The sequence below is a fragment of the Canis lupus genome, chromosome 31 (genome assembly GCF_048164855.1).
Source record: "Canis lupus baileyi chromosome 31, mCanLup2.hap1, whole genome shotgun sequence".
NCBI classification, from domain to species: domain Eukaryota; kingdom Metazoa; phylum Chordata; class Mammalia; order Carnivora; family Canidae; genus Canis; species Canis lupus.
Window position 1 is genome coordinate 31,858,818 of NC_132868.1, and position 144,179 is coordinate 32,002,996.

The window sequence follows — 144,179 nt, forward strand, 5'->3', positions numbered from 1 at the left end:
TTTCAATAGCACCTAAGCTCATGTACAAGTGTACATGCACACACTTTTTGAATATAAAATAATACACAATTTGCATGGTTATTAAACAGAACAGCTGGAACTCAGTTTTCCTAAACAATGCTATTACATCATAGAAAATTAAATTAAACTAAATAGTTGAATGAAATTAAAATCCCTGTATATTCTCTTTTCAAGAACAATATAGTTGTATTTGTCAACACATTTTTTTCTAAAATCTAAAAGAATATTTCAGCTTGCTATAAGTACCTAAACCAATATAATTTGATGTTAAGAAATATGTTACTACTTTGGGGTGCCCGGTGGCTCAGTGGATTAAGCATCTGCTTTCATTTCAGGTCATGATCCCAGGATTGTAGGATAGAGCCCCAGGTCCCGTCCACACCCACTTTTCCCTCTTCCTCTGCCCTTCACTTTCCTAGTGTGTCCTCTAAGGGATACAACTGTGGAGATGTGCTCCTTCCAAGTAAGAAAGAGTGAGAAGGAGAGAGAAAAGAAATAACTTGGTTAAAATATCCTGGAATCAAACACATGTCATAGGTATAAGATGACACACTCATCCCTCTCTGAAATCCTAAAGTTTAAAAAATGTTTAATCATATAAAATCTATTTTCTCTTGTTAAATAAGGAAGCAGTACTGCAGAATATAAACATCTGCCCAGTGCATATGACTTTTCATAGATATCCTATTGTAATAGATTCCCATAACAATATTCAAAGAATCAGAATAAAATTAGTTTTTATACCCAGAGAATCATTTGAGTAACAGATGGAAAGCATTGTCCAGTATTCAATGGCAATGAATAAAATCAATGTTAATTCAAAGTCTTCTAATAGTTTGCCATGTTATTCTGAAATGAAAAGTCTTAGATTTCTATTTGTAACATTGGAAAATAGTAATATTTTTACTAAAAGATGCTTATGATTAATTTAGAAAATGACACTCTGAATCATGATGCAATTGTGTCTTATAGGAAATCATCATTGTAAGACTGATTAAATTTGGCTATGCAAATAATTTATGTAATCTAGGTAATAAAAATAGGAATTTCACTAAATGGGTTACCTTGCCTCCCCCCAAATTAGTATGGTACAACCCAAATCTAAGCAGAACAAATAAATTTTAAGAGGACTATACCAATACTCTACTAATTATATTATTTGGAATAATGACTCCACTATATGTTAAAACATATTATGGAAAATATATTTGATGGACATATGAGCTTGAAAATTGCTATAAAAACTAATTTATATAAGTTTTAATATTTCAGGATTGTATAGTACACTTCATATGCTAATAAACATTTCAATTTCCATAAAAAATATATGCATAGAATCTTTCCTTTTTTTTCCCAGGATCATCTCCTAAAGCAAGTATTGTGATAAATTATTGTTTGCCAATTCTATAACTTTTTTAGATTAGACAATTACTCCTATATTTTAGAATCAAAAATTAGAAAACAATTACATTTTACTATAGAATGAAAAATGAGAAAAAGGTATTTTGAGCCTTAACTATTTTAAAAAGTAGACCCAATATATCTAATTTATCTCTGTATAAGATTTTTATTGCAAATAAGAAACAATATATGCAATGATTATGTTATTTTTATTGTAAAACCTTATCTTACTCAAAACTGACAGTGAAATATCACCCCCCATGAGATAACCATTTTGATTTTCAATCATTTTTCAATATGAATTATTAATGTAATTATTACTCAATATTTGCTAACTGGCGGTTTATTCAATACTATTGAAATTCATTATAAACTAATCTGATCTATATCTATTTCCAATAAGCATTTGTTATTTATTAAGTACAAAATCCAACCTCATGGGAGCAAACATTGCTAATATAATACCCAGAGGAGAGAAATCGCCTAAGCAAACAAACAAACAATAAGAAAATGGAGTCTGTCTCTGGAAATTTCAGGTATTTTTCCTTTTTTTTTTTTTTCATTAGAATTTCTTTGTGTTTCCCTCACCTTTTTTGTTGGACAAATGAGCATTATAGTGCAAATGGCATATTTATATTGAAATAGATTAACTATACAAAGTAAAAGAAGATATTAATAATCTGGGATTGCTAAAAAAAACAGCTCTAATTTGAAGTGAAGGTAGTCACTCATATATTTTACCAGTTGTCCTATTCCTTAACAAAATTAAATATAAAATTTCTAACTTCCCTAAAGAAATGTCTTGAATTACTCCTGGATTATTACAAATTTGGTAAGGGTGGCCAGGGTGTTTTTGTCTATAAACTGCTCACTTGGGGTTTGGAAATGCTGAGCCTCAGAGAAGTTAGTGATACAGGTGGGACTAGACTGCAGTTTTTAGTTCTCAGTTCATGTTTTTTTTAATTTTCTTTTCATATTCTACCATTTCATTATTGAAGTTGGATAACATGTTTTGTTTTCTTGTTTCCTGTGCCTCTCTGATGACTTTTTCTCAATTCAACTTGAAATTATTTAATCTCTTTGACTTCAGGAGATCATTCCCTGTGTTTTTTAATATCACTCAGACTAATCTTAAATTATCTTCAAAAGTTTCTTTTACTTTCCCAAATATTAAATGTTCATCTTTTCCAGAGTTCTCTCTTTATCGCACATTTTCCTTATGTTAGATGCCCTTCAATGATTATTTCACTTACATACATGATTTCAACCAGTATACTGGGTAAGAAACTGACTTTTGAGCCAGAAAAAAGGTGAAATAAAATATTTAACTTCATAAAAGATGATTGAAAGATGCTTGATTGTTTCTACCTAATTCTCTCCTTCCTTGTACATCCAAAAGAAAAAAGAAATTTTGCTAATTTTAGCAAATTCCTGCTGTGCTATCTGCCCAGCAACTCCTCCTCTCTATTTTGGAACTTCCCCTTGTTTTCTTACCTTATCATCAATATCTCAGTTGATAGTACTACCATCTTCCCAGTTATCAAGCTACACAAGAAAATCACATAGGCATTTGCTGAGCCAGCTCTTCTCCACTGCTGCTGTTCCATTTTGATGCTCAGCTCCTGGCAATTGAACATCTGTGTGCTGCAATTCTTTACACCACTGAAATTCTTATTTCTGCAAAATAAAATGTAGAGCAACTATGTCAAAGTGGTTTATAAAAATTCAAAACATCCAGATATTATTAATCTCAGAGCTAGCCGATTTTACTCTCAAGCACAATAATAAATTTATCTGATGGTCTATATGCCCTAAATTTAAATGCACATTTTTTGAGATCTCTAGTAAGAAGAAAGTTGGCCACTTTGCCCATGGTGATTCAGAGAAATCAGTATGTGTAGCCACAAGTTTGTACTGCCTTGAACTATCCAAGAACCAGAACCTGCCCAGCAGCCTTGCAAATTCAGGAGAAAGATTTTTTATCAGGTCACCAAGAGTGAATTTATTTTTCTCAAGCAATCTGAAAGAGTCAGAATTATAGCTTTCTTTAAATAATTCAAAGCAACTTCTTGAAATCAAGCCAGAAGTGCAAATATAAATATCTGTAATGAAATGTCATAAAACCTTTCATTTGCATTCTTGGTTCGGACAATTCATGAATGACTGGGTAAGTCTGTGGCATGGTAATTTGCAACTTTGCAGTGGAACAAATTCAATCATACACATGTGGAAAGGAGTCATTTATCTGGGAATTGAGCTTAGCTTACTACACAGCGTCAAAAACTCCATGCAGTTTACCTCTTCTACACGTGTGTCTGTTCCCTCAATGATCTTAATGTGAGGCTGGAGGGTATTATTGAAGATTTCATTGGTAGTTTGTATGTATAAAATTTGGAAATTTGAGTCCTGGGAATGAGCTTACAAATGTTTAGTTCCTAATAAAGATAAGAATCTTAAAAACCCCTCTCTGAAACTACCATATACACACATACATACACACGTATTCACGCACAACATGTTGTGCTAGGAAGGCTGTAGTCTTAAGGTCATTTGAAGGTAAAAATTAAAGTCAAAGAGAAAGAGATTTTTATTCCTTTTCACAGAATAAAAGAATATGATTTTATCTTTTCTAACACCTTCCTAATGACAACATAAACAGAATATTTTAAAACAACAGTTTTAAATAAAACTGCAATGCGGTAACTCCTATAATTACAAGTCTATACATTTTTCTAAGATAGTACTAGTTATAAAATGTGTAAGAAGAACAGAAAGAAGAATATAAAATCTGTTGGACTTTTTATGCTGCGACACTAATGCTGAAAATTAAACATTCTATAAGAAACAGGTTTTGATGTCTCTTCACATATAAATATTGAGATTTCTAGAATGGTGGTCATCAAATGTAAATGACAGCCATTTTGGGGTGGTGTGATCTGGATGACTTTAAATATTTTCTCTGTAATTTTCTGCTTTGCTTAATTAAAAAAATGGCAATACGGTGTATTTACTTAAATAATAGATAATTTAAAATAACAAAACCCCTTTCTATTATCTTTATATATTACAGAGGCCTTGCATGCTTTTATTATGCACTAAATACAATAGAAAGATCAGGTTCAAGTCAATTGAGTTCAATGCACAATAGTTTTTTATCGAAATGGAAGTGGGGAGAAAATGTTTTTCATGGATTATTTCTTTTAGCATTCTTTCTCAAGACAAAGCTAGATGTAATCACATGCCCTGTTTTACATTTCATATATTTCTATTCAGCTTTAATTTACTGATGGACCAAACAAATTAATGTCTAATCAGAAGATACGTATTCAATTTAAATGTATTATTAGTGATAATAATTATTAATGACATTGACTTCAATATATTGATCATTTACTGTACCAGTCATGTGTTTTCTCATATGTGAATGGATCTACATCTTACAGTTGATAAAAAGAAAGGCTAGAGGATTAAATAATTTAGCAAATATCTAGAACTAGTAAGTGATACAATAATCAGAATTTAAATCCAGGTCCACCTGACTCTTTTTTTTTTTTTTTTCACCTGACTCTTTTTAATTAAAACAGGAACAGCTAAGCTATATTAAGCTCTTCCTATGTATCAGATTTCCTTGAAATTATTTCCAAGGATCATTTTCTTTAATCTATGCAAAAATATAAAGTAAATAGTATTATTATCCCTGTTTTAGAGATGAAAATAATTACCTTATTTACCCAGAGTCATATAGCTAATATTTCCAATAATGCCTACTGATATTCAATACCACGCCTGTCTTTCTAAACTCTCACCACAGGGCATTTGGTTAAACATTTCCCAGACTTTCTTGTCAATTAATTCCTGTTAGAGGACTTGTATTTGTTACAGAATCCAGAAGAGAAGTCATTATTCCATAGTGACAGCTATGGGCTGATGCATGGACATCTTCAGAAATTACATGCAAGATTCTGCCCACAGTGATTAGATATCTTCCTGAATCAAAGTTATAGACTCTAGATATATACATTATTAACATTTCTTTTTTTTTCATTATTAGCATTTCTACTCTAAAATATTACTTATAGATTTAAAGTTCTGTATATGAAAACAACAGTTCTGAGTGTCACTTGAGGTTATACTTTAAATATCAGTGTATTAGTTTTTTACAGCTACTGTAACAAAATATTACAAACTTAAACATAGAGTATTAAAATGATGCAAATTTATTATCTTAGAGTTCTGGAGATCAGAAGTCTGAAATGAACCTTACCAGCTAAAATGAACATGTCAGCAGAGCTTCATTATTTCTGGAGGCTTCAGGTGAAAATAGGTTTTCTTACTTTTTCCACCTTCCAAAAATTTCTGGATTTCTTGTTTTGAGCCCCTCTTCCATCTTCAAGTCAAAAATGGCCAATCACATCACTCTCCTCTGTATTCCTCTTCTGCTTATAAAGATCCTTGAGATATATTGGGACTACTCAGATAATCCAGTCCTTAACTGAATGACTAGCTGATTTTTGTGATCTTGTGTTTGGGCAAATACAAATGCAAGTTTTTTCAAAGAAATAATGCATTTGCTGTAGTAGTTCTTGTGATGGTAGCTATCTGTGGCAATGTTTTGTGGAGATTTCACTATTGTAAATATAGAATATAACACGAAGTTTCTAAAGTTTTCATTTCATAACATAATTCCTAGCAAGGGAAATTTTGTTCCTTTTAAGGAAAAGTCTATTTTAAAAGTTAACAATATTTGAAGAGATAAAACACATTTGTGAATCCCATTTTAAACCAATTTACACCTATTAGGATGTGTTGAACTGAAAAAGGAAGCATCCATATTTTCAGTGTGTCAAGTGCAAATATTTCTTGTATTTTGATGTTTCTGGGGTGAGAATGCTCCTCAGATCAGCTATGTTTTACCTCATACATGACTAATTAAATGCAGAAATCCATCAGTGCCAAGGTAAATATTATTGATTTCTGTTTCCCTATAAGATACATAATTTAAAATAAATAGAAACAGGGAAATGGAGTGCCCTAAGAATGCCCAAATATAATAGCCATTGTACTAGAGGAAACACTTTATTCTTCTGATTTATGCAAGTACATATGAGGGCATCAAATCAGAGTGTTTAGTAGCCAAACAGCTGAGATTCTCTATTCCCTGTTCCACCACTTTCTTGCTGCCTGACCTTATCAGTCAGCTTCCTCATTTTAAAAGTAAAGGTAAAAAATATAAACTTTGAATGTTGTCCAGAGTATTAAATAAGATCATCTAATTCCTCCAAAAACATGTATTGAGTGCTGACTCCCTGGCAAGCAAGCTTCTAGGAGTGAGGGATAAGGCAATGAGCAAACAAGAAAGCCCTGTTCTCAAAAGAGCTCACACCCTGGGGTGAGGGAAGCCAGGTAATACACGGATACATAAATAAAATATATACTGTGTCTTATGACAATAAGTGCTGAATGAACAATGGAAGAGGGATACAGAGTGCAGGGGTGTGGTCAAGTACAAAGTCACTGAGAGGTTGATGCTTGGCAAAGGCCTGAAGGGAACGAGGAAGCTGGATGTGCTATTACCTGGAGAACAAGATATGTTCATAAGGAAGAGTCTGTTCAAATGTCTCAAGAGAGAAGCATGGAATTTCTAGGAACATAAAGAAAGTGAGTATAATTGGAGCGGGGAGACCGAAGGATAGCTTGACACAAGTAAGTATGGAAACCTAAATCGATACCAAGTTAGAAAGAATCCTGGGCTCATTTTAAGGCTTTATTTCTACCCTAAGAGTAAAGGCAAGGTGATGATGGAATGCATGGTGGTAACATAACTGTATTTGTGCTTTTATTGAAAATCACTTTGACTTCTGCCAAGAGAATAGAGGGAGAAGGCAGGAATTGAGGAAATTAAAGAAAGTGGAGTTCATGGCTATTGGGGTGTGCCAGAGGAACCTGAACAATGGCTTCTACTGTGGTGGCAAGAGAGATGAAGAGCAGGAGATAGAGTCAAGAAAGATTTAGGACCTAGGTTTGACAGGACTTGGTGACACCTTAGATTTGAGATATAAGAGAGAAGCCACTGTCAAAAATGACCCCCAAATTTGACATGAGCCACTGGATGAGCTGTGGGGTCATATTCCCAAATAAGAAGAAATAGATGAAGAGCTGGTTTGGCAGTTAGAGTGGAGTTGGGGAGGTGTGCAAGATTATGAGTTTAGTTTTGAAAAGTTTGCATTTGGTGTATGTGTGAGATGTCCAAGGAACTGCTAAAAAGGAAGGAGTTGACAACATAGGTGTGAAGCCACTCTTAGGAGCTGGAGACTGCTAACATTCAAAATAATAAATAGCCAGAGAAGCAGTGTTATCAGGATCAGCCAGGCTTCAGCTGAGGACAACAATGTGTTGAGGAGGTGTCTGGAGGAGAAGTTGGAGATCTGGGCATCTGATGACCATGAAGCTGGAATGTTTAAGACTTAGAGAAAGATTAGAAGGTGAAGCAAAGATCTGTGAAAGGGAAAAGAACCTAGCTGGCCTTTGGGGGATGTAGAATGTTACTAAGTTTAATTTACAATTTTCACTATGAGATATCACATGTTGATTTTTGAGACACTTTTATTTTCATATTCCCAGGATTTGCCTTTTTATAACTTTATATATTGAAAATAAGTTTCATATTTTAACTAAATACATCAAAGGAAACTTAAGGGTAAAATTAGGGTAAATGCTATTGAATCTTACTATATTTCTAGAAAATTATTCTTCCAAATAACTATCATCAATTTTGATTGCACCCTTTTTGCATATTATATCATATTTATGCATATCAAGTATGAATGTCACACAGGTGAGTTATATTTTTTCAAACTTACTAATAAGAAATGAGATACTTGTTAATCAGTGAAAAGATCACAGTGATAAATGGACTAAAGTATAGTAATATGTGTTTTTTTCCTGTTAACATATTTTTGCAGTCTCATTTTTAAAATAAAGTGTTAGTAAGTGTTACTACATGCTGTTAATGTTTATATTAAAAGCAAACCAAAATAAAAAATAAAAAAAAATAAAAGCAAACCAATATGCATCTCCATAGTAAACAGAAAGTTACATCAAGGATCCTGAGAATATTTACTAAAGTGACATCACAAAACATAAACGACATGTGTCATAGGAGGCAAAGCTTAACCAGGCATTTGGCAGGAATGTGAGTTAGGAATAAAATGTGAAGTTTGGGTAATTAAGGGAATAATTACTTGATTGAATGGTTGATTGATAATTTCAGGTCCTACATGATATGTCGAGTTTAAAAAGGAACAAACTTACACCAGAATATAGGATATTTATAGGATATTTATAGGATTTATAGGATTTCCAGAATTCTTGTAATATCCAAGAATATGAGAAGGAGCTGGAAAAACAAGTAGCAGAAGGAGAATTATTTTATTAAAGTACACATTTCAAACAATTTTTCAAACTTTAATTAAGGACTGGGAATAGAAAGTACAATTTCATTAGAAGAAAATATAAGGAAAAAAATATTTAAATTTTGAGAGAAAACAAAAGATTTATTTTGGAGGGTATAAAAACTAAGGAAAACATATCAATAAGTAACTACAAACCATTGTACCATAAAATACTACATGTACTCTCAAAAGAGATGACAAGAGGGTTTATTTATTTATTATCTCATCACACCATTTAATCTCTGAAATCAAAGAGTTGTATATTGAAAAATAGATTGTAAATGGGCAAATAAAATAGTTATAATAATTAAAATATTAATTTTGAAACATGCATCCATAAAAAGTTGAAATGATCCCAATAGAAAAGCACCTCAATCTCCTCTGCAATTTGTCACCTGCTCAAAAGATGAATCTCAACATTCCCTACCTAGTTGAACCAAAAGAATTCTGAAGGAGAACCATCAACACAGTGTACCTCTGATCTCACATCTTTGATGTAAGTAAAAACATTAACTTCACGTAGACTAAGTTAAACAGATTTGGTTCTCCACAGAGAATATGATAGTGATTAGTTTGCCCCTGCCTTATTCTTGGATTTCTCCTCACTTAGCATAACATTCTGAAATCTATGCAAGCAAGCAAGCAAGCAAACACAAAAATTATTGTCTCCTTTTTACTTATTAAAAATCTCATCTATTTTTTTCCTAATCTATCAATTTTCCAACCACTATTTCTGTTTATGTCAAATGAAAACTTGCATTGAATGACCTAGTAATCAGAGGAAAACACATTAGTTGTGACTTAATTTCATGTTGTATATGAAGGATAATCAGAGAAAACAGATATGTCCACAATATTTACATAGTTCAAATTTAATTTCCACATCATTGCTTCTTTTACTTTGTGTTTGTGTCATTCCAATGTTTTTAACCTCAAGTTATTTGGGGATATTGTTGAGATATAATTAGAGGAGAAATTAATTTGCTAGTAGTGGAATTCTGCTTAATATATATAATGCCTTATGCAATTCCTCCTAAATATAAGTTCCAGTAAAATTAATACTGAGCAGGCAATGAAGATTTTCAATGTCAGCATGGAGCCAAACAACAGAAAGGAGGAGCTGGAGGAAAGAATATAATCTGGTAGTTTGTCAGTTTGCCACTTCTCTAGAGGAAGACTGTATTCCTTCACCTCCTTGAGTCTAGTCTGTGACTGTTTTTACTAGTTGTATCACTTCCTGCCTCTTGGATCTCTGAGCTTCCACCTAAGAAATCCAAGCAACTCAATTATTGAGAGAGGTCATGAGGACGAACAATGAGTCCTCACATAGAAATGAAGGTGTCATTTTGTTTGTTTTTTGTTTTGTTTTTAAGATTTTATTTATTTTTTTCAAGAAAGACACACAGAGAGAGGCAGAGACATAGACAGAGGGAGAAGCAGGCTCCTTGCAGGGAGCCATTGTGGGGCGGGGGGATGGGACTCAATCCCAGGACCCCAGGATCATGCCCTGAGCTGAAGGCCAATGCTCAACTGCTGAGCCACCCAGGCATCCTGAAGGCATCATTTTGGATTTCTAGGCAATCGAGACTTCAACTGACTCATGTTCCAATCTATATCTGATACAATACATGACACACCCAATGCAGGGTCATAAAACCATGAAAGATACTCAAAATGATTTTTTAAAATCACAGGATGTTGGGGTGATTTTTCACATTGCACAAATGAACAAACGAATAGGTAGCACCATTTTTTCTTTGGAAATGAAACCAAAAAATGTAGAGAGAAGTTGGATCATATAAGTAATGAGTAAGCAGAGGAAAATGAGAATTGATAAGCTTAACCAAGTCTGTGCAATGTATTGGCATAGAGTGTGATATCTAGAATAAGGTGGATTTTATCTCCAGTATTTATTGCTATATGGTCTTGGGCAAGTTAACTTTCTGTTCCTTACTTTCCTCATTTATAAAATTAGGATAATGATATTACATACTTATTAAATGTTATTGGAGAAAAACTAAGATTTATAAAGCATCTCACAGAAACTAAATGTTATAACTATTAATATAGCCTATGATCATACATCTAGCATTGTATAATATTAATGCCAAAACAGAAGTCTGACTTCACAGCAACAGAACTTAACTTACTAGCCCACAGTTTCTTCTCAGATTGCAGAAAATATTTCCGGATAGGCTAACAATATTAAACTTTAATTCTGTTGGGGAAAAAAATGGAAAAATTTGCAAGCATGCTAAGAAGGAAACAGGAATCATGAAAGTGAAGTTTGGGAACAATTTTCCTGAAATTACAGAATGGATTACAGAGAGATTACAGTAGATTACAGAATGGAGAGATTGAAGACAGTTTACAAAAGAAGTATTTTAGTAATATAGAGTTTGAGATGATGAAGATGTTCGTTAGATGATAGTATTGCAAGGAAAAGAAGGGACTAGATTGACAAATACTGTGGTGCAAAAGAAAAAAAAATAGAAAAGCCTGAAAGGATAAAGTGAAAGAGATTGTAGACAAAATATCATGTCAAGGTTTTCGAATATCTGAGTGCAGAACTGTGACTCATTCAGTGAAAGAAAGTTAGAAAGGGAGACTTCTGAGGGAACACGTGGGAATGTAGGTCCTTTGTGTCCTGTAAATATCTTTCTGATACTCATTTTGTGAGTTATATATGTGATGTGTTCAAATTTTAATTGCATGAGTTTGAGAAAAGCAAACTACCTATGCATTTGACCACTTGTGTAATTTAAAAGGTAGTGTGCATGTGAGAAAAGGATATATAAACAAATGTGCTTCTATACATATAAAATATTGACAAAGGTTTATTATTTTAAAAAGCTAATATATTGGTTGGAGGGGAAATGAAAAGTTAATTTGATAATTTCACAAGTTATGTACTTTTTGATTTTCAATCCCTATTATGTAAAACTGCATTAAAAAATATACCCCAAAGGCAGATTGAAATTTGAGTTTGGGACTGAGCTGAAAAATGTGAAGGAGATATAGACAAAATAGTTGACCTCATTGAGAGGATACTAAAATCAAAAGAAAGAATAAGATTAAGAAATAGAATCATAAAAGAGACCAGTAGAAGACTTAACCAACATACTTCAATTAATTTATGAAAAGTTTTGTCAGGATTTTTTATTGTGTGTATATCTGTATTCCATGGTAATTGCTGTAAAATAATCCTGTGCCAGATATAACAGTTCTGATTACATAGAATTATGGATCAAACCTTTTTCACATAAGACAGAGATTTCTCCAAGAAGTAAAATATAGGGGGTCACCTGGGTGGCTCAGGTGGTTGGATGTTTGATTCTTGATTTTGGCTCAGGTCATGATCTTTGGGTTATGAGCTCAAGCCCCGTGTCATGGTCAGCACAGAGTCTGCTGGAAATTCTCTTTCTCCCTCTCCCTTTGCTCCTCCCCCTACTCACACTCTCCCTCTCTAAATAAATAGATAAATTAATTAAATATTCTCCTTTAAAAAGAAAGACAATATAGGAACTAAAAATCATCAAATATATTTCTAATTACCTCATCTGTGAAGCCCTTCAATTTTTAAGCTATGGACATCTACATGTAAAAATACAAATAAAAGCTAAATGTAGAACTAAAATAATTTCCACAAAATTAAGTCACCTTTGGAATCAAAACTTGACCAAGGGAAAGAACATTACCAGCACCTAGAAACCATGTTTATGCCCTTCTGGACACAACCCCCACAAAGGTTACTACTCCTATCACCAATTGATTAGTTTTGCCTGCTTTTTTATCTTAAATACTTGGATTTATATTATATATTTTTTTTACTTTCGTATATGGTTTAACTTTTATGATAAAATTTATCCTTTTAAGTAAGCAGTTTATAATTTTTCAGAAATACATATCTCAGCGTAACTGTCACAAAATAAGGATTAGAACAATTTCATTGCCCCAAAATAAGTCTCCATGTTTCGTTGTCACCATTCACCTCCCCCACCTCATGTCCCTGACAACTCTGGTCTGTCTTTTGTCTCAGCTTTACTTTAACAGAATTTCAAATAAATGAATTTTGAATAATTCAAATAATTTTGAATTTGTTTGAGTTTCTATACTTAGTATAATGCATTAAGGTTTCTTCCATGATTTTATAAGTTTTAGTCATTTATTTCTTTTTTTTGGGTTCCCATAATTTATTTATGCATCTTGTAGTTGAGGTGTATTTGGATGCTTTCCAGACTTTGGTAATTATGATTAAAGCCACTCTAATATTTCAAAATAGGCTTTTTCATGGACACAAGCCCTAATTTAATTAAATATAAGATAAATATATAAGAGTAAGATTGGTGGGTCACATGATAGGTGAATACTTAACTTTTTAAGAACTCCAAACTGGGGGGGGAAAGGCAAGGGGAGAAAGAAAGAATCCCAAGCAGTCTCTATGCCCAATGTGGAGCTGGACGTGGGGCTCAATTTCATGACCCTATGATCACGACCTGAGCCAAAATCAACAGTTGGACACTCAACCTACTGAGCCACTGAGGCATCCCTCTTTTGTCCATTGTTTAATCAACATGTTTGTTTTATTTTATTTGTATTGTGTATTAAGAGTTCTTTATATATATTTGGATAAAAGTTCTACATAAGATATATAATTTCTAAATATTTTCTCTCAGTTGGTAGTTTGTCTTTGCATTCTCTATACAGTACCTATAGCAGAGCAGAAGCTTTTACATCTTCATAAAAACAAATTTGTCAGGTTTTTTTTTTTTTGTGATCTATTGTGCTTTTGATATCATATCACCAAAATAAAGCTAATACAAGGTAACAAAGTTTTCTCCTGTGTTTTTATTCTAGATAATTAATAGGTTTTAGTTTTTATATATAGGACTATAAATTACTTTGAATTAATTTTTAAATATGATCCAAGAGATCAGTATCTGCCTTAGACTCAGGTCATGATCCCCTACATTGGGCTCCCTGCTCAGTGAGGATCCTATTTCTTCCACTCTCTCTGCCTGCTGCTCCCCATGCTTATGCTCTCTCTGCCCACTCTCTGTTAAATAAATAAATAAATAAATAAATAAATAAATAAATAAATATCTTTTTAAAAAGAAGGTTGTCATTTTTCTATGAGCTGTACTTTCACCTAAATAAAAAATTAATTGCCCACTTATTACTGGGGCTATTTATTTACACTTCATTTGTATTCATTCTTTATACACTTTCATGCACATGGCATATACACTCATATAAGTCACATAGACTTTCTCCAAAGATGTACAAATAGTCAATAAGCACATGAAAAGATGCTCAACATCATTTATTATTTTGGATGCAAAACTACAGTAAGGTAGTACTCCACACACCCCAAGATGGCTATAATCAAAAAGAATTTTAAGCGTGGTGAAGATAGGAAGAAATTGAAACCCTCATATACTGTTGGTAGGAATGTAAAATGGTGCAACCACTTTGGAAAAGTTTTGAAGTTTCTCAAAATGCTAAACAAGGACCTACCATATTATTTAGCAATTCCATTCGTAGGTCTATATTGAAAAGGTATGAAAACATGTCTTGTACACAAATATGTGTGCCTTTATTATAGTAACACTACTCATGACAGTTAACAAGTGGAATTAATACAGATGTCTATCAATGAAAGATGAATAAACAAATGTAGTATATCCATAAAATGAAATATTATTCATTAATAAAAAGGAGTAAATTGCTGATATATGCTACAACATAAAATGAACCTTGAAAACATTATGCTAAGTTGTAAGAATCCAGCCACAAAAGATTATGAACTGTATGATTCTATTTATATAAAATGTCCAGAATGAACAAATCTATAGACAAGTAAATTACTGGTTGCCAGGGGCAGGAAGGGTAGAATGAAGTGGATGAATGGATATTAATGTGAATGGAGTAGTTGGGGGGATGATGAAAACAACCTAAAATTAGATACTGTGCTGGTTGCCCAATTCTGGGACTATATAGTAACAATAACTGATTAGTACACTTTAAATAATGAATTTTATGGTTTGTGAATGATATCTCAATAAAGCCATCATAAAATGTATTAACACTGGCAAAGATGATATACATTCAAACTCAATGATTTCAAATTAATTTACTATTAATATTCTTTCAATGCCCAATGTTTATTTTGTAAGAAATATGCAAATTTCATCTGAGAAAATAAGAGATTTATTATGGATTGCTCTTTATTCTGTTAGGCATAAGCAAATAGTGGTTATCGAAGAGCAGAATAGCTTGCTTACTGATATGTACTTTTTTTTTTTTTCAGTTCAGGTCCCAGGGCCCCTCGGCTTTGCTGACACATGAGTCTCCTTTATGTCTTTGCCTCCTTAGCCAATATGGATCCTTCTATTGGTTCTGGTACTAATATCTCTGCCTAGAAGTCTGGGACTGAGTCTCCTTTCAATTGTGTCACTGGGCTCAATATGACAGTTTTATTAGCCAGGAACTACAAGAATCTCAGGAGTGCAAGCCAGACCTTTGCTTTGCAAGTTAACAGCTTCCCATCCCTCAGGTTAAGCCTATTCTGAAAATCAATTTCTTCCCCAAATTCTCAATTAATAGGAAGTCAGGAATCCTTCATTCTTATTTCTTCACCTCATAGTGTAAAATGTTTTTTTGTTCACTCTGGGTTTTTATGATAACACTAGTTGGGAAAAATGGCACTAGATTGCCCTTCTTGCTCTTGTTTTTTTAAAATCTTTGTCCTTTTTATGGGCAATTTTCTGGATCTAGGAAAAGTAAGACATTGTATATATATTTTCCTGTATCCTATTCTCTTCTCATTCTGTCATGGGAAAAAAGCCTTAATAAACGATTTATCTTCTCTACTCAACTATTAAGAGCTTAATAAAATTTTTAACTTCCTTTTTTTGTATTTATTCAACACATTTATTAGCATTATGCACTGAGTTAGACAGTAGAAGATGGGAGGCAGTCCCTGTTCTTTGGCCTCAAAACCCTATACTTGGAAGATATAAATAACCAATTTCAATTTCAAATTAATGTAATACAGGAAGTACCATGGGAATATGAAGGAAGAGAGAACTAATTTTGCTTCAAGGAGATAGAAAATCATGCCCATTAATTTGACAATGAAGCTTAATGTTAACATAGCAGGAATTTGTTAAGAGAATAAGGCAGAAAAAAGCAGCATTTTAGGTAGTAAAGGAGGAAGAAACACAATGAGTGTGAGAGATTAAGTTAAAACTAAACCTCTTTATCAAAAACAAGGTATTTCTTTCCAAAATATTTAATTTTTGTCATGCTCTTTAGTAGAACTTTACTTTTTTAAAGATCTTTTAGTTGGAAACTTGCTTATAACCATAAAAGTTTTGGATTTTATTTGAGGTGAATCACAGAAGTGTGATCAAGAAAATAAAATGATATTTGTAGTTTGTATTTTTACTGTATTGTGTGGTAATTGGGAAAGTTTGGAAGAGATGAGAATAGAAACAAGAAGAGATATTTAGGAAGCTCTAAAAAAAAATGTTTCCAGATTAGAAACAATGGGGACCTGAAGAAGAATAGAGAGGAGATAATACACTGGAGAAGGGTTTGAAATATAAAGCATAAGGCTTTTTAACACTCAGGTCATTTTATTTTGGATTATGACATAGTAAGTCTCCTTCACGTAGTTATCACCAAATTAATCTTCTTAGCCCCTTTAAATCAGATTTGCAACATTGATTTTGTGAATCACGGAGGAAGATAGTGAATGTCATGTATTTTCTACTTTATAAGATAACTTGTATGTTTTGAAACACAGGCGTTAGTCGCTACTTAGGAACAATAAAGATCGCCAAGATTATGCAGGGGATGCCCCCCACTCCATGTCACACCATTACATGTTGGAAGCCAAAATTAGACTCATCTGTTTGCCCTCGATTTTATGTTCGTTGAGTAGCCAAATGCATAAGTCACATAAACCAGAGCTAATATGGGTGAAATGAGGATGGGGTAAGAGATTTGGCCGGCTAAATCTTTCTCTTTATTTAGCTACAGAAGGCCTTAGAGAAATGTTAGGGCTCTGTTGGGGGCTGCATTTCTAAATCATTGGTCTATACTATTCTGTATTTTGTATATTAACTCACTGGCAAGAACATAAAGCAAGCACACTTCTTTTAAATAGACGATCATAATTTGAACATATATATTCAGTGAAACACTTTTCGATGGCAGAGCACTCATTTTGAATTTTTTTTTTCAGGTTTGATAATATATGCTGGCTTTCTGAGGAATAAGAATGGATTATCAGTACCTGTTGTTTCTATCTCCATTTGAAATTTGGTTCTAAAGGCCAACTGGTGTCTTATACAAGCTTTATGTGTAATTAGTACTCAGCAAATACTTGCTAATTAATTATTAAAGTGTTTATTGGGTCTACAGACATACTTGTCTTTGGTGTATGGTTTTGAAATCCTTAGTGGATCCTTATTTCTATCAATTTGATAGTGTTCTGTCTGGCACGTGGAAAAGTTTTGGAGTGCAGCAGGTGGAATTTAAGATGACTCCTCTAAGCATCACCTTCTGAAATTCACAATTTTGTGTAATTTTCTACCCTTGAGTGTGGACAGGGCATATCAATTACTCTACTCATGGGACTATGACAAGTTGATAAGACATAATTTCCATGATCATAAAATGTTATGTAAGGCTCCACCTTCCTAGCAGACTTGCTCCAGAGATTCTCCTTAGTGCAATAAGTAAGTGGCAATGTAAAGGAAGCATACACAGTAAGGAACTCTGCATGGCCACTGGGAAGCGAGGGCAATATCTAGAAGCTGAGGGCAGCCTGTAACTTGCTTTCTTGATCACCAAGAAAGCAAGTCCTTAGTCCTACTGACGCAAGAAAATGAATTTTGCCGACAACCTGAGTGAGTTTGGAAGTAAATTCTTTCCCAATCTAGTCTCAGGATGAAGACATAATACAGTCAACCTCATGATTTCAGTTTTGTGAGGGCCTGAGTGGAGGAGCCAGCTAAGCCAGGACCCACCTCCTGACTCTTGGAAACTGTGAAATAATAAAATTGAATTCTTTTAAACTGCTATATTTGTGATAATTTGTTACAAAGCAATAGAAAACTAATGTGGGAAAACTTGTTTTGATAGGCTGAAGTTCCCCAGAGAAAATCTCTTCTTCCTTGCCCAGATAAGAGGAAGTTAGTGTCTGTGGAACACATTATAAGAAGAAATCACAGTGGTGCAGAACAGAGGCATGATGGCCTCAGGTTGTCTAGGAGAGACAAGAATGGGATGAGCATCTCATTTTTATGTGAACAGCTATAAGTAATTTCTCATTCTCTCTTAAACGTATACCTGAATGCCTCTACACTTGTATATGAAATATGCCGTTGAGAATTAAATATAATTGCTAGAGTAATAATTACATTACACAAGTTAGCTTTATTTTTAAAGCTAACATATTTTGACCGGTTTCATCATGGGACCAATTTTTTCCTACAAAATGACTTAGGATTCATAAATACTATTGTCACTAAGACCCCTACTAGGACAGAGCTATCTCCACTTCTCTTACTACCATAGTCAACAGTGATGCCTTTTATATTACTGGGTTTCTTTCTTCTCTGGAAGGTGGAAGGAATGGAATGGGACTACAGCTGCAATTGATTTAAAAAAAAAAAAAAAGGCAGATTACTCATATAAGTCCAGAGAAGCAGGTGTTTGGTATTTTATGATTTTGAGTATTTTTATCGTTTCCTGACTCAAAAATGATTATGGAATAGTCTTGTTTTTGTCTTGCTCCACTGTGGGCAGATGTTTGTGACCTGTTTATTTTCAGTAGAAAAACCTTATGGCTTAATTCTTACAGCCAAACTAACTCCAGGCTAACAGCATTGATGATTTTTTTTTTCTTTTTCAACAACAAGCAGCAAATATGCTTGTATGTACCTCTTTGTGCACCTCTGTGAAAGCATCTCAAGGATGGAACTCTGGGTTGAAGCAAATACACCAACTTACTTTTACTGACTACTACATGATTGCCATTCAAAAATGGCTATGTTCATTTATAATCTCATCTGTAGTGACTGGATTCATTGCCAACACCTGATTTTATAATTTAGAATCTGTTTGTAAATTCTCCACAATTGCTATAATATTTCTTAACAGTAAACTTATTTTTAGTGTTGTTATTATCGCAATTATCATCATTATTATTGTTTTCCCTGGTCCTTGTATTTTGAGTTATGAATTGTCTTAAATATTCCATTATAACAGTATTCTAATACTTTTATTTTGTTTTCTTTTTAATTTTCTTTTTTCTTTTCCTTTCTTTTCTATTTTTCTTTTCTCTCCTTACCGTTTGACCCTCCTCTCCCATTTCTTTTAACCCTCCCCTTCTCCCCCACTTCTGGCAACCATCAATCTGCTCACTACATCTATGAACTTGTTTTTTATGAGTTTGTTTGTTTGTTTTTAAGGTCCACATATAAGAGAAATTATCTGGTATTTGTCTTTCTCTGTATGATTTATTTTACTTAGGAAATTTGTTCTCGAGGTCCAACCATGTTACCACAAATGGCAAATAAGATTTCATTGTTTTTATGGCTGAATAATATTCTGCTGTGTGTACATACCACAATTTCTTTATCCATTCATCCATAAATTGACACTTAAATTATTTCCATATGTTGGCTATTATAAATAGTGTTGCAATGAACATAGAGTCTGTATATATTTTTGAATTAATATTTTTGTTTTATTCAGATAAATACCCAGAAATAGAATTGCTGTATCTTATGATAGTTTATTTTTAATTTTTTGAGGAGCCTTCATATTCTTTTCCAAAGTGACTACACCAATTTACATACCTGCCAATAGAAAGCAAGTGTTCTCTTTTATCCACATCCTCATCAATACTCTGTATTCCTGGTCTATTTTATAATAGCCATCATTGTTCTTATTATTATTTCCCCACTCCTTGTATTCTGAGTTTGAGTTGTCTTAAGGATTCCATTATAATAATATTTTAATTTTTAATTAGAAAAGAATTACGTCAAGTTACAGATATTCTTTGATGAAGTAACTTCAAGGAAACCTAAGTGTTAAAATACCAATGAATACTATTTTAGATCATGATTTAGAGTCTTCCAACCTACATGAATGCGCTAGAATAAGGTTTATTTAACCAACTAAATAGAATAAACTTTAATATTTGTCTTCCTATATAGAAAGCACAGCTAAAAAAGAAATTTTGATTTCTGCTCTGGACTGAATGCTTGAGTACTTCCCAAATTATTTGGCTGAATCCCTAATCTCCAGTATGACAGCAGTTGGATATGACACCTTTGGAAGGTAATTAGGTCATGAGAGTGAAGCCCCATGAACGGGATTAGTGCCTGTAAGAATGAACATCAGAGAGCTTGCGTCTTTTCTTTCTGGTCTTCACCATGGGAAGATACAAGGAGAAGATGGCCACCTGCAAAACCAGGAAGAGTGTCCTCACCAGACACCATCTGTTGGCAGCTTGATTAGACTTCTGAGCCTCCAGAACAATGAGAAATAAATGTTTATTGCCTAAACCAATCTATGATAATTTTATAGCAATCCAAATTAGGACAATTTCCTTTTAGAAAATAAAGAGAAATGTACACTTTCTATACTTATATACATTTTATTTTCTGTTTTTTAATTAAATGTACATACTAAGAAATAATTAAATCTGATGACAACTACTGTTACATGTCTTAAAATTGCTAAACCTTGAAGAAAATATTTTATACAATTATACAAAATTTTCATTTAAAAAATCACCTGTTTTAATTATATCTAAGCTACACACATATATATTTAGTAACTAGTTTACAGTTTTGGTTAATATTTGCAAGGTAACTAGAACCACTTAAATCCTGCTAAATATGTTAAAAATTGGATCCAGAACACATTAATATAAAAAATTAGTTTTAATATTATTGTACACTGTGGGATAACTTTAGATAGATATTATGAAAATCATATTTTACACAATATAAGAAATCATCAAAAAGGGAAAACTATAAGTACAGTGAAACTTAAATCCAGGTGCTAATTTCCCTTTGACAACTGGAATTGATGGTGATCTTCATGACCAGATGATTTGAAATGGTTCATCTAGAGTAACATTATTCACTGTCAGATCAATATTTAATATCTAAAAAGAAAATAAAATGGTAATTATTTTTTTATTCAGAACTGTGTTGTTTTTTGTTTTTCTAAGTAAGACTATTTCCATAAATAAATTTTCTGTAAGCAGCATAATAGTCTTTGTTTCTCTTTTTTTTTTTTTTTTTTTTGGTGAATTTTTATTCCAGAGAGTTCACAACTATTACAGCAATAATCTCACCCAACCCACTCATTTTGCAGTTAAAAATAAATCCCAGAGAGGTGGAATAGTTGTTAAGAGACTATGAAAACTAAAACTTTTAAAAAAAATTAAAATAAAATAAAATAAAACTATTAACCAATTATCTTGATTTATATTACTTTATTTTTTCTCAATATTCCTAAACATAGAATTATTTATAATTGCAGTACATAAATCTCTATGCTTCTTGCCTTCAAATATTAGAGCACATCTACATGCAAAAATTAGACTGTAAATATGTTTTCTTTTGTATCAATCCTAAAATGCTTTAGGATGATTAATTTATTGCCAATAATTTCAACTTTGTTGTGTTACTTTCTTTCATTGGACAGAATCTGGACTAAATATGGAGGTGACTAATTAAGCAGCTGCAGTCAACCATTTGTAATATTTTTATAATATGATTACATTAGACCTTATTGCTTTTTCTCCAATACACTCACATGACTTTCTGTGCTTTAGCTCAGAAAATTTAGTTTCAATTATCATATATTGAAGAGAAGAGGAAGAGAATTCAACATTCCTTTACTGCTTATTGAATACCAGGTACTCTGAGTCTTTATAAAATATATTCCTCACTAAAACACAACATTCTAGAATTTATTTCCCATATTGTACAGTAGAGGAGTTTAAAAGATAAAAGTTAAGCATTTTTTAAAATATATATTAGCCAGATTTGAAACATTCATCTTACACCAAAACCTAAGCTAGTTCCTTTATATCAAAAGTGAAAAGCAACAAGTACATCAGATAGCTTTTAATACCTGTACAAAAGACAACAAAACATAATTGTTGCTAGGAAAATGTTTTTAAAATTGTATTGATAGAGGAGCACCCGGATGGCTCAGTTGGTTAAACATCTGGCTTCAGTTCAGGTCTTGATCTCAGGGTCCTGGGTTTGAGCCCTGTGTCTGGCTCCCTGCTCAGTAAGGAGTCTTATGATCTCTCTCTTTCTGCCCCTACCCCTGTTCATGCACTCTCTCTCTTTCTCTTTCTCTCAAATAAGTAAATAAAATCTTTTAAAAAATACACTAGATAAAATTGCATTGATAGAGCAATTAAATCATGCTTTACATATAATTCCCACACTGACGGAGAAAGGCAACCAAGATAGAGAAAAAAAAATGACCATTCTTTACTTTTAGCATATATCTATAAAGTTTGGAAACATTAGACACTCATAAATATTTGTTTTATTGAATGAATTTAGAAGGAACTGTTCAATTGTTACTAATTAAAATTAGTATCTTCTTTTGGAATCACCGAGGTAATAAAATACCGTAAAAATTTCTTCTTAAAACTTAAAATTCTTTTTGAATGAGTTTGGAAGCAGTGGAATGAACTTTTTGTAAATGATGTGTTTTTATACCAAGTATCTGGTCAAAATGAACTTGAAATAATACTTGATATGTTAAAATATCTTATTTGACATTGTTCATCTGACTGTATTTAGTTTATTTTTATAGCAAAAAATTAGGAGCTTTATTTTTTATCAATGTAGTACTAAATAAAGAGCAAGAAAATTATATGGCAAATTATCCCTTTTAATCTGGTTGAACATTGGCCAGGTCAAAAACATGGATTCTAATTGTGACCAATAACTATTGACTATTCCTAGAAAATTAATTTTCCTTTTGAAGGACTCAATTTCTTGGCGTGCTGTAGGTGACCTCTAGACTAAATCAGTGATTCCCTTACCCTGCAATTTTACAAACCAGTGAAATTTTAAAAAGAAGAAAAATGGGGATGAGGCACTGAGCTATCAACTTTTTATTTTACAAAGGAAGAACATTAAGTATACAAAACTCTAACTTCCCAATCTTGATATAATATAAAGAAATAAAAGCATTTTGATGCTAAAATGGGAATTAAGACATGGTTCTATATTAAAGGGGAAATAATACTTGCCTAGGACAGGTACTAAGTTTCGAATGGATGGAGTGACGTTTCAGGTGCTGTTCACTTCTCACATTCATAAAATCTATGAGAACCTAATACTATGGTCCAAGACACAATTATTATTTTTTTCAGTTGAAGTCAGTCAAACGACTGGCTGTTTTGTAAGCTAGCTTTATCTGAAGTGACTGGTTGATTAACAACTAGCTATTTTTATTCAGCCATAAACACTAACAGGTGCATACACACACACACAATTTAGCAGTAGAGACATAGCCTTGTATCATTTATAACACTTAGCTGTTGTCTAGAACATATGTTTTTTGAACTCTACCTTTTTGAGACATGGATTCCAGGATTTAGAACTGGAAGGAACTGAAGAAATTGTTTACTTGTGTATTTTTATTGAGTTTGAAAGAAAAAGGAAGCTTAAAATTTTTGTTCAAAGTAAAAAACTAATTACTGGTTGCAGTGGGATTTTGACAAAAAAATCCTGAATATTTATTTAACATATATCAGATCCTTACACACCTGTATGTCAAATTATTCATGAGTGCCAATAGACAATCTATTAATTTTGCAAGGATTTCCAAATATATTTTATCCGAGATGTATTAAATATTTAAATGTAGACATTTTATATTTGAAAAAAATTAAATTTTGAGGCACTTTACCATATAGGGATAACAATGACTTAGAAGCTTAATGTCAGTTTAATCTTGCTTTGATTATGTCGGGAAAATTGTAACACAGATCCCACTAGGTTGATTCGTATGACAGGTTACTAAGGATGATAATATGGAGATCAATTTGGAAGTTTAAGAAAAATGAATAAACAACGGAAGTCATAGGTAACTCGTAATTATGTTTCATTAGGGTTAAGAAATAGAAGACATCCATATAGATGTTTTGAAAAACTCCATTAAAATTGTTGGTGTGTCACTTACCTCCTTGTCTGCTTCTTGAATAAATTTAACTGCTTCTGTATTTCCATTATATATGAGATTAACCCCAGTAACAGGAGTCTTTCCTTTCCCCCATATGATGATGAACCCAAGCCTCATTTCATCTTTGTTTATGTAACCATTTTGCAATATAGTGCTTGTCAAGGTATTCTATAAAGACAAAGAAAAATAAGTAATTTAAACCATCCACTTTCAAAAGCAATTAAGACTTTTAAAGCACATACCTGTTAACCAAAATGTATATAATAATATAGTAAATTATTTATTCATATATTTAAAATGAGTTCTGTTATGCAATAAATATAAAATACAAAAATATAAGTATGGAATAAAACTTCAAATATTATTTAACACAATTGCATACAAATGATCGGACATGAATACATACATTGTTTAAATTAAATTGTGCCGAGAAATAGAAGCCTCTTTCATAGGAATCTGTAGAAGGAAAAAAAAGTATTTATATTTACAAAGAAGAAACATAGTAAAAATATTTTGCTTCTCTTTCCTAGTTAAAAGGATATCAAATATTATCATTGCATATCTAATTTTTCTCTAAGTTTATTTAACTTAACCATGGATGAGGGAGATCTGTTGAATATTGTCTTTGATTTTCTTTGACAGAAAAAAATATGTCAGGAAATAACATTTTATAAAATGTGAATGTACTTAAAGGAGGAAATCATTTCGTGCCTATCAACTAGATTGACAAGCTTGCTGTAAGAGAAAACTTCTTCGGAGATTCCAACCTGCAGAATCAGACATGATAAGCATTTGTTGCATATTGTTGTGGCTGTTTGCTCAAGGGATTATCTGAAATCTTTGTACTTAATTACAACATATATACTGAGTTTGTGAGATATAACAAAAAAAAAATACAATTGGCCAGAAGAATTTTGTATGTTTACATGGAAAGACTATAAATAAATATTTGAATTAAGTTGTTACTTTCCAGTGATTAAAAAATAAAATCTGCCATGAAACTTTGATAGGGTAATACTCATACCAAGTTCTTTTATCTGTATCTTAATTTGATAGGGAGAGCTGGAGAAAATTTCTAAGAGAAGCATTGTCTCCTTTGCTGTTCAATTGAATTAATTTATTACATAGGTAAATTCAAAGATTCCAAGACAAAGATGCAAATTATGCATAATTCAACCTTACAACCCTGGGAAACTGTAGGCAAATACAAAGTGCAGCCTGCTGGGCCCAGGTGAGAAAGGCTACAAACTTTGCAGAACTCCAGCTAATGTGTTAAAGAAGGTCAAGACTCTAAAAATATAAGATTTTAACTAATAGTGGTTGATTCTTCACCTTAAATCACAAAATACTAGGAAAAGTTTTTTTGTTGTTGTTTTTAAGAGTCTTGCTTTTTACCATAGACTCTTGTATCAACCTTCTGGTATGCTTTATTTACTAATAAATAGATTCCTATTTCTTAGGGTTCCAAAATATTAACTAGGGTTTACCTAAAAATATGAAAGACGTATGTCTTGACTAGTAATGAAAAATCTCTCTTCTGTGAATAATTTAAATCCCAGTAAACTGCCTCATGTGACCATCAGCTCCACATAGATGTTAGTTTTTACAACTAACATTTGTGTAAAGAGAATGTTCAGAACTCCCATCTAAGTAGAGTAGCACTGTTAATGGCAGTCAATAAGCCTAAATCCACACTGGTGTATATTTAACAGCATAATAATCATCTAAAGGTGATACCTAGGCTTCTCCCCAAATTAATGGAAATAAAATTCTCCTTAGAATCTGCATCTTAAACTGCCCCAAGTGATTCTGATGACAATGGTCAGCAAAGCACACACTGCTGGAAGCCTAGCAGTTAGTTCTGTGTGGTCTTAAGAAAAAGTCATAGAGTAAACATAGATCTAAGTTTAAATCCTTAAACTTCACATGTAAAAAAATATCGAATTTAAAAAAATAGGCATGAGGTACTGAGACCAAACTTGAATTTTGTTTCTAAACTATCTCACATTTTAATATATATATATATATATATATATATATATACCCTTTAGGCATTGCCCTGCACACATGGAACCTGGTTTTTCAGCATTGCAGACCTCATGCATACTGAATGTCTATCGTGTGAATGGCATGACAACAGATAATCAATATACATTCTCGGTCCATACACATTTCTTAGTTTTTCAGACATTTACCATAAGGATTAACTATATTTAGGCTTAGAGGAAAGTCTATAATGTTTAGACACTACATTTTTAAGTTGATTTAGCTAATTATTAAGCTACTTTGGCTTTGGATAATATTATTAGCCTTTCACTTAGCTTACAAGGTACAATAGTAGATAGCATAAAAGTAATGCGAGATAATATGTATGCCATCAATTACATTTATCTACTAAATGGGACACTCACCTATACTCTCTCCATCATCCCAAAACAGAGACCCCTGTGCCCTCTGGTTAACATCTGCAGCAACAATGAGCTTCATGTAATTTTGTCGGCTAAAAAAAAAAAGATATAATTTCACCTATGTTTATAGAATAGCACATGTTTAGCTATGATGTGGCATCCATATAAATATCCAAAGGAAAACTAAGAATACCAACTAAGGAGAATACAAACTGTTTTAGACAAAGAAAATTAAAGGACTTTCCTTAATGAGTTACTGGGAATGATATAAACCATAAAATCCTTCATATTTAATAGAAAATATCATGCATTGTCTTTTGATCTCAAGAGATCATCTATTGTAACAAATCAAAAGGGCCTCATTTATAATAATTAAAGTTGTTTATTGATATATTTATTTTTCTCTCTGCTAATCCTGCCACTGACCATTAACCATGAAACTACATTAATAGCATTATTTATCTATTATAATTTAAGCCCTCTTCACATTTTCATACATAAATCACTGTTATCATTGGAAATTATTCATAAGAATGTGATGAGTAGCCTGCAAGTTGTAATTTCTATCCTTGAAGTGGGTAATACCTCCCAACCTTGCGCCTACATGAACTAAATATCTGCTTCCTCACTCACAGTGGTTTGGTTTGACAGCTTCATATTGCTAAGAAGGATTTCTCAGGCATTTTATGCATAGCTGCTATTGCCTTTTCCAATCACAAATGTTGAAAATTGTATTGCCATCGACTTCCCTAAAATATCCAGATTATCTAGAGTTCAAATCTCTATAGCAACTTGATTTTTCCTTGTAAAAATTTTAACATGTCTTAGTATGAATACATATAGATATATGTTCATATATACTTATATATATATTTCAGTTTATAGTAACTGGGGTAAAAGATAAGAATATCTTATTAGCAACATTAAATATCTGATTTTTCCATAATTTTCCAACATATTTAAAGCTTAAGATTAAACAATGTTTCACAGTTTACATTCTATCCTATCTATATACTTAACCCTGGGGCCTATTTACTTTACCCCCTACACACTCACACACACTCACACACACTCTCTCTCTCTCTTACACACATACACACACACACACACACACACAGTGGCCTCTCTACTGTTCTCTTACAACAAAAGGTTTCTTCAAGGCCCAACTTTTTAATGGTCTTCTCCACGAAGCTCTCACTTCTCAAGGAATAATTGTTTTTCTCCTCTTTAATTGATATCAGGGTAGAATATTAAAATAAATGGATTTGAATCTTTCTGGGAGATAGAAAAAGTCCATTCATGCCACATGGGGCTGTCAGCATGTAGATCACCAAATAAGAGGATACAGCATAAGATGAGAAAAGGAACAGAGACTGAGTCCTCTAGAATCTGAATGTCTAAGCCAGGAATTTAGACAATGAAAATAGACACTCTGAGTGGTAAAAAGATTCACTCTTACATCAGTCACAAAAGGCATAATGGACCCATGATCTCTGGTAGGTTGAGTATATTGCTGAATGAGAGGGAGAGGATACCAGGTAGAGCTCTTAGGGCGAAGAAGAGAAGGTCTTAGCCAGATGATCAGTTATGAATGGTAATGGGTAGGAAATATGAATTATCTTTCATCTTTATATGGGACAAGGCTGCTAATAAACAGGTCTGGTTCTTCTCTGGACATCAGTAGACCTGAAGTTTGAAGAAGCAGTGATGTTTTCAATGGGCATCTACATTTTCATAGACTAAAGTGATTTGGAGACTATTTCACAGGAGTGACGCAGGGAAGTAGAAAGGGGGAATAGAAAAGGTGGAAGGAAAGAAAAGTTGTCTGAGTAATATTTGCTTAAAATTTATAGAAAGGTTCATTTAAAAAATCATGTCTCTATGAAGTAAATAATATTTCTTTCTACAAGTCAGAGGCATCAAAATGATGAGTACTTAGGTAAGGCAGCCACTCAGAATACAAGAAGGCATTCATTTATCAATCCCTTTGCAAATTTATACAGAGACATGAAGTTTTAGTTATTATTTTCATCTGGGAAGTCTTCTTACTATTAGAAGGAATACCATGTTGGAAGACAATTTTTCATGAATCTCAAATATCTGCATATCTTGCATATGAGGGAGGGGTAAAGAGAGAGAGAGAGAGAGAATCCTAATCCAACTCCCCATTGAGCACACAGCCCTATGTGGGGCTCAATCCCACGACCCTAAGATCATGACCTGAGCCAAAATCAAGAGTTGGATCCCCCACCAACTGAGTAACCCAGGTGTCCCTGAATTATATTTTAAGGGATGTTTTTAAAGTAGACAGTATTGGAAGATAGGACAGGTTTGGTTTAAATTAATTTTTAAAGAAATTTACTGGCCATTATAAAGGACTGAGCACCTAAGCCTGGAATTCCTTAGGTGTGACACAAACCTCCTCCATGCGCAGCATCTGCCTAGGCATAGTCCACTCCATGTTATCTCCATGGGACTTTGGGGACAAGAAAAACTTAAGCAAACATGAATTTCACATCTCTTGCTATGCCATGAGTAAGAAAGACCTTTGTCTTTTAGCCAACATCCATGACACTGTGGCAGACTAACTTGAGAGTAGGGTAAAATCTTAAACCCTTCCCAGTTATTGACAATTCTAGCATCACATACCTCAAAATTTAATCTGAGCTCTTGTAAACACTTCACTTACCTGTGAAATGTGTTTTGAGCAGGCTCTTGACATGGTAGGATATGACCACCACGGACATGTAGGTTTATTGTATTTAAAGGAGCATTAAATAAAACAAATCCTTTGACACCAATATCTTGACCCTGGAAACAAGAAGGTTGCAAGGAAGAACACAAGCAGCAAGAAATAGAATCATCAGCAATATTGGTACTTGAGGGGACACATTTATAAAATCAAATGATATATTTAATTTAAAAATTAATAAAAATTCAAACATATTCAGGAAATCATATTATTTAAAGTGTATAATTAGTTCTTAGTTATTAAGAGCTTTGGAAGTAATTCACCATTATTTATTTTTGTGATGCTCTCATGCAGAAAATACGAGTTTTCAAAAGTCACAAAAGTTATTCCTGATTTGTCAAACACATTATTCTCAGAAGGACTATATCACCTTTAATAGTAATTATGCAGATTTGATACAGGACAAGGACTTTTTGTGTACAATGTGCATTCTCTATATTTATTCAATAAAATAAATCAATGACTCCGTAACAAACTATGGTGGAATAAATTCTCTTTCACTATAAATTTGATTCAGCTGTAATCAACAAGAGATATCTTTTTAAGTGTAAAGTAAACCAAATATGTCCCTAATGAAAAGGCTGGGATTAAATTGTTAACTCATTTCCTCTTAGTCAATTTCCCAGAATTCCTTAACGACTTACCGTATGATAATCAAACCACCGGGCATCAGGGACGTAGCCTTGTACAGTGTTAGCATGCTGGAATTTAAAGATATAGTCATTAAAAACATATGGGCCAAAGCAAAAAATATTTTGTGAACAAAAATAAATGATAGGACTTACAGGCTCCAATACAGGGGTGACCATAAATGCAGGACCCCACAAGAACTGCTTGAATATATCCCAGGTTATCCTGTCGTTAAAGAACCTTGACAAAATATTTACAAATAATTAAATCAATAAACTTCTTTTTTTTTTCTGGAATACCATGAAATAAGTATTCAAATCACATTTTGCAGTAGATTGAAGTGAAAACTAAACTATAACAAATCAAAACCAATTCTATCTCTTGGAGTTTAAATTGTAATAAGTAGTACAATATTTTATGAGTAAATGTAGACCACAACTAAACTTCCTGACAAAATACAGAGAATTTGTATAAGGCTAACTAAATGAGAAATCTTTGAAGAGAATTCACAGAGGTACAAATATTGTTACCTAGTAGATGATCAACAAACTAGGAAGCAAAAATTATCAATACACTGGAACAGAATTGTGAGACAAGTGTGCTATAAGAATCTTGATTTGGTAATTTAAAAAGATTTTGCTTATCTCACTTAAATTAGAACTCACTGAATAGTGCATTTAATATAGTTCTGAATTTCAGATACAACTGGTTAGAAACACAAAAACCTGTTTTTCATAGTTTGAGAAAGTCACTATTAAATGTCCGCATTTTCTTCTCCAAATGAAATGGAATTGCAAATTTTTGTTTGTTCTTTTGTTTTTGTTTTAACTATAAACTGAGATTAATGCCAAATTGGACTGCTAAATTTACTCCTTCGTGGACTTCTCATGGGATAAAAAGGCCCAGATGTTTTCCACAGGACAGGAGTTTGCATAGTTAATAATAACGTTTCTGGCTGGGGACTCAATCCAAGCTGATATTCTTACTCTTCTGAGAAGCTAATAGGGAGAAAGTTTGGAAATAAGAGAGGTGAGATACTAATAAAAATTTACCAGAAATAAAGAGTAGATTATGATAGATAAATAAATAAAGCTACTAGAGGATAATGTGAATCTAGGAAAACCTAGATTTTTAAAAACCCTATCATCAGAACAGAAGGCATATTGATCAACTTATTATTTTTGTCATTTTGCCTTACATACTATTATTTTATTTAGTAAATATGTGCTGTGTATTTTTACTGATTTATCAATTGTGCAATCTAACAAATCACCTCATTCAATTACTCTGGTAATATAGGGTACACAAGAAGTATGATTATTTTAAAGGTTTTGGTATTTTTTGTTTGAATGTGTGTTTGTTTTTTGTGACATCAACAGTAAAAACTGTCTTGTATTTGCCTTAGAAATAGAACAGGCTAAATTTTTTGCAACTATGCACCATAAAATAGAATTTCAAGATTTGCTCATATATCAGTTTGAGCTTTAAGGAATGAATCCAGAACAATTGTCTAAGGAAAGTGTTAGAATTGTTCTAGGGTGCTCTATAACATACATCCAACAAGAGGAGAGATGGCTACCTTCAGTTAGGCAAATATATATAGTGGATTTACTTAACTGCTATAAACTTCAATTAATCAAATCATTCTATAGAAATAATATTACTTGCCTCCATTTTTAAAATACTCCTTATAATAAGGTATGCAAATCTAAAATAATGCTAGGTATATAGTAATTATTTCTAAGAATTATTACTTTTTAATAACTGATTAATGATTAATGGACCCCAAGATCACTTTTAATATCATCCTGGTTATTCATATTTTTATATAAATGTTTATTAACCCAAAATGTATACTAAAATAACAGTGAATGGGATGCCTGGGTGGCTCAGCAGCTCGACGCCTGCCTTCAGCCCAGGGCATGATCCTGGAGTCCCGGGATCGAGTCCTGCATCGGGCTCCCTGAATGAAGCCTGTTTCTCCCTCTGCCTGTGTCTCTGCCTCTCTCTGTGTGTCTCTCTCTCGGGAGAGAGAGAGAGAGAGATCATGAATAAACGATATAAATAATAATGAAATATAAATAAATAAATAAATAAATAAATAAATAATGACATAAATAAATGAATAAATTCATGATATATATCATGAATAAATAAAAAATCATTAAAAGTAAATAAAAAATAAAATAACTGAAAAAGTTTCCAATTTCAAATATTCTATGATATTACTAAGTAAACTAAGTGAAAACTATCTCTTTTCGGTAGGAAAAAATAATTTGCACTTACTCATGCAAAAGGGGTCGAATAACAGTGCCACCATTAACATGAATTTCATGCATCTGTGTATAGAAATAGGGCAATAAAGTATATCTAATATTTAGAATATTCCTTGACATTTCAGAAAAAGTTGAATTCCAGGAAGCAGGATCTTGTCTCTGAAACAAAACAGAAGAAAATAATCATAAGCTCTTGTTCTTGTTTAAATCATAATTTTCAGACACGTTTGGAGAATAAAAAGTAGAAAAGAATATTCATACACTGCCAATTTGCTATATACTTTCTTCACAAAAATCTTATGCAATAATACTACTATCTCATATGATGAAGAGAAAAAGAACTGATACTTTAATAAGAAAAATGAAAATTACACCCACAGCTTGATTTAGTTTAGGTGAACATATGTAAAGTGCAGTTCACATTTGAATAGGTCGCAAATATATTGTCAATCATGGTGCTAATCACTAAGGGGTGAAAAGACTGGTAAGTAAATGAAATGCTGTAAAAATGTGGATTTAAATAAACAGAGACAGGCAGAGCCCATCATGGTGACACCCACATTGTGAGTTCTCATGAGAAATGGATAAATTGTGATATGAAAAAATTAAAAGTATAGGAGAAAGAGAGGACCTAAATTAATGCTGGATAAGAAAGAAGAACATGCCCTAGTCTGCCCTGGAATATACACTCCAGGTAAAAAGATGAAAATTGACTCTGGAAAGATTAAAACCTATTTAAAAAATGTTGAGTGGTGCCTGGGTGGCCTAGTGAGTTAAGCATCCAACTCTTTTTTTTTTCTTTTTAAGATTTTATTTATTTATTTGACAGAGGCCTATGTGGGGCTCAATCTCAGGACCCTGAGATCACGACCTGCGCCAAAGGCAGACACTTAACTGACTGAGCCATCCAGGTGCCTGAAGCACCCAACTCTTGATTTTGGCTCAGGTCATGACCTCAGGGTCAAGAGATAGAGCCCCCGTGAGGCTCGGCACTGAGACTGGAGCCTGCTTAAGAGTCTCTCTCCCAGGGAACCTTGGGTGGCTCAGTGGTTTAGCACCTGCCTTTGGCCGAGGACATGATCCTGGAGTCCCCGTCGGGCTCTCGGCATGGAGCCTGCTTCTCCCTCTGCCTGTGTCTCTGCCTCTCTCTCTCTCTCTCTCTCTCTCTATCATGAATAAATAAATAAAAAATCTTAAAAAAAAATAGTCTCTCTCCTTCTCTCTCTGTCCCTCTCCCCACTTGTACAGCTCTCTCTCTCTCTCTCTTTCAAAAAATGTTGTTGCAGTTACTGGTTAAAAAATAATAGGGAAGGTATTGCCTTCTATCTATCTTTAAATAGATTTTCATTTTTATTTTCATTTTCTAAAATAAATCCTTATCCCAATCTAACTAAAATTTCCCAGGAGGGACATAAGGATTTGATAGCACCTAATGAGCTCCACCACTCAGTTACTACGCTAGAATCCATCCTTCAAAGACTAGCTCTATCTACAGCTACTCCATGAAGTATTTTTTGATAATTCATCTTTCCTCTGCATTTCTTCACTAAAAGTCAGTAGCACAAATCTTAGTGCTTAGTTATATGTTGCTTCAAATTATTCATACTTTTCCATAATTTTTAATATTGTCACCCCTTACTCCAATATTTCTTTCAATTTAGTAATATAGAGAATTGTGCTACCACACAAGAATTAGATCTCATAATTCCCTTTTCCTTTTTCTCAATTTCTCAACTCATTGTCTTAACATTTGCCTTTTAAATCTGCTCATTTTCATGTACTGATACTAGCATTTCAAATGACTTTTCACTTCTAATATTTAGTTTAAGGCCGATTTTTGTGTTCTTCTGTCTTAGTTTAGAAGAAGTTTCAGAAGCAGATTTTTTTTCCCCTGGCTATTTCAAAATTATACAGAACAGAGCAGTAAGCATGCCAGCTAACTTGGTTATATATATATATATATATATATATATATATATATATATATACACTTTGGGATATATATATATATATCCCAAAGTATAAGGTAAAGTGACTCAAATCAGAAAATTCTCAAAGCAATGGGCTCAGATATCCTTAGTAAATGTAAAGAGGCTCATTCAAAGTATGCACTGGAAATGAGCCAGATTTGGTGAATTCTTTTTAAAAATTTCTAAGGTTAGTAAGGAGAAACAAATAAGAGTGTAGTAACTACATACCCTAGTATTTGCAATGTTGTGATTTCTTGAGTATGGATAAAATGCTCCAAGTTGCATCCAGCGGGCACAGAGCTCATATTCTGAATTGTTGAAGAAACCACAGATATCTGCTCCAGTCTAAAATATATTATAATGTTTAATTTTAATGGTTTGTTTCTTAATGTTTATAAGTTAAGATGAAAGGAATAGAGCTACTTACATATGAGATTCCAAAGAGACTAAATTCCATCATACCTAAAAAAATCAAGAAAAAACCTTAGAAAGCTACTATTTCATATATTTTAATATTTTATTTTTTGTATTTATTGAGGTGTCCTATTTCTAATAACCTAATCCAATGAAACATTTTCAGATTGTTAATAGAACTTTCTATTATTTCCTCTTAGAATATTCATGGGTTTTTTTTTGTCATCGTGTTAATGACATTTATAAAAATAAGACACTATGCTTCTTTGTCACTTTCAAGATGATATGCTTAGAGCACAAAATAGTGATAAATACATTACAGTACGAGAAAAAAAAGTGGTAACATTTTCCTTGGTTTCATTTTTTAAAATGAAAAGCCATATATGTAATTATTTAACCATAGGTCTCATCATTTGGGAAAAAATAATTATCTTTATTTAAAAAAAATCATCTGAGATCACTTCAATAAAGTAGGATTCATGTAATACCCCAGCTCTTTTATTTTTTTATTTATTTTTATTTATTTTTAAAGATTTTATTTATTCATGAGAGACACAGAGAGAGAGAGAGGCAGAGACACAGGCAGAGGAAGAAGCAGGCTCCATGCAGGGAGCCCGATGTGGGACTCAATCCCCAGACTCCAGGATCCCACCCTGGGCTGAAGGCAGTGGCCAAACTGCTGAGCCACCCGGGGATCCCCACCCCAGGTCTTTTAAGGTAATATTTCTAAACATTGATTATTTTTTATCCTGATATAAACAGTAAAGAATTTTTAATACTAGATCTGAAACATAAAAGTATCCATTTCCCCTTCAGAATAATAATGTCTTATTTACTATTTACCCAACGATTGTCAAAAGACTCTTTAAAAATTTGGCTTTAAATGCTTTGTTCATTAGCATCTATGAGCATCATTATTCTCTAGAATCTCTACCCATTTATATTCTTAACTCTAGATGCTATCTTTCCCAGTTCCTGCCCTTTCCCAGGGAACTGAGACCAAAAAGGATGAAATTATTTTCTCAGAATAAACTATATCATTAGTTTCTATAAAGCATCCCAGAACCTGTTTTCTGGCCTACTGCCTTTTCATCAAGCTATTTGTCATAGAACATGATCCAAAAGCATGTTTTTGAGGAGGACTTGTAACGTATATGTACTAGTACCAGCAAAAGTGAATACCTAACAGAAAACTCAAAAAAGTAATGATAAAGATGGTGACTCACATACCAATGATTGATTTGTCCAGATTGTCCCATTTTGCATAATTGTCTCCAAGCCAATGTCCTCCCCATCGTCCACCAGAAGGATAGGTGGAGCGAGAAATAACAATTCCTCTTTTGCCAGTTGTCTTCTGTAATGCACTAATATAGATGGAGAGTATTTATATTAAGGTATTCTCAGACATTTCTGCTTATGAGCATCTCATTTAAAAAAGTGGGGTTTTTTATGGTGTCTTTGTTTTCTCTTACTACTACTAGCTCTTTATAAATGAGTCTTCTCTCATTATCCTATAAAATTCTCACACACATAAAGGACATTTTTCTTCCCTTCCACCATTTACCAGACTGACATGCCTAAGTGGCCTTTGCTTATTTGTTCAACAAATATAAGTTAAGTCAACTACTGAAGTTATCAAATCAACTAATCATATCTTGGGAGTTTTTTTTAATGAATTCATTTTATTCTACTTAAATGTGTTCTCTTGAATAATGGTCTAAGCTCTAACTATTGATTGCTCCAGTCTTTCTCAATTCTAATATACTTGTCAACACTTAATCTCCATACTACTCTACAGAGAATCTTTGCTATAATATTCTGTTTTAGAAGGCAGGTTAAAGAGAGTGAGGTTTTTGGGGGTGCTAAAAATAAACCTAGTTGTTCTATTTCAAGCACAGAATCTATCCAAAGCCAGATCTCAAGACAATTTTACAATAAACCTCTTATTTTTTTTCTTTTCTCCCCTCCTCAGTCTTTGAAGACTTACTCTTCATTTTAAAACATATTCTAGTGCTAATAATTATATAATAATGCATTATTTTATATCACCTGCATTCTTTCTGTGATATTTTAAGAGCATCTAAAGTAGAAAAATATTCCACTATTAATTGGAACTAAAGTGTTTATTTTTATATTATTTAAAATAAATTGCATATGAATAAGGACTACAGAACTGTCTCAGGAAAAAGAAATACTTCAAATATCTAATTAGGCAGACTTAGCAATCATTTTCTTATTACAACATGGATGACAGTGTTTGTACTGATTTCTTTATACATAAAGTTTCTTCTGTGAAACCTTGAGATTCTTGAAGTTAAAGATAATGTCTTATTCTTTTTTGTATTTTTTATACCTAATATAGTGTTTGGTAAATACTAATAGCTCAATAAATTTTTGAATTAATGAATATCTCAAATCAAAATTACAGAAAACTGAAAGTGTTTTCTTTTTTAAAGGCACCTTTTAAAAGATTCTTATTTTTCTTTACTTGACTGAGAGAGAAAGGGAGCACAAGCAGGAGGAGTGGCAAGCAGAGGGAAAGGGAGAAGCAGGCTTTCTGCTGAGCAAAGATGCCAACCAGAACCCTGGGATCATGATCCAGGCAGAAGGCAGAGTCTTAACCAACTGAGCCACCAAGGCACTTCCTGAAAGTATTTTCAATGGACATCAGATGATAAATCGAACCATTTGTTAACAATAAAGACCATATTGTATTTGCTAACTTAAAATTTCCTACTTGCATGTATGTCAATCCTTAAAAAGATCATATATTAGAAAACCATTTTCATTACTTCATTTTCTACAATAAAGGATCTAGTCTATTTAGGAACGTTAATATATTTAACATACATCACATATATTAGCTGACATTTAACAAGAAATGAATGATTATTTATATAGAGAATAAAAAACACTGATGATCAATCTAAACATATATGTGAAAACGTACATTCTAAGTAGTTAATTTGCGAACAAAATTAATTTTATTTAACTAATACAAAAACTATTTATAAGGATGGAGTTTTCCCAAATTCTTAATGTGTTCACACTCAAGAAATACATTTGAAGTTATCACAGGATTATTTTTCTCAATATTTATTTAAGCAAACTCTTTGAAAGCTAAATATATCTCTTTAAATTACTTTTTTAGTAAGCAATCATTCAATATTATACATTTAACATTCATTAGAAATAGTAACTGGCCCATTTCATATCTCAGACTCACCATTAGATCAGAAAATGTAATTTCAGTTTCAGGTTTAGAGTTGGATAATAAGTTTTTGTAAGTTTAACTATTTCCATTGTTAGTGCACAATAAAAACAAATTTAAATTTCCATTAGTGAGAGGATAATGTGAAGGGGTGAACCATGGAAATAGTTCTATGGAATCAGATCTCAATTTTGATACCAGCTAGATCAACATTCAACTCAGACATATTAATCAGGAAGTAAAGTCCAAGAGACAAGGTTGAGTATCTGTTCAGATGACTAACAAAGTCACAGCTGTAAACAAGAAAATTTCCAAATTAGTGGGAGGGTGAGCTATATTGTGTTTTGACCTACCAATCTTATTTTTTGTTAAAAGAATTACAAGAGGTCACTTCCTACATTACACAATTCTCCCACTCAAAAAGGCATCTTTCGGGATCCCTGGATGGCTCAGTAGTTTAGTGGCTGCCTTCAGCCCAAGGCGTGGTCCTGGAATCTTAGGATCGAGTCCCACATAGGGCTTCCTGCATGGAACCTACTTCTCTCTCAGCCTATGTCTCTGCCTCTCTCTCTCTCTCTGTGTCTCTCATGAATAAATAAATAATATCCTTTAAAAAGGCATCTTTATTTTTCCAGGAGATATATTAAACTTAGAAATGGGATATGGTTTTTCCATTTGCCATCTAACCCAGTCTATAGGAATATCTAAGAAAATAACTTGTATCTACTGATTTTTCAAATTCCATTCTAAATTATGATTACAAAAATCAGGGGCATTTACTTAAAAGTTACATATTTAACAAAAAAGGGAGAATTTCCAAAGGGAGACAAAGATTTTGATTTTTCTATATCCTCTCTAATGAAAAATATATAATAATCTTTTAAAGTCACTCTAGGTATTGTTAAAGTTGAAAATATGGAATATATACTCATATAATTCTTTAATTGTCTGATATTTGAACACAGAATTTGAGGTAGTTTTTAAAGCGTACTTATTCCTACATTTGAACACCAGGCCTTATATCAGTTCAACACTGAATTTAATTTGATTTTTTATATATTTTTTAATTAAAGTTCGATTTGCCAACCTATAGTATAACACCCAGTGCTCATCCCATCAAGTGCCCTCCTCAGTCACTCAGTCACCCCATTCCCCCGCCTGCCGCCCCTTCCACTACCCCTTGTTCATTTCCCAGAGTTAGGAGTCTCTCATGTTTTGTCACCCTCTCTAATTTTTCCCACTCATTTTCTCTACTTTCCCCTATAATCCCTTTCACTGAATTTTAAATAAGGGAAAGAGATGTATTGAAGACAAAGTTTTTGTATGGGATTTAAATATGAAACTTCATTTGCCACTGGTCCAAGGTCCTTCCTTTTAAACTGCTATTTCTCAAGTGATTATCTCCTGTTTTTGAATCCACTCACTGTATTCTTTCCTTGTTTTGCTTGTTTGTGACATGTTTAGTGAAGAGGACAGTAGCAAGAACTAGTTGATGTTAAATCTGCACCAGTTTTGAAAGGCACAAACTGCGTCAAAAAAAAAAAAAAAAAAAAAAAAAGAACAATAAAATGCTACAGTCTGGATACCTTGAAGAAAAAAATTATGTTTTAACCCTTTCACTTTTCCCCAATGATTAATAAAGTCTTTACTATCCATCCTTTGCTTAAATGTAAATGTAATGTCCTTTTACATTTGCCAAGGTCTTTAAAAACACAGACTACGTTTAATCTCTACTATTTCTGAAGGAGAGTTCAACATTTTTTTTAATATAACTGAAAAAAAAATAAATATCAAGAAATTAGGTAAAACATAAAAGTCGAGACACCTGGGTAGTTCAGTGGTTGAGTATCTGCCTTCAGCTCAGGGTGTGATCCCAGAGTCCTGGGATCCAGTCCCTTATCAGAGACTGTGGAGACCCTGCTTCTCCTTCTGCCTCTCTCTGTGTCTCTCATCAATAAATAAATAAGATCTTTATAATAAATAAAAAATAAAAAAAACATGAAAAGACTATCACTATATGTAAATTGAGCTATTTAACTCAACATTTAACATTTATTCATCTCTAATTTAAATAACAAATGTGGTTGACACCTTTACTGAAAATTTTATGAATGGGAACAAAATCAACACTATTAAAGAAATGTATTATGACTTAAATTAAAAACTGTTCTTCGGAAGACTGTACTGATCTCCTCATAATGTTTGTTATTTAAGAGTAAAATGTACTTTAAATATCACTAAATATCTTTGTATATCAATTATTTAGAAATTTACCTACATTTCCTTAAATTTACTAAGCATCCTACAGTGTGTTAGGAACCATGAAATGTGTTCCAGTACAATTTACTACCTCAGTTGAGAAATATTTTTTCAATTTTCCTTAAACTACAGTTTCATCCCAAAATGCATAAGTTTTGCCAAAAAGATTATCAATCAATTTTTAGTATTTTTATTCTTTTTTAGCACCTATATTTCTATGATAAAATGAGGTTAGCTGAGGATAAAAAAGTGAGGATAATTATACTTCAAAATTATATTCCAGTAGGGTAAATTTAATTAAACATTTATCCCAATAAAAAAAAAATTGTTGAAGACCAATTTGCTTACTCTTAAAAATGACATTTCCTAGTCTTTCTATATGATTTTAGTGTCCTTACATTGGAATTTGGTGAGCAAATCTGTGGTCATTCATTCACATAATAACATCTTTAAATAATTCACCTCTTATAGGTTGAAAAAGTTTGGTGCTAGAAATGAGATAAGCATGTTTCACTAACTGAGGAAATATTACCTATACCCTTTACTCCAAAATGCTTTTCATTCTTTTACCAACTTCAATCATATACTAGAGCTGTGGTTTTCTTTTTTATTTTATTTTCTTTTTATTTTATTTATTATTTGTGTGTGTGTGGTTTTCAACCCTAGATGCTCACTGGCACTACCTGGGAAATTTTTTAAAATTCAGATCTTAGGCTATAGTACAGACCAAGTAAATCAATACATTTATTAAAAATCTCTAGTGGTTGATTATACTGTGTAGTTAAGAGCCAGTGACACATATTGCACTGTGTGACAAGGTGCCCACTAGCCACATGGAACTATTTAATTTGAGTTTAAATTTATTACAATTAAATAAAATTTAAAATTCCATTTCTGGGGATGCCTGAGTGCTCAGTTGGTTAAGTGTCCAACTTTTGATTTCAGAAAAAGTCATGATAGGGTCGTGAGATCAAGTTTCATGTGAGTCTCCAAGCTCAGCACATAGTCTCTCTTAGATTCTCACTCTCACTCTCCTACTGCCTCTCCCCCTGCTTGCACTCTTTCTCTCACTCTCTCTCTCTCTCTCTCTCAAATATATGAATAAATAAAATCTTAAAAAAATAAAATAAAATAAAAATTCTGAGTCACACTAGCCATATTGTTCAATAACCTTATATGGCTAGTACATACCATACTGGACAACACAGAATCAGAAAATACTTCTATCATTGCAAAAAGTCTTATTGGACAGTGGTAATAAAGACTTGATAGTCAAAGAATGGTTTGTGTTCCATTATCACTGGCCTCACATAAAAATTTGTTTATTGTGGACATTAAGTCAAGTTCACTTACACATATTTTAATTTGGTAATAATGGATTTAAATAACAGATTTAACCAAGCTCTAATGCCTTAATTAATGGACTGTATTATTTTATTATTTATTAATACTATATTAATTGTTATAAATATAAATATAAGATCATATATTAAATTAAAATAATACTTATATAGAAGTGATATGTATATGTAAATATATATAAAACTGAGGGGGGCACTTGATGGGATGAGCACTGGGTGTTATGCTATATGTTGGCAAATTGAACTCCAATAAAAAATAATATATAAATAAAAATAAAAATATATAAAATACATATATTAAAATAATTACATATTATTAACTAATCATATATTATTTACTCATTTATTCATTCACAGCTATATTTTGAAGGCCTATTATTATAATCTCTATGCTACTATGAGCTAGGGAGAAACAAAATAACATTATTCAGGATTGCTTTTGGAATGGGATGAAATTTAAAATAATGATAAATGATACAAGAATTGCTTTTGGAATAGGATGAAATTTAAAACAATGATAAATGATACACAATGATAAATGAAAGAGGTAGAGAGACAGAGGGAGAGAGAGAGAGAAATACAATAATTCTAAGTGCCATAAAGGACCAAGTAAGTTACAGAGAACATTGGAAAGTAAAGTGTTATCAGATAGGTCAGCAGGGAAAAACTCTTAAAACTAATTTAGGTATTAAATCTAATATCTAATATCTAAAAGATAACAGTAAAAAAGGATAATATGAACATTGCTTACTCATAACTAGGTTTCATTTGTGACCATCCATATAGATTGTGAACATTGTAATGCAAAACAGATGATCCATCACTAAGAATCTGCTCGGTTTCCATACACATAGTTCTGAAATGTAATCCACTAGTTCTTTTTGTGAGTTCTGGGGAAAATCAATGGAAAAATATTAATATATTATGAAGTACCCTCTATTCAAATGTGTAAATCATACCTATATATTCTTTTGGTAAAACATCAATCATTATTTAAAATAATATTGATTTCTTAACCATTTGAACACTTTGCCTCTGCTAATTAAAGTGAACAAAAATGGCAGATACAACTGTGACTGAAAAATATGTGAAAAACTTTACTGTACTCAGCAATGAAAATGTTACTAATTAACATGAATAAATAAAAACCTGAAAAATAGGGGCACTCTTAAATGTGTACTATAATTTGTGTACTCATATGAGACATACTGATTAGAAAGACTTTTGTTAAAAATCCATTTGGTAACATAAAGCCCCGGGGTTAAGAACTGAGCAAAATCTATAACAACATTATATTTTGATCCACTTTTTTTTCGGCTAAAGATGCATGTTTTCAGAGCTTTGCAGTCACTTTAGGTGTCAACAGTTTATGAATATAGAGTATCAGGATGAATGCTGAGTGACTAGACCCCTCTTTCCTGGGTCAGGGACAATCAAAGAAATGTCAGTATTCTTTCAATTTTTCTTAATGGAAAGAAATTTTAAAAGAAAACTTTATAAAAGGTTCTTTAATCTTAAGGAATATTGAGAATTTTCAAATCTGGGTAGATTTTAAGAAAATCAAAGCAACAGTTTTAAGCATTCTTAGAAATGTGTTTATATAAATAAGACATATTTCTTGATTTTTCTTCCCAAATAGTGTTAAATGGTTTTGGTAACCGTTCGAGGTATGGTTCAATGTGTAAAAGGGTAGTGGGAATTAGGAATGTGAATCCTATTCACTACATCATAAGGTATATAAACCTGATTAATAAATACCAATAACATCAAAGGAATAGCAACAATATTGTACCTGGGAGATAAGGTGGATAATTTAACTCTGTGTTCCTGCATTGATTAGAAACTGTTCCATGTACAAAACTTGATGGTTCATTCATATCCTTAAAAAAAAGAGAAAAGTGAACAAAAAGAATTTAGAAAATGTATTCTCAAAGGAACTGCTTCAGATAGCTAATAAAGGAGTATATTTGAGTAATGGCACATTTACTATTGTAAAGGACAAAATACAAAGCATATCAATAATAATTAAGACTTAGTTTATGTGTTTTTTGCATTTCATGACTCCTTTTGAAACACATAAAATGCCCTACTTTATAAATATAAAGTAAAAAGTGCAGTTTCTATGCTTTATAAACATTAAATTAAATTATAATGGTGTATCTTCTCCTATGCTCTTCTCTCCATTCCTGCCCCAGAGCCTTCTATCAATTGTTTTTTTAAATAAAGCAATAATTTATGGTTTCTTAAAACCATAAAATATAGTTTACATTCAGAAAACTATTTGTTTTGTTTTTATTTATTAAGTGTAGAATTTAGTGATTCATCGCTTACATACAATACCCAATGCTCATCACCCAGTTAAACCATCCCTCTGCCCACCTCCCCTCCAGCAACCCTAGTTTTGATTTGTATTTCCCTGATGCCCAGTGACATTGAGCATCTTTTCATGTGTCTGTTAGCCATCTGGATTTCTTCTTTGGAAAAACGTTCATGTCTTCTTCCCATTTCTTGTCTGCGTTCTTTGCATTTTGGGTGTTGAGTTTCAATAAGTTCTTTATAGATTTTGGATACTAGCCCTTTAACTGATAATGTCATTTGCAAATATCTTCTCCCATTCCATAGGTCGCCTTTTAGTTTCGTTGATTGTTTACTTTGCTGTTCAGAACCTTTTTATCTTGATGAAGTTTCAAAAATTCATAGGACTCGCCTCCACAGACGTTTCTAATAAGAAGCTGCTATGTCAAACAGTTGTCTGTGTTGTCCTCTAGAATTCTGATGGTTTCCTGCCTCACATTTAGGTCTTTCATCCATTTGGAGTTTATTTTTTGTGTATGGCGTAAGAAAGTGGTCCAGTTTTCTTTATTGAAGAAACTGCTTGTTTTTCATTGGGTATTCTTTCTTGCTTTGCCAAAGTTTAGTTGACCATACAGTTAAGGGGCTATTTTTGAGTTCTCTATTCTGTTCCATTGATCTACGTGTCTGTTTCTGTGCCAGTACCACACTGTCTTGATGACTATAGCTTTGTAATACAGCTTGAAGTTCAGAATTGTGATGCAACCAGCTTTGCTTTTCTTTTTCAAGAATGCTATGGTTATTTAGGGCATTTGTGGTTCCATACAAATTTTAGGATTGTTTGTTCTAGCTCTGTGAAAAATGTTGGTGGCATTTTGATAGGGATTGCATTAAAACTGTAGATTGCTTTGGATAGTATAGGCATTTTAACAATGTTTGTTTTTCTAGTCCATGAGCATAGATTTTTTTTTCCATTTCTTTGTGTCCTCTTCAGTTTCTTTCATAAGTGTTTTATAAATTTCAGAGTATAGATTTTTTACCTATTTGGTTAGGTAGCTTATGGTTTTTGGTGCAATTATAAATGGGATCTATTCCTTGATTTCTCTTTGTGCTGCTTCATTATTGGTGCACAGAAATGCAACAGATTTCTGTTCATTGATTTTGTGTCCTGTGACTTTACTGAATTCATGTATGAGTTCTAGAAGTTTTTTGGTGGAATGTTTCAGGCTTTATACATAGAGTATCATGTTGTCTGCAAAGGATAAAAGGTTTGGCTTCCTCCTTGCCAATTTGGATGTCTTTTATTTCTCTTTGTTTTCAAATTGCTGAGGCTAAGACTTCCAGTATTATGTTAAATAACAATGGTGAGAGTGGATATCCCTGTCTTCTTCCCCACCTTAGAGGTAACGCTGTCAGTTTGCCCATTAAGGGTGTTATTGGCTATGAGTTTTCCTTATATGGTCTTCATGACTTTGAGGTATGTTCCCTTTATCCCTAGTTTGTTGAGGGTTTTTAACAAGCATGGATGTTGTACTTTGTCAAATGCTTTATCTGCATCTACTGGGAGGATCATATGGTTCTTATCCTTTCTTTTATTAACGTGGTGTATCACATTGATTGATTTGTGAATACAGAGCCAACCTTGCAACACAGGAATAAATCCCACTTGATCATGGTGAATGATTTTTTTTTAATATACTATTGGATCCAATTTCCTAATATGTTGTTGAGAATTTTTGCATCCATGTTCATCAAGGATATGGGTCTGTAATTTTTCTTTTAGTAAGGTCTTTGGTTTGGGAATCAAGATAATCCTGTCATTGTTTCTGGATATATTCTCTGTTTCATTCTAGTCTTTGTTGCTTTTGGTCTTTCCCATTCACAGAGTCCCCTTTAATATTTCTTGCAGAGATGGTTTAGTGAACATGAACTCCTCTAATTTTTGCTTGTCTGGGAAACTATCTCTCCTTCTATTCTGAATGACAGTCTTGCTGTATAGAGTATACTTGACTGCAGATTTTTCCCATTCAGCATGATGAATATACCCTGCCACTCTCCACTGGCTTGTCTAGTTTCTGTGGATAGATCTACTGCAAACCTTATTTGATTTCCCTTGTAGGTTAAGAACTTTTCCCCCCTTTGCTTCTTTCAAGATTCTTTCCTAATTGATGCATTTTGCAAATTTTACTATATTATGTCTTGGTGTTGGCCAGCTTTTGTTGATTCCTGGATTTGGAAGTCTGTTTCCTTCACAGATTAAAAACGATTTCAGCTATAAACCCCTCAAATATAACTGCCCCCCTTTTCTCTTTTTCTAGGACTCATATGATACAAATGTTATTACTCATCACAGAATCACTGAGTTCCCTAAGTCTACTTTCATGATCTAATATTTTTCTTTCTCTCTTCTTGTCAGCTTCATTATTTTTCATCATTTTATCTTCTATATAAATTTCATTCCTTTGCTTTTTCCATCTTGTGGTCATTACATCCATCAGTTTGAATCTCACTTATTGAATTTTTTCATTTCAGCCTGATTGGTTTTAAGCTCTTTTATCTCTGAGATATGGGTGTTCCTGATGTCTTATATGTTTTTCTCAAGCCCAGTTAGTATCCTTATGATTGCTGCTTTAAAATCTGGATCAGACATATGACATATGTGTTTTGATTAGATCCCTGGCCATGATCCTTTCTTATTCTTTCTTTTGGGATGAATTTCTTCATCTTGGCATTTTGTCTGGGTTTCTGTCCTCTTCTGTGTATTATGACAGCCTACTATGTTTCCTGCTTCTGAGAGTAATGAATTTATGAAGAAGAAGTCATATAATATCCAGGGCCTGACACTTCAGGAAGTGTCTCTAGTGTGTTATGGATGCTCTATCCCTCAGGTCACTCCTTTGCAGAGTTTATCTTTGTCTGCAATGGGGAGTGTTTGGACCTTGACCAGTGTGTGGTGAGTTTTAATTATGTGTGCTTTGATTTGCTTGTTAAAAGAGACCTGATGCTATTTCCATTAGAACTGAAGCTTTGGAAAAAAAAAAGAAGAAGAAGAAGAAGAAGAAAAAGAACTGAAGCTTTGCAGGACTCTATGGTCAGTAGACATGGTGTTGCAGGGGCCTGTGCTGTTCTCTGTCCCTCATGAATAAATAAATTAAATATTTTAAAATTTAAAAAAAAATAAAATTAGGAGATTGAAAGATAATTTACTACATTTGTAAGAGATTATGATTTCTTGTACCAATGACTGACAGTTGTGAAAGATTTATTTCTACATTAAATAAAAGAAAAATAAATGTTTATAAGCATTTATGAATAATTAGAAAGATATTTTGGTTCCTCGGTGAGGTTGAAAATATTCAAGAAATAGCATCTGTATATATAAAATGAATTGTTAACACTGTATTTTACAGTCCTTTGCATATTGAAATGCTTTTTCTTTCTATGGAAAAATTAGTATTCTCACAAAAAATACTTTGTTGCCATTATTAGAATCTAGTAAGAATTTTTGCATAATCACTGCATAAGAAATAAAACAACATAACGTAAAATACAAATTGTTCAAAGTTTACTTACAATCCACAAGCCATCAAACTTCATCTGGTTATTGTAGAAATCTATAATTTCTGTTGCCCACCACTCTGCTGTGGAATTCCTGAAAAAGTCTGGAAAAGCTACATGAGCTCTGGAAGCCTGTAAAAAGATGTAGAAAGTCAGAAGAGACATCATGCATGTGTAAGTCAGACATTTATCTATCAAATTCACAAGCTGTGTGCAGGTGATAATGAAGGCAACCTGATCCTAACTTTAATTTCATGAATGCATATAATTTTTCTATAACCAAAAACAATAAAGAATGAAAAGAGAGAGATATACATGGAGAGAGAAGGGAGAAAGCTTGGAATCCTTATGGATTGTTTTTAAAAAAAGTTCACAACACAACACACAGAAATATATTTTCAGTGCTTCTTAGAGTTTTAGGGAATTTTTTTCTTTGTATCCTTAGAGCCTTATACTGCAGATTTACTTTTGTGGAGCATGATAGGAAATGAAAAGGCCTGGTTTAGCCTGTTTATTTGATTTAAAAAAATTGTTTACCCGGCTTTCTGCTCTTCCAGGACCAATATATTGCTTTAAAACCAACTCAACCATTTGTCTTTCTTTCTCACATCTAACCTTTCCCACATCAGCAGAGAAGAGATTATTTACTTCTTTCTCTACCAAGAAAATTCCTTGCTTGTCAGCCTACCTATATAAATGCTAAGGTCAAAGTTTATGTGCTAGCAGAGGATTGACCTTCTGTAAGTAAATCAATTGCCTGGAAAACATGGTATCATCTGCATGCTTTCCTGTCACACTAAAGTCTATGTAGTAACTGCCAGAATAGTGTTCTGAATGAATAAAATATGGAAAGGCATTATGCAAAGAGATAATGCAAAGGGTAAGGAATATAGGGATTTACAAAACATATGGTACCTGCACAAAAACAGACACATAGATCGATGGAACAGAACAGAGAATCCAGAAATGAACTCCCAACTCAATGGTAAACTAATCTTTGGCAAAACAGGAAAAAAATATCCAATGGGGGGAAAAAGTCTCTTCAACAAATAGTGTTGGGATAATTGGATAGTCACATGCAGAAAAATGAAACTGAACCACTTCTTACACCACACATAAAGAAACTTAAAATGGATGAAAGACCTAAATGTGAGACAGGAAACCATCAAAATCCTAGAGGAGAGCACAGAGAACAACCTCTCTGACCTCAGCTACAGTAACTTCTTGCTAGACACATCTACAAAGGCAAGAGAAATAAGAGCAAAAATGAACTATTGGGACTTCATCCAGATAAAAAGCTTTTGCACAGCAAAGGAAATGCTCAACAAAACTAAAAGGCAACCAATGAGATGAGAGAAGATATTTGCAAATGTCTTATCAGATAAAGGGCTAGTATCCAAAATCTATAAAGAACTTATAAACTCAACTCCCAATAAACAAAAAATTCAGTCAAGAGATGAGCAGAATATATGAACAGACATTTCTCTAAAGAAGACATACAAATGGTCAACAGACACATCAAAAATGCTCGATGTTATTTGGCATCAGGGAAATACAAATCAAAATCACAATGAGATTCCACCTCACCCCAGTCAGAATGACTAAAATGAATAATTAGAAAATGACAGATGTTGGCAAGGATGCAGAAAAAGGGGAGCTCTCTTACACTGTTGGTGGGAATGCAAACTGGTACAGCGCTTTGGAAAACAGTATGGAGGTTCCTTAAAAATTAAAAATAAAGTTATCAGAGGATAGCTCAGCGGCTGCACTACTAAATATTTATCCAAAGGATACAAACATAGTGATTCGAATGGGTACACGTACCCCAACATTTGTAGCAGCAATATCCACAATAGTCAAAATATAGAAAGAGCCCAGATGTCCATTGACAGATGAACACACAAAGAAAATGTGTTATATGCAACTGATGAATCACTAAGTTCTACCTCTGAAACTAATAAAGAAAAACACATGTCATAGATACTTTAGAGCCGATATAATGATATACTTCAATATATCATTTTGCTTGATAATTACTTTATTCATAAGGAAAGAGGCTCAATGGGTTTATAATCAACAAATATTTTCTCTGCTAGATTGTAATTTCTCCTCTAAATTATAATAAAAAATAAGTACAAAACATAAAACCATGTTTTGTTTAACTTCTATTGTTGTCCTCTTTCCACAATTCATGCATTTTTCTATTTGCTTTATTCACTTAGGTGGCTGTTTTATTCCTTTAATACAAATCATTAATTATATCCAAAACTTTCGTCAAATACATATGATCCAAGATTCTCTATACCTTCTCTGTTAGAGTATCCCAAGGGATTCTACATAAACCACTGTAAATTGAAGGGGTCTTCCAAATTTATATGAAGAAGCCATGCCTTCCTCTCCATTACTCTTGTGCTAATATTACACAAGAGTAATGGGTAGAACTGCAGTTGAGATAAAACCCTATTTTTCCCAAATAACATTGTTCAGTAATCCTTTGGCTCAACTCTAGAAACAATTTAGTAAGTTTTAAGTAAGTATTTCTTTCTAATTTTTCACACATGGACCTGTATGACTTACTGATTACAGTAACTGACCTAAACTATTGACTGCCAACTATGAAGTTTCACTGATTTTGTTCTATTGTCTTGATATTTTTTCTTTCATTTATTTTTGGACTAATTTTTATCATTTCCTTTTTTCTGTTAGTTTAGGGTTTAGTTTGCTCTTCTCAGAGTTCCTGGAGGTGTATAGTTAGGTTGTTTATTTGATATGTTCTTTACTGTGGGTATTTATTATTATAAACTTCCCTCTTGCCACATCTTATAACTTTTGGTGTGTGGGATATTCAATTTTGTTTGTCTTAACAAATTTTATAATTTCCCTTTCAATTTCTTTTCTCACTGGCTGTTCAAAAGTGCGCTCTTCAATTTCTGCATATTTGTGAATTTTCCAATTTTCCTTTGGATATTGATTTCAGCTTCATTCCATTGTGGTCAGAAAACATACTTGGTATAATTTGACCATTCTTAAATTTAAGACTTAAAACCAGTCTTACTTTGCAATCTAATATGTGATATATCCTGGAAAATATTGCATGTGTTCTTAGGTAAAATGTTCTGCAGCTCTTAGGTAGAATGTCCTGTAAATGTCTATTAAGTCCATATGCTCTATACTGTTGTTTAAGTCCACTTTCTCTCTCTCTCTCTCTCTCTTTTTTAAAGATTTTATTTATTTACTTGACAGAGTGAGATAGAGAGCACAAGCAAGGGAATCGGTGGCAGAGGGAGAGGGGAAAGGAGGTTCCATGCCAAGCAAGGAGCCTAATGTAGGCTCACTCCTAGAACCTCAGGATCATGACCTGAGCCAAAGGCAGATGCTTAACAGACTGAGCCACTCAGGCACCCTTAGACTCCTGATTTTCTGTCTGCTTGTTCCATCCATTATTGAAGACGTATTAAAGTATCCTACTATTATTGTACCACTGTGTACTTCTCCTTCAGTTCTGTCAATGTTTGTTACATATATTTAAGTGCTCAGATGTTGAGTGCCTATATATTCACAATTGTTCTGTCTTCTTGATGAATTGAACCTATTGTCATTCATCATGTCCCTATTCATCTCCTGTGACAGTTTTTCACTTAAAATCTATTTTTTTCTGATATGAGTATATCCACCCTTGCTCTCTTTTGGTTGCCATTTGTCTAGAGTATCTTTTTTTCACATTTCTTCACTTTCTGCCTATAAAAAAAAACTATGAGAGGCTAGTATGAATAATTAAACACCAGCAAACTGAATAACTTAGAAGAAATGGATAAATTCCTAGAATCATAAAACCTAATAAAACCGAATCGTGATGAAATAGATACCTAAAAAGACCAATTCTTTGTAAGGAGATTGAATCAGTAATCAAAAACCTCTTAAAGAAGAGCCCAGGACCAAATGATTACATTGGAAATTGTACTAAACACATAAGGAAGAATTAATGCCAATCCTTCCAAATTTATCCCCCCAAAACTGAAACGGTTAGAATGCTTCCAAACCCATTTGAAAAGGCCAGCATAACTCTCATACAAAAGTCAAAGATATCACAAGAAAAAGAAAAACTACAGAATAATACCCCTTATGACTACAAATGCAAACATCCTCAACAAAATACTAGAGAACCATATTCAGCAGCATATTAAAAAGTTCATACACATGAACAAGCAGAATTTGTTCAATGCAAGGATTGTTCAACATATGAAAATCAATTAATGTGACATACCACATTAACAGAATGACTATAAAAATCACATGATCATCTGAAAAAGTATTGCAGAAAAAGGTACTTGAAAAAATTCAACACCCTTTCATGATAAAAACTCTTAAAAAATTAGGAAAAGAAGGAAATACCTCAACATAATAAAGATCATTCAGTAAACACCCCCAGCTAATATCATACTTATTCAGAAAAAAATGGAGTTTTTTCTCTCTCTCACACACAGTTAGAATTATTAAATTAAAGTTGTAGAAAGTAAAACCAACATGCAAAAATCAGTAGCATGTTTATACACCAACATGAACTATCAAAAAAGTAAATTAGGAAAATATAATCCAATTTACAACAGCAACACAAATAATACTTATGAATAAAAGCAAGGAGGTGGGAGACTTGTACACTGAAAACTACAAAACACTGCTTAAAGATAATGAAAAAGACTCAAACATATAGAAAGGTAGTCTAAGTTAATGGATTAGAAGAATTAATATTATGAAAAATTTCTGTACTACCCAAAGCAATCTGTAGATTCAAAGCAACCTCTATCAAAATTCCAATGGCATCTTTTATAGAAATATAAAAACAATTCTGCAATTTATGGAACTACAAAAACCCTGAATAGCCAAAATCATCTTGAGAAAGTAGAACAAAGCTGGAGGCATCACATACCTTGATTTCAAAATATACTTCAAAGCCACAGTAATTAATATAATACCAGCATAAAAATAGATATATAGATTAGTGGCAGAGAATAGAGAGCACAGAAATCAATCCATACATATATAGTCAATTGATTGACAAGAATTCCAAAAATACACAATGGAGAAAGGATAGTCTCTTCAAAAAATGGTGCAGAAGAATGAAACTGGGCCCTTATCTCACATCATACATAAAAATCAGTTCAAAATGGAGTAAAGACATGTAACACATGAAACTGAAAAACTTTCAGGAGAAAACAAAGGGGAAAAGCTTCATGACATTGGTCTTGGCAAATATTTTACCCATATGACACCAAAACACAGGCAACAAAAGCAAAAGTAAACAGGTGACTACATCAAACAAAAAACTTCTGCACAACAAAGGAAACAAACAACAAAGTGAAAGGCAACCTACAGAGCAAGATAAAATATTTAAACACCATATATCAGATAAAGTGTGAATCTCCAAATTATATAAGAAAGTCCTACACTCAATAGGAGAAGAAGAAAGAAAATAAAAAAGAAAGAAATGAAGAAGAAGAAGAAAGAAAGAAAAAAAGAAAGAAAGAAAGAAAGAAAGAAAGAAAGAAAGAAAAAAGAAAGAAAGAAAGAAAGAAAGAAAGAAAGAAAGAAAGAAAGAAGAAAGGAGAAATATAAAAAAAAGAAAGGAGAAATAAAGAAGAAGAAAGAAAAAGAAAGAAGAAAGAAAGAAAGAAAGAAAGAAAGAAAGAAAGAAAGAAAGAGAAAGAGAAAGAAAGAAAGAAAGAAAGAAAGAAAGAAAGAAAGAAAGAAAAGAAGAAAGAAAGAAGGGAATGAAGGAAGGAAGGAAGGAAGGAAGGAAGGAAGGAAGGAAGGAAGGGAGAGAGAGAGAAGGAGAGAGAAAGAAAGAAAAAAGAAAGAAAGAAAAGAAAGAAAGAAAGAAAGAAAGAAAGAAAGAAAGAAAGAAAGAAAAAGAAAGAAAGAAAGAAGATAGAAAGAGAAATCAAGAAGAAAGAAAGAAAAGAATGCTAATAACCTGTTAAATTATGGTCAAAGACTTGAATAGACATTTCTCTAAAGAACACATGCAAATGGCCAACAGGTAGATGAAAAAATACCCAAATTCACTTATAATCAAGGAAATGCAAAACCACAATGAGATATCACTTCACACCTATTATCATGGGCTATTATCCAAAAAACAAACACAATAAGTTTTGGAAAGGCTATGGAGAAATTGGAATCCTGTGCACTGTTGGAAGTGCACAAGGGAATGCAAAGTGGTGCAGCCACTTAGGAAAACAGCATGGATATTCCTCCAAAAATTAAGAATAGAAATACCATACAATTTAAATATGGCCTGGTATAGATCATTTAAAAGTAAGTAATCTACTTTTTTTTTAAGAAAATATTCAAATTGAATTATTGGTCAAAGTGATCGTTAAGTCCAAGCGCTGAATTGTAGTTGATCATTGTAAAACTTACATTCACAGCTTCATCTTCAGTTAGACTCTCATCTATTGTTATATTGGGCAAATCTGGCCAAACCTACAGAGAAAGAAAAATGGGAAAATAGTTGAAAATAAATTCAGCACGATATGACTATGTTGTAAATAAAGTATAATAGAGTTTTGGAAGCATATTATTATACCAAAGATGCCCAGGTCAGTAATTCCTTCAATTGTTTTTTTCAGTTTGTGTTTTGGTAAATGTATCATTTGCAAACTATTCCCATTTCCAGATTAATTTCCTCTTTAACATCACAAATAGGAAATAGAATCCCAATCTTTGTAGTAGTTACTTTAAAACCAATGCATGTAACCAAAAGTTCTAGTCAAGAACTAATATGAAGGCATATACTAAATTTAATTTAATGTGGTATATTAAAACTGTTTCTTTTTTTTTTTTTAATTTTTATTATTCATGATAGTCACACACAGAGAGAGAGAGAGAGAGGCAGAGACATAGGCAGAGGGAGAAGCAGGCTCCATGCACCGGGAGCCTGACGTGGGATTCGATCCCGGGTTTCCAGGATCGCGCCCTGGGCCAGAGGCAGGCGCTAAACCGCTGCGCCACCCAGGGATCCCTAAAACTGTTTCTATAATAAAACCGTTTCTATAATTATTCCAGTATTAAAATCTAAAAATAATAAATATATTTTTATTTAAAAGGAATTGAAATTTGAGTTGGATAATGCCATGCTGAGGCAAATATTTTCTTAGTTTTCACAATTAGTACTAAATACTCCTCTCTCACCCTCCCTACCTTCATCTCTGTTTCCATGCCTACCAATGTGTTCTGCTACCTCAACCACAAACACACAACTTGAACCCACATTCAATCATGCTAAAAGCTCTGAGAATTTGAATCTGTGAAGTAAAAGTTAGATAGTTCCATATAGAAAAAAATCTAGATAATTCCGAAGGACTAATTACCTACAAAGCATTAGTTGCTGATGTAGTATAGTACTCTAAAGGAATGGAACAGAAGACAGAAAACTGAGAAAAATGTACAGATATATTGAATGGGAAGAAAATAGGAAGAAAAAAAACAACCCTTTCTGTGGCCAACATGCCATGCCCTATACTTGCATGTTTCTTAAATGTTATGATTCCTCATTAAGTTTATTGTATGATGTTTTCTATTTTATTTTTAACTTTTCGTTTTGAAATATTTTCAGACTTACAGAAAGCTACAAAAATTGTAACTAGAGTTCTATTTCCTTCATTGTTTCTACTAATGTTAACATATTTATAACCTCTCTACAATTATTAAAACCAAGAAATCGGCATTCATACAATATTATTAAGTAATCTAAAGGCCATATTTGAATTTCACCACTTTTATCACTAGTGTGCTATTTTTGGTCCAGGATTTAAAAAAAAAAAAATATTTTACATTGCAATTCATTGTGTTTCCCGTTACAGAAATCTGTTTTTGTTTTTCATTCTAGCTAGAATTAATGGATTTTTTGTTTACTCTTTTATATATAACCAAATTTAGGATATTTCTGTATTAATATACCCGTCTAAATATTTTTGCTTAAAAGTAATTCAATAAATTATATTCCTTGTTCAAGTCAGGAATATAAGTATAGCCCTTGAAAACATTGTCTCTTTTATTAATGAAAGATGTACAAACATTTAAATGACTTGCAGTGTAGAATAATGAACAACCATCTTATTAATGTTAATTTTATAGTAAAATACAAGACATTCTAAGAAATGCAATAAAAGACAATTTAAAGATGAAACAAATAGTATTTAGACATATGAACTATACAAATTCACTGTTTCTAATAATTTTAATTGAAATCAGAATACGTATTATTTTATTAGCTATTAAATCATTACATTTCTGTATTCTGTATCTCTCCCTCTGAATATGTCAACAGGTTTTTTTCTTACTCAATAGAAACTTTCAATGAAATAACATTTTATGCTTATTTTATCTCAAGATATCAATTCAGTACCTTCGCCCAACAAATATCATTGGTGTTAGGCCATTTGACAAAAACATCTTTCTCCTGTCCTCTTTCAAATGCGGAGTAATACTTTGTTTCATTTCCTGAAATTGCTGGATCCTAAAATTAAAATGAAAGACACACCAGGTAACTCTGGAATAAAGTATAGTCACTCGAGTCACTGTTATGAAACAAATTTTCCACAATTACATTATCATTTTACTGTGTTCTCACATAGACTGACAAATAGACAGACAGTATACACTTCAATGTTCTAGCTAGATTGTCCTCTAAATCCCATAGAAGGAAATTTTAAGAACTTTTGAAAATGTATTTGTTATGATTTCAAGAAAGATTGCTAGTATTTTTCATTTTGTTTTTATTTCTACCAGTGGGATTACTGCCTGCCTAGCTTGCTTCCTGTAAGATATTGATAAAATATTCTCCCCACTGAATCACTAACTTGAAGTCAAATTTTTAAACATGACCAACATAAGAAGTAGTCCCATAGAATGATTTGAGAATTGTATAGAAATGGAAAAATCCATCATTACTTTGTGATAGCTTCTATAAACTGATACTAGTTTGCAGCTCCAATGATTATTAGACAATAGCATGCCTTTGACTTCCAGATTCAATCTTAAATCTCTAAGGATATACCAAAATGTAAAGGTAGCCTGGTAGTGGCCCATGTAAATAAAAATGTTAAAGGAAGAATTTAAAGTAATAGTCTTATAAAATAAAATAAAATAAAATAAAATAAAATAAAATAAAATAAAATAAAATAATAAACAATAATAAAATAAAATATAATAAAATAAAATAAAATAAATAAATAATAAAATAAAATAATAAAATAAAAAATAATAAAATAATAAAATAAAATAAAATAATAAAATAAAATAAAATAAATAAAATAAATAATAAAATAAAATAAAATAAAATAAAATAATAAAATAAAATAAATAAAGGTCTTCTATTTTGAAACACCTCCCTCCCACCTCATTCTAAGAGAGAAATTTTAAGGAAATCAAGATAATAAGTCTCAGAAAAATATAAAATATAAATACTGACCAGGATAATAATGTATCTCATTCCTTCCTGTCTTATTTTGTCAACAAACGCAGGAAGGTCACGGAAGTTTTCATCAATTGTAAAGTCTAGTTGCCTTTCCATGTAATCAATGTCTGTATACTGAACATCCTAAAACATATGAAGAATATAGTAGTGGGGTAAGAATCACAGGAGTCAGTGCATCTCTTTCTGTCATCTTATAAAAGTAATAGCACTATGAAATTTTAAATGCTTTTTCACTTAATCCTAAAGAGAATTAAGTAAGTAACACAAGGTTCAACAAAAAAAACCTAACATATAAAATGCAAAATAGTCCATGAACAAGTTCATATAAATGTTGCTTATTAACAGTACACTTAACAATTTTCATTTCTAAAAATTCCTTCAGATCAGTACCTTTTGTTATGTACTTCCCAAAGGAAATAGGAAGACACAGGAGTAAAGGATTTACGAGGCAATGAAATTACAATAAATGGCAATTTGGAATTTTGTACAACATATACAGAAATAGATGCTGTTCTATTTCCAGAAACATAAAGGCAAGAGGGGAATATTTCAAATAATTCTAACATTGCCAGAGGGAAAGGAAAAAGTATTAGCAAATCCACTAAGATTCTTTTATTATCTACTGAAATCTTTTTAGAATGATAGCCCAAGCTTAAATAAGCAAAATATTGCTTACAAATAGTTACTAACAAATATGCTTAAACTAATAAATGTTTGAATTCTATCATGACATCTTTAATTTAGACCTAAATAACAAAATTTTAAATTATTTTCTGTTAATAGACATTAATTCAATTTCTTCTTCTAGGTGTTATAAAACTACAGCTGGTAGAGTGGACCCAATTGATAATGGAAAAAACTCCCTTTTTATAAAAAATTTTCACTTGCATATTTCTGTATCATCTACCTATACAATTAATTTCCTCATAATGTATTCAGGGATCATATACTTGATTTTAATACATGTACCAAAGTCTTATAATGAGGCCCTTATTCTTCTTTGAGTGAGTACTTATATACCAAGCATTCTGGATTTCACTGTTTAAGTGCTCCCAGAAAGACACCTGGTATTCCTTAATCTTTCTAAAAAATAAAATCACAGGGATGATTGTTTCTAGAGACTCGATAATATTTAGTTTACTGAAGAGTTCTGTGTTCTAACATTCACCTATTCCAGGGCAAAAATCATTCAGTTTCATCTCCAATGTCTTCTCCATAATTTGTCACATAAGTTGATGAAGTAGGTTTCTGTGGAGTCTTGTTCTCATATAAAGAAAATATGGGAAATATATCTGACTCTTAGGCAACTCAAAGTTTGTGAGAGAAAACCAAGTGCACAATGTCTTATTTAGTACAACTGAGGGTCATGGACTAGAGAGAAAGGAGAAAAAGGAATGGTATTATCCCTTTTCCTTCATCTAATAAAGACACTTTATAAAAATCTCATAACTAAGTCATTAGATGCTACAAAAAAACTAAGTATCAATTATTGCCAAATGCTTAATTTTAAAGTCTATTTATTTACTTCATTTTGCTCTAATAGATAACACATTTAACACTGTTTTAAAACTAATATACATACATAGGGGATCTGAGCAGCCACCATCTCATCATATACTTGCTGAACTTGTGAAGTATTTCTGTACCCATAACGACATATTTGGAATCCCAAAGCCCAGTAAGGTGGCATGACTGGTCGGCCAATTACCTTTGGAGAAAAAAAAATTATTTGTGAACTAAGAGAGTTACTCTATTTTACAAAGAAAACTTTAAAAAATTATATAATCATACTTCATGGTATTGCTTTGTTGCAACTTCTGGAGTTGGGCCCAAAAACATATAAAAGTCCAAGATTCCTCCAATCACACGGTAAGTTAGAGCAGGAGTTGGCTGAAATGTAACATCTGGAAATTCAAAATATGATTACATGTTTATTTACATATAAGATATTAGTTTACTAAAGAGTCACATAAAATATGAGAATTTCAACAAATGATTGTTTTACCCATTGCATTGCTGTTAAGTAATAAAACTCCATGAGCATAGCCTTCGTCTTCCAGAGCCATGTAATAGGGATGAAATCCATAGGAATTAAGTTTATACTAAAATAAAAAATTAAACATAATATAAATATTTAATAAGAGCATAATATTTAAAAATAGCATATGAGTTTTGTCAAAGTAATATTTAAATTAATCATAAGATTGAGCCTATATGAATTTAAAGTTCCTCTTTGTACACAAAACTATGCTTAAATTAAAATAAATATATTTCCTTTAGAAAATAATCTCTATTATTTGAACCATTACTGCTTTAGAGCATACAAATTCATGTACAGATTTGTAATTCTGTACATGAAAATTCATGTAACCCACAAATACTGTCACATTAACTGATGTAAAAACCATTAGGGTAGTTGGGTTTCCTTCAACAGGTATATCTTATCTATAAATTGGAACTTCATTTTTGAAGTTTCATTTTGAAATTTCCTAGAAATAATTAAAATGATGAAAGTATTCAAACTTACAAATAACTTATATGGTAATACCTATGTTTATTTTTATGATAATATTTTAAATGATAATATCTTGTTTATATAATAGTTTACAAAACATTTAATTTCATTCTCAGCTAGATCTTTTCACTTTTCAGTATAAAAAATTTATACTCAGGGTCATGAAATGAATTGTCAAAAGTCACAAAACCTTTAAGTTAATGATCCCTAATCAAACTGACATCTTTAGGGGCACGAGGGTGGCTCAGTCAGTTAAGTCTCCAACTCTTGATTTCAACTCAGGTCAATCTCAGGGCCATGAGATCGAGGCTCGAGTGGGCTTGTGATTCTCTCTCTACTTTCTCTCTCTACTCCCCTGCCCCACCCCCATAACTCTTGCTTGTGTTCTGTCTCTAAAAAGAAAGAAAGAAAGAAGAAGAAAGAAAGAAAGAAAAGAAAGAAAGAAAGAAAGAAAGAAAGAAAGAAAGAAGAAAGAAAGAAAGAAAGAAAGAAAGAAAGAAAGAAAGAAAGAAAGAAAGAAAGAAAAAGAAAGAAAGAAAGAGAAAGAAGAAAGAAAGAAAGAAAAAAAGAAAGAAAGAAAGAGAGAGAGAGAGAGAAAGAAAGAAAGAAAGAAAGAAAGAAAGAAGAAAGAAAAGAAAGAAAGAAAGAAGAAAGAAAAGAAAGAAAGAAAGAAAGAAAGAAAGAAAGAAAGAAAGAAAGAAAGAAAGAAAGAAAGAAAGAAAGAAAGAAAGAAAGAAAGAAAGAAACCTCTTTGATTCACACTGTATCCCAGTAATTAACATGTGAAAGATTTATATATTGGGAATCAAGATGATATTAAACTAATAATGCCAATACTTAGGTTGCATAGTTTTTAAAAATACATTTTTAACATATTGTATTTATTTATTCATGAGAGACACAGAGAGAGAGAGGCAGAGACATAGGCAGAGGGAGAAGCAGGTTCCATGCAGGAAGCTCAATGTAGGACTTGATCCTGTGACTCTGGGATCACTTCCTGAGCCAAAGGCAAATGGTCAACCACTGAGCTACCCAGGCATCCCTAAAAAAATACATTTTGTAAAACATACTGTCAAGTTGATACAAATAAAAACAGCCTTTATAAACTAAGTTTGAATTAAGCTGTTTAAGCACCTCACAATAAGTGTTTGCAATAGTATACACATTTATGTATTTATTTTTAAAGATTTTCTGTATTTATTTGAGAAAGACAGAGATAATAAGTGAAAGTGAGGGAGAACACAAGCAGAAAAGAGAAGTAGTCTCCCCACTGAACAGGGAGCCCTATGTGGGGCTCAATCGCAGGAATCATGAACTGAAGGCAGAGCTTAACAGACTGAACTACCCAGGCACCCCAGTACACTTAAAATCTCATACTGAATATATCCTTTAGATCAAATAATGTGTGAAAAATGGAAATGAGCTAGTATGTTTTATTAAAACATGTTTTTTTCATGATATGGTTAGAAAAATTACAGTTAATATCAGCTGTGCAATGCATTAAATATTCATGAAATGTATTCCATTAATAAGACAAAACATTGGGAAAAGTGACATGAGTATATAAAAACATTTTCTACAGATGTAACTAATAGTATGGCCTCATAAAAATGCACATGTAGCTGGGTATCATAAAGGAAAATGTTAGCATCAAATCAGTATCAAAGGAGTAAAAAAAAAAAATCAAAGACAACTCTAGTCAATTACTAAAAGCTGAGAGTTAAAGTAGATTTGGCAGGGGATTCTGAATCTGAATATTTTGTTCGACATAGTTGAGAGGATAAGGGATGGGTTGCACCTCACTTTTCACTGTAATCAAGGATGTTATCCATCCAGTCCTCTGCCTTCACCTGTAATTTATTGTGGCTTTTTTGTTTGCTTTTTAGAAAATCACAGTAGCAAATCTGGGGCCCCCTTGTCATTACTTCATTACTGAAGTCTAGGCCTACAGAGAAGTTGCTGAGATCCTAATCATGGTCTTAACTGCCTCATGGAGTGGTCAAATATTGATACCTACACCAGGGGGTTGGTCTCTTGTGAACATTCCCCAGGTATTCCAGTTCAGGTCTCTCTTAAATGCTGTATGTTCCACTTCCCCAAAACCATATATATATTCTGATGGCAGGCGAGTAGATATTTGAATAAACTGGTCATTAAAAGCAAATCCTGGCAGCTGAGAATCCCAACTGAAAAGAAAAGAATACAATTCTAATCCTGAAAATATATACAAATTAGCACTACAAATACTTGGTAATTCTTTCTTAGGTTATCTGAAAAGCAGTAATATTTTTCTCTATATACCTTATTGTTGTACTGAAACCCCAAATGACAAGAACTATCCCACTACATTTTTCTTTTGACTAAGTTAGAGAATATCTAAAGTATGTTTCATTTATTAAACATTATTAATAAAATAAATTATATGATGAATATGATATGTTTATCTTTAGATATATATTGCTTTAAAAATAAAATTAATATTAGTATAACTAATATTAATATAACTTATTAATAAAATTAATAAGTTATAAATATGACCTAGAAGTAATATTTTTCCAAGAAATGAAAAGTTCTGTTTTCCTGTTCCCTTGAGATAATCACAGTAAACTTTTTTTATGTATAGAATGAAATGAAATCAGTATCAAAATAAACTATAAGGCATGATGGATATTTTAATTCCAAGCTTTCCCTAATTACTACTCCCAATCATTTTCTTCTTTTATTTTGTATTTATAAAAATTGGTGTTTAAAAATAAATCCAGAAGAAATGTGTTACAGAGAATATATTGTTTTTCTAGTGATTTGCAAGAATGTAAAGGAAGAAGAAAAGAAGTTAAGGTTGGAAGGAAAAATAAATGTAATAATTACAAATAATTTGGGACACATAAATTTCTATATTAAGTATTTAGGAGAACCATTTACTAAAAATAATGCTTTCCAAATAAAAATAAATAATGCCATTGCACCAGAAGTCATTTACAAAATGACTTCACTTCTTATCCTCTGAAACAAAAATATTGTCATCATACAATTTTTAAAACTCTACAGACATAATTTTCTTCATTATTTGTATCCATCCTGACAGTACCTGAAAAAATTCTGACAACATCTTCTATAAAGAAGCATGGCAAGCTTAAATTAGTAAAATTTTCTTTTAATATACTATAGTTTGTCTACAAGCTCTACATTTTACTAAAATAAAAATAATCTTTTTACATAAATTTATTCATTGTAACATAAAAATATAGACAGGTGTATATATCATAATTTCCTTTCATTAATACCTGGTGGAGATAGTATTAATTGTCAGATTTCAGAATTAATAAACTTCAACTTCAATTAATTTCTTATTAAATATTTACATAATACATTTCCAAATACTTATTTTGTTAACACACATACTTTTCAAGAGGAATCTTGATTTTGGTTGTAACTTGATTAGAAGAATGAGTGTGATAATAACGAAATCACATCCAAAATGTAGATAAAATTTTACTAATCCTTAATGATAGTCTCATGAGTGTGATAATTGTTTGGTTTAAAAATGTTAAAACAGGCAAAGTTATTTAATAGAAATAAAAACCTTTTCAGTGTGATGACTGATACTGTAGCACAGTGAAAATCTTACTTTTCCCCTCTAACTTAAAATAAAAATATTCTTCATATCAAATAATTCAATCACTTACATAACTCTTCCTGTACTTCTTCTTCGAACCTGGATGCCAAAAGGATTTTCTCTGATTTCAACATCATAAAGCCTATTTTCATAGGTACTTGTTGGCACGTCTGGAATGTTTAAAGGTATTGGAACTTCATATCTCTTTGTTTGGGGATCATAAATCTATTGCAGAGAAACAATGAAAATAAATGTTTCACTCTTATTGTTAAAACATCATGTAAATAACAAATAATTCAAATAATTCCTCAAACAAGAACATTAGAATTCTTGTTTAATAATTCTTAATTCTGTATCTATGGCCCATTATCTATACAGGAAACCTCATTCACATGTATTGAGATCAAATTATGAACTGCATTTTATCATTTGTTTAATATTTTATAATTCATTTTGCCATACAATGAGAAATCTTCAAAAAATGAGAGCTAAATATTCTCCTTTGTGGATATACAGAATTATTTACCACTTCATGGTTAGACTCAGAAGTTGTTTCAGTATTTCTGGTCACATGTATGATCCTACAATGAATATTAATGATTATTTATGTTTATTCATGTCTTAATTTCCCCAGTACATTTCTGAGAAGTGATAGTATTAGGCTAGTATTAGTGTGCTAAAATTTGTAGGGTCTTTAATATCTATTTTCCAGACATAGTATACTAATTAATATTCTTACCAAAATGTGTACTCTAATACTATTTCCTATTAAACTAAAAGCATTTTTTAAATTGTCATGTATTTCTTTGCTGATGAGAATCAACCTTTTTCTACATGATATTCAACATTTAGGTTTCCCATTTTTTAAACTCTCCTTTTGTTCCTTTTATTTTCCACTAATATAAGCATTTTAATATTTTTATCTCTAAATTTAATTTCTTCTATTAAATGTCTGCTTAGGAGGTCTTAACCTTTTTTTTTTTTTTGGTTACATGAGTTGTAATTGCTTGGTTTCTGTCATGTATGTGGCAAATACTTATCCATTTTTTGTTTGCCTTCTAATTGTTTATAGTGTTTGTTGATGTTGAAATATATTTAATCGTTATGTGAGAAAATATAGATTTTTATCTGTGGAATTTATATTTTTGTATCCGTGGTTTGAAAGGTTTTCACTAGGCAGATGCAAGATATAAATGTAGCTATTTTTTTTTCTGAGCTTATGTTTGGTTGATTTTGTATATACACAAGCACATCTTTTATACACACACACATATATCTTTTATGCTATCTTCTTTCAATAAACTTTCAGGTAATTCTGGCTGTAGTTCAGTACTGTTTAAATTCTGTAAATTTTATGTCTTCTTTTTCTGCATTTTAACTATTGCCATTATCATAGGTTTGTTTTTCCAGATGAACTTAAAGAAAATGAGTAAACTTAAAAAAAACAGGATTGGGATTTTTAAAATGTGCTTGTTTTCATAAGGTTATTTAAAATCTATCAACACTTTTTTGGGGAGTGCCTAGATGGTACAATCAGTTGGGCATTGAACTCTTGTTTTTGACCCAGGTTGATGGTGATCTCAGGGCCTTCAGATCAGCCCTGAATACTGCTCCTTGCTCAGCAGGGAGTCTGCTTGAGACTTTCCCTCTTCCCCCCCACTCCATCTTGTTGGAGCAAAAGTATGCAGGTGTATGCTTTCTCTCTTAGATAAATAAATAAATCTTTTTAAAAATCTATCAACACCTTCTAAGTCTTATTCTTATAAACAATTTACTCCTATGATTTTTGATATTTTTTGTTGCTAATTTGATTGTTTTTCTCATTTGATTTTACTAATAGGACTTGCCTCCATTTCAATTTCTAAACAGTGAATGATAGCATACAGCAAAACATTTTTTTGGAGATACTTTACATCTAGTCATTTTGCTGATCTTCGTATCATTTTTAATAGTTTTCTTAATGGACTCCCTTGGAGCTCTTAAGTAAAAATAATGAGAATAAACTGATTGTTGCCAGACAAGAGGAGTGGAGGCTTCCACAAAGTGGGTGAAAGGGCTTGGGAGATGCAGACTTCCAATTGTGGAATGAATACATTAGGGAGATGAAAGGTACAGTTTAGGGAATGTACTGTAATAAGGTTATATGGTGACAGATGGTAGCTACACTTCTGTTGAACATAGCATAATGCATAGATTTGTGAAACCACTACTTTGTACACCTCAAACCAATTCAACATTTTGTGCCAACTATACTTCAATTTAAGAAAATAACCAGTAAATGTACTATTTAATGAAAAAAAAATTTTAGATCTGCTGCATTGGTCTGAAAATTCAGGTCACTATTTAAAAATAATGGAAATAGTATCCTGTTTTGTTAATTTTTTTGTTTTGTTTACTTTAATGGTACTATAAATATAGTCCGATTCTAAGTAATTTATGTATTAAGAAGAATTCAATAGTTTTTAAAATCACCAGTACATGTTTAATTATTCACAAAGTTGCAAAAATAAGAAGCCTTATTTACTGAGCACCTAGCTATGAGTTGCATAGGAAAAAGGCTTTATTTTTGTAAAATCAAAATGTCTCCAACTAAATTTATAATCCTTAATATTACACTAAAATCGAAATATCTAAGCTATTCAGAATCTCATCTTGGGAGATAAGTCATGGATTGGGAGAGTTTATATTAAACATACCTTAAACTGCAGCATATCATTTTTGTGATATTTCACTTCCACACGAAGAGTTGAGATGGGTTCAGAAGGTAGCTTTATTCGAGCACTTGTAGGATTAAGTTGCAGGTCAGTTGTTATACCCATTGATGAATACTGAGTTGAACGGACTAAATATGGGTTGGATTGTCTAGGAAAGTAACACTCTGGTGCTTTGGAGCTAAAAGACTAAAAACATGATACACGTTTGTTACCAGAAATTGTAAGCATCGTTACATTGATCTCTTCAAAACAGGTAGACATGTTTAATCACATGTATAATTTATAAATTTTGTTAATACTAAAATAAAATTATAATCATTACACAAAATACCTATTATGCAACCCAAAACACCATATACTAAAACGTTATATATAATTTTATATTTTGACTCTAAAGACAGACCAATAGAGGAAGAGAATCAAATGTCATAGCTTTTCAACAGAAAATAGAATGATTCTGTTGTCTTTGCAAAAATTAAGTATGTTACACATAAATTTTGATTTCATGCTTGTTCTATTCATATTGACTATTGACTTTGATGTGTAAAATGGCTCTACAACAGCCCTCAAAGGGCCTGTACTTAAAGTTCTTTTCTTTTACTTATAATGAAACTATATCATTCCTTATTTCATGACTGGTCCTTATACTGGTCAATAATATCCTGACCAGTATTTGAATAGGAACTGTGGCCAAAGATCAAAGTTAATTGGTTTAAAAAAAAATGTAATTGGTTTATATAAGGGTGGAAGCGAAGACCTAAGAAAAAGAATGATAAATAGTGGTACTGAGGGCTAGTTGCCTTATAATAGCCCATTCTCCCATCTTTCTTATTTATTAAACTGGGAGAAGCAACATGCCCATCTACATGTCCCAGCCACTTCCGAGTAAGTTATATATGATCTCTAAAACCTCTTTAAAAGAAAAGAGTATAAGCTGATTAAAATAGGATGCCCTTCTTCCTTCTACCTATGGGCTTGGAATGCCTACATAATGACAGAAGACATAATACAACCTTGAGGATAAAAAGAAATAGATTATCATAAGAAATTGATGACATTGAGAGGCCAGTATATTAGGTGTGGGACTCTCTTTTTTTTGCAAGAGAAAAATAAATCGTGTCTTGTTTAACCAAATCATCATTCTGTTGAATGAATGACCAAAATAACTGGCTAGAAATTATCCCTTAGTAGAACTTATAATAGTGCATCAATTTCAGAAGTTTTAATAACTTTAGACAACGCTTTTGAAAAACTGTCTCCTAGTGGTATAATACCTTAGTAAATTAAGCTAGTCGGCTATAGACAACATCTAACGAGTCCAACAAATAGAGGACTACTTTACTAAGTAAAATGGGCACACTTTATTAAGTAAAGTAAGGCACACTGTCCAAACTGCCTGGAAAGCAATTTACACATTCATTTAGCCTGACATTTACTAAGCTATGTCTTTGGAGAATTAATTAAGGTAAAAATAAATTATCCATCAAAGTCCTAATTTCAAATTTTTTTTAAAATTTTATTTATTTATGATAGTCACATAGAGAGAGAGAGAGAGAGGCAGAGACATAGGCAGAGGGAGAAGCAGGCTCCATGCACCAGGAGCCTGACGTGGGATTCGATCCCGGGTCTCCAGGATCGCGCCCTGGGCCAAAGGCAGGCGCCAAACCGCTGCGCCACCCAGGGATCCCAAAGTCCTAATTTCAAATTCCCAATGTTTTTCTAGATGAATTTAGTTCATATGTTGTAGAATTAAAATTATAATACATAATCATTACGTTGAGATATTTATGTAAAAGCCATATTATGAATCATAATTAAAATTCTCAGTACCGTTTCCCATAAACAGCCACGTGCTTCACATTTTTCTTTAGTTGCAGTGTCTGCATCTGGGTAACAATTAAACTTTTCATTTTCTGAGAAATTTTGATTCCACTGAACAGTAAAGTTTCCTCCAAGGTTCAACTTGAGATTGTAAATTAGGAGACTCTGAAGACAAAGAAACATTAAAGAATATTTGTGAGCACTGGATTATTTAAAAATACTTAACACATAAAATGCAGCAACCACAGCAATTCTTCAAAACAAATCATTTGTACTTTTAATAGAATACTTAAAGAAGAGATGAGAAAGGGGAAAATATGTCATGCCACTAAAATGGCTAGAACCTCAAGACAAGAAAACTATGAGAAACTGTAGAATATTAATGAAAGACATTATTGCTAAATCCAGACATGAGTTCAGTTCTCAGTTCTGCCATTTAATGCTTATAAATCTTTGGGAAAATTGACTATCCTCTATTATCTTCAATTTCCTCCCCCTATAAAATGGGGATGATGGTTACTACTAAAGGGTGTTGCTATACAGAATGCATGATAAATGAAATTCATAGCACTTAACACAGTGTCTGGGGCAGATTAGGTGTGAAATAAATGTTAGTTCCCTCAAGGGTGGGAGAAGTTAACCACTTAAGTTGATATGGAAGACGCCAGAGTCAGAAAAGGGAAATATGTATTTCTTCAGTTCTGCCTCTAATTTCAGGAACAAGTTAGGAAAAGAACATGGCATGATGCAAAAAAGAAAAAAATAATTAGACAATGATTATATACATATATATATTCTAATACATAATTCTTTCTATTATTAGGATATTGAAAAGTTATGTTTGTTGTCTCTATACCCTGAGAATAATTTGGGCAAAATTTATCCCAGAGCTTCCATCTTCATAGCTTACTTTTTGATATCAACTTACTTTCATATATCTTTCTGTATAAGCATAAATACAAACACAGATATAAATTGAGATTGCAAAAATGAAATAAAATTATTTTTGTATTATACTCTCCTGATAATCTTTGTTAGAGTCGTAAAGTTTTTAGTAGGGCTATATTGTCTAATTTATAATAATTATTACAGTCCTAGGAATATATATATTATATATATAATATAATATATATTATAGTATTTTTGCTAAATAAAAATGATTAGCTAATACAAATTTTTATGAAAATTACCAGCTGAAAAACTTGGCCAGAGGACTTAGGAATTAGAAAAATATACTCTAGGAGAATATTGTCTCAAGTAAATCAGAATTTATGCTGACATTACCAGTAATTTAGGTTGTATATGAACCGTGGGGAAAAAATGTCAATAAAAATCACTTCAGGGGCACCTGGGTGGCTCACTGGATTAAGTTTCCACCTTCTGGGCAGCCCAGGTAGCTGAGCGGTTTAGCGCCGCCTTCAGCCCAGTTTAAATACAGTGATTTATTACCCAAAGCAAATTTATTATTTAAATGTTACATTTTATAGGTGAGGAAGCTGAGATAAGAGATTATTTTGATATGTTTTAATGCACAGATCGCAGGGCTGGAATTCAAGCCCTATCCTATAACTCCTTTTCCTTCCCTAGTACTCATCTTCAGATTTTATTTTATTTTATTTTGTTTATTAAGATTTTTTTATTCATTTATTTTGATAGAGCACAAGTAGGTAGAGCAGCAGGGAGATGGAGAGGTAGAAGCAGGATCTCCTTTGAGTAGAGAGCTCGATGTGGGGCTCAATCTCAGAACCCTGGGTTCAGGACCTGAGCCAAGGAAGACGCTTAACCAACTCAGCCAACCAGGTACCCCTTGAGATTTTATTTTTAAGGAATCTCTATACTCGACATGGAGTTTGAACTCACAACCCTGAGACCAAGAGTCCTATGTGCTCTACTGAGTGAGCTGGCCAGGTGCCTCTCTAGTACATATCTTAAAAGAGACAAAAATTACAATTGCACTAGAAGAGAAGAATGTAAACAAAAATTCAAACAAAAAAATACAAGATATATCAAGGACACTGAGAGTTCTTGAAAGGAGAAGACAGCATAAGGAATGACTGAAGAAAGGGATTATATCAATATCTTAAAGAGTACTAAATGAGAAGCTAAAGCATTTAGAACCTTTACTGTATGCAACTTCTTCAGAGTAAGAAAATGGTATGATAAAATATTAAGAAGGAATATATAAGAGATATCAAAGATAAAATGAAATATGGAGAAGCAGTAAGGAGTCCTTTTCATGTTGATATCTGAAATTGGAATGACCTAAAATGGAATATTGGTAGCAAAAGGGGGGGGAAAGGAATGTCATGAAGAAAAAAAGTCACAAAACCAAGAGACTGAATGGTTACGCAATGTTAAATGTGAGAATATATGACAGCCAAAATATTTTAAAATTTTTAATTTACCTGGTTGGAAGCAGTATAAGTAAAATTGTAGTGATTCTTCATTGGCTGATTATTTTCCACCACTGTAACTTGTGTAACAGAATCTATCAACCCAAGGATTTTTATAGTCTCAAATGCTAAAGTGGTTCCTTCCTGGTATGATGAATGTGTGCATATAATATCTAATTTGTTCTGTAAAGAAATACATAACAGTATATATTAAGTAGAAAGTCATTGGATGCAAACTTGAAAAAACAATACAGGTATGAAACAGAAAAAGAACCAATCATCTATCCTTACATTCCCACCAGCTCTCCACTTCCAAATAGCCTATACTATAAAATTTATTTTCGGAGATAACTTGAATTATTCATGATACAACTCATATATATCTCTTCTCATTCTAGCCTTTGTTGATGAAGGATAACAGCTTTCGAATAAAGAATATATGAAGAAATCCAACATCTACGAAAACTATTGCTATCATTTATTATAATTTAGCCTTGTGTGTAGATGTTTCATCCTCTCTCATAATTAATAAAAATTATTACTGTGACTGATATAGTAAACCATTTTCAAGTATGTTGACACTTTTTTCCTACATATCATTTGAAATAGACACAGCACTTTAAGATGTTTGGAGATTTTTGTGCATCAATCTCATAATTACAAACTTATGTATTATGTTTAAATATAAACATTTAAGGTAACAATGTATTTATAATTTAACAACTTAAATTTAAAAATTTAACAATTTATTTCATTCCTTTCCATTGAAATCCGACATCTTAACAAATAGAATTCCATGATAAAAGCATAACTCTGCATTAGGAAGATAGATGTTTGGCTGTGTGTCCAAGAAGAATACTTACATTGGAAACTGAAAAAGTATATAAAATGTAATTGCCATTTTGTACGGTATCTGAAATGGGAAAAAAAAAAACGGCATTATTAAATCAAAATGTAATTCTTCACTCTATTAGTTAAATCCTCTATTTTTATAGTTATACAACAAAAACATTTAAGATATTTGAAAAAAAAGATACTGTTTAGGGGTGACTGGGTGGCTCAGTTGGTTGAGCATCTGACTCTTGATTTAGGATCAGGTCATGGTCTCAGGGCCTGAGATTGAGCCTCAGGTCAGACTCTGTGGTCCATGGGCGGTCCACCTCCCCTTCTCCCTCTCCTTCTGCCTCTCTCCCCACTTGCACGCATGCGCTGGTGCCCACATCCACACCCTCTCAAGTAAATAAATAAATAAATAAATAAATAAATCTTTTAAATTATAAAGAAAGATAGTTTTATTAATGAAGCAAATCAAAAAATTATCTTTTCAAATTAAATTTTTAATCTCTTGTATACAAAACAATCTTGGCAGTGTATTATCTCAGTAAGTAAAGGTAATGAATACATATGTGCCTACTTGAATTTTTTCAAAGATGGCTAAAATATTTCTGGAAGTTAAGAGAAAAGAAACTTATAGTAAAATATAGTCATTATAAATTAATTATTTTGAATATTTTATCTCTTTCTAGTAAACCATATAATATTCAATTATCTTTGGAAAATATGGGACACTACGATTTCATTTTGCATATTTTAATTTTTTTTTTTCAGGAGCAGCCCTGGTGGCTCAGCGGTTTGGCGCCGCCTTCAGCCCAGGGCCTGATCCTGGAGACCCAGGAGCAAGTCCCACGTGGGCTCCCTACATGGAGCCTGCTTCTCCCTCTGCCTGTGTCTCTGCCTCTCTGTGTGTGTCTCCCATGAATAAATAAATACAATCTTTAATTTTTTTTCATTGTTTGAGGCAATAAAGTGAATCTGTAGATATAGACTGAAATAAAATTTAATGAGGAAAATGGAAGAAGACAATTATTTGCCACACTATCTATGTAATAGAATTTTTTAACATGTTTCTTTAACAGAGAAACTGAAGATTATCGCTAAAATAATTAGAAAGTGAAAAAGTAAAAGGAATCTGAGAATTTATATATATTTCCAACATTAATTTATCTAAAATTTTAATCCTAGTTAATGAAATCAAAATCAAAATCTGAAAAAAAAATCAAAATCAGAACTGAAGTCATTTTATTGTTATGTTTATTTACAATTTGATTATTTAGAAAACTCTGATTTTAACTTTTCACAGCACATAACTATGTAGATACCATATTAGATGATTAATTGAATCCTATCCATCTTTTTAACCATTTTCCATATGAAAGTAAATAATCAATGTATATTTTTATATAGAAAGAAATATATTGAGTATATTTATATAATTTGAGAAAAAAAGAGTAACCTTAAAATCAAGACCCACATGCTACCAATACAGGGATTATCTCAGCAATAAAATAATTTAATTCAGCAGGAATCCAATCTTAAGAAACTTCTATGTAGTAAGTGTTTGGAACCTATTTTCATAGGAGAGCTCACCCTACAGTGCTTAAGCTGTAAGGCATTTGAGATAGAGCTAGAAGGCTGTTGTGCTGGAGTAGAATGAGAACTAGAGAGCAGTAGGGGATATGTGTGTGTGTATGTGTGTGTGCATACGTGCAAAAACAGCAAGCTGGTGAGTGGTCTAGGTCGGTAAAGAGTATGGCTTCTAACTGAATAAAATGGAGAATCATAGGGGGTTTTGAGTGGAGGTGTGATGATTTGAGTCATCTTTTAAAATGAGTACTCCACCTGCTGGATTATAAATTTACATTATAAATGTAAATGGGATTTGACAAGAACTATAGACAGACCAGTTAGGAAGATATTATAGGAATTAAAATGGAAGATAGTAGTGATAGTGATGGAACTGATGAGAGAACCCAGGTCATGGTTGACCAAGAGATATTTCTAGGTTGTGAGAGAATAGTCAACTAAAGTTTTTAGCATCTTGTAGAATTGGAATCATCAACTGACAAGAGAAGACCAAAGGTGAAGCAGATATATTGTGGTAATCTATATTTTCATAGATAAGCCTTAAAAAAAAACATGAACTTTTTCATAGATTCCATATTTTCAAATTATAAGACAGCACACAAATACATAGACTATTTCTTGAAGTTAAACTAGAGAAGTTTGGATGTTTCACACACATATAGAGACATATGGGATGTTCTTTTTTTTTTTTTTAAGACTTTATTTATTTGAGAGAGAGAGATAGAAAGAGAAAAACAGCAGGAGGAAGGATCAGAGGGCGAGAGAGGAGACTCTGCATTGTGCGGGGAGGCTTGAGGTAGGGATGAATTCCAGAACCCTGAGATCATGACCTAAGCTGAAATCAAATGCTTAACAGACTGAGCCACACTCAAGTGTCCTTGGGATATTCTTTAATACATCTGGGAAGTACTGAGCTAAAACAGTAGCCAAACCATAATTTTTTGTACACACATATACAACACTTAGTCTTCTATTAAAAGAAATAGGATAAAAAAACCCACAAATTTATGAGGGTAATTGTAATTGACCAAATCTAAACAGATAAATTTACTATAGAATAATTATATATTAGCAAAAAAAAAGGCTCATTTTTTATTCACTTGGGTACTGCCTTCTCAAGTTTGGAGCTCATGAAATAAAATTAAAGATATTTATTAATTAAATTGTGAAACATTTATATGATAATATTCTTACCTCAAACAATTTAACATTAATTAAACAAAATTTTAAATGTGAAGGCATCTTTTACAGTACTAAAATTTTAGTTTTTAACCACTACAATAATTTAAGAGAATTGAAAACATGATGAAAAATTTATGTCTGAATTTATTAACTCATCTAACTAGAAGTTATAATCTAATAAAGATATCTATACTTGTCAAAGACTTTTACGATGAACCAATAGACAAAAATATTATAATTCAATATCTATAATTTAAAGAACAATGTTAAATTTCATAAAGCAACCTAATCCCCTAAGATAAATAAAACCAATAATTAAAAAATAAAAAGTGATATTTTTAAATAGATGTGATGTTATATCAATAAAAGTCAATTCTCCCATCATAAGAATGAACATTTAAAAGCATATCACATTGAGACTTACTCTTAGTTTCTCCATCATCCCAGAAAAAGTCCCCTTTTGCTATGTTATTGTCATCCAATGCAACTATAAGTCCTAGAGGGTTCTTTCGGCTGTGAAGTAAGTTTGTATATAAGATTCAAAATATATTTATACTAGTGAAATATCATATAAATAAGTTCATTTCAACCTAATGGATACATAGGAGTTCTGCATTCATATGACAACATAGTTATCAATGAAATTCATGTCTGTTTCTTAATTTTTTCATAAGAGAAATAATTTATATATTTATAAAATATATAAAATAAATGAAAGAAATATATATAACAAATGTAATATGGAATTTCATGGTGGCTAAGATACCAACAAAATTGAAACAACATAACAATACTTCAAAGAAGAAAAATTAAATATACCTTATGAATGCAAAATACATTCAACATATACTTGCACATCTCAATTAACTCTACCATGCGATTTATCAAGGCTACGTCTTACATACATAATAAAGAAAAGTACAATATGAAAAAAATTTAATCCTTAGTGGAATATCTAATAATCTTACAAATGAGGCTAATTCTATCATGAGAAATGAGATATGATGAATACAATTTTTTTCTCTATTACTATAGGTTTTTAAATCTAAAATAGTATCCCTGAGGCTATACAGTTCAGGCAGCTGCTCTATACAGAATATATTCCATCCTGCATGCTCACCAAAGTGTATGTCTCTCTTGTTCAATACAGCTCTAGAGTAAAACTAATTTTTTGGAGAAGACACTCATGGAACAGTTTCAGTCTGAAAGTAAGCAATTCTAGAATGTCAAAATAATTAATTACTAGCACACATTCATTCACTTACGTATTTGTTCCTTCAACAAATATTTAGCAAAACTAGAGAATATATTATGGACTGGATATTTATTATTGGTTTGGGGACTAAAGCAGGGAAAGTCAAGTCCCTGCCTTAATGGAATTTATAGTCATCAAAGGGAGTGGACATGCTACATACAAGATAAAGTAAATAAAAAATTCTAGATATTCTTAATATTATGAAGAAAACACAGCAGGAGAAGTAATAGACAGTGACTATCCCTTGGGGGGCTGCAGAATATGGAGAAATATGTGTATTTAATATAACTCCTCCTGTGCCCTTGTACCCAGAATGAATGGTGCAAGCTAGAACACTAGAATTTTCAAGATTCTTCTTTTATTCTAAATGTTTCTGGATTTTATTCTTACTGAACTTAGTTTCTATCTAGTTCTTTCCCTAAACAGAATTATCCATCTCATTTATCATATTAAAAGTAAAACATTTTAGCAGAAAGAAAAACCATCGTGACACTTATGTATTGAAAATCTAGTATGTAATGGACACTTTCAACCATTATATAACTTACTATAATTTTTCATAATTTTATCAAGAATAAGCAATTAATTTTAATTATACATATTCTATAGAGAATGCAAATGCATTTTTGGCATAGGAAAAAATTTATAATCTAATTACATTCATTTTTTTAATCAAGAAATTTGTAACAATGTTATATAATTTGAATCTTCTTTTATAAATGACTATATTTAAGAATTCCCTCAAAAAAAATTCCCTCCATATACCAAATATCTTCTGGTGAAAATAACCAAACATTAATCTTTGACTCTTAATAAAATATGAAATATAAAAACTTGAATTATATTTCATATTTCAGTTAATGAAATTTCATTTTACCTTGCAGTTGTAGTTACAGCAGGTTGCTGAATGGGGATAATATAACCTCCTCTAAGATGTAATCCTATTTTGTCGCCCGGAAGATACATATTAACACGCTGTTTTTTCCATGGCCTTTTTGCACCCTAATATTTGGAAGGTAAAAATATTTTTTTATTAGTGAAGACTTTAATCCCATCTCACAAGAGTTCAATTTTACACATCTAAATAATTTTTACTGTGAGCAATTCATGTCATCTAAATGAATATTAATTAACATGCTCTTTTCTAACCTTGGAAAAAACTTTTTTTCTTCAGTTTACTGAACAAAACAGGAGAAAAATAAGTTCACTTTTTCAAAAAGATTTTTAAAATTTAGAGAAGTCAATTTCTCCTCTACAATAATTAATGTTCTTAATTAGTCTTATTTTTATTCTTTGTTTTGGTTTAAAATTAAGCATATCTTTAAAAACCTTTTAAAAATCATTGTTTCTATAAAAATAGAGTCTGCTTAGCAAATATAAGTGATATGCAAAATAATACCTTTTAAAATAAATACTTTTCAAGGAATTTTAGCAATTAAAAAAATATGTTGTATATGAAGCTACAATGTTGCCTTTTCAAGTTTGAGGTGAAAAACTTTCCCAAACTTTTGAATGTGCCATGTAAAAACAAATGCTTAGAATCACTTCAATACTAAATTATTGTCAATATGTAATGTAGGAAAAGCATTAAAATGTCACCACTCCTTCCTAAAATTACTTCTGACTTTTATTTCCACAATTTAAAAATGAATAACTTTTACTCTAAAGAATATAACTTTGTATGAATCACAAGTAAGCAGACTTACTTGCTCATATGCAATAAACATATATACTTTCACAAATTTCACACATTATTCAAATTTGGAATTATTCTTTTTTATAATAATAACACAAATGCCGAAAGTAGATATGCTGTGTGTTGGGAATTAGGTTTCCACGTACAGATGTTTGACCGTATAATACTTGTGAGTCAATTATTATATTAAGGTTACTTACAGTTTCATAATCATACCAAGTAGCATTAGGGATGTATGCACTCACTGTATCTGTTCCCTAAAATAAAGCAGGATAATTTATATGTTTTCACTTGTTTACTTTAATATTTATCAGAAGAGTATCAGATCAAATAGATTTGGGTTTTAATATTCAAGCAAAAACTCTCTTTGTACTATCAAGTCCAATATTTCCTATAAATAAAAATCAAAAGACTATTTTACTAATTTTATATAATATAATAATATTAAACACACGAAAAGAAGAGTTGAAATTAATTTAAGTAGCAAATAAAAAATGCATTTCTATTGTCATAATCTACATGGTAATTGCAAATGTGTATACATTCATTTCTGTATATTTCCATGTCCATATAGACTTCTAAACAATAGATAAAAGCCAAAAATCTCACTCCACTATATTTTCAATATTTCCACAAACTGAGTTGCCTTTCAAGTTCCCCTTTATTTACAATTTAGCAAAATTTCAACGTGTCTAGTTAAATGAGAGTTCATTGTTATTTTGTGAGATTTGACTTAATTCCATAAATAAAGCTTTCTTTTTTAGAAAAAATATTAATCTTACATAATTTCCTTCTCCCCAGTTACACATTATATATTTAAAAAGCATAAATTTACCTCACATTTTTATAATTTTTCAGAATTTCCTCTACATTTTAGAATTCAGCATTTATCATGTTGAAACAGTAATGTTACTGAACAATTATTCAAACAATTTAAAGCAATAAATTTATTAAAATTGTAAAATCTACCTCTTTTAAGACGGGAGTAATAAGTAACGCAGGGCCCCATAAGAACTGAGTGTCCTCAATCCAGCTTTCTCTGTCATCATAAAACCTAAGAATGGCAATTCACATTATGACAATGTTTACAATATAAAGGTAAAAAATAAATGTATCCAAATTCCTTGTTTAGTTTATCATTTCATTTTTTTCCTATGAATGATTATTAGCTTAAATTTTACTTGTTTGACATGTCATTTTGAATCTACGATTCTCAAGAAAGGAGAGAGGGAAGAAATGAGGGAAGGAGGAGGAAATTAGTTTATCTGGGCTCAAAATAATCTATCAGACACGATAAGGTTACTTGTTATTTGTAGTAAACAATTAGTGTGCTTAATTCTTTTTCTCCTCTAAGTACCAGAAATCTTTCATATTCTACTTTCTTCCCTTGAAATTTTTCATTATAAATTCCTGTTTTAACCTGGATTTGAAAGAGTCTTTAGTCATTTCTTGAGGAAAGGTCCTGCTTTGCTCAAGATATACAAAGACAGACACAGTTAATTGCTGGGCAACTATACTATACTCTTCATCTTTATTTAAATGATTTTGACTATATACATAATGTATCTTCAATAACTGCACATTTAATCTTACTAGTATAATTTCTCTAGTATAGTCTATGTATTATTCTTTTATTTATTTTTTTAAAGATTTCATTTATTTATTTATTCATCAGAGACACAAAGAGAAACAGAGAGAGAGAGGCAGAGACATGGGCAGAGGGAGAAGCAGGCTCCATGTAGGGAGCTTGACATGGGACTCGAACTTGGGTCTCTAGGATCACACCCTGGACTGAAGGCGGCACCAAACCGCTGAGCCACCCGGGCTGCTCTATTATTTTCCTTTTAAATTCTATTCAATTCCTACATTTCTATCTTAATCTTGTCTAATTCATTAAATTAATTATATTTATTTACTATCATTCTATAGTTCATCAAATGATTTATATGAATGTAAAAAAAGCAGAAATCTATTTGACATCTTGATTACTCTCTATTAATTTTTCCATATATGTCTTAATATAATTTGAAAGATACTAAAATTCTTGAATATGGTACTCACTCATGAAGAACGGGCCTTGCTACCGTTTCTCCAAACACATGGGCTTTGTAAAACAGAGTATAGAGGAAAGGTAATAAGGTATAGCGAATATTCAAATAGTGCCTTGATGAATTAACCAAAAGGGAATTCTGGCCAAAAAATGCTGGATCCTGATGCTATGGAATAAAAAGAGAAATTGACATTAAAAAACTAAAATAATAAATGAAAATTAAAAGAGAAACATTTAATCTATTTTGAACAACAAATTTTATACGTTTTAGCTTGTTTATAAAAATTTGAAATTGTTCCTCTTTCATCATCAACATATGTATTTTATGTTTTTTCATTGGATATACATTTTAATCAAACTTTATTTTAAACTGAGATCTTTCATTTAAATACAGTTAGAGATGAAAATATATTTTAACAAAGGATTTGTCACCTGTATTATTTATAGGAGATTGATTATTGCCTCTAATTTTCATGTTTCATGTTTCCTTGTACCCACAGCTTTCGTTGTGTAGTCTGCAGTCCCTACCGCTAAAGGGGGCTTGTACTCCCCACCTCTTCACTTTGTCCTCAGTTCAGTGACAAACTGGTGTGCACACAGGACACATTCATATAAAGGTTTGAAACGTGCTTGCCTGAGGTCTTACTGCCTTGTGCCTTGTCGTTGCCATTAGAAGAAAAAACCCAGGTACTCTACTGGCCCAGACATACAGGGAACAGACTGCCTGGCCAGCACATAGGTTTGTACCATGAAGGACAGCCTTCCTGCTGAGCCCAAGCTAGACTCTCTGCTGCAGCGACCTGAGCAAACCTGCTTAGCTCTCCTGCTATGAGTAGCAAAATTAACTGAGGGTACCAGCTACTGCCAACCTGGATTCACCCTAATGTTTACACTGAAGACATATTTCCCTTTTGGCTGCTCCCAGCTAATCAATAAGCATGGTGGGGGTACTGTTCAGGTGGGGGTACTGTTCAGGCCCATTCCTGGAAGATACAGGGCTCTCCCAATGGCTCTCTCCAATTTTGCCTTGAGGACTCACCACTGGACTGAGTGGAAACTTCCTTAGAATTAGGCTGCAGTATGTGGCTCTCCCTAAAAACCCTTCTTCCTTGCCTTCATCTTCACCAGATTCAGACCCCAATTGTGATGTAAATTTTTTCCTGCTCCCTGCCCTTTATCTTTCACAAGTGTTTCACCAATAAATCTAACACGTCTGTCTCGGCATCTGCTTGTTGGAGGCATAAACGAACATACAGTGTAATGTAATTCGTATCAGCCTCTCCCATGAGCACAAATTTCTTGAAAGCACCATTTAGGCAGGTTAGGAAATGACTAATCTCCAATTTATACCTTTTACTTCTGTTCTGACATACTTCCTTTCTGGCAGAGTTCTGAGTGGTTGACCCTCTTCTCAAAGAGAATTAATGACTCTGTATGTAACCAGTGTGTGAGCAGTGAATAATTTCTCAACCAACATGCACTTAATTGACTTAATGGTTTCACCTAATTTCCCTCATTTCCTCTGAGAATTATGTCTTTGAGAGTCAGAGCATGCTGAATTCCGAGGGCGGATAGAAGAGCTCAGTATGTCCTTGTGTTTACACTCCCACCAGTTCAGACGCTTGTGGTGATAGTTTTATTTTCCCCAACCTGTCATTCCAGTTTTACTTATTATGGAAAGACTCTGGACTCAAACTACTTTTCAAGTCTCTTAAATTTCTTGTGCTTCTTTAATAAAACAAAAAGTGGAAATCCTTAATATTACATTATATTTTTTATGGAAGAAAAGTTACCTGCAACTTACATTTTTAGAATTTAGACTAAAAAAGCTTGGGCATTAAGTATTAAATTATTTTAAGTTTTTTTTTTTTTTAATTATTTTAAGTTAAAGCGATGTAACACACTTGTATATGCTTAAGGTTAAAATAAATATTTATGTTGTGACATCATTACATTTCTGATTTCCTTAATTGGACCGTTTTTTTAATATATAAAATATTTACATGCCTTGAGAAGAGGGCTTCTAACTCCTCTTTATGAATTATGCTGCAAATTTTCAGACTATATCTTCTATAGATATGAATTTAAATACATTGGTAAAACTAGAATTAGGTTTTGTTTCAAAACATGGAGAGCAAGAGGCATTTACCTCATATCCATCAGCATTATGGTTCCTGGAAAATGGATAAAATGCCCCAAGTTGCATCCACCTTCTGCAAAGCTCTTCTGTGGTGTTAACCACAAATCCACAGATGTCTGCTCCAACCTAAATAACAAATATATCTATTATTCATAGTGTAAAGAGTCTCAAATTTGCCTAGAGCGTCACATTTTATGCCTCAAATGATTAATTTACATTACTTAACAATCCTTTTGCTTTTTGTCTTTATATATTCTTCCTTAACATAATTTTATATTTTCCAGTTTTGCTATGTACATACCTCTAATTGCATTATGTTACACTTTTTAAAATTGCTTCCTTATATATTGTAACTGTCATGTATTTACTTTCTCCTTTGATCTAATCATTGTTAACTCGATATATAATGTGGAATTATATTATTAAAATGTGTTGTTTCTTAATCCAAAACTCACTTGCCATGTTTTATTTTTTCGTTTATAATATATTACTGTAACAGTAAAATTGTAAACAATGTCACTTAGCCATATAAAATGTCATTTCTTTCCTTCAAGGGTCTTCCAGAAAAAACTATTATCCTTAATTAACTAATTTTTTTTTAATTTCTTTATTTATTCATGAGAGACACAGAGAGAGAAAGAGGCAGAAACATAGGCAGAGGGAGAAGGAGGCTCCCCTCAGGGAGCCTGATGTGGGATCAGGACCTGAGCTGAAGGCAGATGATCAACCACTGAGCAACCTAGGCGTCCCTACTATCCTTAATTTAGTATGTTCACATTTATTTAAAATTTTGCAAGCATTTCTTTATTTTTCTAAATAGTATAGACATATCCATAAACATTATAATATTGTTTCATATGTTTAACTTTATATAAATGGCATATTGCAGCATGACTCAGAATATCATTTTAGTTCTCAAAGCATTTTTGTGAGATTCATTTATGTTAAATGTGAACATTTAGCTCTTGTTTTCTATAATAATATATGAAAAATGCTCCTATAATATTTATATATAGTTTTCTTTGTGAATATTAAAAACTTACTCTTATTCTGTGGTATTATATATATTAATACTTTGAAGATTATTCTCCTGGCTTATTAGAAATGCACATTGTTTAATCAAAACTCATTGTAATCATTTGTAAGCACAGTGACAGTCTATGAAAATTTCCATTGTTCTGTTTCTTGTCAATTGCTGTTATTTATAGACTTTAATTTTTGCCACCTTATACTTCACCAAAGTTTTTACTTTCATTTCTCTGAATACTAGAGAAGTTGAGAACATTTTCATATTTTTACTGAGTCTACATGGTTTTCTTTTTCTACAGAATTACCCTTTCACATCCTTTCCTAATTTTTCTATTGTTTTTACCTTCTACAAATTTGTAGTAGGCACTTTGAATTGGGTGTTAGGCATTTATAGGCTATATTAATTGAAAAATGTCATTTTCTAGTGTGTGGGCAACTTTTTTTTTTTAACTTTTAAAATAGTCTTAAATGAACAGAAGTTTGTTTTTTTTTCATTTTGTTGTATTCAAATTTATGTGTTTTTATTTTTTTAATTGTGCCTTTTGTGATCTGTTTAAGAAATATCCCCCTAACCTAACATCACAGAGTTACTCATATTTTCTTCAAGTATGTCTGTTTACTTTTTATACATAGATCTTTAATTCATCTGAGATTGATTTTTGTGTATGGTGTGAGGCATGGACCCACTTTATTTTATTTTTTTATTTTTTTTAATTGTATTTATTTTTTTTTAATTTTTTATTTATTTATGATAGTCACACACACAGAGAGAGAGAGAGAGAGGCAGAGACACAGGCAGAGGGAGAAGCAGGCTCCATGCACCGGGAACCCGATGTGGGATTCGATCCTGGGTCTCCAGGATCGCGCCCTGGGCCAAAGGCAGGGGCCAAACCGCTGTGCCACACAGGGATCCCTTTATTTTATTTTTTTAAATGGATAATCAATTATCCATATGAATATTTGATATTTCCCTCACTGATCCATAGTGATAGTGCTATTAGTTAATATTTCATTAATGCATGGGCCTATATCTTGTTTTGCCATCTTAATCTATTTGAATACAGAGACAAATATCATTGTGCTATATTACTGTTTTATCAGATAGGGTAAATCTTTGTGCTATTTTCTACTTCTTTAAAATGCGTTGTCTTCAACATGAAGGTTAGATAATCTTGGATGTTCCCCAAATTCACTTTACAGTGTAAGCTGGAATATCACTGAACCTGGATAATAGTTTAGGAGAATGCATATTCCTAATATATTAAGCCTTATTATATATGGACTTGGCATATATTTCATTTATTTAGTTATTTAAAATTTTCTCCAAAATGTCCTATATTTAGTTTTAATATTTACTCTTGGTTATTTATTAATCACTTGCTATAATAAATAACATCTTAAAATACTAATATTATGAGATTGCTTACTTTTTTCTATTGCAGACAAACTTGCCAAAAATGCTGTATTTATTCACATTTTCAAAGTCACATTTGTAATTTCATTTTGTTAATATTTCTCTAGAAACTTTGCTTTCATTGCACTAATGTCTTCTCTTACTTTCATTGCCTACTTCCTTCTTTAGGTTTATTCTGTTTTCCTTTTTTCCATTTTCTTAATCAATGCACTTTAGTCATTTATATTCAGCATTTCTTTGTTTTTAATCTTAGAAGTTAAGGCTAAAATTTTTCTCTAAAACACACTTAGCTTATATCCCAATTTTGATATGAAGCATAATTGTGAACATTCAGTACTAAGGATTTCCCCCCTCCTTTTCTGCTCAGTTTATTTTTTAACTCATAAATCATTTGATAATGTGTTTTTTATTTTCCAAAGTCAAGACTGTGTGTGTGTGTGTGTGTGTGTGTGTGTGTGTGTGTGTGTGTGAAGTTTTTGTTGTTGTTTTGTTGGGTTGGGTTTAGGTTTTCATATTATTTTCTGAAGCACTATAATTTACTAACACTTTTTACATTATTTCTTTTTAGGTAGTGAACGTCTTTAGTGATGAATGTCAACATTGCATACTTTAAAAAAAAAGATTTTATTTATTTATTCATAAGAGACACAGAGAGAGGCAGAGACACAGGCAGAGAGAGAAGCAGGCTCCATACAGGGAGCCTGATGTGGGACTCCATCCCGGGACTCCAGGACCATGCCCTGGGCCAAAGGCAGGCACTAAACCACTGAGCCATCCTGGGATCCTTGGCATACTTTTTTAACTTGATATAGAGACATCAGATTTTTTTATGTTTGTGTTGCCTAGCATAAATTTTCTTTACTTTTCAAATTTTGAGATTTTCTCTGTCCTTATTTTTTATCTTTTTTATAATGTTCTTTTATTTTCTTATTTTCCCTATCATCTTATCTGGTACCTTAAGATAATGGGAGCTTTATATATGCTTTGTTTATACTGATATTTGTTTTGTGTATTATCTTGAATTGCTTGAATTTTACTTATTCAATTTTCTCATTCTAATGGCTTGAATATTATAGACATCATTCATATTCTTTTTTTTTTCATAAATTCCCTAAGAATAAAGATTGAATTTTACTGCAACATACTTTTAGTCATTTTTTTGGAAAATCATTAAGGTGATAATATTACAAAATTAAGAGTAATTCACCTAATTTATAAATAACACTCTACGAAATTGCTTACCAAAGGCATTCCAAACAAACTGAACTCCAGCATTCCTGCAATAGACCATTCCATTTGTTCCCATGAAGCAGTATTGTCTCCTAACCAGTGTGCAGCATAGTGCCCAGATCCAGCAAAAGTTGACCGGGTGAGAATAAAGCTTCTCTTACTAGGAAAAACTTTTTCTACAGCTCTAAAAATAAAAGTAAATTTATAAATAAGTTTTATTTTTAAATAAATACAAATATTTTATCATTTTTATAACAATTTTGTATTTATCTATGAATATTTACTTACTTAAATGCATTCCAATCAAACAAAAAATCTATTAGAAGTGGTTCAGAATTTTATTTTCTCTACCAAATTAAATAGATATTTTTTATCCATTCAATATTTGTTTTAGCATATATGGTCTAAACTCATAGAAATCCCTTTGTGATATAAAATTTAGTAAACTGAACTTGAATTCTACACATTTTTGTGGTGCAGTGATGTTAATGATGTATTAATGCCTGTATTTTCAAATATTAGCATGCAATCTTGGGATAAAAGTTACTTTTTGTTTGTTTCTAGAAGTTTATCATCCACAACTACTGGTATTATTCATCTTACCTCTACTGGTACCTGAGTATCATTGATAATTTTTTCCATAAAAGGAAAATATTCAAAAAAAGATACAGAATTTTTATGTAGTATATAAAAGTATCCAGACTTTCTTAGTAAAAATATAATGTTAATTTCAGGTGGCGTTTCTATATTTTAATCTTTATAACATTGAACTATAATGTTGCCTTTTTCTTTTTATAATTTGTTTCTTTATACATTTCAATATATGATGCTCTATTGAGTTTAAAAGTGAAGTAAATAAACACTATGAAGACAGTGTATAAAAGTTGTAATATCATGGTGTTTTAGGACTAGACAAATGTGAGTTTTAATTAAACTTGATCATGGTCATTTAATAATGAGAAAACTTAAAATGTATTGAGATCAGGATCTGGGTGCTATTGACTATTGCACTATAGGTCCTAATATAATGCTTGGAAAATAGTAGGCAATCAAGATATGATTGCCTTCCTTTGTACCATATTTTTTTCTTTTTTGTATGCAAGTGACACATTGCTTTAGAAAATTACTTTTCTAAAATATAATTTTCAATAATCTATTATATAAAAACTACATCGAAATCCTTGATTTTGAAACATAAGGACTTATTTAGAAACAGCACTCTCCCAGGACAATTGTGAAGTTCATGCTTAGAACACAATTATATTCAGAGATAGCAAACTGATTAAAACTTTGAAACGTAATTTAAATCTTTTTTAAGCATAATTTAAATCTATGAATTAAAAAAAGAGTTGCAGCTAAATACTACACCACACAGTTCTTGATTAACTAAGTTCCAAATTCAGGAAGATTAGTAAAAATACTGATGCTTTTAATGCCCTAATTTTTCCATGAAAATACTATCTTTGTTTTCTTACTCTTGCTGTTTTCCAACTATTTTAGTAAATTATAACATATATTTCTACACAGTAAATATGAAAGAGGTTTCTGAATGAAACTGCACTTACTTCTCTGTGGCTATAGCCATGCTGTACCCATAGAGGCTGTGAACATCATACTGCTTCCCCCAGTACTGCACAGCATCCATGCAAATAGTTTTGGAATACAGGAGTTTGTCAAGAATATCTTAGAAAAAATACATGAGAAATGTTTTTTAAGATATATTTTGCCATTATAAACTTCATAATCCTTAAATAATGTGCTATGTAAGACCATACTTAGTTTTAAAAAATATGAAAGGCAATTGAAGCGAAGTTCTAATTAGGTCTGCAACTTCTACTCCTGTTGATTAACTGCAAGGTTTGCACTTACACTAAGAAATACTCTGCTTCCAAATTTCAGTACTAAGTAAATTCATAGAAAAACATCCTTTAAACATATATATAGAAATATATTTATTTGTATTATACATCATATACAACCATTTTAAAGCTTTATAGCTTAGTTTATTTAAATATAATTATTTACTTTATACGTGTCAATCTGTTACACAATTACAAACCATTCAGATCTCTGCTTTTCATTTTTTTGTGCTTTCATTTGCAGGCTTATGTGGGGTTGCCATAATTATTGTCTTCTTTCTTTGTTTTTTTTCTTTCTTTAGATATACTTATTGCTATCTATCTATTCCCCTAAGAGAAAATCTTTTTGTTTTGTTTCTTTTACCCACATTTAATGATGAAAAACTTGTTTTTTAGAATATGTGAGATGTAACTATTCACATTAGGTTCATTCTAAAAACTGCACAGACTTACAGCATAGTGCTCACGGTAAGAATTTGATCATTTAAATTGTAATTTCAAACAGATTTTGTTTCTTTTCATTGATTATTTAATCATGGGCAATTTATCAGTAATAAAATCAATATGCTATACCAAGATTTAAAATCATCCTCCTTTCTTAAGCATAAAAATTTTGGCTCAAAAGTAAACAGAAACAAACAAACCAACAAAAATCACATTGATTTCAGGGTCTCAATATTGTATCAAAGTTTGTGATTTATAGATATATGCTAGAATTTGCCAGACAACAAGGCAAATTATTCTCAGTTAATGGTAAGTAAATAACCAAGTAAAATTTACCAGGAGTAAAAGGTGGATAATTCAGTTTGTTGTTATTGCATCCTTTCTGTGAACCTTGAATAAAGCTGGAAACTTCATTCATGTCCTGCATGGATATAACATAAAGAAGAGCTGATTTTAAATAATAACAGAAGTATCTTAGAAAGGATTCAGATTGTATATCACCAAAAAGTTTTTAATTTACTTAGATTTAATTGTACATGTAAAACATGAATTATAAGTTCAAGCAACTTTCTCAATAGTTAAATCAGTCTTTTCACTGTGAGTCCATCACTGTACACATTTCTAGCACATTCATTTATTCAACATAGTTTGCTCATTTCAGCTAACATTTAGCTAGCTTCTAGATGAGCATTGGTGACAGCAGGCACAGCACTTTTTGCATAGCCCTTAATTCCTATACTCTCATAAGAGAATGAAAGTGAAAAAAAGGTAAATAGCATTTTTAGTATTCTAATGAAAACAGTCAGGACCTTACTGAATCCCTGTAAGAGTCTCAGGGAACCCTAGGGCAGCTGGACCATATTATGAGAACCAGTGACTTAAACATCTCTTGGAGGAAGAGCTGTGTTTATAGATTTTTTTTTTTTGCCATGTAAACCTAAGGCCCTAATATTGTCTTGCCACATCATAGCCCTGTGACCATAACTTTAAATAAAGTCTTTGAAGGGCAAAGACAATGTATATAAAATTATATTTCACACTACATATGATCAAGAAATAATGAAATTTTCTCCTCTGCTAATTGCATTGAAGCACTTCTATAATTTTTCAACTTTATTTTCCACAACTCTGTAATATGTAGTCTCTGCTCTCACAAAGGCATAGACTTTCTTCACACTCAGTCAAGTCCCTTGTTAATTTTATTTTCCTCAGAAGAAATATATTTTCTTTATTACTCTTCCCTTCTGTTATCCACATTATGCTCAGATGGAATTAATATGAAAAACTAAGGTTGCTTAAGGGAGGAACAAAATAAATTTCTCATTGTGATAAAAGATATTAAAATATAAATGTTTCCATTTTCCAAATATTTTCTTAATAGTCATAAAGAAGAAAAATTATGTGGTTATTCTAAAGTATTGGGGTTATTTTATTGAAATTACCTGGAATATTCTATTCAATTTTATTTTCCCATGTCTAGCGAAATTAATATAAAGACATACTACAATTACACAGCCAATAATTTTAGGTGATCTTAAATATTTTTTCTTCATGAGTCCACCAATTAAATTAAATTTAAAAACAACTTCAACTGCTGAAATTCATAATTGGGAATTGAATGACAATTAAGCTCACATAATTTTCTGAAGTGAGTGATATTTACACTAAAATTCAAAACAATAGCATGGAATTTAAATTAGAAACCTAGTAAATTATAACGCTACTTTTAAATTTGACATAAAATAAAATTTCAGCCGTTAAATAACAATACTTTTTACTGTATGTTCATTCTATCAGAACAAATCTGAGGAAAGTGAAAGAATTAAGGAACCAGTTTAGCAGTAGGATTTGGCAGTTATTCAAGTAAGAATTGGAAGCAGAATAACCACTGCTTATACATCATATAAATTAATTCAGTGATGCTTAGTGACTTTTGAAATCATACTGATTATCATGTGTTTTGCTTTTTAAGCTCAATCAAATGCTTATGTATTAGTATGAGAACAACTCTGCCTTTCTCAGATGCTCTCCCTCGTCCCATCCCCTCCCTCTCTTTGGAGATGAATCAAGTTTTTGTCTTCAGTGGCTATAGGAAATGAAGTATTCTCTATGTACAGCACAGTCAGATTCTCTTTTACTATTCCTAAAGTGTCATTTATGCCGTAACTCTGCTCTAATGGATTCAAACTGTTCCTAAGCAAAAACAAAAACAGTAATAAAATAAAACAAACAAACAAAAAAACCCAGAAACTTTTAACATGTAATACATTGAGATTGGGGCTAGAACTAAAAACAAAACTCAAGAATGGAATGCAAGTTTTTATTTCTATCAGCAACTAGATATTATTGTGATCTCAGTAGTTCTGTTGTCAAATAGCTAAAGCCTCACTCTCTATCTTCATTTTATTCATCATAAATAATCCTGAAGATTATGCTACCCTCTAACTCAGTTGCAGGTTTTCAGCTAAAAACACAATTTTCTTTTTTGTATTCTCCACGGCATACTTGTTTTATTGATGGTGCAAAGTAAATGCTTCTTAACAAAGTTAACTGATTAAATAAATAATCACTGAATGAATAATGAGCAATTCATGAAAGTAGAGATATTGTGTAAACCATACAGCCAAAGAAAAGTATAGCTATCCGTAGGACATCCATTATCTCCTTCCAAAATTCTGTGCAGTTGTGATACCTTTGAATAAAATCCCTGATGGTCTCTCTGTATTCAGGTTTATTAGATTTTTTTTCTGAAATACAGAATTCTGGAATCACCAACTAGTTTCATTCCCCAAATGTGATTGTGGTTTCCATAACAAAAGACACTAAATCATTGACTATCATCCAGTATCATTGTATATAATAAACCCAGAAGCAAGCAATCAATAGTTATAGATATAAAACTATTCAAAGAAACTTTGCCTACTGCAATTGTGATTTGTTTTACCCCATAAATTATTAAAAAGAAAGTTTCTAAAGGCTGAGGACTCATTTATTATTATAGCCCACATTGCACACTGTTGCAATCGCTTGAATACTGTAGACTATAAATATTTTTAGAATTGCATTACTTATCTCCAAATCTTAACTGTTTTCAAACATAAATTATGAGTCAGAAAAATATAGCACCTTGTGACAGAAATGAAATTTATTCTATAAAGGGTATTACTGAAGAAGAAAACTCTCCATTTACAGTTTTAGTTTTTATTCTTTTCTAACTCAGGAACATGACAGTTTTGAATTTATACATTCTAGAAAAATATTCTAAAATTTTTTAGTTTCATGTTCAATACATTACAAAATACACCTTGTCAACTTAATAATTGTTTTATAGAAAAATAATTCTACATTAATTGTTCAAAATTACTGGTTTAAAATAACTACTTACAATCCAAAGTCCATCATATTTCACTTCTTGATAGAAAATGCTGCATTCATTTGCCCACCAATCTATGCAGTTTGGATTAGTAAAGTCAGGGAATACTGTTAATCCTGGCCATACCTAAAGAATAGATCATTCACATACACATAAAAAAGGAAAATAGTGATAATACAGTTATTGAGTGGAAAATAGTAAAAAAATATTAAAGTTATTATACTGTACCATCTATATATTTTTAAATTTTTTCTTTCTTTTTCTCTTCTACTTTTTCTGGGAGAGAGAAAAAGTGTGAGTGGGGGCAGGGGAGGAAGGGCAGGGGACAGGGCAAGAATCCCAAGCAGGCTCAATGCTCAGCTCGGTGCCCGACACAGGGCTAGATTTCACAATCTTGAGTTCATGACATGAGAAATTAAGAGTCAGACATCCAACCAACTAAACTGCTCAGGCGCCCATTGTACCATCTGTATTTATAATAATTTTAGGCCTACTTTAAAATGCATTTAAGTGACAGTAAAGTAGATAAAGACCATAAAGCATATAGGAAGGCAAAAATATAAGAGCATGGAATAAGGCTGGTCTTTTGATTGCAATTAAATTTATTTCTTAGCATCCTCCTAGGTTAGGTTAAAAACAAACAAAAACTATATAATATATTCATTGTCTGATAAAAGAAAGTATACTATTTAATTTCCAAAAAGGCATTTGCTTCCAAGAAATTCAAGTAAAAAGAAGTCTTTTTATATTTATTTTTTGTTTAATGAGAATATGACACTTGTTATGTGATGGGTAGTGTTCCAAGAATTATTATAATTATTAGCTCATTTAATCTTCACTAGAACTATAGGAGAGAGGCATTATTTTTTAATCACTACTTTACAGACGAGTTATTTACTATAATTAAACTCACTCTGCAGATGAGAGAAGTGATAAACAGAGATGTTAAGTACATTTTTCAAGATCACACCACTAATATGTGGCACAGAAGGAATTCAAACATAGCAAACACATCTGAGTCCATGCTATTAAACACTGTACATATTATGCTATCTTTTTGTGATTTATACTTCTTCAAATTATCTACTTATTACTTAAAATCATGACAGGCAAGAGAAATTCAGTTTAACGTGGTCTGAAATAAATCATATTGTATCATATACTAATTATGAACAAAGCATATTCTGTGAGATACTAATAGGCATTATGAGAAAAAAAAATTCAACTTTTATTTCCTGATGGAACCCCTATGTATTTGAATAGACTTTCACCAGAATTTTTGACTGATGACTGTAATAAAAAGTGATAGAATATTCTTCATTATAGTAAATAATGCTATAATAAACATGTTTTTTATAAATCGACATTATCTCTTACTTTATTTTCTTTGACTAAAGTACAGAAGTGGAGTTACGAAGTCAATATAGTTAGGCCTTACAGTTTTGATATGTCTTAAAGGTGTCTCCAAAAGAATTTTTGTTCTTGTTAAAATTATGCATTTGAGATCTACTGTTTCCTAACTCTGCTTATATTAGCTCTGTGACATTAGGAAAGTTACTATGCCTTTCTCAAATTCACTTTTTCACCTATAAAGTAAGAATTCTAATCATAGCTATCTCATTATTTTATTATGAGGATTAAACATAAATCATAAAATTTAATATCCAGTATTCAATTTATATAAGTAATTATTTTACACATCAAATTACTAGAATCTAATAATTTGTAATCTAAGTTATATTTTGTTAGTTTTGTTTTAATGTGCATAGCATTGAAAATTACCTGTCTTCTTACAAAAAATGTTTTAGAGATCACTGAAATATTTCCTCTGTCTAAAAAATTATTTACACAATTAAAATACCAAGTCCTGATTTGTAAGCAAACACACACATACTCTTACAAAAACTTTGTGCTTACCCAACAGAATATCTCAGCAACACAACTTTAATGAATATAATAATTTACCTCTCCAATAATTGCTGTAGTCCCATCTGAATCATTTACCCACACATTTTTTGCATTTCCCCTGTCATAGGTTTCATATGCTGCTCCATTGGCAAGCTTATCTATGGAAATTGCAGGGTCCTAACAATAGAAAGAAAAAAACTATTAAAAAATCTATTAAGATACAAATGCATAAATACTAAAAACAAATTAATAAATAATGTCATTACCAAGATGATGACATATTTCTGTCCATGGTCATGTAAATCTTGAACAAATTCAGGGAGCCCCTGAAATGCAACTTTGTCATAAGTAAAATCTTTCTTGGCTTCCATATAGTCAACATCAGTGACTTGTGTATCCTGAAAATTAGTAGAGTATATTTCAACAAATAGTAATGAAAGAACTCCAATCACTCTAACCTTTAGGTCCAATGAATTTGTATTATAAACATAATGATTAAAAAGTAAATGAACTTAGATCTTCTATTTCACTAAAAACACAGTGAAATTGTTTATAAAACTAATTTTTTAATTGTAAAGTAAATAAGCATTAAATGATTATTCACGCTTGTTTCCATGATGATCACTGGATAAGTACTATATTTTATATATGGAAATCATTGTATAGAAAACAAAATATACATATTACACAAAATGCTTTACATTTTAATTATATTAAAAAGCACATAGACTGTAAAAGTTAATCCATATTAAAAAACTGAATGTCACGTTCACTGTTAAAAATATATTCTATTCTAATATAACTCATAATCAGTTATTAAAATTTCAAGAAGACTTGGCTTTGCATATGGGTTTAAAAAACACTTTATCATTAAAATGCAGTTTAATAATTCATACTTATATCATATTATATAATGCTGACAATCCCTACATTTATAATTATGTGATAATATTTAGCTTGGTGTTATAGTCCCACAAACCCTTGATCCCACTTACAAATGGTATGCCAGCATCTCTATTTCTTTTTACCACTTCTTTCACTACATCAAGTGACTTATAATTCCAGCGACTCAGTTGGAATCCAAGACTCCAATAGGCTGGCATTGCTGGTCGTCCAATGAGCTTTAAGTAAATGAATATTTGATTAATTTCAATAAGGAGCATTAAAATTATTATTAATATGCTTCTTATTCTGTTATCTCTAGTGTTTATTTGAGTTAAATTACATATTTTGAAAAATATTTAGTGTTACCTGAATTCTATGCCCTGGATATTCTATTAGAACTTTATTATAAAACACTTTACATTTTGTCCCTAATCTCTGTTTTGTTAAAAATTAGAAAGTTAGCTCTTAAAAAAATAGCATTTGCAAAGGTATATTCTGCCGAGCATGCAAAGTTAAAAAAGAGAATATAAAAATAGCATCAAAGAGAAAAAGAAAATTGTCCCACCATACCCTCACTTCCTGTAGCAATAGAATGAATGAATAAGTGAACAAAATGGTCCTCATGTAAGAAAAAAAAATGTTTAAAAGTATACAATTTCTATCCCCTTATATTTTGACACATATTTTTCTCCTTTTCTAAAGATTAATATTTTCAAAATATTTATAAAATATGTGTTCTGTAAGCTCCAACCCAGTTATTATATCAAGTACTTGTCTCATTCACATGCAGGGCATTGGCTTCTCCCCATGGGCCAACAAGAGTCTTCTGTGCACACTCTCTGTGCGCACCAGCAACAGCATATCAGTGTGTCATCACAACAGAGGACATAATTTTGCAATTGGAAATATGGGTGTAACTAATAGTAATTGTTTTCACTAAAACAAAGTATTAGGTTATATAAAGACATTTGTAACATAAGACTTTATTGGCGTGATGGATTTTTAAAATATAGGCACATGTGTATATATTCCATGATTTCTTATCACATATGTCTAAAAAGCTACAATGTAACATTTAAAAAAATTACTCATATTGAATTATTGTATTCTACTCATTAAACACTAAATTTATTTTAAAAATAAATTAGTATCAAAACCAAAAACATTAGCATTTTAAAACTAATTTCATAAACATCTTAGACTTCATAGAATTTCATTAAAGATTAGGACATGTAATTGAAATGTCTGTGTGTGTGTATCATATATACATGGCATAATTTATTTTGAATAAAAGTTTACAAAATATGATTATATATCATATTAATTTATATATTATTTTAAACTTTATATATAAACTTTGTTTTTAAAACTATTTGGTCAGTCTAATAAATTCAATTTTAAATATTAAAATATTGAAACCTCTAGTGGGCTAGCTTATGCAGAAAAAAATTGTTTTTCTTCAAACAAGAAATAAAGCTCTTTTTCCTATTATCTACATAACTATTATCTACATCACAGTGATTAATTGTGCCATATTCTACATAACAATTGTATCTTATTGCTAAAAATCAAGTCTCTGCAAGGCTATCCATAAAAATGAAGCAAGTGTGCATTATACGCTATGCTACGTGTATGCTGTATTCATACACCACACATGACTCAAGCTCAGCTGCTGCTGACCATAGACTTTACTCAGCACATAACAGACAACAATCTAAGCTAATATCTCACAAATCCAATGTCAAATTCTTTCTAAAATGTACTATCCACTGTTTTGATAGTTTGATTACCATATGCACAGTCTGTCTAAAGCTCAGCCTAGCACTGTAATTATGACTTAGTATGACAGACTGTAAATTTTGTGTGCTTTTCTGAAATGCATATTTCTTAATAGCAATTTAGGAAATGTTAGGCACTGTAAATTATTTACTTGTGTAAGACCCTACCTACTCTCATTTCACATTTTTGGATCCTAATTAAAGAAAGTTTTTGATAGTAATTACTTCTCCTTTAACATCATTTTAGCAAATGGGAATTGTATATCAGAGATATATCAATTAAACAAGATTTTAAATTTAGGTAGAGTCCTTAAATCTTATGCCAATAAAAATAATTTATTTTTCTGTAATAACACTAGGAATTATATATTCCAACATTCACAGATCATGTAAAAAAACTTATACAGAAGAAATACAATGTTATATTTTAGAAGCAAGCTCAAGATAAGCCCTGGATTCCTTAACTCTCTAACCCATCTTGGATTTAGGTACATGAAGACATTATTTAATAGGTAAGGAGGAGTTGCTTAGAAGATATAAGACTCCAGACTATATTTCAAAATCTGCCCTTCTATGCCTCAGCATCAGAGCCAACTCTCCTGGAGTTTACCTACTGTGCAGCAAATTAACAGCAAATTTCATTAGCCCTTCTTATAACTCACTTGTCTCTAGGATTTTTATCAACAAGGTGTATGACCTGTACATCTGTTGCCTATCCTCAGCCTTGAATATAAGATACCTCCCTCTGCTTTATCTCACCAAAGTAGGTCATGAATAAGTAAAGATTTAATATGCACTATTTCAAAGAAATCCAACTCTTGAACTCAGTTGCCTAGAAGCAACAAAAATTTGATATCAGAAATATAGACATTTATTATATACATAGTTTTCATGGTATTGGAAAAATAAAAACCACCTACTCATACCCAAAAAATGGTAAGATTTAAAAATATATTTAGCTAAGAAGTTGCAGATATCTTAAATAAAATTAAACATGTGAGACGAAAGAAAATTATGGTAGAAAATAACTTTATAAAATATATGTAAAACATACCTCTTGATACTGTTGAACTACCTGTTCTGGTGTATCTCCTAGAAAGATGTAAAAGTCCAGAATTCCACCAGTAACTCTGTAAGTTACTACTGGAGTAGGCTGGATGAAAATTTCTACAAATAAAATTGGAGAAGCATACATAATTAGTAAAAATAAACACAGTGGTAAAATAATTGCAGTGCTTCATATCAACCACATATTTTTACACTGTTTTAAATAATTAAGGTAAAATAAGATACTGAAAATAGGCAGAATATAGGAGAATAATAGAATGCTACCAATATGAGGTTTATGATAGGATATCCCAGATGTTTCTTTTTACAGATGTTGGCAGAGTCTCACCCTGGAAACTGCATAGCAAAGGATCAGTCCTTTTACAATAAATATATTGTTTTCTAAAATTGGATTTCAATTAGTTATTTTATTTATTTTTTTAAGATTTTATTTATTTATTCATGAGAGACAACAGAGAGAGGCAGAGACATAGGCAGAGGGAGAAGTAAGCTCCTTGTGGGGAGCCCAATGTGGGACAAGATCCCAGAACCCCAGGATCATGACCTGAGCTGAAGGCAGATGCTCAACCACTGAGCCACCCAGGCGTCCCTCAGTTATTTTGGTTGTAGATTCTCTAAAAGACCATATTACCTATCACATGCTAATATCTAAGAATAAAAGTTTTTATTTTTTTCTGATTGTAGGCAATATGCCTGGATAACCATATGATATACTGTTCTTGCTGGGACATTGTTCAATTTTGTAGCTTTTTATTATCACTGATTCATCTGTTAAACATTAGTGTTGTACTCACAACATTTAAAAACATATTCTATATTAATGAATTATAATAAGCTAGAAAATTAATCTTCCTTTTTTCTCTCCCCATATGGACCTTTCTCTTTTATGGTTATAGTGGTACATTAACTTATCTTAACAAGTGAGGCTGTGGAAATAGGAATATTCTTTTTCATGAATGTGTTCATTGTTTCTCTGAAGGGACAAGAAAGTCCCTGAATATCATAACATGGTACACTCTCCCGAAAATAGAAACAGTGATAAGCAAAATTCCATTGTTATACTCACTCATACAAAACCTGCTTGTAATAATTTCACATAATAAATCATTACCAATAGAGTGTATTCTGACATACAATACCTATGATTGGAATAAGAGAGGGTCCTAAAATTGAAGTTAAACCTCATTGAAATATATTATCAGATAAATTGCTCTTACCCATTGCATTGCTGTTCATTAAGAAAACACCAAATGATTTTCCAGTCTCGTCTTCAATACACATGAAGAATGTATGATGGCCATATAAATTATTATTATTCTGTAGGGCAAAAATTTGAAAATTAATTTTTAAAGTATATTTAAACAATAAAATTATATAATTAAAATGGCCTATATTGGGGCACCTGGGTGGCTCAGTCAGTTAAGCGTCTGCTTTTGTCTCAGGTCCTAAGATAGAGCTCCATGTCATGCTCCCTGCTCAGTGTGGAGCCTGCTTCTCCCTCTCCTTATGCCCTGCTTGTGCTTTCTCTCTCTCTCTTTCAAATAAATAATCCTTAAATAAATAAATAAATCCATAAATAAATAAATAAATAAATAAATAAATAAATAAAATAGCGTTTATTCCAATTTGTTTCTGTAATTTACTCTTCATATCTCTATACTAATTTCCTCTACTATACATAACCATATGAAACACTGTAGCAAAAAAAACTTATTTTAATTATTAATATGTTTATACATAAAACATATAACAATCTATTCATTAAGAATACTTTATGTTTTATTATGATTGAGTTTTAATAAGCTATTAATGATAAGAAAATCGCATATTTATTCATTATGCCCTATGTTTGCCCAAGGCACTTCAGGGAATTCCAAGGTAATGTCTATTCTCATAAAACTTCTGCAGTTCATTTGTTAAGAGCTAATGAGTATGTGAAATGGTTGAGACCAACTGGAAACACACTTGAAAAGTAAAGGAAAAAAAGAATGTTTAGCTGGAAATGGAAGTTCAAAGGAAAGAATGTATGAAAAAAAAAAAAAAGGAAAGAATGTATGGAGTATAGCTAAGAAGTTCTCAGCCTGGTGTTTATTAATAAATAAACAGTGTAATAAAAGTGTTTATTAAGTGTTCATTACAGATAGTGATGCTATAAAAATAATTGTTAGAATTATTATTAGTTTATTAATAATTGTTCTCTACCAAATGAAGATCTTTAAAGCAACAATCCACTTATTCATTTGGGGAAATGAAATAGTTAACACTGGCATTTTTTTTAAAAAAATCACTAAGAGTTGACTCAAAGCAATCATGAATCAAAAAAAAATATTTTTTTAATGATATGGTCTTTGTCCTGAAGAATCTCATATTTTAGAAGTATAGTTACATATAAATACATATACTAACCTGTGGTGACTGTCATACTAAAATATGAATAAAGGGTTAGAAAATAAAGACTAATTCCGCATAGGGAATTTGGGAGAAGTTCTTAGGAGGTTGAACTTCAAATTAGCTCTCAGTGACTTATTGTACAAATGATAACCTCAAGTTTCAGTGTTTACAAAAGGAACCAATCCCCAGATATATAAACGTATGGAAGATTATCATATGTTATGGAAGAGGAAGAAGCAGGTGTAGATATACAACATGATGTCCAATAAATAGGCAGACACCGTATAATGCAAAGTGATATAGAACACAGTATTTAGAATTATTCTAGTGCAATGACTAGTCATGGATAGATTTTTGTTTTGTTTTTGCTTTTGTTTTTTTAAGTAGGCTCCATGCCTTTAGCATAGAGTCCAATATGGGGCTTGAACTCACAGCTGTGAGATCAAAATCGAAGCTGAGATCAAGAGTCAGATGCTCAACAGCTCAGATGCCCCGCGATGGATACGTTTAAGCATAAGGACTGAAAAGACAATGACAAAATCTAAAAATCAAAATCAAAGAAAATATTCATAAACTAACTATATCTATTTAAGTATTCATAAAATATGTTGGTTACTTTTTGAGTTAACTTAGGACTTTACTATAAATCCTCACCCCCCCAAAAAAATAAAAATAAAAATAAAATAAATCCTCACCCCTAAAGTAAACAAGCTTCTGGATTAAGTATCACTGACATCAAATAAATGATGGTTACAAATAGTCTAAAATTATCAACTGCTCCAATATATTGTATTTATTAAAAAATAAAAGATAGTTCCTTACATCACCAGGAAGTTGATCCCGGGTAAAAATTGGCCATGTTTTCCAGTTTAAATCATGACGAAATCTCTTATGAATATGTTCCCCAATACCATACATATATTCACTAGGAAGTTTGGTTGAGATCTGTAAATACTGGTCAGAGTAAACCAGGGGACCAATGCTGGTATCAAATCTGTACAATAAAATAAATAAGTAAATAAATTATTTAGAAACATACAAATCTTCTACCAAATAAGGGTCTATGTTATCATCCAGAATATTTCATTTTAAATATCATTTCTTGGACTATATGAATTGCATCATAAACAGAATTTGTTAATTCCATCAACACAATTTGCTTCATCACCACCAATATGATTCTTCATACACATCCTTTCTTTTAACTTTTATAACAATCCTAAAGCATAACTACCATTGTTTTTAAAGATTTTCTTTATTTATTCATGAGAAACACAGAGAGAGAGGCAGGGACACAAGCAGAGCGAGAAGCAGGCTCCATGCAGGAAGCCGATGGGCTCCAGGATCATGCCCTGAGCCAAAGGCAGATGCTCAATCGCTAAGCCACCCAGGCATCCCCATAACTACCCTTATCAATTCCATTTTACAAATAATACAAATTGGGAAAATTAATTTATGTTTTCTAACGAGACAAATTGGGAAGCAGCGGAGCCAGATTTCAAACCCAGTTCTGCCTTGCTCCAAACACAGTTTTAAAATACAGTCGCATACTGGCTTTCATACCTCTAGCATAAGTATTAGGATTAATGAAATTCAAAATAATTTTTCCAAAATGAAAAAAGACTGTATGTTTGAGGCATATCAAATATATACTACAAGAAATGCTATATAGCATTTAACACTTTTGTGATTTAACATAATGTCAATTGAAAATTATTAAAATATATTTAAGAAAAGTAATTGCTAAGATTTGATCTTGACACCTGCTTAATTAACCTTCTTAGAGACGTGAGACCATTTATCTTGAAAATCACTAAAACCCTTGCTACAAATATCCCTCAAAATACATTCATAATGAAGGCATTTGAGCAATATTTAATTTAGTTATTATATATGCTTTCATATACATTTCCTATATGCATATATAAATTCCTTTAATATTACTATGGGAATTAGCCCTTTTCTGAATAGTAACTATTTGATCCTACTAACTGGCAACAAAATATGATAAGCAATAGGGAAAGGACACAATAAGAATTCTAGCCATGTAAAAATATAGGTAAAGCTAAAATTCTATCAATGATGCTCTTTACCTTCACCTTTGGTTGGCTCCAATTTGTATATTTTCATTCACCTTCTCATACCTTTCATCCACAGGAAATAAAACTCTTTTTCCATTATTCTTTACAAGGATGTACACTCACCCTCTCTGGGGAGGAAATTATTTTTTTCAAGAAATGCCTTAAAATTAAAACTTTCCTAATTCTATGATAATAGAATAAAATTGACCAGTTATTCAACCTTGTAGAAATGTAAAATAAGATACTTACAAAATTCTCCCATTGCTTTTTCTAATGACTTTGATGCTGAATGGATTATTTATAACCTGTACATCATACAATGTATTAGAAGCTGCAGTTCCAGTAAATTCTTTTACAAACTGGTGAGGGACTTCATATCTTTTGTTATTTGGATCAGTAATCTGCAAATATTTAAACAAATTAGCATTATTTGATTCAAAACCATTATTTCACTTTCCAATTCTGAATTATCAAATGCAAGTTTTGAATGAAAAAACCTAAATGTAATAATTTAATAGAGGAGCTATTAATCTAGTCAAACTTAATATTGTTGAATGGTTATGCACAGAATTGTATAAATTATTAAGGAATATAGAATTGGTTATAAAAGTATTGTATATAATATAAAGATTTGTATTGACTCATTTAAAATATACAGAAACTAATGATAGTATTACCAAATATTTATTTTTGAATACCGTGTTTTTGTGAATATAAAAATTGTTATTGCTTTTCAGTGTTCATCCCCTTAGAAATCCCATGAAGATTTTGAATTTGCTTAAAAAAAAACCCTCTTAATTCTTGTGAAATTGCTTTAAAAAGTAATATACAAGAGATACGGTGTTGTTTTCACATTCAAATCCAAAAGACCATGCAAGTAAACAACTTGCTTTAAAAATAGCAAGAATTAGTTTATTTAAAACCATGAATAAAAGTGATACCAGTAAAAAAGAACTAGTAAGTATAAGTCCCATTTATAGAGCACAATTAATGTTTCTTAAATTGTAAACTAATTCTTCATCCTAGTCTGGGTTGAAATAATAAAAATTACTAAAGTTTATTGAGTATCTATTCTTCTCAAGACACTGTATCCAATATTTTACACTGACTATAGTATGAAATTCTAACTGCTGGAGAAATTAATGTTACATTTCAGTACACAGGTTCAAGTAAGTGACATAACTAGCCCAATTAGTCCTTTGCTTTGGAATAAATAGTTCTTAAGAGGGAAAAATGTCTTGGTAAAATGAAGGGTATGATCATAACTGCTTTTCATAATCCTCTTTATAAATAAAAAACAAACCTTAAACCGGAAACGATTGGCTGTTTGGTTTTGAGTTGTGAAGAGAACACGGGTAATGTCATTTCCAAACAATGTAGGTGAAGATATCCTGTTTAATGTGGCTTCAAGTCCTTAAAGGAAGAAAAAGTTGTCATGACTGATGATTTTATTTATAAAGATTAGAAAATATTAAATATTTTATAATAATATTTCCTTTATCACAAAATATGACTTATTTTGTTATTTGGAAAATATAATTATGCAAAAAAATAAATCCTTGACATAAACAATTTAAACATTCTTATGTACAAACTTTCCATTTGATTCTATTTAAGATATTTATCCAAAGAAAAATTTTAAACATATTTTTTGTTTTCCACTTAAAATATATTCTTTTGGATCACTAATAACAGAACATTTCTCACCAGTACTTGTTGCTGTCAGTTGTCCAACATTATAACCATGGTTATCTACGAAGAAGCACCAAGGAATAATAGAGTTATTCCATGGCTTCCAGCAGCAACCTCGCATTGCACAAACTGCCTGATAAAACATTTGTAAAAGAAACCATAAGTTACTACTCTTATCATGTGCCAGGCTCTATTTTTCTAAAACATTCATTCCAATAAATGTTTGAATTAAATGTTTGAAAAACAAGCTTATTTCTTCAAGAATATGTTAAAGCATCATCTATTATCTTGTTCCTTTCACTTGGGAGAAATATAAATTGAATTAATTTACACCCTACCAGGAATTGATGCTCTTAGTTGTGATTTATCAAATCAACATATTAATACACATTATTACAAACCTATGATTTTTCTTTGCTGTTAAGTTTTTTTTAAGATTTTATTTATTTTATTCATTTGACAGAGAAAGAAAGCACACAAGCAGGGGCAGCAGCAGGCAGACAGAGAGGGAGAAGCAGGTGCCTCACTGAGCCAGGATGCTGACACATGGCTCGATTCCAGGACCCTGAGATCATGATCTGAACCAAAAGCAAACGCTTAAATGACTGAGTTACTCAGGTACCCCAACTTTTATTTTTTTATTTGAATAAAGCAATCTACAGGTTCAATACAATCCATATCAAAATACCAGCATTTTTCACGGAATCAGAACAAATAATACTAAAATTTGTATGGAACCAGAAAAGATCCCATGTAGCCAAAGTAATCTTAAGCACTAAAAACAAAGCTGAAGGTATCACAATCCTAGATCTCAAGTTATACTACTGAGCCTATATATATATATATATTTTTTTTTTTTTTTTTTTAAATGTCCTGCCCTGGGTGCCTAGGTGGCTTAGCTGGTTAAGCATCCGACTCTTGATCTTGGCTCAGGTTGTGATCTCTGGGTCACGGGATTGGGCTCCATGCTCAGCACACAGAGTCTGCTTGTCCCTCTCCCTCTGCTCCTCTTTTTTTTTCCTCTCTCTCAAATAAATAAAATCTTTTTAAAAATTTTTTTTAAAAAAGTAAAAGTTCCTGCCCTATGAGGAATTATAATCTATTCTGTTGTCATGTAGTCAACACAGAAATATTGAAATATTTTTTGTGTATCAATTATGTATCAAGCTACAAGTGAATTTTGGCTGCCCTGAATTCAAGCCTACAGAAAATGCTTAAGACAGTTAGTTCCAGCCACTTATTAGTTCAGTACTTAAGTAAACAAGTTAAACTAATTTATGGGCCAGGTGTCTCAACTAGTTGAAGACCTTATATCCAATGGATAATATAAAACACTGAACTCTTGAGTAGTATTATGATCTGTATGGAAAGATTATGTGAAGTGGAAAAAGTTCTAAATGCTTATATACCAAAAGTGGTAATGCTGTGTGCTAACATTGGTATAATTAAAAATCTACTTAATATTTAAATTTAATAGTGTGAAACACTTTCATATGAGCATCTATGGTATTTTTTCTTGGTTATTTGCCTTGAAAAAAAGTGTAAAGCCTACATTTTTAGTAGCTGACATGTTAACTTCTCTCCTACTACAACATAAAATTAAAATGGCTTCAAATACACATATGCATGCAAATGGTAAGTACAACTGGTTCTGATATTTTAGAGGGTCATTACCTATCAGAATATAAAGTATGTGTGACTTCTATCAGGCAATTTTCCCTTTACAGTAGTCTTTCTAAAAGACTTTTTTAAAAGGTTGGTACAAACAAAGAGGCAGAATTACATGTAGATACACTGATTTGGGAAGGTGTAAGGTTCTAAGAAAAAAATAAATAAGCAAATTACAATCACATTTTGCTAAAATAGAAAATATACATTAAAATGGAATTAGATGAAGTTCTTCCAAACATACTGTATTGGGTTACTAGGTGCTGTAACGGCCATAAACAGGGTTGTCTGAATCAACAGAAATGTATTTTCTCACAGTTCTGGAGTCTAGAAGTCCTGCTTCAAGGTGGTAGCAGAACCATGCTCCCTCTAAGGCTCTAGGGAAGACTGCTTCCTTGCCTGTTCCTAGGTTCTGATAGCTCCTGGTAATCTAGAATTTCTTGATTTGAAGATGCCTTACTCCAATCTCTACTTCCATCTTTACTCTGCCTTCTTCCCTGTAGTTCTCTGTATGTCATCCCCTTTCCTTATAAGGACAGCAGCTATGGGATTTAGGGCCCATCCTACTCCAGCATAACCTCATTTAACATTTAATTACTTCTGCAAATATTCCTATTTCCAAATAAAGTCATATTTTAAGGCTCCAAGTAGACATGAATTTTTGGAGGACATCACTCATACCACTACATATACACATCAAAATATTAATTTAAAAATGTATATCCTCATTGTTGCTTTTAAAATGAATAATTTTGGTTTATTTGGGGGTATTTTCGTATATTTTTTATTAGAGTTTGATTTGCCAACATATAGCATAACACCCAGTGAATTTTGGTTTATTTTTTATAGATTTTTGATACTGGTTATTTATGGTTAGTCATTTTGCCTAGTTTTCAAGATTTCAGGTATTTTCCCCTCTTATTTTAATTCCTAATTTTTTAAAGTTTTTATTTAAATTCCACTTAGTTCAGATACAGAGTTATATAAGTTTCAGGTATACTATATAGTTGATTCAACACTTCCTTATAACACCCAGTGTTCATCACAAGCACCCTCCTTAATCCTCACGATCCTTTTCACCCCCCCACATCCACCTCCCCTCTGGTAACCATCAGTATGTTCTCTATAGCTAATACTCTGTTTCTTGATTTGCCCTCTCTCTCTCTTTTTTTTTTTTTCACCTTTGCTCATTTGTTTTGTTTCTTAAATTCCACATATGAGTGAATTCAATTTTCTTCTTAATTTGAAAAAACAAAAAAAGTAAAGCACATCAATAGGCATAAACTTTGGTAGGTAAAAATACAATACATTTGTTATGTTCTTATCTATATTATATGTGTGTAGGTATGCATATAGAAATATATGTAATAATATTTATATTACTGTATATGGATGGACTGTATTATGGACTGAATTGAGTCCCGCCACAATTCATAGTTAGGAAGCCCTAACCCCCTAACCCCAATGTGACTGTATTTGGTGATAGGGCATTTCAGAAGGTAATAAAAGTTAAATGAAGTCATAGACTGGTGTACAAATCTGATAGGACTGGTGCTCTGATAAAAAGAAGAGACTCCAGAGCATGGTCACATATATATTGTCTCTCTCTTTCTGTGCATGGAAAGAGCTGTGCATTGGAAAGACCATGTGAAGACACAAGAATGCAGCTGTCTACAAGCCAGAAAGAAAAGTCTCACTAGAAACCAACCCTGATGGCATCTTGATTTCTAGCCTCCAGAACAGTGAGAAAATAAAGGTCTGTTGTTTAAGCCACCTAGCTTAACATTTTATTACAGAAGTCCAGGCTGACTTATGCACTCTGGGTAGAATTATAGCTGCTCTTAAATTAAGTTCACCTTCTTTTCATAAATGACAAATTACATTAGCTGAAATTTGCTAAATTCATAAATTTAATTTGTTTCACATTGAAAACACTCTTTAGCAACCAAACAGACTGACATTAAAAACAGCAGGCATCAAAACCTTAAACCATTGGCTTTGAAATGTTGCTTCCCTTTAAGATCTTAGCAGCCAATATTGTTCCTAATAGAATTCCATGTTAAGCTTCAATTGTTTCCTAAGGAGAATATGCCTGAAGAGAATATCTGGACAATTATCTTAGCATGTCACATTAAACACTATTTATCTAGCTCTTTTATCAGTTACAAAGACCCACTATTCCTAATGTTGTCCTAAGAAAAATCTCATCTATGTGCAACTTTTCATAGCAAATTAATCAGAAAATTATGTGTTAATTATGAGGTTGCAATGGTAGGATAAGGCTAATAGAAATTTTACTGTTAATTTAATCATTTTTGTGATGGAGGGAGAGAGGTGAGATTTAGATATGTTTATTATAGATTTAACATATATTATAGATATGCATATTACATGTATATAATAATATGCTATAGATGTACATATTATATTATAATATGTATATAACATATAATATTTAAAAGCACTGATTAATATATATTTACATTAGTATATATCATAATATATTATTGATTACATACAATACATAGATATTGCAAAATGTGAATGCACACATATTCACACACACACTCTCATTGACCTTTATTCCCACATACATTATGAAGACCACGGAAGAGTCAACTTAGGGTTACATGAACCCATTAAGTTACCCTTAATTTTCTCCATTTGAGCTTCTTCTCCCAAACTACCAAATAATAATAAAAAACTAATAATAATTTTCCAAAATATCAGTATTATTTCATTTTCCAGACACTTCTTAATACCATCATTACAAATACTTTTATGGAGTATTCATATTGTCTCTCAAACATTCTATATGGTCAACGGCTATACCTTTTTAAAGTGTAGATTTGCAAGGATAGAATTTCATAAAGGTTTTTAAAATTAACAATAGCTTGTTAAGCATGGAAAAATATTAACTTGTTAATTTAAATTGATTAGAAGTACAGAAAAGCAAGCTCATCAAATTCAATTCTCTCTCATCTCTTTATATGGAGCAGTAATAAAAAGATAAATGAAGCCTAAATGACGACTAGAGCTTTTAAAAATATGGAATTGATCCAATATTGAGCAATTATCTTAATATAATTACTATTATATATATATTCATAAAAAATTAAAGTCTTTTGTTGCTGACCTGTGTTGGAAATTGTTCTGGAATGCAGTTTATTCTCTCATTGATAGGATCATTTAGCTCGCTTGGACATTTTCCTGAACCAGGATACACAGTGGTTGTACGAGTGGTAGGTGGAGTTGAAGTAGAATTACTAATTGCTAGGAAAGAGAGAGAGATCAATAAAATAAACCATGGTGTTAATTTTTTTTCAGATTATTTGGGTAATAAATACCTTACATTGAAAGAATACATTAATTTATATATAAGAAAAATAAATTTTACACTAATAAAATCCCCACAAATTCAAGTCCTAATTACCAAAGGAAAATACTGAAACAAAATTTAAAATTTGACTATGCAGAGCCCTATTGACTATTTCTGCAGAAAAACAAAATATTATCACAGAAGGTTTTGAGGTAGATTCAAAAGGAAGCAAAATGTTCATTTTACCACATTTATGAAAAATGTGTTTTATAGATCAAGAAAGAAGGAGAAATATGGATGGGAAAAGGATATAGAAAAGGAGATAAGAATTAGAGCAAAAAAGGGAGAAATAGGAGGAAAACAATACCTTGAAGTGAATAGTAAAGAAAGCAGGGAACTATAAGGAAAAATAAATCCTAATTCTATATAATAAGAACTTGCCAGCAATAAGATATAGTTAAGATAAAATGATCACGCCACAATGTAGTGAGCTTTCAGTTAACTAGGAGAAGGTAAAACAAATGCCTAATAGCAGTAGAAAACTGAGTTAGACTAGAAGATAATCAGAACATCTTTTCTAAGAGAGAATGATGGAAAAATAGAGATTAGTTGGATCAGAGTAGTAAGCATTTACTCTAAATTAGGATAGAAATATTCAGAAAAAATGATAAACACTTCAAGCTTTGTTTTACCTTCCTTTTACCTGTTTTTGTTATACATCATCTGTTTCTTTTGAAACAAAAATGAGACTAAAATAAAGAGGATGTTCCCCCCCAGATTCTCCACCCCTCCTCCTAGTATCTGAAAGCCAAACCAAAAAATTACAACAGTTCTTCATTGAAATAACTATAATATAATGGATAGAAAAATTTGGAATAATTATGTAACTTACTTGAGATCTTTCTTCACATGTTTCATCTCATGCAGATTTACTTTTAAAAATCCGTAACTATTAAGGGGTAAATTTTTTTTTAACTTCACTATAATGTGTAAGTATCTTTAACATTAGTTACCTTCAACAGCAGGTGTCTTAGTTGCTAAAACAGCAATTAGGGCAATAGCTATTATAGTAACTATAACAAAAAGGACAATCAGAGAGATTTCTAATCCAGTAAATTTCTTCTTTGCCATCTAAAGAAAAAAAAAGAAATTATACATTTAATAAATATGTATTTATATATTTTTTAAGATTTTATATATTTATTCATGAGAGATACAGAGAAAGGCAGAGACACAGGTAGAGGGAGAAGTAGGCTCCCTGTGGGAGCCCAATGTGGGATTCGATCCCAGGACCCCGAGATCATGACCTGAGCTGAAGGCAGATGCTCAACCACTGAGCCACCCAGGTGCCCCAAGTGCATACTATTTAATCTTTCTTTAATCCTTCCACTTTTGCTCTTCTAGGTTGGCCCCAATTTATGCCCAGTTCAATACAATGGTCTTGATGCGTCCTTCCCTATTACTCTTAGACGCAGAGTTAATCTATCTTTTTCCATCTTACCATACCACATAACAAATCTATTGCCTTTATTAATGTATATGTTAATTTCCTTAATTGGATTGTTTTGTTTTGTTTTTAGTTTTTAAATTTTTTTGTTATATTCTTTAAAAAAAAAGATTTATTTATTTATTTGAGAGAGAGAGTGGGAGGGAGGATTAGAGGGAGAGGGAAAGACTTAAGCAGAATCCACACTGAGCTGAGAGCCTCACACAGGGCTTGATGTCACAACCCTAAGATCACAACCTGAGCCAAAACCAAGAGTCTGACACTTAAATGACTGTGCCACCCCATCACTCCAGTATTATTATATTCTTAATAACAATAATCATGGAAGTAGTTCAGAGCCTGACATCAAGTAAGCATTAGCATTCAATTTTAGCATATGGTTTCCTATTACACATATGAAAGTTCTTTATTGAATCTGTAATCTTCAAAGACACAAGTGTAAACTAGGCTTACAAGGGGATATATGAAGCTGTTAAAAAAACGAAACCGAATTGCTCAATGTTCTCTGAGAAAGGACACAGTTGAATTTAATGTTTAACTTTAAATAAGTTTATCTCACTGAAAGTTATATCTTACTTTGGTATCAGGAAGTCAATAAGAACTGTGCCTTTCTATTGTTAAGAAAAGTCTAAAAACAAAAATGCATCTTGTTTCAAAGGAAACCTTTTATCTAGAAGAATCAGAACAAAATTATTGTATTAAAATTAAATTACTCATGTGAGTACTCATATACAATCAGTACTAAAATTGTTCATATGCTACTCTCATATCTTTAAGAAAAACTAAAAATCTAAAAATATTTTGTCCTGTTTTAGTACAAGGACTATATATTTAAAATGGCAAATGAAAATATGTTTTCTATTTTAAACAAGCACCTATAAACAGGAGTATTGCTAACATGTAATAAGGGGAAAATTACTTGGAAACATGAGAGAAACAAAGAAATATGATTTGCAAACTTACCTTATTTCATAGCCTGTTCTGTTTGCTAAGTTGTACCAGAGTTAAGTAAGACTGCCAAAGTAATGATCAAGGAAACTGCTCAGCTATATATTAAGCTACTCATAAAGTTTTATTGCATCTTCACTGGCCTATCAGTATTTAATAAACTTCTGTTCAACGTGCATTGGAAAAACATGTAACCCTGAAAATAGCTGCATAAATATTTCTGTCTAGAAACATAAGTCAATTAATAATTAAGCCCTCAGATAGTCTTTGATTTCTGGAAGCTATTAACTAGTCCAAAAATATAAAAGTATTTATTTATATTTTTCAAAAGTTTATTTCTTTCATTATTTATATAGTTTGAAAATTATTTTACCAAATTATGTGAAATTTAAACTATCACTAAAAAGTAGAAACACTGGTAAACTAGGATCTGAAAAACATTTGCCAGAACAATCAGAAGATAATATTTAATAGAAGATATATAAAATAGTTATAAAATAGAAGATAATATAAAAAGTAATGCTAAAATAAAAGCTCTCTCTTGTTGTCTCACTATTGATGTTAAGTTTGATGGGCTGAACAGATCCATTAGAATACTATGTAAAAGTAGAGATATATAAATAAGTAATCCAGAAATAAAAATTTTATTTATATATTTTTTTATTTAGGGCACATATTTCATTATAAAAATTATACTAAACACCATTTCATACAGTAAAAATTATGGTATCAATTACATTACTGATTTAAGCCAGTATAGTGTTTAAGATCAAAAGATTTGATACAAGAGACTTATATATAAATGCTAGGTCTACTACATATTCCTAAGAAATTGGGGGCAAATTTGTTAATGTTTTTAAGACTAAGTCACTTTACAAAGAGGAAATAAAAATACCTACCCACAGAGTCGTCATGAGATATGCACTAATATAGTCTATTATTATTGCGGTTCTGCTATCATAGATACAATCTGAAATGCTTAGTGTCAGAGTTCTGCACACAATCTGGGCACTACTTTTTAAAAGGAATATACATTAAAATAATGTGTTCATACAAAGTAAAGTAACTGGTTTTTTGAGGCAACCTGAATATGAGTTTAACGAGAAACAGTAGAAGTGAATGTATGGATTATTGTCAAGAATCTGGGGTTGGGACGCCTGGGTGGCTCAGCAATTGAGCATCTGCCTTCAGCTCAGGGCGTGATCCCCAGGATCTGAGATCACTCCCACATTAGGCTCCTTGCAGAAAGCCTGCTTTTCCCACTGCCTGTGTCTCTGCATCTCTCTCTCTCTCTGTGTCTCTCATGAATAAATAAATAAAATCTTAAAAAAAATAAAAGAATCCGGGGAATAAAAAGGAGAACTTCCAATATATAAAGAGCAGTATATGGAAATAACATTAGAATCATTCTAGATTGACTCAATGGGCACAACTAAGCTCAATGTAATAGAAATCATGAGTGATTTACTCTCTATTCAAAGAATGCATAATTATGTCTGTGGAAAATTCATTAAAACTACCCAAATCCCTTAGAAACAAGATGTGAATGTAGCAAGGTCACAGGATATAGGTTAATATACAAAAGTCAATCATGTTCTTACAAAATAGCAATGAACATTTGGAAACTGAAACTAAATATATTATATACTTACATATGTACATATATATTATATATTCATATATATTTAGAGTTTTAGATATTTTATCTAAATATATATTTAAATTTATTTATATATAGATAAATATTACCTATATACCTATAGACATATATCTAGCATATATCTTTACAAACAGATTAAAGGGATATATAGATAATTTATGATAGCTTGAAAAATGAATATGTGGGTATAAATCTATACCCCATATCAAATATATGCAGAATATCTATTCTGAAAACAACAAAATGTTGATAAAAGAAATCAAAGATCTAAATAAATGGTGAGATAAATTATTCATGGATTAGAAGACTCAGTATTGTTAAATTGTTTATTTTTCACAATTAGATCTACATATTTAATATAATTCCAGTAAAAATCCCAGCAAGTAAATATAGACAAGTTGATTATAAATTTTCTACATCAATGTTTATACAAACTTTGTAATTTCCCCAAATTGGAAACAACTAAGGTGTCTAACCCTAACATACTACTCAGCAATAAAAGTTATGAATATTGATTCATGCAACAACATGGATCAGTCCTAAAACTGAGGTTAGTTTTTTTCCTGCAATTTAAGCTTTCTGATTGATTCAAAATAAAGTAAGTAATTAGCAATTTGTCCACCCTTTTGTTCTTCTAAAAGTGAGATGAAACACTCCAGTTTCTCACTTCTTTGAACTGAACTGTATATCTGTCAAGTTTTAATTAAACATCTTTTAGATTTTCCTTTATTTGTAGAAATATTTTAAATACTGTTTGTCCTCTTGATTTAAAAAGCTTTATGTGATTTGAAATTTTCATGCCTTCTATTTCATATCCAGGTTTCCATGTCTGGTCCTGTGAACTGGCCTTTGCCTTTCCTATGCTCACTTTGGTCCATAGCTCCTCTTATCTTAGCTCTGGTTCCATTCATTAACTTTATGACCATGGAAGTAATGTGCTCATGAATTGCTTATAAAGTGAATTCAGACAAAACTACAATATAAAGGTATTCAAATTATAGACATAAGAAGTTATCCGGAAAAATTGTGTTCTAACTTAAAACATACTGTTTCTACATGAAAGCAATTTTGAGTTTTAAAATTTTTACTTATTAATATAAAAACTGTACAAAAATTTAAAACTCTATGAAGTAAATTAACAAATATTGAGTTAGGTAGGTAATAGGAAAAAAAGGTGTAAACACCAGCAGTAGCATTGAAACATACTTGGTGACTAATACTTTTACTAAACAGAACAGATTAGTGTTCAACTATTCTCCTTATGGACTTTGCTCTACTTAGACTTTGTAAGGTGCATTTCAGAATTTCGAACACATGATAGTTAAATCATTCACATAAAATTTACACTTTGGATTAAAAGGTAGTTAATTTACAATCAATTTACAACTGCACCAAAAACAATAAGATACCTAGGAATAAACCTAACCTAAAAGATAAAAGACCTGTACTCTGAAAACTATAACATATTTATCAAAGACATTGACAATGACACAAAGAAATGGAAAAACTTTCCATGCTCATGGATTGGAAGAACAAATATTGTTAAAATGTCTATACTACCCAAAGCAATCTCTACATTCAATGCAATGATAATCAAAATAACACCAGCATTTTTCACAGAACTAGAACAAATACACCTAAAATTTGTATTGAACCGCAAAAGACCCTGAATAGTCAAAGCAATTGTACAAAAGAAAAGCAAAGCTTGAGGCATAACAATTCTGAACTTCAAGCTATATTACAAAGCTGTAGTCACCAAGACAGTAGATACTGGCACAAAGACACAAAAATAAATAAAACAGAAAAGAAAACCCAAAAAAGCCCATAATTATAGCGTCAATTAATCTTCAACAAAGCAGGGAAGAATATCCAATGGGAAAAAGCCTCTTCAACCAATGATAGTGGGAAAATTGGACAGCAACATGCAAAAGACTGAAAATGGACCACTTTCTTACCAAACACAAAAATAAATTCAAAATGAATTAAAAACCTAAGTGTGAAACTTGAAACCATAGAAATTCTACAGGAGAACACAGGCAGTAATCTTTTTGACACTGGCCGTAGCAACTTCTTTCTAAACATGTCTCCAACGGTGATGGAAACAAAAGCAAAAATACACTATTGGCACTTCATCAAGATAAGAAGCTTCTGCTCAACAAAGCTTGCTGATTGATTAACAAAACTAGGAGACAACCGATAGAATGTGAGAAGATATTTTCAAATGACATATCTGATTAAAGGTTAGTATCCAAGATCTATAAAGAACTCATCAAAATCAAAACCCAAAAATAAATAATCCAGTTAAGAAATGGGCCTAAGACATGAACAGACATTTCTCCAAATACAAATGGCTAACAGACATGAAAAAATGCTGAACATCACTTATCACCATGGAAATATAAATCAAAACTTCAATGAGATATCTCCGCATACTTGTCAGAATGGCTAAAATTAACAACTTAGTAAAGAACAGGTGTTGGTGAGGATGAAGAGAAAGGGGAATCCTTTTGGACTGTTGATGGGATTGCACACTGGTGCAGCCACTCTGGAAAATAGAATGGATATTCTTAGAAACATGAAAAATACAACTACTCTATGATGCAGCAATTGCACTACTAAGTATTTATCCAAAAGGAGTTTTTAAAATGCTGATTTGAAGGGGCACATGCACCCCAATATTGACAGCAGCACTATAACCATAGCCAAATTATGGAAAGACCCCTAATGTCCATTGACTGATGTATGGATACATACACACACAAAATGGAATATTAGCCATCAAAAAAATGAAATCTTTCCATTTGCAACAATGTGGATGGAGCTAGAGTGTATTATGCTAATCAAAATAATTCAGTCAGAGAAAGATAAGTACCATATGATCTCACTCCTTTGTGGACTTTAAGAAACAAAACATATGAACACAAGAGAAGGGAAGGATAAAAGTGAGGGAGGCAAACCATAAGAGACCCATAATAATAGAGAACAAATTAAGAGTTGCTGGAGGTGAGGTGGGTAGGAGGAGGGGTTAAATGGGTGATTGACATTAAGGCAGGCACTTGTTGGAATAAATACTAGATGTTATATATAAGTGATGAATCACTAAATTCTATTCCTGAAACCAATACTATGCTATATGTTAACTAAAATTTAAAAAGGAAAAGAAAAATGTTATTATTGTGCCTTTCCCTATTCGTTATCCAATGCTCTCCTTCTCTTTACGTAGATCTGAGTTTTTTACCTTTATCATTTTTTTCTGTATTAAATAATTTCTTTTAATATTTACTGCAAAATGTGTCTACTGGCAACATATTCTTTCAATTTATGTTTGCCAGAGAAAGCATTTCTCCTTCACCTTTGGAAGATATTTTGCTGGAACAAAACTCTAGGTTGGCAATTTCTTTCTCTCAACACTTTAAATGTTTTGCTCTACTCTCTTTTTGCTTACATTGTTTCCAAAAAGTTAGAATTTCAGAAGAAGAAAAGATCTTACTTTTGCTTCTATATAAATAAATTGTTTTAAATCTATGGCTTCTCCCAGGATGTAAATATTTTTTAAATCTTTGGTTTTCTATAGTTGGAAAATGATATTCATGGTTGTGGTTTTTTGAGGATTTATTCTACTCAAAGTTTATGGCTTTCCTGGATCTATGGATTAGTATCTGACATTCCTTTGGGGAAAACGCTCAGCCATTATTGTTTCAAATGTTCCTGTTCTGTTCTTTCTTTTTTCTCCTGAAATTCCCATTATGAGTACATTACACTTCCATAGTTTTCCCACAGTCCTTGAATATCCTGTTGTATTTTTCCCACCCTCTTCCTGTTTTTCAGTTTGAGTAGTTTCTATTAGGATTCCCTTAAGCTAAGATATTCTTGCCAAAACCATTTACCATCTACCAACAAACCCACCAAAGCAATTCTTCATTCTGTTACAGTGTTTTTCATCTTAAGCATTTATTTTCGGTTCTTCCTTAGGCTACTCATCTCTTTTCTAAAATTATCCATATGTTTTAGCATGCTTTCTGCTTTATCCATTGGAGATGTTAGATTTCTAGTATTTTTGTTATATTCCAGGTCTGATAGTTCTAACATCTCTGCCATTTTTGATTCAGCTTCTGATGTTCTATTTCTTCAAATTGTTGGTTTTTTCTTTCTTTTCTTTTCTTTTCTTTTCTTTTCTTTTCTTTTCTTTTCTTTTCTTTTTCTTTCTTTTCTTTCTTTTTGGCTTTTAGTAATTCTTGACAGCTGGATATGATGTACCTGGTATAAAGAAAACACTACTCTTAGTGTAAAGAAAACAGTCCTTTATTAACGTTTTGGTAATATATAAGGAGAAGGGAAGAATTCTACAGTGCTATGAGGTCTCATTCTTTTAGTGACCTGTGCTTCCAGACTGTGAACTTCATATATGCTCTTAGGTTTTTACTCTGTCCCATTTGGTTGGGCAAAGTAGGTAAAGGCCCAGCTACTGGAGTTAAAGCTCAATAAAGTATAGGAACCCTCGATGACTAGGTCCCAGTTTTTATCTCTCAGAATTGCCCTCATTGAACTCCCATCAATTCATCATTTGTAATTGAGGTTTCCTTACCTTGGCACCGGATCGCATTGAGCTTTGTGCTCCTGGATTTCTGCTCTAGAAAGTAATGATTCTCTGTATTTGCCTGTTGGTCTCTTTAATTTGAGAGTAGCGGTTAGTGCTGTGTTACCATCACTCAATCAGATGTAGGAAGAGTTTCTGATCTTCAGTTTGTTCAGTTTTTTTATTTTTGTTTTCTCATTTTAATACTTTATTCTCTTAATTTTCAGTATCTGATGTTCTATGTTTTTAAAAAATTAGAAATAAACTGACTGTTCTTATTTTGTATTTATTTTGTAATTTTAACTACAATGGAATGACTTTGAGGTATTTTGTGTTAGAAGTTCTAGCCAATTAAATGCTTTGTCTAATAATTTGTATTTGTATTTGTATTTGAGTTACGTAAATTATTTTAATTAAAATGAACATGAATAGTATGTAACATTAAATAGCATATAACTTACCATTTGGTTATGTTTTTGTTTTTTAACTTATATTTACATCCTTCATATTGGAGAGCATCATGTCTGTCACATAGAAAGAAATCAATAAATTTTAAATAAAGTTAATTAATAAACTTTACAAAATGCCAAAGAAGAAAATAATACATTCTCTGCAGTTAGAAAGGTTATCCTGCCAAAGCCTATAAGAAGAAATGTATTTCTCTCATCTAACTTACTAAACTTGGACAGACTGCTACCTATAAGAAATATAAATTAACATTTTTAGCAGTAAACTCACTTCAGCATATTTACAAGAATTTATTCTGTACAACACAGTATTGATATTTATATCCTACTACTTCTTAGAGCTCAAGTCTGATGGTCTCACTATTATCAAGACTTTTTTAACTTTCCCACATTTCTTTTCTTACCCTAGCTGTTAGTAGTTTCTATTATCTCCGAAACACCATAAAGTATATTATGTGCTTCTCTCACATCTTTCTTTTCTTATTTGTTTTATAAATATTTGCATATAGTTGCCAATTATCTTACTAAGAACCCTTCAATGTTCCAAACCACTTAGAATATGGCCTGATACTAGTTAGCTTGTAGCCCATCAAATAGTAAATACTCAGTAAATATCACTGAATACATTAGCACCATTTATTTATTTATGTACAACTCTCTCAGTGATAGCAAAAAACTTAAGAGAGATTATGTAAGTCTATAAAACATCACAGAATATAATATTTATAATTAGTGAATGGCAACAAGACAATAAATGTAATTAGAAGAAATCAGGATGGATGATAATGACATAATTCCCTGAATATTTAAGATCAATGACCATAGAATTTGTTCTACTCTCTCCATAACCTATGCCAAATGAAAGTCAGAATCATTTATATAATTCCTAATGTTCATTAGGTAAAATAAAGCCATCTGTTCAGGAAATTTACACCAATTTCTTGTACTCAGAGTGCATATATATTTATTTCAGGTGAATTTTGTGTAGGACTCAGGTAATCAAAAATCACATCATATTATTTAAATTTTCTAAGGCAATGAGCTTCATTGGTTTTTTTTTTCTACTGCCCCTCAGTATAAGCATAATGAAAAATGAAAAGTAAGTTTAGTATAATTAATATTAATCCATAAATAATTTAAAAGCAACATGGTGGGACACCTGGGTGGCTCAGTGGTTGAGTGTCTGCCTTTGGCTCAATCCTGGGTGATTGGTCACATTCCGATCACATCAGGCTCCTTGCGGGGGGTGGGGGGGGGAGGTCTGCTTCTCCCTCTGCCTATGTCTCTGCCTCTCTTTCTCTCTCTCTCTCTGTTCTCTCATGAATAAATAAAAAAGCAACATGGTATTTCAAGACTAAATTTTTGCTTATCTGGCTTAATTCAAGTATATATTTCAGAATGCCTAACTTTCCTGTTTTCAATTTTTGATCTGACTACACCTTTTGATATATACTGACACCCCAAACCACTTGTGTACTACAGTTTATATTCTGGACACCACTAGATGAAAAAATATTCTGAGCAATCATAAATTCAGATACCAAGTGTTACTGGACAATAACTTTCAATTCAGATTGGACTGCATTGTTATTTTTGTTGGTAAAGCCATGCTTGTGCAACTACTGTATTGGTGTATTTTCTTAACTTGTGGCCACGCTTTTAAGTAAAAATAGTGGAAAATAGAAAAAGATCAAGTTCTCTTTTTAGTGAAAACAAAGTATAAGTTTTCTATAAGTAGGACATCCTTAGGTTTGATTAAAGTTGCAAAGATTTCCCTCAATCTGACACTCAATGAACTTAAGTAAAACAATTGTGTTTCCAAATGTGAAGATATACAAAATCCCGGTAATAAATATTTTTGAATCTAAAAAGCAAAATGTAAGTTGGGGGTCATTTAAAATGTTTTTGTTGTCTGGAAACAGAAACCATTAAAACTAGAAAACTGACTTTACACATAATATATGTATGTATATATATATATATATATATGTATATATATACTGACTTTATATATACACACATAAATTGTGTATATAACTAATAATAAATACATTTAACATATATAACAATTATATATAACGTAAATATATAATAAGTATATGCACATATTTATACATATTGACAAAACAAATTATCAGGACTATATTTTTATTTATTTTTTAATATTTTATTTAAATTCAATTTGCAAACATACAGTATAACACCCAGTATCAGGACTACATTTTTATTTATTTTCTTAAAGATTTTATTTATTTATTCATGAGAGACACACAAAGAGAATGAGAGAGAGAGAAAGGCAGAGACACAGGCAGAGGAAGAAGCAGGCTCCATGCAGGGAGCCCGATGTGGGACTCAATCCCGGGACTCCAGGATCATGCCCTGGGCCAAAGGCAGGTGCTAAACCACTGAGCCACCCAGAGATCCCCAGAACTACATTTTTAATATTAAAATAGAATGTTGTCTATATTTACTAAAATGAAAAAAACATATACATTCTCAGAGAATCAATGCCTCACTAAATTGACCACTTGATAAGAATTAATCGACAATAACATTGGCTACACTCCTTAAGAAGCACCTCAAGTATTGTTCTTTGTTGCATGTACTTGAATGGTCATCTGAAAGATGGTATTTTGATATCTTCCTGAAAGAGTAAAGTTGCTGACAAAAACATACCTGATTTCCACTCTCCTGTGCATTTCTTGCTTTTTCATCTCAGAAGTGAGGGATAGATAGTGTTGAGTGGCCATAATTCAGCCATATACAGGCCAAGATATTTTTGTGTGTGTATTGTGTGTTTTTTTTTTTAAATGCAAGTATTCAGGCCCTAAATCTGAACTTTTTCTTCTTATATAACAATTTTTTTTCTTTTCTCTTAAAACAGACATTTTGGGAAAATATGAGGAAAGAATGCCTGAAAACAAATTCATTAGAACATATATATATATATGTATTTCAGTTTATAAGATAGGAAAAATGCCTAAAATATTATATTGTCAAGTATCTGCATTACGAGAAACAATAATATTGAAAATTTGGGGTAAACAATAAAATAGGCAAAGCTATTGATAAACATACAAATATATATATATATGTTCCCTAATCTTAAAATTATTTGTGCAACTTAAAAATTTATCATGAATGAAATGTGATTATATCAATCTTCATCATATCCACATTTCTAAGACACAAGCATTGAATCTGTCTCTAATCATAATTAACTGCTAAATAAGAATCTATAAGAAGATGGAATCACTGGGGTGCCTGGGTAGTTCAGTCCATTAAACATCTGCCTTCAGTTCAGGTTGCGATCCCAGAGTCAGGGTCCTGGAATCAAGCCGGTGTCAGGCTCCCTGCTCAGAAGGGAGTCTGTTTCCCCCCCACCTCCCTCATTTGTGCTCTCTTATGCTCTCTCTCTATATCTCAAATGAATAAAGAAAATTAAGAAAAAAATGATGGAATAATCTATATTCAATATAGCTTTTTTTTAATCAGAAATTGGTATACAAAGCAACAAATTTATTTTCAGTTGTAATTCAAGGTCATGAAACCAATACATTCTCTGTAGTTTCAAGTTTGCCATGGACTTTTTCAGAAAGTAGACATTACTAAAAAATAAATATACTTTTCTGTTCCTCAAATATTTCCTATACTTAAAGAGATACAGTATTGGGGGGGAATCATGTTAGGAAAATAAAGTACTACTTGATCTATAAATGAAGCATTTATTTGTACCAGCATATTAATTAAAATATAATTAGATGTATATCTTTGTTTTCCAAATAGAATTTTAAGAAGTCACAATACTCACTTTCTGAAAGTGAAATCTTCATATTTTTCATGATTGTCAAGGCAATATTGAGCTAGATTCTAAAAGTTAGAACAGCAAAAAATAATGTTTTATTGATTCTCAATATTACTTTGGAGCTCTGTTCTTTCTCAACATCCTATCCCTCAGAGAACTCATCCTTCAATTGTCATCTCTATGCTGAAAATTGCTAACTGTATTTTTCTAGTTTATATTCTCACAAAAACTACAGTATGTCTAACTTTCTAATGTACATTTTTCTTGTTTCATCTTCTCACCAAAATTGCAATATTCTTATATTTTACTGTACATTTTAACTTAAACGAATATTCATCCTTCAAAGTCAACATTTTTGAAATTAAATTCAGAATTTTTCCTGTTAAATTTCTCCTAAAATGTTTCAAGATATTCTAGTGTCACCATTTCTATTGTAACCATCCTCAAAATCTATCATCTTTCATGCTTCAGTTCTTACATGAGGCATTTTGATCATTTCAACTCTAAAAGGTTTTTCTTTTATCAGAATTTCTAAGAACATCAAAAAATACATTTAAAAGTAGGTACATCTTGTATTGCTTCATACTAGATTCAGGTGTATAGGACATAGTTTTCAATAACGTGTGCTGAGGCGTGCCTGGGTGGCTCAGCTGGTTAAGCATCTACCGTTAGCTCAGGCCATGATCTCAAGGACCTGAGATCAAGCCTCATATTGGGCTCCCAGCTCAGAGCAGAGTCTGCTTCTCCCTCTTCCTCTGTTCTTCCTCTTCACTCATGCTCTATCCCTCTCTCTCAAATAAAATCTTTAAGAAAAATATGAGTTTCTTAAAATAATAGAGTTTCTAATTCCCATTTTACAGATGGATCATTGAGACCAAGAATAATGTTTATGCCAAAAATCACAAAGCAAGATTTGGATTTAATTCTACTCTGATTTATAATTTGAAGAACTTTATACATCATATGTTTTCTCCTTATAAGTCAAAAAACATTTTGTTTTTCTTTTCTTTTATTTATTTTCAAATCTTATTCCCCTCTGAAAATAGATCAGATACTTAAATAACTGTGGGTTGACCAGTAACTTAATGAACATGAGTCTTGCAAAACAGAAACTAGTTTATTTGATGGCAAGTAAAGCAACACCAGCTTGCAGAGATAATAAAATCATTGTGCATATATGAGTATACTGAGTTATTTATAGTCACAATTAAAAACTACTGAATCATAGATAATATGCACAGAGCAATAAAATCTAAAATCAAAAGGCAGGTTTCCAAATGTCAACATGTGAACAGTATATAAAACAAAATATTGGAGATGGTATTTGAAAAGAATGTCATAATTAATTTTGAATTGTGTATCATGCCTATTTTATTTTTTAATGCTATCATTTTAGCAGTGCATCAAGATTGAGAAACACTGAAGGTCTTTCAATATAATCTTTAGCATAAATACATATTGGCTAAAAAAATAATAGTATTAACATCTTGAAACCCTTCCTACTAAAAGGAAAACCACAAGACATGGAAAATAAGGATTGTCCCTAGGTCAAAGAGGAGCAGAGTCTCTTTCCCTGCTCTTAGCACCTACTTGAACTAACAGAGATGATTCACTGGGAGGCAGTAGAGTGGTGTATCTAACAGTGCCTACAGCATACTAAACAGATAATTCTTAGGCTTTATTCATGGCAGTTTCCTAACATTGCTTACCATCCTTTAGTTTTCTACTCTCTTCCTGAACTTTCTACTGATATTAAGTCAAAGTTTGCACTTGATTAAGGAGCTATACAAAAATTAGGCTAATAATCTTAGTAGGGATCCATATATCCTCAATATAAAAAATTAAGGAAATAATCACTGGAATCTCCTAAAATTACTGAACAACTAAAAGTGAGTTAATCCATATGATAATAACCAAAATATGCTCTAACTCAAAGTGTCTTCAAAAAAAACTAGTGAAAATGTTACATGATGATTAAGAATTTATTACATGTTAATTTATATTGATGATATTTTGAATTGATAATCCATATAGGAAACCAAACCTGTACTCAACATTTAATTAAACAGGACATTCTATTCTCAGGCTATTTTCAGTGACTGTTTCCAGTTGCCTCAGCAATTTGAGTTACTAAAAGCTCATTTAGAGACAATTAAATCACAATGGGGATAAGGGACCTTGAATGGTTTTGGTTTTTAACCTCTTAAGTTACCAGAAGCTTAGAGCAGCATCAGTCTATACAAATAACCCTCTGTTGAGGAGGAGGCTTACAAATAAGAAACACTACACTTCAGTATCAAGGTTTTAGGAATTTGGAGGGATTACCAGATCCAACAGCTCATTTCATACTATCACCATGTGTGTTTTGGATAATATTTATTTACCTTTGGTTTTACACCCCCCAGTCAAAACATTGTTTTACAGAGTTACTCAGCACAGTTATTTTCTCTCTTTTTTATAGTTGAAGTATACTTAACATGCATGGTTATATTAGTTTCAGGTATGAAATAAAACGATTCAACAATTCTACACATTACTCAGTGTTCAACAAGAAAAGTGTACTCCTTATTTCCTTTATCTATTTCACTCATCACCCCACTCACCTTTCCTCTGGCAACCACTAGAATGGTCATATTTAAGAGTCCTTTTTTTTTTTTTTTTTTTTGGTTTGTCTCCTTTTTCTTTGTTTTGTTTCTTAAATTCCACATATAAGTGAATTCATATGGTATTTATATTTCTTTGATTTCTTTGTCTTAGGCTTATACTTTCTAGTCCATCCATGCTGTTGCATATGGCTAGATTGTACCCTTTTTTATGGATTAGTAGTATTCTATGGTATGTGTGCATGTGTGTGCATGCGCCTGTATTCTTCATTTATCTAGGGATAGACACTTAGGGTGCTTCCATATCTTCGCTGTTGTAAATAATACTGCAATAAACATAGGCGTGTGTATATATTTTCAGATTAAGAATTTTATTTTATTTTTTGAGTAAACAGTGGAATTACTGGATCTTATGTATACTATAGAATTAATATAGCTAATACAAAGTTCAGTTGAATTCTTCCTTTAGATATACAGAGAAATAAAATGCAAAATCAAAATATGTTTTTAAAATACTTTTTATGTAGATTTTATCAGAGAGCTATGAAAATAATCTCTTCATTCTGCTTTATTAGGATGCAACATTATTTCGATGGTTTTGGGGAATTCAAGGTGCATAATAGAAGAAAAAATACTTACTATTTATTATATCTCACTTAATTTTAACTATTATTCAATAGTTTTGTTTCATTTCTGAAAATTGAAACAATTTTCTATTTCAGTCTTGCTAAACAAGAAAATCACTAGGGTTCACAAAGTATATTTGAAGAAAAAAACAGGTGAAAACATCTCAGCATTAAGGAAAGAAATAGATATCCAGATTCAAGATTCTCAAGGACCTCCAAGTAAATGGAACTGAAAAAAGTTCACATAGAAATACATTATAATGAAATTGTCAAAATTAAAAGGCAAAGAGAAAATTCTGAAAGCAGCACAGAAAAAAGTAACTTCACATACTTAGAAGCCCTCATAAGACTAGCAGTGGTTTGTAAGCAGAAAGCATGACAGTCAGAATCATATATTTGAAGTGCTGAAAAAACAACAACAACAAAAAACCCCTGTTCTTCAAAATGAAGAAAAACTAAGCACTTTCCAGGTAAATAAAAGTAGAGGAAGTTCATTGTTACCTGATTGGCCTTACAAGGAAGGTTAGAGAACGTCCTTCAAGTAGAAGGAAAAAAAGAGACACTAGAAAACAATATAAAAGCATATGAAAGTATAGAGCTGGCTGGTAAAGATAAATATAAAGACAAATACATAACTGTAATACTGTAGCAGTGTCATATAAATGCATTTAATTCTGGTATAGAGATTGGTATAAAAATACCTAGAACTTTAAAAATATGGGAAAATATCCTATGTTCATGAATCAAAAGATTTAACATGTTTAAATCATCCATATTACTCAAGGTGATCTTCAGATTCAATGAAATACTATCACTCCTACAGGGAAATTTTTGCACAAATGGGAAATGTAACCATAAAGTTTATACAGAACAACAAAAGACACCAAATAGGAAACAAAATGGAAAAAGAAAATCCAAGCTGGCGTTTTTAAATGTCCTGACACAAGTCAAACTCTATTAGCTTGGATAAATGATAGACTGCTAATGTTTCTTCTAAGCCTGTAATGTTACTAAAATCAGTATACATAGGAACAAAATTTTATAGGTCGAATTACATTTCTAAATAAGAAATGTCAAATTGTATTCTATGTCTTCCTTTAATAAATGTGTTCTCTAAGCTTTCTTTTAATTTACCATATGTTTAAGTAAAGTGATATAGATATGATGAGAACCAGATACATGCTTACATGTCATAGTATTTTCCTTTTCACTAACAATTTAGAAATTATAGGTAAAAAACAGTTGATCTGTTGGTTTTTATTGTCAGAAACTTCAACTGAATATTTAGTTATGCTGAAATGAAAATATTTGACATTTGGCATATTTTGGATTCCCATGTCAATGCATTCAACTCTTCAGGGAATGTTTTACTGCTAACCTCTTTCTCTCAAACCATAGATTAAGTAAAATTAACAATTAAATATCTTCAAGGGGTCATTTATATTTGAAGTAAAATAAATAAATAAAAATTAATTTGAACATTTATGTCAAAATCATTTCTTTACTATTTTTAAATTCAGAATCCTGGGTCTTAGGTAAGTACTAATTCCAATTCTTGAGAAGTTTTGTTGGAGTAATAAACTCAATGAGAAGAAACTACTGAAATCCTCGTCAAGGTAAAAGTAGAATATTTCTCCATTTGGCAAGGGTATGTCAATTCCTTTATTACTACACCTGTCCTCCCGGTTCCTTCCCATATGGAATTTACCTCTATATAACACAGACTATCATCTTTTCACATCGTTATTTGAGAATTCAAGTAGAAATTAATGAATCCAAAAAAAAAAAGAAATTAATGAATCCAGACTTTCAGGAGGGTCATTTGAGGATATTTATTAAGTCTGTATTGTGCATCAGACACTTTACCAGAGATTTACATGAATCACTGAATGTAAATAATAAGATGCCTTCCGAAGTAGGCTGTATTATTATCCCCAAATTACAAAAATCAAAATTTATGTTAGATAGATTAAATAATTTAGACCTACAATTTGTTACATATGCACTTTCCTAATTGGCTATGCTATTTGTATTAGCTAGACCAGTGATTCCCTAATATTTTGCTTTCAGGACCTCCTTACCCTCATAAAAGACACTGAAATACCCAAAGAGCTTTTGATTATGTGGATTTTTTTCTGTGAATACTTACCACATTTGATAGTAAAAATGTGAGTTAAAAATATTAAGTCATTTAAAAACTTTGGCAATAACTAATCACATGTTAACATAAAAATATTTTCTGGAAATATATATTGTCCAAAACAAAAAATAATAAGGGAAGTGACATTGTTTTACATTTTTTGCAAACCTCTTTAATGCTCAGTTTAACCAAATACAAATGGATTGTCACTTGTGCCTTGGCTTTCAAGCTGTTATGTTATTACCCTTTGCATACACTTGTGAGAAATTGGAAAGGCATATAATATATTAGTATTATTATAAAAAGTTTTGAATTTTTGAAGCTCTAGATTGGTCACACTTGTAGAACCACTGTCCTGATGCATCATAAATGCACCTAAGATACATCGGCCTTCCACAGATAATTTAAATTTATTTCCATAATTATAAAGACAATGAAATATATACTTTAAATAGTATATACAGGGCAGCCCCGGTGGCGCAGCAGTTTAGCTCCGCCTGCAGCCAAGGGCTTGATCCTGGAGACCCTGGATGGAGTCCCACGTCGGGCTCCCTGCATGGAGCCTGCTTCTCCCTCTGCCTGTGTCTCTGCCTCTCCCTCTCTGTCTCTATGAATAAATAAATAAATAAAATCTTAAAGAAATAGTATATACACAGAATTTTTCACTAAGAAATTATGGAAGATTTTCACATCTGACACATTGTGATCTTTTCATGAAATCAGTTATTATTTAATTAACGTTATTAACATATTGTCTTTACATTGTCCTTATCTGTTCTTATATTTCTCTTACATGTCCTTAGTATGATCACAAAATATGGCTTTAGGAATAAAGCCAAAGGAAGCTATTTAATGATTAATGTACATACCACATTTTCTTTCATATGGCAAACATTTGTTACATAATAAACCCTGTGCTAGCATGTCAGAGATAACAATAGATCCAAGTCTGTTAAAAAAAAAAAAATACTTACAAACATTTCCCAGAAAGTTGGAGAAAAAATATACTTAGCTAGGTAAAATTGTCTGGTAGAAATAGAGAGGAAAGAAATTTCTATGTCATACAAACTTGTTAAAAAGTGAAATATTGTGCTAGTTACAAATTATGTTTTTCTGACAATGACCAATAGATTTGACCAAACTTTTTATTTTTTTTTTTATTTTTTTTTTTTTTTTGGAGGGGGCACCCGGACCAAACTTTTTATTAATGACAAACGTAAAACATGCTTTAGTTATGGAAAAAAAACCCACATTTTTTGGTTCTTCAATGTTGAAGGAATGAAAACACTAAAGACAGTTACTGCAATAAATCTAAAACCACTAACTGGACTCTGATTTATTTATAATTGACAGCACATTGTTCATAAGCATGAAATATTTTTAAAAGCATAATGTGTTTTCTCTTTTTTCTATTTGGTTTTATATGAAAAAATTCAAGTATTTCTATGTATAATTCAGAAAATTAAATGTTTCTAGAAGGAAAATGTATAACTATATAATTATTGGTATACTATACTACCAATGAAATATTTTAAATTCATGGATTTTTTATAAAATGCAATACTAAAGACAACAATAATTTTTATAATAACTAATTTCTTACTATGAAGGATAGAACATAAAATACAAATTATCAACATAAAGTTCATTGTGATAAGAAATTGACAACTCAAAGTGCACTGTGATAAGATCAATGTACGCAACTTTTCTTCTCCATTAAGTTATCTATTTTACAGCAATTGTGTTTAATGAAAACATTTTACCTCCAGAAACTCAAACAGGTTTTCACAGAGAATGTATTTTATGATGTTCTGAGTAGATTATTAAAATTAATCAGACAACACCGGGCCAGAAGACATACCTTTACAAATTTAAAGCACATAAAAAAACACATACCAGAAGACCTATCTTTACAAATTTAAAGCACATAAAAAAACACAACGTCTGCGCTCAAAGAGCGTGGAATTAAACCTGAAATCAGTAACAGAAAGATGTAAATCGCAAATATTTAGAGATGAAACAACAAACTTCTAAATAATGCATAGGTCACTGAGGAAATCTGAAGAGAAATTTCTAAACTTTTCAACTGAATGAAAATGAAAATACAACATCAAAATTTGTGGCATGAAGTGAAAGTACTGCTTAGAGGAAAATTTATGACACTGACTTCATATTAGAATAGAGGAAAGATTAAAGTTGATAATCTAAACTCCCATCTTAGGAAACTAGAAAAAGAAAAGCAAATTAATTCTAAAGTAAGCAGAAGAGGAGAAATAATAAAAATTTAAAAATGATTTCATGAAATTAAAAATAGAAATTAATAGAAAAATCAACAAAACAAATACTATGTTCATTTTTTTAAACCGTCATTTTCTTGGCTTCAAAGTTAGCCTCAGGACACAAAAGAAGGCAGGACAAGCAGTAATAAATAAAGGAAGATGTAGGGAGGGACAAATTTAAATTATATCTTTTCCTACATGTGTTTTGTTGTGATAAACAACATCTAAATTTATTTTCTACATTAAGCAAAAAATATATTTGCATTTAAACAGATTAAATTCATTTTGAGTATTTTGTTAGTCACTTTGAGGAATAAGGGGGGAGGGCAGTGCATGCTATTTGTTTGGAAAAAAATCTGACCACTACTTGGCTGAAGAAAGAAGCTCTTCTTCTGTGTTGGAACAGATGTTCTAGACTTGAAGCCTCAGTCTGGTTATTTGAATCCTTGACAGTGAAAGATCTTAAGATAAAAATGCTTTTTAATTTTTGTTTTGATTTCTGTAATAAAAACTGGTTTGAATCATGCAAAAAAAAAGAAAAGAAAAAATCTATTCTATTATTACAACATTCAAGCAAATGCCAACAAGCTTAAGTGAATTATTTGAAAATTTATAAGCCTACATTTTCTCTTTCAAGATCACGAATAGCAAAAGAAATTTAAGATAAACAGTCAAAACAAGGGATCCCTGGGTGGCACAGCGGTTTAGCGCCTGCCTTTGGCCCAGGGCGTGATCCTGGAGACCCGGGATCGAATCCCACGTTGGGCTCCCCGTGCATGGAGCCTCCCTGTGTGGAGCCTTCTTCTCCCTCTGCCTGTGTCTCTGCCTCTCTCTCTCTCTCTCTGTGTGTGTGTGTGTGTCTCTCATGAATAAATAAATAAAATCTTTAAAAAAAGAAAAAAAAATACATTAAAATGATAACAATATATTAGGTGAGTTATTTTAGCAAATTGTTGAAGTAAAGTAATATATCTGGTAGGTATGGTGAAATGAAGATAGTTTCCTGTGGAGGCCAGAAAAGGAAAGAGTGTTCTCATTTACTAAGGCTTTATATAAAACACTGTGTTGTTTGTTTTTTTTTTTTTCTATTATTTGATTTTGGTCTAAAAAAATGAAAAGAACAGTTGTTCTACAGTTAACAAGTGTTCAATGTACAATGTACACAGTCAGTGAAAGAGCCAGAGATTTTTTAGCTCCAAAGGCCATGCTCATTGCATTAAAGCATGAATAACTTTGGATCCTAGCCTATCTTATATTCTAAGCAGAGCGTAATATGTTCGTACACAATGTTGGCATGAATAAACTCCTTAGCACTATCTGAATTATCTGGGTGAAGTCCCAGAGTTCATCCGGCCATTTGTATTTACAAAGATACTAGCATGAGAGTGTACATGCAGGAATCACATGTTATAATAGTGACCAATTTCAATGAGTTGCTTTGTCAACCAAATCATATTTCATCTCTTTCTCAATCATGTAGACTAGAGATGTGGGAGAGAGATAACAGTTTTTGAATTAAGAATGCAGGCAAAAGATAAATACTGTTTCATATCTAATGCAGTCTAAGACTTCTTACCCACCTCCAGAAATTCTAAGGTAATCTTGATTTAGACAAGCCTGTGAATTTCCAAATAACAGCTATAATGTTTATTTTAAGGATTGATTCATCCTAAGTAGAAGATGACTATACATGTGCTTGTGGCATCTTTCAATATTTTTGAAGGACAGGGGTCCCCTTTTGCTCAGTCTATTTCTTTACCCTTTCTCCTTACCCCTAATCATTATTTAAATCTTGCTTATAGAAGTTGCATTAAAATAAACATTTAGCTAAACAGTTAAATATGATCAAACCTTCCATTACTGCTTCCAAGATAACTCACAAAATATTACAGTATCTCCCTGATATGTGCTAAATTCAGGTAACTGGGTAGATAATTTTTAAATACTTAATAAAATGCTGTTAAAAAACAAACATTGTTGAACATTAAATTTTGTGTCTCAAATCTGTAGGGAACTGAAAGTTATTCAGCAAGTAGTGTTGGAAAAAGACGATAATCATCTGGAGAAAAATGTTGAATTTTTACTTGACCTCTACTCCAGAATAAGTTCCAAATGAATGGAAATTTTAACATTAAAAAAAAAAACATAAAAGTACTAGAAGAAAACAGGAATTTCTTATCCATTCTCTTCTTTTAACAATAATGAGTAAAATAATAAATAAATAAATAAATAAATAAATAAATAAATAATAAAAATAAATAAATTTAAAAAAGAAATTAAAATAAATAAATTTAAAAAAACAGAAATAATGAGTAGAAAATTCATTTAAGTATATTTTAAAACTCATAAGCTCTTATCAAATATTGATAACCAAATACATAAAAATATGATTGACTTTCTTTGTCCAAAACATCTTAAAGATTAAAAGACAAATTGACATTTCGGTAATTCATATCGAAGGTTAAAGTTTTCTTTCTGAAGTTAACAAAATTTCCTACAAATCAATAAGAAATAGGCCAATGGCCCAATTAAAGAATGACAAAAGACATGAACTGATATCAACCACAAAAAAAAAAAAAAAGAAAAAAAGAAAAAAAAAGTTCTTGGGATGCCGCGGTGGCTCAGTCATTGAGCATCTGCCTTCAACTGTGGTCGTGATCCTGGGGGTCCTGGGGGTCTTTGTGATCGAGTCCCACATCAGACTCCCCATGAGAAGCCTACTTCTCCCTCTGCCTATGTCTCTGCCTCTCTCAGGAATAAATAAAATCATTTAAAAAAATGGCTCTTAAAAAATAAACTTGTTCAAAATCACTCATTAGTATAAAAAATAAAACTGCCAGATCCTGTTTTACCCCTGAGTAATGAAATAACTGGAACACAATGTGATGGAGAGTGTTAAGGAAATAGTCCTTATGAGGGCGCCTGGTTGGCTCAGTCTGTTAAGCATCTGCCTTTCACTCAGGTCGTGATTCCGGGGGTCCTGGGATCAATCCTGCTACTGGCTTCCTGCTCAGCTGGGGAAGTCTGCTTCTCCCTCTCCCTGTGCCACTCCCCCTGCTCTTGCTCATGCTCTCTCTCTGTCAAAATCTTTAAAGAAAGAAAAAGAAACAGCCCTTCTCATATGTGCAGCAGGATAGGAAAGGTACCAGCTTGGTGAATAACAATTTGGGTAATATCTATTAAAATTAAAATTATGTTTGTTGACGCAGCAACTGCATCTACAGGTGTTTTTTGTTTTTTAATGGAAACATGATTAGATATGTTCAAATGATATATATATATCAAATTATATATATATATATACACACACACACACATACTGCAGTTTTGCTTACAATAGCATGAAATTGGAACTATAAGTTCATTATTTTACAACTAGCTAAATAACTTATGGTATTTATATAAAACAGAATATTGTACGGCCATTTAAAAGAAAGACAGAGGGTGCCTGGGTGGTTGAGCATCTGCCTTTGGCTTAGGTCATGATCCTGGGGTCCTGGGATCGAGTCCAGCATCAGGCTCCCTGAGGCACCTGCTTCTCCCTCTGCCTATGTCTCTGCTTCTCTCTGTGTCTCTCATGAATAAGTAAATAAAATCTTTAAAAAATAAATAAATAAAGGCAGATATGTAGTGACTAATATGACAGGACCTTCAAGGGAAAAAAGCAAGAAGCAAAATAGTTTGAGTAATATGCATCATGTATATGCATATCATTACTAAATTTGGAGAGGAAAAACTAGATTTTCTGAAAGCCCCCTCCCCCCCATCAAACACACACACACACACACACACACACACACACAAGGCATTGTTTCTAGAGTCTTCTCCTCCATACTACTACTGAACTTTATGAGGCATTCACTTTGGTGGGTTGCTTGATGCAGAAGAAAGAATTGGAATCAGAATCAGAAGCTCTGTATGCAGGTCTCAGCCTTAATATTTACAGAGCATGTAATCTTGGATGGGTACCTTAACCTCTCTTAGTCTCAGTTTACCTCAAGTATAAAGCAAAGGTAAAATTTTCTTTTCTTTTTTTTTTTTTTTTAAGATTGTATTTATTGATTCATGAGAGTCACACAGAGAAAGGCAGAGACATAGGCAGAGAGAGAAGCAGGCTCCATGCAGGGAGCCCGATATGGGACTTGATCCCAGGACTCCAGGATCACCCCCTGGGCCAAAGGAAGGCGCTCAACTGCTGAGTCACCCAGGCGTCCCTAAAATTTTATTTTCATGAAAGATAGTGTGTCACAGTAAATCAGATCATGGGCTTTGGGCCACAGACCTAAGACTAAGTTTTTGTCTGTTATTTCTCTGCTTTGTGTCCTTAACACTGAAGCTCAGAAAAGTTAAATGATTGGGTCAGAGACCTAAGATTGTTACAGACAGAAAACACTAGATCTGCTGTCTGATTAATTTTGATAATCTATTCAGAACATCATAGAGGATATTCTCAAACAGAATTTCCTTGATAGCAATATAAAACAAGTACATTCTTTTAAATTGTTCTTGATAAACATAAATTTTGTAGTTTTATTATACAACTTAAAAAATCTTAAATACTTTGGGGCTTTACAGTATGTTGACTTCAAAGTTTATTAACCTTTAATATTTAATAGCCTTACAGCAGTACAAGCTAAAACATGGAATCGTTCATTTTTAGAATATATCTTTTCCTTCTCCTTTAAATAAAAATATTATTTAGCAAAATAATTTGAAAAAAAATATGTAGTATTTAATTTTGTCTTGGATTCTTGTGGGTGAGTAGGTTTGTATATAAACTTTAGGACAACAAAAGATAAAAGACACAATGTGGACTGGAAATTAGTAACTTGATTATGTGTGTGTGCATGTGTGTGTGTATTAGTTTTTGTTAAGAGCATATGTCTATTTCTATGCCTTTAATTCCAACATGTTTTTGGAATATTTGAAACAACTTTAACATTTACATTCGTCAAATTAAAACAGCACAACAAATACTGTATAATAAATGTAATCTTTAGAAATGAGCTTGAGAATATCGACAATTCAGTCACTTTGGCTAAGACATTGCATGTTAATTCAGACAAATGGTTTCTTGAAGAACTCATATTTAGAACATCAATGAATCCAGTTAAATCCAAGTTCAAGACTACCAAATAGCTTTGTTGCTTAAATTTTTCCCTTGCTTATGACATTTGTTCCTACTACCCTCACACTCAATTAGTAAGTTTATTTTTATCAGGGTGATCTTATTCCTTATTCTTATTATCCAAAAAATATGTTTTTACATATATAGACATTGATCAGAAATCAAAGTTAGGTTATGGAAATTCATCTAAACAGAGAGAAAAACTAAAGAGAAGAGATGGCAGTGTCCCATGCCCGTAATTACTAAACACACATACAATAATTTTTAAAAAGTCTGAAAGTCTCATTGATACACAAGAAAACAGAATCCAATAGTATTATTGGAGATCAGAGTAGGACAAACAATTCTTAGAAATATATAATTGTAGTGAACTATATAAAAAATTTTTTTTTCTATTCAGGTAAAAGTTGATTTCAGTAAGACAGTGAAATAAACAACACTCCAGGATGGTTAAGAAACATATATTAAAAAACAAAGCAAATCACTCAAATACATGCCTTACTTCCAAACTTTATTCAGAATTTAGAAACTTATATTTGAAAAACATTTCAAGATCCACTGAGCATTTTTGGTCACCAAGTTAGAACATGTTCGTAAGCACTGAACCTATGCAATAATTGCTAATAAAACATAGATCAAGAATACTTATTTCTTGAATCAAAGACATTTCATCTTTACTTTTATTCATTAAGCAAATAAAAATGAAATAAAGCCACAACTTACAGTGGTTTGTAAGAATGTGTTCTGATTTTTTAATAGGTTTGCTGGGCAAAGATCTGATTTGGTGATACTTAATGGTACTGTCTACCCTATAGTATCGAATCAGTTCACAACACCTAGAATAAACCTGTCTTGAATGACAGCCTAAATGCTTGTGGAATGTAGGAATTACATAATTTTAGGAAACAATAGAGCAACGTACATAGCATTTTGTAGTACTGACAAAACTCCTAAATTTCTTCAAATGAAAAAGACATTCTGATTGAGAGTTATAAAGATGTTCTCTATAGCATTCTTTAGTTCCTTTGCCAAAATTGCTGGGACTTTTATGTTTTTCAATACTAGAATAACTTCAGGGTAATCACTGGATGTTACGTCTTTCCGCATAATGTCTTCAAAGATGAAACTTCAGCTCACTACTAAAAAAAGGGCAGGTAAAAGACTCATGGGAAATAATTTGGTTACATTGTGACTAAGTAATCAGATTTGAAAGTAGTCATACTATCAAAATAATCAAACTACTAGAAGTTATCAATGGATATCCCAAAGTATTTCCTGATACTTCTTGCTGTTAAGGTTTTTTTTTTTTAAATCAAATGGAGAATTATTTTCAATTTTTAAAAGAGTAATATATATGTCCTCAAAACATTATTATGTACCAAGTATTTCATCACTATAGTTACAGAGAAAAAAACAAAGGCAAACCTAAAATGGCTAGATTTTATTGTATGTAAATTATACTCTAAATTGAAGAGTAAGCTGAATTTTAAAAGCTTATTGAGGGATCCCTGGGTGGCGCAGTGGTTTAGCGCCTGCCTTTGGCCCAGGGTGCGATCCTGGAGACCCAGGATCGAATCCCACGTCAGGCTCCTGGTGCATGGAGCCTGCTTCTCCCTCTGCCTATGTCTCTGCCTCTCTCTCTCCCTCTCTGACTATCATACATAAATAAAAATTAAAAAAATAAAAATAAAAATAAAAGCTTATTGAGACTATAGAAGCACTGTGAATAAGACACTAAGACTCAGCCATATTTGGTGGCCAGTCATCAAATACTCAGATTCAACTGTGATGACTTTTACCAACATGCTCTCATCAAGTTCATCCAAAACTAATTCTGTTTCAGGGTTTACCAAACTTGCATTGTCATGAAATGGTCTGTGCAATTGTTAAACATATAGGTTCCATGGCCTCCCCCCCCAATATCTACTAAATCTGTATGTTCAATAATTGTTCCAGGTAATTCCTAAAATGGGCACATTTGAACAAGAGGGCTTTAGTTTCTCCAGCCCCTCTTACCAATCATTTTTCTACTCAGGTTTCCACACAAAATTCCTCCGGCTCAAATTTCTATTGTTCTTTGAATTGTCAAAGTTTTATGGACCTCTGCTTTCTAGAACTCCAAATATGGCAATATGCACTGATGACATCTTAATCAGGATTCAAAAATAAAATACAAAAACAGACTAAAGATCTCCTACTTGGGTTCATTACATCAGGTAATGGAGTGAATGAAAATAAAAATATGGCATTCGCACTTCCAATGTCACCTGCCTAGGTAGGCATAACAACAAAAATACTAGCATTCCTACATTCCAATTTATAATGTACTTTGATCAAAAACAAATAAAAAGCTTCAAGTATTTTGAAAGTGATTTCATATCTTTGAAACAAAACAAAACAAGGGCTACTACCAAACAAACAGCACTGTGTAATTTCACTACCTAGTGAGAAAAGCAAACTTACTAATTTTAAAAAGGACTTCTAGGGTCCCAAGTAGTTACTGGTTTTTGAATTCAAAGAAATGCATTGTAATACCCACTTGTTTTGATTATTAGCACTCACTAAGGTTAAATGTATAGTGACTATAGCTCTCATTGAATAAAGTGGCCTCAGCAATCTAATTATTTTTGTTTTCTTCATGAATTATAAATCACTGCATCGTTTCAGTTATGGTTACAGAAAGTTGTCCAAACTGAGTACAGATGCTGACAAATGCCTAAAATTTCTGATACCCAGAATAGACATTACCAGAGAAGCAGTCTCTGAGCTTGTTATAGCAAGGCTTATTTATGTTTTACTAAAATAGAGGTCCTTAAAGAAGCCACAAAGGAATCATTTGGAATGCTGATCAAAAACAGACTCCTGGACCCAGCCCCAGAAACAATGGATCCAAATCTTAAAGGAAAGAATCTATATTTCAACTAGATTCTTGGACAATTCATATGCTGAAACCATTTGGGGAATCTTTGTATTTTATGACCCTAAACCTCATCCATATAGGATTCTTTCATTATCACTGGAGTCACAGAAACTATATTATGGCCCAGAAGCACAGATGGATCTGTATGACAGTGTTAATGTTGACTATCTATAAAAGCATTTTCCCCAAAGTAAACGAATAATAGGAGAATTAGAAAACCTTCCTCAGAACCACCTGACATGGATTTTTAGCTACTCCTTTAGAGGACTTACTAAAGCCACAGTCTGAAAGAAGCAATAAATTATCCTTAAATGCTACAATTGCTAAAGCATGGTCACTTGCTCCAGCCAGTTGCTAAAATATGTGCGTGTGGGGGCGGGGGGGCAGGGAGAGGTGGGCAATGTATACCTTCCTCTCTCCTTCCCTCCCTCCATCCTCAGAGGGAGTTTTTCAAGAGCATTTCCTGGATGGAAAAAATAACTTGGTAGTAGAGGGAGGTAAGAAAGAAAGGTTACTACACATTACAATATGTAGGACAGTGACTTAAATTTTAAAATTCTAATATTGCAACAAATATTGCCACAAATATAGAAGAAAGTAGGGAAGACACAGAATATAAGAAGTAACAATACAGGGTACAGAATATAAGAAGTAACAGTACAGGGCAGTCCTGGTGGCTCAGCCCTTTAGCGCTGCTTTCTGTCCAGGGTGTGATCCTGGAGACCCGGGATCGAGTCCCACATCGGGCTCCCTGCATGGAGACTACTTCTCCCTCTGCCTCTCTCTCTCCCTCTCTTTCTCTCTCTATGTGTGTGTGTGTGTCTTTCATGAATAAATAAATAAAATATTTTAAAAAAAAGAAGTAACAATACAGGGCCCTGCGTGGCTTAGTTGGTTAAGTGTCTGTCTTCAGCTCAGGTCATGATCCCAGGGTCGTAGGATTGAGTCCTGTATCCAGCTCCCTACTTGGCAGTAAGTCTGTTTCTCCCTCTATCCCTCCCTCCTGCTTGTGAGCATGATCTCTCTCTTTCAAATAAATAAATAAAATTTTTAAGGAGGGCACATGATGAGGTGAGCACTGGATGTTATATGTTGGCAAATTGAATTTAAATAGAATTTTTAAAAAGAAGTAACAATACATTGTTTTGTTGAAATCTTTTTATTCTGTTTATACATAATATTAGGCTTCCTGCCTACCATCCTTTTTTATCTTTCTCCTCTCCTCCTGACTCCTGGCTTTTCATCCTATCCTACACACTTTCCTCATACTTCCTAATCTACGTGTAACATGATCATTTTATTTTCAGGTGAACAATTTATCAAGTTTTTACAGTATGCACTTTATTATTTTTTTAATTACAGTATGCACTTTAAATACTTCCGAGGACAAGATACGACATAAAACCGACTCCACTTAATAACAAGTCACATTATAACAGCATGCTTTAGATTGATCTTTGCCCATACATAAATCCAGTGATAATCAGTCATAAAAATGATTAGATAACACACAATTATACATCCCACATGGTGGGAAATATGCTTTTGCACGGCACATACATTAATTAAACCAAAAAGACCCAGAAAACAAAATACATTGGGTATATAAATCTATACCTCAAACTTACCAAAGGAAAGAAAACATTTCATACATTTCATTTATTCAAATTTTTCTGGTCTTTAAAAAAAAAAAAAAAACATTTTTGAGAATGGCTGAGAATTAGCCCTGGTTTGTTTGCATAGAAATTGATGCCCTATGGAGCCATTTACTAAAGAGCACTTTGACAGCCTTGAAAGAGTCAATGCACCTAATAAAGAGAGGTTACCAGGAAGCACAGAGAAGGTCTAACAATATTTATGCAGTGCCATTTTAAAATAGACTAAATACTTTATTAATATGACTCCTTTTCTTTTACAACATTTTGAAAACAAAATGCTTCTAAAACTGAAAATCATTTTAGCAAGGTGAATCCTTCAGAGATAACAGAAAACAAAACAAAACAAAACAAAACAAAAAAACCCTTGAAGGGATGCAATTAAAATTACGAGAACTAATAAAAAAAATGGAGTACATGTTCCAATATTATTGTTCCTATATATCTAAGATACAATTCTGGAGAAATTTGCATATTGAACCTGCCATTGCTTAGACAACACCATTTGATAGAATTCTATAGATCTCTTATGATCATGCTTATTTTATTTTTAAATCTTGGATAGTGGCTTTTAGCTCCATGTTTTATTCACATGTTATTAAAATTATACAATTACCTTCCCATTCACAATGGTTTTAGTCTCCAGCTTTAATTTCCATATTTTAGAAGTTTCTCTTAAGTCTCAGAAAATATATACATATGTCCATTGTAAGTGGTAGGCATGTATGTGTGTATATGTAATGGGTATGCAGAAATATTATAAGTAGATTTAATAATTATATAGGTATGTGTATAGATGTAGTAGGCAAATATGTATGTATATAAATATGTAGGAGGGATGTGGTTTGTGTGTATGTGTTGACATGGATTTTGTTTTGACTCCATATCTTAACATAACATAGGTTCTCAATAAGTAGATAATGAGTGAACCATGTTTCAAAATTTAAAACTTCTACTGTGGGGCAGCCGGGGTGGCTCAGCGGTTTGGTGCTGACTTCAGCCGGGGGCCTGATCCTGGAGACCCGGGATGGAGTCCCACATCGGGCTCCCTGCATGGAGCCTGCTTCTCTCTCTGCCTGTGTTTCTGCCTCTCTCTCTCTCTGTGTCTCTCATGAATAAATAAAATCTTTAAAAATTAAAAATAATAATAAATAAAGCTACAGTAAAATCTTTATAGTTTCTTGAAAAAACTATTCAAATTCAACAAACTTGGTATTTCAGCTATATTCAAATATAAACGTTTCCTTTGAATCTTATCTCACAAGCTTTACCATTTTCTTGAGATGGATTTCTGCATTTTTTATACTCTACATCGAGAATTTACTAGTGCTTAACACCCCTAATGAATTTTACTCTCCATTAATTAAAATAGATATCTTCCTGTCATATATACTATTATCTGAATTTTGGATTCAATATATTTCCCTTTAGCTCCAGTTTAGAATAAAGTGAGTGATGTTCTTCAAAGAAGTATATGCACTGAAATATAAAATAAAACCTAAATGTATTTCAATCCACTGCACAACAAGGACTAGCTACTGCTTTTTATATAATCTAAGTTATAATACATCATAATAGGACTTTCCTTGCTTTTAACTTCAAGGCAATCTACCATGAACAATCATCCTTCAAATTATCCTTCATATACTCTTTTTCACAGGATGTTATAAATAGAGCATAATGCAAAATTCTTACCCAGGTAAATTTTTAAATTTTAGTGTGTGTAATGGCAAAATCATATGAAACAGAAGTTATGTAGAATAAGTGTTGGGACACCTGGGTGGCTCAACTGGTTAAGTGTCTGACTCTTGATTTCAGCTCAAGTGATCATCTTAGGGTTGTGGAATCAAACCCCATGTTGGGCTTTGTGCTGGGTGTGGAACTTGCTTAAGATTCTCTCTTTCCCTCTGTCTCTACCCTGCCCCAGCCCCCACTCTTTCTCTTTAAAAAAGAAAGAAAGAAAGAAAGAAAGAAAGAAAGAAAGAAAGGGAAAAAGGTCAATGTTATTTGTTTATTTGAAAAATAAAAATAAATAAATAAAAAGTATGCTCCCAGACACTGCTCTAGGAATAAAAAATAAGATGGATATGATCCATGTTCTAATGAAAATTAGCCTATCCTATTAATAAAAATATGACATTATTTACACAATTATTCAATACTTTTATCCACATTCCATCTTGAGATAGAGGCATTTTAAATTAGCAAAAACATTCATAGAGTTTACCTGTAAATATATTACTAACTATATGGTAAGCATACTAACTACAAATTAAGAAATAGTTCAGATATCTTCTAGCTTTATAATTTTATGTGCTAGTGATTCTACATGATCTCAAATTCCTGCCCTTAGAACCCAGAGACCAGGCTACTGATCAATAGTGACCGCACCATCTGCCCTCCTGCCATCAATCAGAGGACACTATCTTCGCTAAACACCAAAGAATATTATAAGTCACCTCCAACAATTGCATTTACACTGCCCAATTTCACTTCTCTCATTTTTGTTTCAGATCCTCACTTTGTCTCCCTTTAATGCTAAAAAACTTCCAATTTCCGCAATACTGTTCAACTACCAGAAAAACAAAAACCCTGGGAGATTCCCACTCACTGACTGCCTTTTCTCTAATGCATCTAAACATGGAAGGCTGGAGAAATCCACCTTCATAAACTGGATCAGGCCTAACACAGACAATCTAGCGTGTTGCTTACAAACTCTAGAGTGCCCCAAGTCAAAACCGCCACCCTCCCCAAAGCCATATTCGGAAGCCCCCCCCCGCCCCCGGAATGGGATTAATTCCATGATCTCCAAGCTTAAGTCCTTAAGGGTACTCCACTGTCCTTGTATTTCTCAAAAGAGCTTTCTCACTCAACAGAAAACATTGCACGGTATCAAAAAGGCGGTGGATATCATCAAATTTTCATTTTAGAAAACTCTTCAAATGCATAAGAACCAACAGCTGAGTGAAGTAAGTCAGTCGGAGAAGGACAAACATTATATGTTCTCATTCATTTGGGGAATATAAATAATAGTGAAAGGGAATATAAGGGAAGGGAGAAGAAATGTGTGGGAAATATCAGAAAGGCAGACAGAACGTAAAGACTGCTAACTCTGGGAAATGAACTAGGGGTGGTAGAAGGGGAGGAGGTCGGGGGGTGGGAGTGAATGGGTGACGGGCACTGGGGGTTATTCTGTATGTTGGTAAATTGAACACCAATAAAAATTAATAATAATAAACTAAAATAAAATAAAATAAAATAAAATAAAATAAAATAAAACAAAAAAAATGCGTGGTATTAATGGAAAAAAAAAAAAAGAAAGAACCAACAAAGAGAGTCAAAACTCAAGGCTATTGCAGTAATTCACAGGAAGGGCGTCTGCTTAAATCTAGATAGTGACAGTGAGTGTGCAGAAAAGAGCTGGATCTAAGGTTAGAACACAAAATCCTCTGCTGTGTGTGACCTAAGAGCTGAAGCTGACATGGCTACAGAATTTTTTCCCCCTTCCCCTTAAGAAAATGATCTTCTAGTAGAATCTCACAGAAAAGTTTATTAGTAAACTAATAAAAGGTGCAAAAAAAAATCTACATCATAAAGTGAATAGTGGGGACGCCTGGGTGGGTCAGTGGTTGAGCATCTGCCTTTGGCTCAGGGTGTGATCCCAGGGTCCCCGGGATCGAGTCCCCCATCCGGCTCCCTGCAAAGGATGCAAGGAGCCTGCTTCTCCCTCTGCCTCTTTCTCTCTGAGTGTCTCTCATGAACAAATAAATAAAATCTTTTTAAAAAAAGTGCATAGTGGTTTTAACAAAGAAAAAGCAAATAAGGGGCATGCATCTCAAGAGAGGAGACGGGAGCTGTACAATGAAATCTCCTTTACGTGGGGCGAACACCCCACAGGAGGGACAGGAGGCAACACAGGGCCCGAGCAGGGCGCTGCCCCGGAGCGGGAGAAGCGCCCGGCCCAGGCCGACCGCGGGAGCGCGGGTGCACAGCGCGGCTCCGACCTCCGGGCACGTGGCCCCCGCCCTGGGGCTTGGGGAGCAGAGCTGGGCCTGCGCATGCGTGCCAGCCGGCCGCGGTCCTCCCCGCCGCCTGCATCCGGGGCCCGGGCGCCCTCCCCGCCGTCAGGGGGCGCGGAGGCGCGGAGGCGGCGGCAGGGGCTCGCGGGCCGCAGGGGCCTCGGGATCTCCGGGGGCGCCCTGCGGTGCTGCTGGGGCGGAGGTGGGTCCAACCGAGCTCGGGCTCCCTCGGCTCCCTCGGGCTGTGGCTGCGCGGGCCGGGGAAGCCGGTGCGGCGCGAGCGGGAGACGGAGTCGGCGTCGCTCCGCGGCCCTCAGAGGACTCGGGCCCAGGTGAGACCCAGGGAAGCCGCTCGGTCCAACTTCCGGTTGGCGAGGACCTCTGAGGAGGTGAGGCTGGAGGATCGCTCGGACAGCGGCGTCCCTGTGGGGTCACACGGCGGCCGGGGCTCCGGGATGACGCCGCCTGCCCCGCTGCAGCCCAAGACGGGATCTCGGGATCTCGGGATCTCGGATCTCGTCCTGGGAGGAGGCGCCGGAGCTCCAGGTCGGAGGAAGCCGTCTTGGTGTTCTCTCTCCCTCCCTCCCTCTGCCCCTCTGCTCCTCCACGCCCTGTCGGTCTCCTTCAGAAATGAATGAATGAATGGATGGATGGATGGATGGATGAGTGAACAAATGAATGAATGAATAGATGATGAATGAACAAATGAGCGAAGAAATGAATGGATGAATGAATGGATAAAGAAATGAATGAATGAATGAACAAATGAATGAATTAATGAATAGATGAATATATGAATGAATGAACAAATGAATTTAATGAATAAATAGATGAATAAGCGAATGAATGAATGGATAAAGAAATAAATGAGTAAATGAATAAATGAATGAATGAACAAACGAATGAATGGATGAATGAACGAATGAATGAACAAACAAATGAATGAATGAAAATAGATGAATAAATGAATGAATAAAGAAATAAATGAGTAAAGGAATAAATAAATGAACAAATGAATGAATAAATGAATAAATAAATCCTTTAAAAATATAGCAGAAAGCTGGTGACTTGACCCAGGATAGCAGTTAATGAAGGTGGTAAGAAAGAAGGGGCTTCCGGAACCAGATATTTATATTTTATTTATTTCATTTTACATTTTTACATAGTGTTGGGCTATTACAAATAAAGCTGATGTAAATATTCATATGCATGTTTCTGCGTCAGCGGTAAGTCTTCATGTCTCTGAGATGAATAGCTAGGAGTGCAGTGTCTGAGCAGTATGGCAGTTGCATGTTCAGTTTTATAAAAAACTGCACTTTTTGGGAGTAGCTGTGGCATTTTACATTCCCATCAGCAACGTATAAGTGATGCCACTTTTTAAAAAAAATTTAGGCATTCTCGTAGATCTCATTATGATTCAATTTGCATATCCCAAATGATGTTGATTGTGCTTGTGCTTATAAGCCTCTGAATATCCTTATCAGTGAAAGGTCTCTTGGTCTCCTGCCCATATTCTAGTTGGATGTTTTTATTGTTGATTTTTTTTTTATTGTTGAATTTTGAGACCTCTCTATACATTCTGAATCCTTGTGCGTTGTTGGATGTGTCATATGGAAATATTTTTCTCCCACCCTGTAGCTTGTTTTTCCATCCTCTTAACAGTATCTTTCACAGAGCAAAAGTTTTCAGTGTTTATGTGCAGCTCATCAATTTTTCCTTTTATGGATAGTGCTTTTAGTGGTCTCAAATCTAAGACCAAATTGCCTAGCCCTACATCCTAAAGGCTCGCTTCTATTTTTTTCCTAAAATGCTTATATGCCTGTGTTTCGTTGTAAGTTAATCTTTGTGTACGGTGTAAGAATCTTTTTTTTTTTCCCTCCACTTATGTATGTTCAATTGCTCCAGGATCATTTGTGAGGAAAGCTGTGCCATCTCCATTGAATTACTTTCCCACCTTTTTCAAAACTCATTTGGGCATATTTATCTGGGTTTATATCTGACTGCTTTATTCTAACCCATTCATCTATTCCACCAGTACCACACAGTATCTTAATACTATAGCTCTATTATATGTCTTAAAATATGTTATATATATAATGTCTTAAAATTGGTAGACGGATTGCTCCCACCTTAATCTCCTTTTCTCAAATTAATTTAGGTATTCTAGTTCCTTTTTATTTCCATGTGGCTTTTAGAGTAATCTTTTGTATATCTACCAAAAAAAAAAAATCATGCTGGGATTTTTATGGGAATTACATTAAAACTGTTGTTTATCAATTTAGGGAGAGGTGACATCTTTACTAGGTTGAGTTGTCAAATATATGTATACATTATGTTTATTTACTTAGATCATCTTTGATTTCATCAGCTTTATGTAATTTTTTTAGCTCTATGTAGTTTCCAACATGCAAATCCAATGCATATTTTGTTAGATTTACATCTAAGCATTTCATTTTTTTCTGCAATTATTATTTTATTTTAAAACTAATGTCCATGTATTCATTGCCCGTCTGGACTTTTGTTTTTTATCTTATATCTTTCAGCTTCACTGGTCTTATTAGTTCCGGTTTTTGTTTTTTGTTTTTTATTTGTTTGTTTGTTTGTTTGTTTTGGTAGATTCTTTGGATTTTGTATGTAGGCAGTCATGCCGTGTACAAAAAGGGACAGTTTTTTTTTTTTTTTAAAAAGGGACAGTTTTATTTTTTCTTTCTGATCTGTGTAACTTTTATTTTATTTTTTTAAAAAGATTATTTATTTATTTATAATGAGAGACATTAGAGACATGTCTATGTCTCATGTCTCATGTCTCATGAGAGACACAGAAAGAGAGAGAGAGGCAGAGACACAGGCAGAGGGAGAAGCAGGCTCCATGCAGGGAGCCCCATGTGGGACTCGATCCGGGGTCTCCAGGATCACGCCCTGGGCAGAAGGAGGCGCTAAACCGCTGAGCCATGCGGGGATCCCCTGCGTAACTTTATTTCCGTTTTTTGCCTCCTTGCATTTTCAGCACTGTGATGAACTTCCAGTACTATGTCAGATATGAGTGGTGAGAATAGTCTTTCTTGCATTCAGTTTCTACCTATTAAATATAATTTTAGCTGTACTTTTTTATAGATGTTCTTTATCAAATTTGTTCCTATTTTTATTACATATGGGTGTTGAAACTTGTC

General features: G+C 32.1%; 1 protein-coding gene and 1 long non-coding RNA gene across 2 annotated transcripts; one reads left to right on the forward strand and one right to left on the reverse strand.

The window, feature by feature from the left end:
- Positions 1–8,574: 8,574 nt before the first annotated feature.
- LOC140622445 (uncharacterized) lies at positions 8,575–17,265 on the forward strand. The gene is made up of 4 exons (XR_012022208.1): positions 8,575–8,614; positions 9,305–9,369; positions 15,184–15,429; positions 17,125–17,265. It is a non-coding gene; the product is annotated as an uncharacterized lncRNA (long non-coding RNA).
- Positions 17,266–20,824: 3,559 nt separating this feature from the next.
- On the reverse strand, positions 20,825–109,303 carry SI (sucrase-isomaltase). The gene is made up of 48 exons (XM_072807955.1): positions 109,147–109,303; positions 107,690–107,807; positions 106,494–106,630; positions 101,705–101,822; positions 101,301–101,410; positions 100,247–100,398; positions 98,739–98,910; positions 96,743–96,842; positions 95,512–95,624; positions 92,790–92,915; positions 92,061–92,192; positions 91,852–91,971; positions 89,899–90,012; positions 86,850–86,934; positions 85,776–85,893; positions 84,223–84,394; positions 80,547–80,663; positions 78,409–78,563; positions 77,317–77,401; positions 76,548–76,604; positions 75,529–75,653; positions 73,821–73,909; positions 70,654–70,703; positions 69,803–69,973; positions 67,407–67,562; positions 65,559–65,762; positions 62,933–63,087; positions 61,264–61,432; positions 58,737–58,833; positions 58,523–58,635; positions 58,314–58,439; positions 56,726–56,854; positions 55,661–55,771; positions 53,674–53,736; positions 47,269–47,385; positions 43,196–43,283; positions 42,155–42,293; positions 35,803–35,936; positions 34,586–34,620; positions 34,387–34,503; positions 32,199–32,347; positions 30,068–30,152; positions 29,927–29,983; positions 29,220–29,341; positions 26,534–26,622; positions 24,529–24,578; positions 24,123–24,290; positions 20,825–21,066 (listed from the first exon to the last, which is right to left on the reverse strand). Exons 2-48 carry the CDS (start codon positions 107,805–107,807, stop codon positions 20,998–21,000), a joined length of 5,478 nt encoding a protein of 1,825 aa, XP_072664056.1. The 5' UTR covers positions 109,147–109,303; the 3' UTR covers positions 20,825–20,997.
- Between the last annotated feature and the right edge of the window lie 34,876 nt (positions 109,304–144,179).

Excerpts from the sequence above, each read along its gene's own strand:
- SI (XM_072807955.1), bottom strand. The coding sequence starts at position 107,807 with ATGGCAAAGAAGAAATTTACTGGATTAGAAATCTCTCTGATTGTCCTT. Across the intron at positions 100,399-101,300 it reads CCAATCGTTTCCGGTTTAAG|ATTACTGATCCAAATAACAA; the intron begins GTTTGTTTTTTA and ends AAATATTTGCAG. Across the intron at positions 53,737-55,660 it reads ATGATATTTGTTGGGCGAAG|GTTTGGCCAGATTTGCCCAA; the intron begins GTACTGAATTGA and ends CTTTCTCTGTAG.